The sequence below is a fragment of the Mustela nigripes genome, chromosome 14, assembly GCF_022355385.1.
Source record: "Mustela nigripes isolate SB6536 chromosome 14, MUSNIG.SB6536, whole genome shotgun sequence".
NCBI classification, from domain to species: domain Eukaryota; kingdom Metazoa; phylum Chordata; class Mammalia; order Carnivora; family Mustelidae; genus Mustela; species Mustela nigripes.
Genome location: NC_081570.1, coordinates 50520849 through 50659830, shown reverse-complemented (window position 1 = coordinate 50659830; position 138982 = coordinate 50520849). Strand labels below are relative to the sequence as shown.

Genomic DNA, 138982 nt, shown 5'->3' with positions numbered 1-138982 from the left:
GGCTTAAACCACTGAGCCACCCAGGCGCCCCAAGAGTTTAGAAAACTTTTTAAGAATTTGAGTCTAACAATAAATTAGCTAGAGCTTGTATTTTGTGTCTTTGTGTTTTTAAAAACTTTCCTTTTATTTTACAAAATCATCAGTCTGCAGTGGATTGGAAATTGGAAATTTACAAAGACTAAGCAAACAAAGAAATAAATCTGGTATTTTCTCCACGCATAGTTTGAGAATCACTGTTGCTGGGGGATACAGTGGATAGAGATGGGGAAAGAGATATGGATACAAATGAGCAAATGCTCTGAAAAAAATGATGGACCTAGAAGTACATCGGACAAGCAGAACTGAGGAAGGAAGAGGGATGAGAAAGCACCTAAGCTGTGTTTTCACCAGTGTCTGTAGGTGGAGTTGATACTTTCCTGGATATTCCTGGCAATGGGCTCAGCAGGAGCTAAGGCAGGAGTATTGAACATGAGGTACATCAGGAAAGGCGGTCATCAGGCAAGATGGGACAAGGGCCCGTGTGTGTCTGCGGTGAGTGGGGACAGAATACAGTGAGAAAGCAGCCCGCAAGGGTAGTGGGAGTCAATCATGATGACCTTGGAAATATGGTGGGGATCTAGGGCTTTTCAGTAGGCTGTAAAAAGCCACAGACCTATTTTATGCAGGAAACGAAAGGTTCATATCTGAGTTTTAAATGATAGTATTTGTTGAGTGAAACGAAATTTAAAAAAATTCTCAGGCTCTGGCTCTTTCAGAGAAGAGAATTTGCCTCTTTCCTCAGAATGTACAAAATACACAGAGATCGATTTCCACGCTTGGATGAACACGTGCAAAGATGTGCATGAATGAGGACTGCTCTGGGAAACCAATTTGCCTCTTTTCTCCTGTCCTCTCCTCTCCCCTCCCCTCTCTTATTATTTCCTCTCTTTCCTCTCTTACTCTTTGTGTCTTACACTTTCCAACAGTACTTCCTGTGATGAGGGACAAGGCCTGTATGTATCCTGTATTGCACTTGTTGCTACCAGCCCCATGGGGTCCCTGAGCCCTTGCTATAGGGCTTCTGTGGCTGAGGAACTGAACTGTAAATTTTATTTAATTTAAATTTAAGGGACACCTGGGTGGCTCAGTTGGCTGAGCGACTGCCTTGAGCTCAGGTCATGATCCTGGTGTCTTGGGATCGAGTCCCGCATCGGGCTCCTTGCTCAGCAGGGAGTCTGCTTCTCTCTCTGACCCTCCCCTTCTCATGCTCTCCCTCTCTCTCTCTCTCCCTCATTCTCTCTCTCTCATATAAGTAAATTAAATCTTTTTAAAAATATATTAATTTAAATATAAACAGCTGCACAAAAAATTTTAAACAGCCACATGTACGCATTGGCTGCCATATTGGATGGTGTGGAGACTTATACTACAATGAAAACAGGCAAGGAAAAATAGAGATGCCAGGAAGTCTTCAGATGGCAATAAATCCTGCTTTTAACCCAAATATGTATGTTTGGGCCTATTTGTGACCCATGAGCCTCTTGGAAAGAGACCTGGGAGCCAGGAGCTTAGGGGCCTGATTTTGATATCAGGTCACTGCCCAGTGAAGGGCAAGAACTAATGTCCCCTGAGCATTAACAAAATACCGGGGATGGGGTGTTAAGTGTGTTTACAGATTACACTTGAATGTCACACAAACCCATGAAATAGCATTTGTATTACAACGTGATAGATGAGGAAAAGGAGGAGCACAGAGGTAAGCAATGTGTCCAGGCCACCCAGCTCGAGAGTGTAGAGCAGGTATTAAGATATTTGGAGATAGGGTGCCTGGGAGGCTCAGTGGGTTAAAGCTTCTGCTTTTGGCTCAGGTCATGATGTCAGGGTCCTGGGATCAAGCCCCACATTGGGCTCTCTGCTCAGCCCGGAGCCTGCTTCCTCCTCTCTCTCTGCCTACTTGTGCTCTTTGTCTGTCAAATAAATAAATAAAATCTTAAAAAAAAAAAAAAAAAAGGTATCTGAAGCTAGTTCGAAGGCCAAAACTCCTTCCACTGCACCTCTGGGCTTCCCTAAATTCTTCTGAGCATTTATTTCCTTCCTTTCTGCACTCAGTGAGGCAAGACAGGCAGTCCTCATGCCGTACCCTCCAGAAGGGTGAAGAGGACCTAGTGAAAGTTGGGAAGGCTCTGACAGGTTGACAAGGCGGACGTGCTGAGTGTGCATAAGAGAGGGAGGTGGTATTTTCTGAGAATACAAACAGGGCACAGTGTTCTGAGATGGTTCTGCACTCTCGCTGATATTGAAAATACTTTAAATTTTCCATTTAAGAAAAGCCCGAGGCCAGGCCTGTTTCAATCATGTAAAAACCAATATCAGTTTGGAAAGGTTATCACAGCCTTGCCAATTCCAGTCAACATTAAAAATGCAAATGTTTAGTATTTAAATATAGCCTTTGGCCACCAGCACTCAGGACATCACCTAAACCACAGTGGGCAGCCATCTCCCACTGAAGACTTTGGCCAGCTCACTAGGAAGGAAGCCGAGGATGTGCCTAAAAGTCTGCTTTAGACCAGACTAATGGAAGCACTTCCTGCCCCACGAATGTCTGGGTCCTCAGAGGCTGTGCAGTTGCTGAACCAGAGAGACATCCATTCACTGGGGGCAGAGACCCTGTCGATCTTCTTTGTCCTTGTCTTCCCAATACCTATCCCAGTGCCTGCTTCATAGGAAGAGCTCAAGGGATATTTATCAAATAGATGAATTCATTCATTCATTGTCTTTTATGGGTTCTCCTATCATATACCAGGTATTTAGGGGAAATCTCAAGTAATTTACCATCTAAGAAGGGTGGTAAGATGTGCAGTTAAATAATAACAACAGAAAATAGTATCAAGTCAACCTTACCGCAAGTCTTAATTCTGGAGGTCTCTCAACAGGTGTTTGAAAATATACCAGATGAAGAATACTTGTATGGTTGGACATCGGGATTCTGGGCACTCTGGGACATGGAGTAACTAGGCAGTGAGATCAGCAATGGGAGCTTCGTGGAAGAGGTGCCAAGAACCACAGCTGAGGGGGGCTCATGACCTTGGTCGTCTCCTTCACGCAGAGTGTAGGCTCTCTGAGGGCTGGACTGTGCCTTATTCAGCTCTGCACTCCAGTACCTCACATGGGGTCTGACACATAGCAGGAAGCAACATATGCTGAATGAATGGAGGAATAAATGAATGAATGTTAGGAATCCACAAGGGACTAGAAAAGAAGCAGTATTCAATGAGAGTTTAGTATGCATCAAACATTTAATATATGTAGTTAATTATAAGAACAGGGTGCAGGGTGCCTGGGTGGCTCAGTGGGTTAAGCCTCTGCCTTCGGGGTTCAGGTCATGGTTTCAGGGTCCTGGGATAGAGCCCCGTATCGGGCTCTCTGCTCAGAGAGGAACCTGCTTCCTCCTCTCTCTGCCTGCCTCCCTGCCTACTTGTGATCTCTGTCTGTCAAATAAATAAATAAAATCTGGAAAAAAAAAAAAAAAGAATCAGGGTGCAGTCAAGAGACAGAAACCACATGAGCGGCTTGAACAGAGAGAATTAACAGAAGATTGTTGACTGGGTATAAGGTCGTTAACCGGGTAACTGAAAGGGTAAGATGAGCACTATAAAGCATAGCCAAGCTAGCAACCTCAGAAAGCAGCTATTACCATAGGGATAAGGGACCACAAGGGGAAAAGTTGTCATTATTAAGTTAGAGGCTTGGGAGAGAGACCTCGCGATTGGAACTCAGACACGTGAACAGGGGGCACAGCCAGACTGGAGTTGGTGTCTCTGATTGGATGTGATGAACTTAATGCTTGGAAACTACAAACCGGGGTGGGGGAGCATTGCTGGGATGGTGCTCATAGCCACTCCTCCCTGCTTCAAGACCCAGTTTCGATGTCATCTCCCCTGAGAAGCCTTCTTGATCTCTTCTTTCAGATAGGAAGCCCACAGGAAGCAGACAGGAAGGCAGAAGTCTTATCTTCCCCCTCCAGCACCCCCACTGGCAGAATTTAAGAGGGAGCCAGCTTGCAGCAGAAATGGGATTCGCTGAGACCAGCCCTGTCATCACAAAGCAGAGTACAGAAGGGTTTTGGAGCTGAGACGCCACGGTGTCCTAACTATACAGGAATCTTCCCATCAATGTTGCGATACAGATACTGCTACTATCCCCATCATATAGATGAGGAAACCGAGGGTCTAAGTGAGTCAAGGTGATTTGCCTAATAAGTTGATGTGGCAGCAGCCTGATTTGAAGCCAGGTCCATGAGCTCTTAATGGCAATACCCTACCAAGCTTCCTTCAGGTTTTTATGTTAAGAAGGTGTCAGGGGACAGAACAGATTTGAAGTCCCAGTGCTGTTGGGTTGGCAGCTGGGGATGAGAATGGGATGGGGGGTTCAGGTGTCACCTATAAGAGCAGGGAAAGCAGGCATGGGGAAGTCATGACAAATATCTCCCGTGTGGCACTTTAATCCCTCATTTGTCTGTCCTTTGAGATCTTTATTACTTGATCAAAAATTAGCCACTCAACAAACTCCTCCCCATCCTTCAAGACCCAGCTCAAATGCCATCTCTGCTGAGAAGCCTTTCCAGCCTCTATAGAGCCAGCCATGCACCCACACGGTGTCCCCGTGGGACTTGATGCAGATCCCTGGGTGGGGTTTACTTGACTATAGGCCACGCTAGACTTGAGGACAGGCCTGAGTCTGTCTGGGCTCTGCCTGACATGACACATGGTGGTACCCAATGTCTACTGATAATTATAAAGTCTTGTTTCTTCCAGAAGCATACTTCCATGGGAGCACAAGCTACTTGAGGACCTGATTTTTTTTTTTTTTTTACTTATTCTCTGCTTTCTGGGAGTTCTTGGTCTACTGCTGAAGATATGTTGAAAAAACACTGAAAAACAAACCCGCTGGTTGAGCCCTTCACCTCCTACCTTTTCTAAAACATTCTTCTCACTCAGTCAGATGGAAATGTCACCATCGGAAGCCCCTGCTAAAACCCTCCAAAGGCTTCCTGCTCTTAGGATAAAGACTAACTCCTCAACTTTTTTGCCTAGGACCGCTAGTCCCCTGCCCGTCTTCGGTCTTGCATCCCATCACCCCCCATCCCCCTTCCGCCTCCTTTGACTCCACCAGCCAGCTACAGAACCTCTTCAGTTTCCCCAACTCACCAAGCTCTTTGCATCTTGGTTCTTTGCTGGTGGGGTTCCCTCTACCCAGAACCCTCTCTTCTTGTTCCCTTTGCCTGAATCACTCTGGTGTATCTCGTAGGTCTCAGCTGCTGACTCACTTCCTCTGGGAGGCTATTGGCAGGGTAACCTGATGCTCCTGGAGCACACCGCTCCTGATCACGCCTCTTATCCTCTGAATTGTGAGGGCCTGCATTTGCTCAGAACACTGAGCTTCCTGGTACAAGGCAGATGCTTTGTAGAATAGATCTGAATGAATTAAAAACTGCGAACAACAAAAAATGAAGAGAGGTCTCTCCAAGGGAGTTTGGAAGTCACCGGCTGCCTTGAAGGTGGTGAGAAAATCCCCAGTGTCCAGGCGCCCGGTGAAAAGAGGACCTCTGGGATGCTGGGAAGGGGTCTGGATCTGGAGGCCGAAGAGCAGGGCTGGAGCCTCAGTGATTACAGGGCCACCAGCTGGACGCTATGTTATTTTCTTCTTCTCTATGATAGGCAGTGTTTTCCTCCACCCTACTGGGTACTACAGTTCACCCAGGAAATTAAACTGACAAATGACAGATCAGTGAGAGAAAAAGCATACAGGGTTTATGTGTGCACGCAGCATGCACACACGCGGGAAAAACTTAAGTGATGAGCAGCTCAAAAGGCTGGTTCGAGTTTGGGACATATATGATATAGCATCTTAATGAAGGACAATAAATTTGTCGAGCAGTGATAAGACAAAGAAAGCGAGGTCTAAACCTTCAGGGGGTGTGTATTGTGGATCGGTAAACGAGGAAACGACTAGAAGATAAGGGCTATGTCTGCAGGTGTGTGAAGCAGTTGCCTCTTGGGGCTGTGTGTGAGCTGCTCAGAGTCTAGAGTTATCTCTTACAGTGAAGAGTTTAAGAGTTGTCCTCCTGGGGCCTTCCCCTGCCTGGTGCAGGAGAGGGAGATACTGTTACAAATGGAATTTTATGTTCTGCTTTTAGGAAAACGGGGGTAAAGGCAGAGTGCTTTTTTGGTGTCTGCTGTTTCTCAGTTGTCTTCAGCCCAAGATAATCCTTAAGACAGAATGACATGCTTTGGGGTGGCACATTCTGATCCCTTATAGTCTAAAATTGCTTGTCCTCCCTGCCACGTAGTGTCGGGATGGGATGGCACGTGTGGGAATTCTGTGCAAACTAGAAAGTGCCGTTGGAATGTTAGGCATATCCATTTCCACAATGATCATCTCCAGGAGACCAGGGAGGCTGTGGCCTGGCCAGTTTTTGTCACAGCAGTCCAAATGCAGGCCTCAAGCTCTCTAGCTCCTTCTCCCCCAGGGCCAGGCAGGGACTTGTTGCAAAGAAGACACATCAAAGCTCCAACTGCAGATTTTTATAGTTCAGTGTTAGACAAACTTCCTTCTTGAGAAATAGGGTCTGGAGGAAAGGTGAGGAAGCTAATCTAAACTTCCTGCTCCTCAGCCCCCACCCGCCCAGAGCTGGCTTCTTGAAGACCCAGCCTGTAGGCGGCTCCTGACTTTTGTTCCCCTTGCCTCTCCACGGGACTTCTCTACTGTTCTCTGTGGAAGCCAGAGAGACACATCTAATAAAAAAGACCCAGAGCTGTCCTATCATCCCAGGCCCCCAGAGCAATAAATCAAAGGACAAAGCTCATTAAACATGATTCAGCCACAGGAATGAGACATTTCAAAGAATTAAAGTCCTCCTGAAATCGACTCCTTAACAAAGCAAAAGACATCCACGGAGTAAACATTTTTGCACCTACTATATGTCGGGTAATAAACATGTTTTGCATTACTTAAACCTTATGTCAACCATCCCCCTTTTATGGATGATTAAATAGGGGCTTATGTCAATAACGGTATTATGCCAAGTGAAATAAGACCGTCGGAGAAAGACAATTATCATATGATCTCAATCACAGGTGGAACTTAACAAAACAGAGGATGATTGGGGAAGGGAGGGAAAAATAAAATAAGAAGAAATCAGAGATGGAGACAAACCATAAGAGACTCTCAATCATGAGAAACAAACTCAGGGCTGCTGGAGGAGTGGAAGGGAGGGAGATGGAGTAACCGGATGATGGACATTGAGGAGGGCACGGGGAGTTCGAGAAGACTGATGAATCACTGGCCTCCATCTCTAAAACAAATAAGACGTTGTACGTTAATGAACTGAATTTAAATTAAACAAGTAAAATGGGGAAAGAAGAAAAAGAAAAGTTTAATTTAGATGGATGGGGAGGGGTGGGTGGGTGGAGGAGTACATGGGTATGTAGGTGAATGGACCGGTGGGAGGCAGGTGAGAGCATGGCTGGATAAGTGGATGGGAGAGTGCGAAAAGCTTCTCGTCCAAGTCAAGAGGAAGTGCTTGCTTCTCCCCAAAAAAAGGCAGAGCTAGCTGTCACATGTGGCTTCATCCTGAAGCCCCTCAGAGGAAAGGGCATGTGTATCATTAGGTTGTTGTGAGACAAGGCTGTGCTCTGGGCCTAAGGTGTTCCCTGGGCCTAAGATTCTAGAGAGGCTCTTTCAACTTTTAATTGTGGGTCTGGAGTCAGAAGAATCTTGACTCCACCATGTACTTACTGTGTGACTTTAGACAAGTCACTGAACACCTCTGTGCTCAGTTTCCTTATTTGTAAAATGAAGAACTACCGGACCTCATAGTGCTATGAGGTTTAAATAATGTCACTCAAATATAAACAACTGTTAAATATTTATATTAATATAATTTTTATAAATTTATATATATAGAATTATATATAAATATATAATGATATATATTTATAAATATAAATATTTATAACAAATATGTGTGTTAAATATAAGTTAGTTTTCTTCTCTCTGTCTCGTAGGCAATGTGAAAACCATTGCAGAGATGAGCTAAGACTAGTGAGACTATCTCCTGAAGGGGAAAAAAATCCGGGGGCAGCTGAGTTGCTCTGGAGCAGGCCTTGCTGTACCCCTCTGGGGTTGAGAATAGTTTCAGTCAGGTAGCCAGAGAGAATGAGTTTTCCCTTGTAATGAGGAAATTAAAGGTGACTGTGACTCTCGGTGACCTCTGAACTGCAGCTTCGTTTCAGTGTCCTCTGGAGATTTATAAAGAAGTTTACTTTCCATTCACTCATTCATTTTCCTATCACCAACACTGACCTACAGTGAGAAAAACAAGAGGCTAATATTCCTGAGGATCTTACAATCTTGAGAGAAGATAAGACACGGATGGGTTTCATAACAATAATGAACATGTTTGCTGCATAGCAGATGCTGTTCTGGCATTCTCTGTGTGTATTATCTAATGAACTGCTCAGAACCACCTTACGTAATAGGTACTACTGTTGACTCTCATTTAGCAAATGAGGAAACTGAGGCTTGGAGTAACTGGCCCAAGGTCACATGGCTTGTGGGTGAGGCTCTGATTCCAACGCCTGCAGCTTGGCTCCTGAAAATGTGCTCTTCAATATTAGCTTAAGTCTACACCATGCGCTCCCTGCTGACCTATAAGAGCTAGGCTTCCGTCCCTTATAAAGGACGGGCTGCCAGGGAGCAGCCACCCAGCAACATGCCTGGTGCTCTAGCACCTGTGAATGCCTAACCCACTGCCCTAAATCCATAGCTGGCCCAGTGTCTCCACCCATTCCTCTCCCTACATCTCCTACGTTTTTACTTCTCATGTGACCCCAAGACTAGGCAGACAGCGGGACGGAGAGGAGACCAGGGTAAACTCAAGGGCTCATCTCCTTCCCTGCAGGCCAGTTTCTCCACCAGATGTGAGATGGGGGTAATGGTCCTGTGCTATTCTTTACCCCAAAGGCCTCCCTCCTCTGACCCTGGAAGGCAATGCCCAGGACAGCAGCTGCAATGGGGTCACCGGGCCTTGGACCCTTGGAGGGATCTGACTCTAGTCCTTGGGGTCATAACAACATCTCCACCCACGGAGCTCTTGCCAGTGGGTGAAACAGGCTCTGGGGCTTTAGGTCCATTACCTCCTTTTGTGTAAGTCCCACAACTTACTAGGATTATTAATGCGCCCCCCCCCCCGCAACCGCCCTTTACAGATAAGAAAACTAAGGCTCAGAGAGTCCAAACAGTCAGATCAAGCAGTGGTCCCAGAACAGGCTTGTCTACACCTTAGAGCCCAGGCTCCAGGCCACGCCACCATGCCTCTTGCCAGGTTCTAAGTGGAGCGAAAAGCTGGTCCTGACTCTCCAGTGCCAGACAGGGGAGACGGGCTGGGTGGCACTGGACTGTAAGCTACCTCCACGACGGAGGGACAGACTCTGGGGTAGTAGGTCAAGTCTACCAGACTCAGAGTCCAGGGAATCCCCTCGGCATAACCAAGTGGAGGCAGCACGGAGGAAGACCGGCCATTTTCCCTTAACTCTGCCCCAGCCTATCAGCACCCCCCACCCACGCTCTTGTGGGGGGTCCGACGGAGAGTGACCCATAAGAACAAGTGAAAGAGCAGGTTCATACAAGCCCCCCCAACCCCGCCAGGCCATCAGAGGCTGGAGCAAGGAGACCCCCTTTGATAACACGTAACGAAAGGAGAGAGAAGAACCCTCCTCCTGTGGTTGTTCCTGCAGTCAGGGCTCGGGGGAGCTGACAGCATCTGCAGAGACAACACTGCGGCCGGGGGACACAGTGACGTCTGCCAGAATGCCAGGGCCGGAGGTGGTGGGGCCAGCGGTGTGTGCGGTGGGAACGGGACAGCACAGAGAGGTCGCTGGGCAGACGATGGGTGTCGTTGCTAGCACAGGAGGCAGTACTGGGGAGCTGCCAGAGACAGACATTTTGGTGGGGGGCACAGTTTGAAGGAGAGCGGGATGATGCAACAGGGAGTCCAGTAGTGGAGTGACAGCGGGCTGATTGCCAGTTACCATTTCCAGCGGTTAAAACCCTGATTTCTAAAGGCTCCAGAAGGCTGTGTTCCTGCCCCAGGGCCAGGGGAGGTTTCAGAAGTACATTACAAATGTTGGCTATTGTCCTTCATAAAGGAACAATTCAACGAACAGCCCTGGCTGAAAGGGGGGAGGTACATTCCTCTGCTGGGTTGTGTCCCACCCGGGGCAGTCCAGTACAGCTCGGGAAGTCCTCTGAGTCAACTCAGGCCTGCCCGTGACCTCTGACCTATGGCCCAGCACAAAAAGGGAGCACAAAAAGGGAACTGGGCCAATCAGATTCCCACCTCAGGAATTTGAACCAAGAAATGCTGAGACGCGCAGGCAGTCAGCAGCCAGGCCGGAGGCCACAGGAATGCACTGGAAGGTTCTATCCAGTGGAGTCAGAGCCTTGGAGTCTACTAACCACAGAACTGGTTCTTAGAAGGTGAGCAGAGAGCAGTGAGATTCTGGGAAAGACAGGGGGGAAAGCAGAAGCAGAGAAGGAAGCCATGTGGTCCATGAAGCACAGAAGCACCCAGGCACCTGGACACTCACTCCAGTCCTGACTCCACCTTCCTCCCTTTCTCCTCAGCGATGGGAGTGGCTCTCTGTTCCTGGAAACCAGGGTCTGGCAGAACAGGAGGTGAGCTCCCTGCGGGATGGTGGGAAGACTCTGGGTTAAAGGAGACCGGATCTTTGGTCCACTATGGCTTTGCAGGTTATGACAAAGACCCAGAAGAACGATGTGAGGGAAGTGGAGAGTCCTGGCATGCGGAGAGCTGCCTCCTAACCACATCCGAGGCGATGCAAGACTTTGACTTTGAAGGCCTTCCTACATCTAAATCACGCCTCAGGAAGGAAGGCAGTGCTGTGGAGTGGTTACATAACCTTGGTGGGGAGCTAAGAGCTTCAATTCCCAGCTTCTCCTTCTAACCGTGGGAACTGGGGGCAAAGGTCCTTTTCTAAGTCTCGGTTTCCACATCTCTAAAATGGGGATAGAAAAGAGCCTCCTCCCTCAAGTTGTTGGGGGTGTTACGGGGGTATGCCTTGCCTTGGGTAAGCCCTTCCTTTAGCTGCTGTGTTTAAACTCCTCTCGGAAGGGCAAAAGGTGAAATTAGAGGTTGCGGAATCTCCCTGTGGAATTTTCTACTTGCGATGACCAGTGTGGGGCTGTCCACTGACAGGTGCACACCTCCTCTCTTTATTACTCTCAGGGATTCTGTAGGGAAAGAGGCTTTCAGGGTCACCCTGCCTGCAGACAGGCCGGACTTAACCAGGCTTATTAATAGGAGCGTGTCCATTTCTGTCTTAAAATAGCCACACAAAGTTATTTAAAATGAGCTTCCAGGTGGGTGGTCAGATAGCTTTTTCTCTTTTCCCTTTTTATTGTCTTCCTCTTCGGAGAGTTCAAGAACTCTCATATTTTTCTCTTTCATTTATAGCAAAACAGTCATAACAGGAAGATCCACTGCTCTGTGTAACTTCCTGAGTCGAGGATGTTCAGACTGTCTGAGGGGGTCCCACAGTCAGGCACCACCCCTCACACCCCTCTTTGCGGTGTCCCTGGCAGACAGTCACCTCTCTGCCAGGCACATTGGGCCTCCTGGCTCCAACAGGACGGGCCTCACGGGGGAGGGGCTTCATGGGGGGAGAGGAACACTCCGACTAGGATGGACTCCTTGCCGGAGGAGCACTGCCCTTGAATGGGGGAGGAACTAACGCAGGCTTATGCCTCTATTCTAGTCCTTTAAGGCTTGGAGGGTCCCTGACTGAAGGCAAAAAGCCCTTTCCTAACCTCAAATCCACAGACCCCCTGCCACCACCATTTCTTACCCTCCACGTGTTTCTTACTCACTCTTCTCCCAAACCCTATTTAGCCATTACACTCTCTTGAACCCTCCGTCCATTCTGAAGACTCACATCACTTTTTTGTTAACAGAAGTCATCACTTCCTCGTGGTTTTTCAGGGGAGAGTGGCTTACCCTCTCTGACCCACTTCCCCTTCAGTAAAACAGCAGCTGGCCTATCTTGGATCTTTGTTGTCACTCTGTACCAATCCTCGTCCACACTCCTATCTTTCTTTAAGCCTCATGCCATCCAACCGCTCTCCTCCTAAGCACTGAAAACCATCCCAAGCTCACTCCCTGAATCACTCGTGGTCTGGCTCTCAGTCTTCCTCTCCAGCTCCAGTTCTCCATCACCCTAGGAGATTTCAATGCTCAAACTAGTGACTAGACTGCTACTTCTTAGGTCTTCCTAACTCCAAGGGACTTCACCTTCTCTGGACTTGAGCCACCACTCCCAGACCCAACCCCGGAGCTTGTTATGGTTCCGTTTTCACATCCTTTTAACTATCGCATGATGTCATATCCATGACACTGGCTCTTTGATCTCCAAGAGACCCCAGCTCTTCGGTCCTTCTAGTTCCTTCCTCCTTTCTACTTTTTTCAGCCCGTCTGTCCTCCTGGTGGGAGTCCAGACCCTACAGGGGATCCTGAATTGCATTCACAGCAGTACCATCATTTCCCTTGCGTGGCTATCCTGCTATGCGTTATTTTCTTCTAGTCTCAGTGGGGACCATTCAAGTCCAGCTCTTCAACCTGTGCCCTGCCCACCGCCCCCTGCTGACTCTTCTCTGCTTCAACTCCCCTGACAAGAGCCCACCTAAGACCCTTTCTATCACTCTCCAATTTGACTGCCCCTCACTATAGTCTACTCATGTGTGAACCCCTTCCTCACCTCCTACACATTCCCCACCTAATGCACTCTGGCGTATGTCCTGGCCATTCCATGGAAATCGCTTTCCCTAAAGTAATTATCCTAGGTAATATTAATGTGTAATAAATTACAAATTACCCCCAAACTTAGTGGCATAAAACAACCATTTTATTAGCTCATGCATTCTGAAAGTAAGTCAGATTGGTCACACAATATAGTTTTTCTCTGCACCATGGTGTCTTCTAACCGGAGAACTAAACATGGCCTCCCTGTCTGGGTTCTTCAAAGCATGGCAGATGCATGGTAGTCTGGTTTCTTACATGACATGCTCTCTGGCTTCTCTCCCAGGGTTTCAGTTGCCACCTATGTGCCATCAGCTCCCAGACTGTCCCACCACAGTCCTCTCTCCTAAGCATCAGACTGGAGACCCATCAGCCTGATGGATGTGTCCAAAGACACATCAGTTTCATCACGGACTAAGTTGAGCTCACCAACGACCATTCTTAACTGGCTCTTCTCCTGGCATTCTTTCTCTCTCTTAGGGATACCTACTTGTCCCAACTTTGACTCTTCCTTTTTCCTCACTCTTTACTTTGGATTATTTACCAAGTCATATTCATTCTGTCTCTGAAATGTTTCTACAAATTTGATCACTCTACAAATAAAAAGCTTAAGAATCTTAAGATTCTTAAGAAGCTTAAGAGAGTTGTTACTTCCCAAGAGTAAATAGCTATCATGTATTTATTCTTTCACATGTCAATCAAACACTTACTGAGTACACCTGAGTTGTGGGAACTGGGATGAAAAAGCTTGTAAAACATGGTTCCTAGTTCCTTTCATGGCAGAGATAGGCAAGGAAGCAGTAGATTACCATAAGGTATGATAATGCCGTGATTGTGGGAGGCCCTGGATACAACAGGGGTGGTGAGTCTATCCTGAGGTGGGAGGGGTATAGGTGGGGGCTTTATTATTTGGCTAATGCTGTGTAACAAATACTCCAAACTTTGGCTGCTTAAAACAGCAGATGTATTAGTTCATAGCTTCTGTGGGTCAGAAATCTGGATACAGTTTAGTTGGCTCCTCTGGCTCAAGGCCTCACAAGGCTGCGGCCAAACCATGTGGTACAGCAGTCATCTCAATATTTGCCTTGGGGAGGAGGGTTTCACCCTGAAGCAAACTCACTTGGCTGTTGGCAGGCCTCACATTTTCACTGGATGTTGGCTAGACACATCAGTTTCTTGCCTCTCCATGGGGCTACTCAGGACATCCCTTGCTTCTTTCAGAATAAGGGTTCTGAGAGAAAGAGAGTGAGAATAAGGGAAGAAGAGAGGGAGCCCAAGATGCAACCCAGTGTTTTTGCAACCTAATCTTGTAAGTGATTGCTTATCACTTTTGCCATATTCTATTTTTTAGAAGTGAATCAGTAGGTCCAGCCCATACTCAAGGGGATGGGGTTGCACAAGACATGAATAAAAGGAGGGGATCCTTGGGGGTCATCTCAGAGACACTCTGTCTCATTGGTCAGGTGACATATGAACTAGATTCAGAAAGAGCTAGCTAGATGAATAGCTATGCAAGACTGTCCTTGACAGAGAATGCTCTGTGTAAAACTACCTGGAAGTGACACAGAGAGAGAACTGAGGTTGGAAGAATTGCATGCTTAGGAAGGTTAGAGTATAGGCTGCCATTCACATGGAGTTTAGAATGCAAATGATGTTGCCGAGATCTGTTTGATAACTAATTCTGTCATCCAATGGGTTTTACCTGTGCTTCCCAACTTCATATCAGAGATCTTGCTTAATACGTTATTGTCCACGCTATGATTTAACCCAAGTTTTAAATAGTTAATCAACATCGGCTATCTCACATACACAACAAAGCTTCATTATATAAAAAGATAAAGAAATTGAACTGAGAGTCTCTTTCCTTTTTACAAAACCTCAAAAATGTTCAGAATGCTTTTCCAGGACAGTACATTTATAAATCATTACCAATGTGAAAGGGCAGTATTTCCAGTTATCAGTGGGTGGAGATGACCTGACACTTTGGAATGTATTTATTTAATTTTTATTTAATTTTTAAATAAAGTTTTACATTGAACTATAACACAGAAAAGCACCCAAATAAAGCATAATGCAGTGGATTTTCACAAAGTAACATAGTCTTGTAAATATATCCAGATTTGAAAAACAGAACACTGTCACCTCCCAAATTTCCCTAGTGCCGTCTCCAAAGATATCCACAATCCTGATTTCTATCATCATGGAGTAGTTCTTCTAGTATTTAAACTTTATCAAATGGAGTCATATAGTCCATACTTTTTGTACTTGGTAGTCATCATTCATTTTTGTGAAATTCTTCCGAATTTTTTTTCACAATTTAAAAAAAAGTAGGCTCCATGCCCAGTGTGGGGCTCAAACTCACAACTGTGAGATCAAGAGTTGTATGCTTTACCAACTGAGCTAGCCAGACACACCTTCCATATTGTTTTAAATAGCAGTAGTTCCATTTTCACTGCTGTGTAGTATTCCCTTGAAGGACTTAACCATAGTTTATCCATTCTACACCAGACAGAAACTTAAATATTTTCCAGTTTAGGGAAATTATGAATAGTACTGCTATTATCATTCATGCTTGTGCTTTATGATGTGAAGCATGTATATGCTTTATATATATGATGTATATGCACACATCTTTATTGGGTCTATGTCTATGAGTAGAATTGCTGAATCATGAGTGCACATATAGTCAGCTTTAGTAGCTATTGACAATTTTCCAAGGTGGTTGTACCAATTTACACTCCAGGAACAAGATTTATGAGTTCCATTTGCTCTACATCTCTGCCAACATTTTGTATTATTAACATTTTTACTATAAGCTATTCTAAACAATGTGCAGTGATACCTTATCGAGGTTTAATCTGCATTTCCCTAACTCATGATATTGAGCACTTTTTCATATCATTGCCTTTCAAATACCTTCTTTTGTGAATGTTTGTTTAAACATTTGTTCATTTCCCTATTGGATTTTTTTTTCTTATTCCTTTGCGGATATTCTTTATATATTATATTAGTTTCTTAAGAAAGCCATAATAAAGTACCACAAACTGGGTATCAACAGAGATATATTTTCTCACAGTTCTGGAGGCTAGAAATCTGAGATCAAGTGGTTGTAGAGTTGTTTCTTTCTGAGGGCTATGGGAAACCTGTGTTCCATACTTCTCTCCTAGCTTCTGGGTGGTTTGCTGGTAATCTTTGGTGTTCCTTGGCTTGTAGATCTCTGCCTTTGTCTTCATATGCCACTCTCCCTGTGTATGTATCTCTTGTATCCACATCTGCCCTTTTATAAGGCTACTGGTCACATTGGATTATGGGTCCACCCTACTCCAGTATGACTTCATGTCAACTAATTATATCTGTGATGACTCTATTTCCAAATAAGGTCACATTCTAAGGTACTAGGGGTTAGGACTTCAACATATGAATTTTGAGGAGGGATACAATTCAACCCATGACATATATGTTTTAAGAACATCTTCTTCCAGACTGCGGTTTGCTGTTACATTTTCTTAATTATTTCTTAATTATTTGTGGTAGATTAAAGAAGACCATAAATTCTTTTTCACTCTCTCCATTGAGAGCTGGTGTTTATTATATTATTACTCTCTCCTTCTGAATCTAGGCTTGCCCTGTGACCTCTTAACCAATAAAACATGTTGAAAGTGATGCCGTAACAGTTCTAGGCCTACCCTTTGAGAGACTGGGCAATATCTACTTCTTTTTTATTGGAAGACTTGCTTTTGAGACACCAGCCTATGAGAAACCTGAGCCAAATGGAGAGGCCATGTGTAGGTACTCTTGAGTTAGCGGCACTGGCTGAACTCTCAATCAATAACCAGCATTAACTAGTCAGTCACTCGAAAGAGACATCTTGGATATTCGAGCCCAAATGACTCAACCCCAAACAGCGTAACATGGAGCTGCAGAAAAGCCTAGCTGAGCTCAGTCAACCCACAGAATCAGAAGAGGGAATAAAATGGTTGTTTATGTCAATAAGTTTTTTTGTTTGTTTTTCATGTCAATAAGTTTTAATGAACAGAATAAAATACTTAATGTGTCATTGTGTTTCTTTTTGTTTTTAGGGTTAGTGCTTCTGGTGTCTTGTTTAAGAAATATTTGCTTCCTTTTAGGACATGAGTATTTACCTATGTTATATTCTAGAAGCTTCTGATCTTTTCATTTTAATCTGTATTACCTAAATGATTTTTTATGTATGGCATAAAGTAGTGAGGGCATATTCCTCTTGAATTCAGTAATAATGATAACTTTTGGAATTTAGAATTAAGTGTGCAGTACAGAACACCAACAGAATAGTAATTTAACATCATAAGTAAGGTAACCTCCATAACTAGTTTACTGTTTTACCTATCTGCACTCCTATCACTCCTCAATAGGTCTCAAGACAATGAAGATTTAGTTATTTAATCACTCATAAAACATGTACTGTGACCCAGGATTTCCATTTCTTTGTGCTGGATTCTGAACTAGGTGCTAAAAATCATCCAATGAGATACAGGCCTCTTTTCGTATAATTACATCTTGTGGGGGAAATTGGCAATAACACATCATCTATTTATTTTTATTTTTTAATAGCAAATAATTTAAAGATTTTATTTATTTATTTGACAGAGAGAGAGATCACAAGTTGGCGGAGAGTCAGGCAGAGAGAGAGAGAGAGAAGCAGGCTCCCGCTGAGCAAAGAGCCCGATGTGGGGCTCGATCCCAGGACCTGAGATCATGACCTGAGCCGAAGGCAGCGGCTTAATCCACTGAGCCACCCAGGCGCCCCGATAGCAAATAATTTAAATTGTGCTGAGTGTATGAAAGAAAAGCAGAGATGATATAGGAGTGGAGCCCAGGAACTGCTAAGTTAGTCCTGGGATTGGAGGTGTATCAGAGAGATTCCTTGCGGATGTGATATTTAAGCAGAGATTCGTGGGATGAATATTAATTATCTAAAGAAAGAACTGGAGGAAGGGAAATTCTAGGCAGAAGAGGCCACAGCATGTACAGAGAACTCTAGGCAGGAAAGAACCCACTGTTATAAGAACTAAGAGGAGTTTCATTGCTAGGGAGAGAGGATAAGGGGGACACAAGTTGAGACTGGAGAGGTAGGAAGGGCCTAGACCTATAAACCTTCTTAAAGGAATCCAGACTTAGGGAGATACCACCTCACAGCAGTCAGAATGGCTAAAATTAACCAGTCAGGAAACAGCAGGTGTTGGCGAGGATGCAGAGAAAGGGGAACCTTCCTTCACTGTTGGTTGGGAATGCAAGCTGGTGCAGCCACTCTGGAAGACAGCATGGAGTTTCCTCAAAAAGTTGAAAATAGGGTTATGACCCAGCAATTGCACTACTAGGTATTTACCCTAAGATACAAATGTAGTGACCCAAAGAGGCACGTGCACCACCATGTTTGAAGCAGCAACGTCCACAATAGCCAAACTATGGAAAGAACCTAGATGTCCCATCAACAGATGAATGGATAAAGAGGATGTGGTACAATGGAATACGATGCAGCTATCAAAAAAGTACTCTTGCTATTTGCAACAACGTGGGTGGAACTAGAGGGTATTATGCTAAGTGAAATAAGTCAATCAGAGAAAGACAATTTTCACATGATCTTTCTGATATAAGGAATTTGAGAAACAAGATAGAGGATCATAGGGAAAGGGAGGGAAAAACGAAACAAGATGAAACCAGAGAGGGAGACAAACCATAACAGACTCTTAATCTCAGGAAACAAACTGAGGGTAGCTGGAGGGGAGGGGGATGAGAGTGATGGTGTAGCTGGGTAATGGACATTGGGGAGGGTATGTGCTACAGTGAGTGCTGTGAATTGTTTAAGACTGATAAATCACAGACCTGAACCCCTGAAACAAATAGTACATTCTATGCTAATAAAAATTTTTTAAAAAAAGAGGAATTCAGATTTTATTCTGAGAGCAGTGGATGCCTTTAATGGGTTGTAAGCAGGGGAGAGGCATGGCCAGGTACATGTGTTTTTGAAGATCACTAAGGCTGCCTTATAATATGAGATAGAACATGAACAATGTCTGACAAAGACTTCAAAATGCCATGGTAATTCCAAGCATGGAGAAATCCCATTGTCTGAGTTATCAGGAAGGACTTCATGGCGGAAGGTCTTCATGGAGGAAGGTCTTCATGGAGGTGGTCACAGAAGAATCACTCGACATGGGAAGACAGGGAGTGTGTGTGTGTGTGTGTGTGTGTGTATCTAGGTGTAGGGAGTAGACTGCACTCACTCAGCCACAAAGCTAGATATGTATGGGCCATGTTTGGGGAATGGTGAACTGTCCAGTCAGGCTGGAGGATAATGGGAAATAAAGCTGGAAGGTTAGGTTGTGGACATAAAGGCCCAGAAAGTATACATGAACACATATGCATACAGCCCATTCTCATCATGAGCTGATCTGTGTTGGCAAAGTCTCTAACTTGCTAACATTTTCTTGTGATCCCAAAGTCAATTCCTGTAGCACTTTTGTAGTCTTTGTGGACATGTGCAGAGTGGTGAAAATTTTGAGTCACCGTGTGTGTGTTCGCAGCTGAGGTTGAGCAAGGTCACCCTCTGCCTTCTTGTGTCAGCTCTCATGCTCTAAATAATTTTCCTTTTTGTAGCCTATTAAGCAGTGCTTTTTTTACATTTTTGTGCTTTTTTGCAGGTGATTTCACTATTTAAAATAGCCCCATAGCATGGAAGTGCTACCTACCTAGTGTTCTAAGTGCCAGGAGGCTGTGATGTTCCTTATGTAGAAAATATATGTGTTAAATAACCCTCGTTCAAGGGCACCTGGATGGCTCAGTGGGTTAAGCTGCTGCCTTCGGCTCAGGTCATGATCTCAGGGTCCTGGAATCGAGTCCCACATCGGGCTCTCCGCTCAGCGGGGAGCCTGCTTCCCTCTCTCTCTCTCTGCCTACTTGTGATCTTTCTCTGTCAAATAAATAAAATCTTTAAAAAAAAAACCAAAACTCTCGTTCAGGTGTGAATTATAGTGCTGTTGGCCATCAGTTCAATGTTAACGAATCAACAATGTACACGATGGGGATTCAGGAGTGCACTTGTTGTGATGAGCACTGGGTCATGGGTCACACTATACTGAACACCTGAAACAAATATTACACTGTATGTTAACGAACTGGACTTTAAGTAAGAACTTTAAAAATAAATTTTAAAAAATATAATGTATATATATAGTTTTTAATCAAAAACACGAAACAAAGTTGTATATTGGCCAGTTCGTGAAAATGGGCCCAGTGGCTTATGAGAACCTAACGCTATACTTCCCTCTGGGAGCAATGGTTCTGTATTAGCAATTTCAGCATTTGTGGCTACTTTATAGGACTACTGGGAATAATGAGAATTGACTGTATCCACGTACCTATTCCCCCCACCCCACCCCGAAAGCTGGTTATCAAATAGTATCAATACACCACTGACTGTGGCAGAGCCTGCAGGAGCTCACCACACTGTGGAAGTGTTAGTGAACCACACTCTCACAGCTGGGCAGTGTTTGCTTAAAGCAGGATCGGAACAACACATCTCCATGTTAGCAGTGACCTCTAAACTCTCAGTTACAGGGGGCTCAGTCTTTGGAGCCACTAAGACCCAAGTTCGAACCCCACCTCCCCAATCAACTTGTGTGTGTCCTCCGGCAAGAACCACTGTTATCCTTGATGGGAGAATAATGGCCATTGGACAGTTTTATTGTGAGACCTAATGAGACCGTGAGTGCAAATGGCTTGACTCAGCGCCTGGCACACGCATAGATGGTGAATAATTGTTAATCCAGCAAATGCGGGGGGTTGGGGGAAGGAGGCCTTCCATTCTCTGCCTGCTACTCAGTCCTTTGATTACAGAGGTTCAGGATGCAGCAGTGCTGTGCCCAGTCATTCTCAATCAGCTTTTCACACTCACTCTGTCTGAAAGGCCCAGGCTGGGTCTTGCACTGGAGACGCCCCAACTGTAGATTCTAGAAGATCTGCTGTCCACAAGGGGTCCTCTCTTTCCAGGACCACACAAAGGGTCAATTTTTCAGTCTAACTCTTGTTGCTCCCCTATTATGGAAAAATAGGCAGTTTCCTAGCCAGTATCTATGTGTCTGTGGCTCCTGGTTTTTGGGGTGGGGTGGGGTGGGGGGCTAACTGTTGCATCTATTTGGTTAGGCCACTTTTCATCCTGTTTCTTGATACACTAATCTGGGAATTCAGAAGCCCTGGCTGCCCGAGGTCAGACCTCGCTTCCTCTGACTCAGCTTTACCCTCAAGATACAGCTTCGTTTCTGAGTCATCAGGCTGAGCTTTCGAGGACAGCAGTCTGGCACTCCCGCTTCATCTTCCCAGGAAAGGTGCTATGTCTCCACACCTCAGTGCCAGTCCTATGCCTAACTTGGCTCACAATGCCCAGAAACCAAGAAACAGATTTTTAATGAGTCTGGAGGATGCAGAGGAAAAAGGCTCCAGGACCAGGAGTCAGAAGGCTGGGTTCAGTTCCAACTTTACCAATTAGCTCGTGCAACTTTGAGCTAGTTGTGGAAGCCGCCTGAACTGGAGGGTTCTCTTCCATTAAACATAAGTAGTAATCCATGCTGGGTCCATCCCATAGGGACAACAGGAGGCCTAAATGAAAGTGTGAAGTGCCCCCAAACTCAAAAGGCACATCCCCTGTTCCATGGGCTATATCAGGTTCACAAACTCATTTCATTTGGCTTGAACAACACTGACCTAAACTTCAAGTGTTTAGCATTTTTAAAATGAGTTATCACCAAAATGGGAGACTTCACTTACATATCTGAGGGACAGCTTCTCTTTAAAATGAGATGAACTGACCATATGAACTCCTCACCCTTGTGAAAATAAAGAGAAACCTCACTAAAGTGGATTCAGGATGCTAGAAGGGGAAGGCTGTGGCGGGAGCCTGCTAGGAGGAACGCTACCACTCAGTGTCAATTATAGGAAAACTGTCAATGACTGACCCCTAACAGAAGAATCTCAGCAGGAAAAAAGCATCAGTTACAGTCCCCCAAAGGGAAAGATGTACACTGCATCTCCTACAAGGGACAGACTGCCTCTGCAACTCAGCCACTGAAACCCCATTATCATGCTGAACTCTTCCTTCTCTCTACCAGACCATTCTCACAACAACCCATCCGAACTTCCTTCTTCTCTGTAAAATAATGTTTCTCTCCTTTGTTGGATTTGCCTATGGTTTTGCTCTGGCTTGCTTGCCCTGGGTTGAAATTCTCTGCTACTCCCAAATACACCCACTTTGGCTGATAGGTCATGGGCACTTTTATCTCTAAGGGTAATACCCTGACTGGCAACAACCCACTAGAGCTGAGTAGCAAAAGCCTCTTCACTTGGGAGGAGCCTGGAGCTGCCTTCAAGCTCACCACTACTCCCTGCTACCTGCCAGTATGGAGGCCAAGTCTCTGTTGCCACTTCTTGTTGCTCTAGGGCTATTAATTTGCTCCTAGTGGAGCCCTAGTAGAAGCATATCTTTTTAATAATCATATTTCTATTAAAATGGGGAAATGAAAGTCCCAGAACTGTCCCTTGCCCCAAATTATCTCCCCCTTCAGGGTCTCCATGTCAAAAAACCCAAGCCCTTTGGTTAAGTTTTCCCTTGTGCCAACTGGCCCTTTGAAAGCAGTTCAAAGTGAGTGAGAGCTGGGGCCTGGTGTCCCACAGGCTTTACATTCAACCCTGCCCATACCCGTTTGTTATCATCTGTAAAATGGAATAGGATCAGCTCTTTCCCCCTAGGTTGACCGTGTACGACACCCAGCAGTTCGTGCGCCGGTCATTCACGATTGATGACTGAAATGTAAATGGTTTGAACTGATAAAAAGCACTGTGGGTGATGGGCGTGTGACGTGAAAGACCGTACTCCCGAGTGGGGCTAAAGCAATGGCTGTGGAGGAAGAAAGCAAAGGGAAAAAGTAATGACTTAAGGATGGTATGAGTTCAGTTACATCCATCCCCACTCTCGCTCTCCCACCTCTGCAATGAGAAAATCCCGCTAGAGATGTGCAAGACCTCACTGTACCCAGGATGCTGTTACCAAGACACGGTTCTGATGGTGGCTCGGGCAAACATTACCTTGTGTGAGCTTGTCTCCCCATCTATAAGATGGGGCTAGAAATGGCCCAACAGTTAGTTACTGTGCGTGTGAGGACGAAGTGAGAAATGTACGGGAGAGCACTTTGGAAATCTCTAAGGGTAATACCCTGACTGGCAACAACCCACTAGAGCTGAGTAGCAAAAGCCTCTTCACTTGGGAGGAGCCTGGAGCTGCCTGGAGCCTGGAGCTGCAGAGCGCTATACAGATCCGGCGTTTCCCAGTCTCTTTACAAAAACTTTTTCTCCCCAACTCTGTCCAAGGCCTTTTGAGCTTATCAAGGCTAAGACCCTCCCCCTCGGTTTCGCAATGCTGCCCCTTCCTACACACCAAAGCCCGCGCCGCGTCAGGAGTCTTTTTTTTTTTTTTTTCCCCCTAGCGAAGGCGGGGACTCGGACGGTGTTGGCAGCAAGCGACGCGAGCCGCGCCTGGCCAGTCCCGCATCGGCCGCGGTGGGTGTGCCCCGCAGGGTGTGCGCCCCGGGCCCAGGCCCAGGCCGCCGGCGAGAGGGCGCCCGAGGCTGTGCGCGCCCCGGGCGACCGGAGTGCGCCAGCCCGGGGGTGCGCGCCCCGGACAGGGACCGTGCACCCGGAGGCTGCGTGCGCCCCGAAGCCGGGGTGTGTGCCGGCCCCAGGCACTGCCGGCCGCCTCCCTCCCGACTTCTGCGGCGCGCCAAGGTAAGGCGCTCTGCGACCCCAGTCCTCACGGCGCACGGAGTGGGGCGTGCCAGCACCCTGCCCCAGGCGACCCGAGTCTGGGTCCCGGCGCTCCGCCACTCTTCTCCGCTCCCGCCGCCCGCCTCGCCCCCTCCCCGCGCCGCGTCCCCGTCTCCCCTTAAGACAGAGGCTGCGGCAGCCTGGGCCGACCAGGCGCCCCTGCCTGGGGTCGGCGACAGCGCGAGGAGGGGGTTGCGGGGGTTGCGGGGGCTGCGCGGGCTACCCAGGGGCGGGCGCCGCTCCCCTTCCGCCCCGACCCGCTCCCCGAGCCCGGGTGCTGGGGAGGGAGGAGACTGGTGGGGAGGGGGAGGCCGCGTTGTCCTTGCGGCTCCCGTGGTGCAGCCCCCGCCCAGCGCTTCCCAGCGGGGCGCTGCGGTCCGGGATGCAGATGGCGGGACTGGGCGCCCTGCACCGGCTCCCAGGACCAGCTGGAAGCGAGCTCTTGGTCTCCGATCTTTAGTAAAAGCTGCCCCCCTACCCCGTGTCTACCCTGATATCCCTCGGCTTCTGGCTGAACTTTCCAGAGCTCGCGTTGGGCCACGACCTTGGGTGGAGGCATGGCTGCCCTGGGGAGCCGCGTGCGCTGGCAGCCTAGGGCACTTTTCTTGAGCCTGCGTGCCACTTGGTGAGATTCCCACTTTCTCATCTCTCCCTTAAGGTCAAACCTTTGACCCCAAGTACTTTGTCCCTGCAGAGTGGCCAGTGACATAGCCTGGGAGTTGGAAAGTTGAGTCTCGTGGCCCCTACACGAGGTCTAATAAGCGCTTGTCCTGAGGCTCTGCCAGGGCTGTGAGAACTGGCGGTTTCAGTTCTCTAGAGACCTACAGTGCAGGTGGGAGGGCCAGGAAGAGGCGTTTTCCAGGAGAAAGAGGAGGAGATTGCCCCCTTCCTGAGGATGACCGCCTGAAGCCTGGGCAGTGCTATGGAACAAGTAGCATCAGGGGATGGTCAGAGGCAGCCAGTGACCAGCTTGAGGACTGGGGAGAAAGCATCTTGAATTAAACACAAAACCTGCCTGGGTAAAACCTAATGTGGGTTCTTTAGAAACTTTCAAGACATGACACAGAAGAACACAGAGCTACACTTAGAATGGCAGCAGAGTGCACTCTCATGTCCCTTTTCAAATCCAGTCCTCCTGCCCATGTCTCAAACTCCCAACTCGCTGGACCATAGTGTTCTGGGAAATGTGAAAGGAGATGAGGGATGGCTCAGGGTCCAAGGATGGCTCAGCTCAGGGGTGGCTCAGGGAACAAACACTTGCTCTCTGCAGGCACCAGACAAGATAGCGGGGTAGAAAAATGAAAACACGCACTGTCTGGCCTCATGGAGTGTGCAGTCCAGTGGCCAAGACGCACATGCATCAAATCACTCAAATAGAGAATTACAGGTAGTGCTGACTTCTTTCCAAAGGGAGGGATAAGCTACTATGAAAGTCTGTGTTAGGCATCGTAGTCGCTCTGTTGAAAGGCTGGTAGGAGCTAACCAGTTGAAGAGGGTGGAACGAGCCTTCTGGTCAGAAAGAACAGGACAAGAAAGGACTCTGAGGCAAGCAGCAGAGACCATTAGAAGGACTGAAAGACTGTATCACGTGATGACCAAGGGCCCAAATGGCATCCCATTGCCTGGGCCAATCAGTAGATCTGTAGTTTCCTTTCTCAGCCATGATAACGGGCAGTTGGAGTCTCCCCTCCCTGGGTGGGGTGGCTCATCTTAAGTCTTTAAAGCTAGAATGAACTCCACACCCTATAGTGTAAAAATTCTTTAGGATGGCTTACGTGGCATGTGGTTATCTGGGCCCCACTGACTTTCCAGCCCTGTTTCTGGTTCTCCCACTCCCCCATCTCCCAGCCACCGCAGTCCCCTCTCCATGAGCACCCTCTGTGTTTTACTCAGGGCTGCACTTCAGGCAGTTCCTGGAACACAGGCTGTCTTTGCACACGCTTTCCTTTGTCTAAGATACTCTTCTTCCTTAGGCACCCAGTAAATGTACAACCAGCTTTCAACATCAACATGTCAGTTAAAGTTTCCACCACCATCACCACCACCACCATCAGTGCCATGTTGGAAGGCCTTTCCTGACCAGAGTCCAGTGTTGCCTCTTCTCTGTTTCCAAAGCTCCCTGGACGTGTATCTGTCCAGGGAGCCTCAACTGCACTGAGCATCGCAGAAACATATTTCTTTGTCCTCTTGTCCTATGTGTGTCTCAAGTACCCAGCACAGAGAAGGAGACATTGAAGGTGCTTGATAAATGCTTATTGGATGAAAATGGTCTAGGCGGGTGTTTCTTAACTTTATTTTTAGGGAGGGGGAAGCATTACATCTATCTTGGAGATTGATAAAACTGTGGATACCGGGGCACCTGGGTGGCTCAGTCATCAAGCGTCTGCCTTTAGTTCAGGTCCTGATCCCAGGGTATTCAGATCTAGCCCTGCGTCTGGCTCCCTGCTCAGGGGGAAGGAAGACTGCTTCTCCCTTTCCCACTCCCCCGGTTTGTGTTCCCTCTCTCACTGTGTCTCTCTCTGTCAAATAATAAAATCTTAAAAAAAAAAAAAAAAAAAAAAAGCCCTGTGGATACCATACATTCTTCCAAGTGCATATAATCTAAAATATCTTGTATATAATACCACATGATTTACAGCCCTCCCGTCACCCACTGGCCCCATTTCCAGAACTTTGGACTTTAAGTTTACAGGAAGCAGAGGCCCAGGGAGGTGCGGTAACTGTGTAAGCACCTCCAGCTGGTTAACAGCATGCCGCACCGCCCCCCAAAACTCCCCCCAACACCTCCCAACCCCCAGCTCCTGACTCTGGGGCTCCTTCCAGCTCTCACTGCCTCTCCAAGCCAAGTAGCCTCCTTTCGTCCCCGGCACCTTGTGAAGGCCACTGCTCATGGCTGGAAGATGGATATTTTGGTTTTGCTTCAGTTCAGTAGCAGCCTAAGGTGTGACAGGGAGAAAAATCTTATTATGGGCAAAGTTGACAATTAGGAAGACAAATGGGCCGTCTCCCTGGCCTGTTTGCTGCCCCTCGCTGGCGATGTTATTACATCTGTTTTAGCTGCAGGAGGGTCACGTGCACTTCACAGTTAACTTCTGGGCCCTGCATTGAGTCGTGGGGGCCAGGCTTGGTAACACTTGGATCCGGGGGGCTCTTGGTCTTGTTATAGTCTTCTTCCCTATAGGGCAAGCTCTGGGAATGGATGGAGTGAATGGGCTTCTTGGTTCCCGCCTTTGGAACTCTGGCCTGCGTGCCTCTTGCTTTCTGCACCCAAACACCTACTCCAGGTTTTTGGGGCCAACCAGTAGGTTCTTATCCATGGATCAGGCTCTTCATTCAGTAATTCACTCACTCATTCCACACCACGCAGAGTCTCTGCTCTGTACCAGGCACTGTGCGGATGCCAGCTTGTAAGGACGGATCCCAGCATGGGAGGCAGGGATACAGGATGCTGCTCTGCGGGGGGCAAGGCAGAAGGAACTCATTCTAACTCAACCCAAACAAGCCTTCGGAGCCCGGAGAGGGAGGACAGTTAGGACTGACTTCTTCATGCTGACAATGTGCTCACTTTTTAAAACTCAGATCTTACGGAAGATCTCTGTCATCTCTGAGGAGGAACGAATGTTCTTAACTGTAAAATGGGTTTGATAGCCATCTTGTCCTGCCTATCTGTGGCAGCTGTGCAGATACAGTGATCGCATCTCAGACGGCAGATCTGCTCACTTCCGCGTGGGAAACGGGACCGGTACATTATAATAATAGGGTGCATGGGTGTCGAGCCCCGGCTGAGGTAGTCCTGTCAGTAATCCTCAAGATAGTGGCAGTCATAACCCCACATGTACACATGAGGAAGATGGGACGCAGAGCGGTTAAGTGACTTGCCCAAGGCGTCCATGAGAAACTGAGATCGGCAGAACTGTCTCGGCCAACCAACTATCTTGGCCAACCAACCAACTCACCCGGCCAACCACTTTGTGCTGCTCTTTAGTAGTTGGTGGGAGGAGGCGTGGGCTTGGGGGCTAGGGCACACCCCGCTAGGAGCCTAGATGTGCTGCCCACCTGCTGTGTGATTTACAGCTAGATCCCTAACCTCTCTGTGCCTCAGCACGCTAATCTCCCAGACCCAGAGTTTAGACTAAGACACGCCTTCTGTGAGCAGTTTCCAGTCTACACGGGTAATATTTCAGAGTAGGAGTAAAGGAAAGACGAGGGGCCCTCCTGCTAACAATAGGCCTGTCGCAGTTTCCTGGATAAAATAAATGCAGCCCCAGGATTTCAAGGAGATGGTTAATGTGATATGCAGGCAGTTATAGATTGGTGGTGTCTGAGAAGCTGGCTGAACGTTCCTCCTCCAAGGAAAAGAAGCATATTTTCAAAAGGAATGTCTCCCTGTCTCGTCTGGGCCCTGGGGCCTGGGCCCTGCCCCACACGCAGCTTTCTGGGGACACAGGTACTGTGTCCCATCTCCCCTCCCTCCATTATTTTTCCCCCCAAAGTAAGTAAAACTTATTGGCTGGACTTATTTATACTTTTAAGATGGCTGTGGCTTCCCCCACTCTGTGTGGAAGCATCCTTTGTGGTCTCCTTTGGTATGTAAGAATAGTCTGTGGTTCTGACGTCACGTGATGAGGGGGCACACAAACATGGCAGTGGGGAGAGTTGGCTCCATACGAAGATAAAAGGCAGCCTTTGGTGCCGTTTTCCCTCCATGACGTGGTTTTTGCCCAGAAGCCGGAGATGCCGGCTCTCTGGGAAATCGACTTTGATTTTCCTAGCGGGGTACCAGGCGGCAGCGCTGAGCGTTTCCAGGTGCTGCGCTCCTGGCCGTTCTCACCGTCCCACTCCCTTCTGCCTAGCCTGGCGCGGCCCTCCCGTCTACGGGCTTCAAAGACCAGGGAAATCAACTTGGGTGGTGGCTGAGTACAGCCTAGTGTGGTCGGGGTCTGCATCTATTAGGCACGATACCGAGTGTATGGGGAAGGAGGGACATTTTAACAGGCGTGTTGAAGTTTTGTAAGAGACTGTTTTCAGGTATGATTCGCATGATTTTAAATAAATAAATAATAAAGGCCATCCCCTCTCTGCTCCTCAAGGGAAGGGGGAGGAGGGGAAGACAGGGGCCGTGGCTTCACCATGTGCCAGCCCCGTGAGCCTGAGCAAATGCCCAGGGTTTACAGAACTTCATTCAGCTCTCTCATCTGTGAAATGCTACTGTTAGTGCCGACTTAAGGCTCTTCTGATACAGGAAACAGAGACTCCCTAAAGCTGATTCGAATGAAGACAGGGAGGAGTGGTAAAATGCAGCCATGACAGTTATCAACAGGCCTGAAAGGGTGGAGGCAGGCCTCAAGGCAGGGTGGAGGAGGTTCTGGGTTTGAGACCATCCCACCAGCGCAGCAGGTGCTATGGGCTCAAACTCTGCACCTGCCCGAGCCACCCCACTCAGCCTACTATCCCAGGAACCCCTCATTTGTCACTCAGTACTGGTGCTGGAGAGGATCCTGGTCATGTGAGCTCAGTTCTCTGGATGCAGAAGCTTGCTCTCTAGGCTATGTTGTGGCTGGTCTCTGGCCATCTTGGCCATGGGTTGCTGCCAGGGCAGGCGTCCTCCCCAGACCGGTCAGATGGGAGAGGAGCGCAGAGGAGGGTCAAGTGTACAGAACGAGACCTTTTGTGGCAGGAAGGGCTGTGTGGGTGGAGATACCTCGAGGAGGACATGAGCTGGACCTTCAGGATATGCCCAGTACAACACTGACTGAATTGTAAGGACCTAACAGCGATTCTTAACTTGGGGTTAACGGCCCCAAGCAACTCCCATGTAGAATTCAGTGTGTGAACATGGTTAGGAGAATAAAATAACATCTTTGTTTAGCATTTTCATTGACTATGAATGTAGGCAACAAACCATAGTGTATTTGCAGTATCTGGGAGGTTGTCACCAGTAGAAGTCACGAATCTTTTCATATCACATTTTAGCCACTGCAGATAACTTGAACTATGATTTATTCCCATTGCAGCTTTGAAATTACAGCCGTTATTATACTGGTGCTAACGCTTGTTATTTAATGCATTAATAAAGAAGGTATATTACTATATTACTATTCTTTTTTTTTTTAATTTTTGATAATTATATTTCAATGTAATTGGCTTTCTTTGTAGTCAAGCTACACATTTTATGTATTTGAAAATGTTCCAAGAAAGGATCCATTGGCTTCATTGGTCCACTCACGGGGTCTGTGGCATAAAAAGGGTTAAGACCCTCTGACGGGAAGTCAGGAAGCTATAGTTTCCACTTTCCCACCCTCCCCTCACCCTAATCTTTCATATACTCATCTGTCTCTGTCTAATTAGTGCAAGACATTCTTGAGCAGTAGTAAATTTCATTTAATAGTTTGGCAAATTTGCAAGAGCGCATAATTTGTAGTTTGGGTAGAAGGTTTTGACGTATATCCAGAGATTAATTTACAAATTATAGGCGCACACGGGCAACTGGTTAGGTGATTCCTATCAGCCCACAAACCCACCAGCCCATTGGTCGATTGCTTGGTCCATCCGTGCAGACCAGTCTGCTGAAACAGCACGCAATGGACAATTGTGTTCTTGAGAGGTTCAGGAGCTTGTGTAGTAGCTAAGACTAACTGATGAGCCACTCGAGCAAATGCAAGCTTGAATCCTAGGAAGGAGGAGGAGCACTAGGAGAAGAGGCTTTGAAGTGGGCCCTGAAATGGAGGGAATGCCCAGGAAGCAGACAGGAGGAAGGAGGGAATCAGTGAGGATGTGGGGGGGACTGGCCAGAGGTCGATTTTGAGGAGGAAACCTGGAGAGAGGGGAGCCCGCTGGAGCACGTTAGACTAGTGGTTGGTGATTTGCTATGGTTTACTGAATGTTTAACAGGTGCCAGATCCATGCCAAGCCCTTCAATACAGCACTGACTCAGTCTTTGCCAACTGCCCAATGTGGCGCGACTATTATTATTCCCGTTGTATTGGGTGAGTAAAATTAGGCTCAAAGACGTTAAATACTTGCTGTAGGGCACAGGGGGATTAAATGGTTGAGCCAGGAGCTCAGCCCCGATTTGGCTAATTCCAGAACCCGGTGCTCTTAAAAATCATCACACACGACCACAGAGGAGTCTGTTTGGGAAAAAAACCTTGGCTGCCATTTTGTTTCAGTAAGAAAGTGCTTACTACCCATCTCTGTCTTCCCCATCCTTCTCGCCAGTCCTTTTCCTGTTCTCACACATCCTCCCTTCCCCCTCTCCATCCACCCCTATTCCTCTCCCAGGCACACACGCTGCACTAGTGAGGGGGGGGGGGGATAAAAACAGAGAGTGAAAGCTGTAAGGCAAGTGGAACCGGGTTCTCACACCAGCTCTGCCACCTGGCTAAGACCATGCTGAGTCTGTTTCTATCTGTGAAGTGGAGGTAATGATGCCTCCTTCTTAAATTTGCATGCATTCTTTCTAGTGCTTCAGTGCTGTTTTGGATAGTTCTTTCCAGTTGGGTGTCTCCAGCCTCTGTTTACACTGGGTGATGGCGCCTATGTCCTAGGCTTTTCTAGAAGGCCTTCCCTGAACCCCTCAAACCTGGCCTATGGGCAGCAGGCATCACTCCTTGTAGGGTCACCTCTGGCCTCTGGGGAGAATTCATGAGCATTACTTGTGAGGCTGTCCCCTCTGGCTTTAAGCTCTCTGTCCCAGGGCTCAGTGCAGTATCTGGCCTGGAGTCCGGTTCAGGAGACCCTTGTTCAAAGCAAATGAACGGTGCCCTTTGATTCCCTTTGCAGGACCCTGCTTGGCCCCTGTTCTGGGTCCCATCACCTAGAGCTTATCTCTACGAAACCTCACTGGTTGCCCAGACCACCCCTCTTGTCTTACAGACACGGACCAGTGAGAGCAGGTGTTAAGATCTGGTGGCCCAGGGAGTGAGCTGGGGTGGGAATCTAGGCCTCTTGCACTCGCTTACCTCCCAGCTCTGACACTAACACGGAATGTGTTTCTCTGCCCCACTGTTAAGCAGGCTGATATTTTGGGGTGAGGGGACATGTGTGGAGGCCATCCATGGAGCAGCTGGTATTACATTCTCGTGCAGTTGCTTACTTGCCCCACTCCTGTAGCCTGCCTCAGGGCTGGCCTTCTCTGACTAGTCTTCTCTCACGTTCTACCCCCCCAAGTCCTCGGCTTTATCAGCTGCTGAATGGAGCCCTGTGTCAGCCAGGGCTGTGGGTGGCCGCCTTCGGGGGATGCCTGCTGGTGCCAAAAGACTCCTTTCCTGAGAAACCTGCCCACGGGCAGGACTGAGGCCCGAAATTCCTGGCATTCGAGTCATTCCTTTGGATGACTTTGTCTTCTCTAAAGAGCTGTCGTTAAAACGCTAACACGTTGCCCAAAGGGGAGCCTGGTAGCTTACCACCGTGGCCCAGTGTGGAAGAGGGCAATGCCCAGGGCTTTGGGAAAGTCACACCACCTGCTTGTCCCTCCATTTCTCATCTGTGAAATGGGGATAATGAGAGATTGCATTATAGGATTCCCCCAAGGAGGAAAGGACATAGTACACATACAGCGCTGGGCTCATAATAAATATTCAATGAAATTAGCTTTTTTCTTTCTTTCTAAGGCAGTAGATTATTTAGTCAGTTCTCTTGCTGAAGTCCTGGTTCTTATTAGTTTTTGTGTGTTTCTTTCTTTCTTTTTTTTTTTTTAAGTATTTTGTTTATTTTAGTACTGCGGTCTCCTTTGAAGATTTTTTTTTTCTCCTTTCTAATTATAAAATGGTTTTGAACTTTATTTTCTTGTCTGTAAACTAGGGCAAAAGATCCTGTCTTACTAGTTCATGGAGAACTTACTGAGGTGAAGTACCTGGGGAAGCCGGGCCCGCCAGGGGGTCAGTGAGAGCCTGGAATTCTGAGTTATCCCGGAGGTGGGGACTGCAAGCACCTGGGGGTTGGGACAAGGTTCGGGGTGGGTCACTGGGGAGGAGACAGAAGACAAAGAGGGAGGAGGAGGGGGAAGCAGGGGGAACCTTGCTCCTCCATCCCAGCTCTTTGAACGTGGAGTCTGGGTCAGAGGGGACCTGGGAATATTGTGCCTGCTCTGGAGGAGGATGGATCCTGCCATCTTTCCCCAGATCTCTGGCCTTCCAGGTCTGTTCTCAGAGGTTCTGAATCCCCTGGAGGGATGTCATCCTTGGCTTCCACCCTGGCTTCCCACCCTGGCTTGACTTTGTTGGAGTGGTGGTGAAGAGACCGGTTTTCCCTACCCCACCAATCTCCCAGTGGGTGTCAGTGGATGCTCCTTTGAGAGGGCAGTTGGGTTTTTGAGAACATCAACCCAGGCCAGATTCTCTGCAGTTTCCTCTGAGACAAAGATGGTTCTCTGTAGCCTGGGTCTGGGAGAGGGTCTAGGAGCAGGAGCATCCTGGCCCAGCGTCCTGGTCTGTGAATGAGGAAGGGTCCCGTGGAGGGGCAGTGTCAGAGGAGTTTTCTAGCAATCCCCAACAGAGAGCCTCGCTTCCAGAGTTCTCTGCAAGAGAGTCCTCCCTTCTTCATTGTCTGCCCTGGGCAGTGAGAGCTGGGGTCGGCCTTTCTCCTCACACCAGCCTCCTGTGAGCTTCTCCAGTGTGCCTTCCTGCCGTCCTCTGGGGAAGGCTCATCTTCACCACCATCCACCATAACTGAAGTTATCCTTCCAAAGCGGGGTCTAACTGATGCCGAAAATCACTCTCCTTAGGGCCGGAGACCAGGAGTAAAGAGCAGAGGTGAATACTGGTTCCTGGGACCTTGAAACCAAGCAGCAACCTGCCACTGTGGTGGGGAGGGAAGGGAAAGGGGATACAGCTGGAGCCTTCCTGTGCATCTGCTTTTGGCCTACAAAGGAGCCCGCATCCATTTCAGCCCAGAAGTGGGGCCTGGAGCCATGGAGTCCATCACACCTCACATTTGTTGATGGCCTGTGGGCTGTTACTGTCCCTTCTGCCCTCCTTCCCTCCCCCGCCCCCCCCCCCCCCCCCCCCGTCGTAATTCCTTCCTGCTATCCAGTAGATACCGACTGCCCACTTACCCTGGGCCAGGGGCTCTGCTAGGCAGGGAGCTTACAGCACAAGAGAGGAAACAACGACTCAGAGAGCCCGTTACACAGTCGGATGCGCACACCTGATGGATGGTCTTTCGGGGCGCTCTGGGAGCGCAGAAGTGTGGGGAGAGAGACCAGTCCTGACTGGTGTGTGAGAAGAGACGATGCCTGCGGGTAACACTGTCTTACGGATTGAGTAGAAGTTACCAGAAGGAGGAGAAAGGAGGAGGGTGCTACACAGCAGGAGCAGAGGGAGGTGCAGAAGGTGGTGTCGGAGATGGGCAGAGCGAGTGTATACGGAAAGTTCAGGGTGATCACTCACTCACTGTGTTTTGGTTTTCCCTCCTGTAAAATGAGGATAACAGTACCACAGTCCTAACCCACACACACACTCTCTCTCTCTCTCTCTCTCACACACACACACACACACACACACACACACACACACCCTTCCTTTTTACCAATTTATGACCTCGCAGCCAGACTTAAACATGCGGAAATAGAGGAAATGAGAGGCAGAATGTGAGGAATGCCAGAATCAGTGGGAATGCAATGGAGGCAAAGTAGCGTTTGGAAGAAAGCCTTGAAGGATGAGCAGTATTAGCTGAGATTAGTATTTAGGATTAGGAAGAGTTGGTACAATTTAAGCAGATCCTTGAAGGACAGGACAGACTCTGGCAGAAGAGACAGAAAAGGGCATCTAAAAGGTTGAGCCCAGACACAGAGGTGCTTAGGCACAGGGTGAGGTTGTGAGGGGCAGAGGAGCTGGGGACCAGCCTGGAAGGGTGGGCTGAGGTCACATCAGTGCTTAACTGGTGGGCTGGCGGGCAGCACCGGGTTTGCATGTGGGTTTTATTTATCCACAGTATTTAAAAAAAGAAAGAAGATTTAAGTCAACATTTTTAAAATCATATTTTACATAAATCCACATTCCTGTTTCTTTGGAAAAAGTCCGGTCTGGCAACACCAGCCCCGCCTTGAGTGAGCGGTGACATTGAGGAGATCACGGCTGTGCAGAGCTGCGGGCTGACACCCACTGGCCAACCAGCTTGCCCAGTCTCGCCACCACACAGCTCACTCTCAAACTCATACGGTGTGTTCAGAAAGCTCCTGCTGAAGCACTAATTCATGACAAGGGAAAGGAAAGAAAATTCTACACCATTAACGTTGTAATTCCTTCATCAGATGAGGGAATGAATTTTACTACCCGGAAACATTTTTTTAATTTATGGGGTAGCGGTTAGATGGGGGCAACGAAATGCTTGATGTGTGATGGCTGGGGAGGGAAAACCCTCAGAAATGAAGCATGGGCTGGGGGGGCGCCTGGGTGGCTCAGTGGATAAAGCCTCTGCCTTCGGCTCAGGTCATAATCTCAGAGTCCAGGGATTGAGGTCCCGCATTGGGCTCTCTGCTCAGCAGGGAGCTTGCTTCCTCCTCTCTCTCTGCCTGCCTCTCTGTCTACTTGTGATCTCTGTCTGTCAAATAAATAAACAAAATCTTAAAAAAAAAAATAAGTGAAGCATGGGAGCAGACACCCGAAAAGAGAGAGATGTTGGGGCCCTGCAGTGAGTCATTCTGACCACTTGATTCAACCACGGCATCTGGAGTCTTTGCTGGAAAGACCAATACACCTGTCCTTGGCAAATATATATTTTTTTAAAGATTTTATTTATTTATTTGACAGAGATCACAAGCAGGCAGAGAGGCAGGCAGAGAGAGAGAGGAGGAAGCAGGCCCCCCACTGAGCAGAGAGCCCGATGCGGGGCTCGATCCCAGGACTCTGAGATCATGACCTGAGCCAAAGGCAGCGGCCCAACCCACTGAGCCACCCAGGCGCCCCAAATATTTATTGCACTGTAGATGCTACCACCTTACTTTATTAACCTCTTAAGCTTAAAAAATTGGACTCTTGAAGGACAAGGTGAAAGGTGTGTGTGTTTTTTAATTGATAAAGAAACTCATGGGAAAGAGAACTTTTTCTTTTCTCATTTTTAAAAGAGATTTTATTTATTTATTTGACAGAGATCACAAGTAGGCAGAGAGGCAGAGAGAGAGAGGTGAGGGGTAGAAGTAGGCTCCCCGCTGAGTCCCCCAATGTAGGACTCGATCCCCGGACTCTGGGATCAGGACCTGAGCCGAAGACAGAGGCTTAACCCACTGAGCCAAACAGGTGCCCCACTTTTCCCATTTTTAAAATAATTTTTACTGTGTGTATGTGGGGGGGGGAGTCTTTGCAATTTGAAAGGTTCAATAAACCCTACTGGGAAATTTTTTATTAAAAATTATTTTAAAAATCATGCCAGTGAGTGCAAATGTTTAAAATAATATAGAAATATATGAAAGAGAAAACTGAACTGTTAAGAATTGGTGATTAAGGGGGTGCCTGGCTGGGTCAGTCAGTAGAGTATCTGACTCTTGATCTCAGGGTTGTGAGTTCAAGCCACGCTTTGGGAATGGAGCCCATTTAAAAAAGAAAAAAAAGGATGAGGTGCCTGGGTGGCTCAGTTGGTTAAGCATCTATCTTCGGTTCAAGTTACGACCCAAGGTGCTGGGATCAAGCCCCACATCCAGCTCCCTGCTCAGTGGGGAGCCTGCTTCTCCTTCTCCCTCTGTCTGCTGCTGCTCCCCCTGCTTGTGCTCTCTCTCTCTCTCTCTCTCTCAAGTCAATGAATAAAATCTTAAAAAAGAATAAAAAGAATTGGTGGTTAGGGTATGTGAGATCATTTAGAGAGTATTATTCTAGACGTGGCACTGTGTGTTTATGAGATGTAACCAGATCTAGGTATCTGTCTATCTGTCTATTTGGATAGACATTTTTTTTTCGTAAAAATGAGCGTTTACATTTTGTTCTGTTGTTTTTTTCCTAATGCTCTGTCTTGAGTATTGAAGGTCATTATACCACCTCTATGCCTGTGTAAAGAGAGTCTGTGATGGAAAACACTGCCAAATAGGAAGAGCTTGCTTTGAACCTCCACTGTGCCCCTCTGAGCCTTAGTTTACTCCTCTATAAAATGATTCTATATAAAAGGATTCCTTCAAAGGTTAAGATGAGGGTGAAATACACTACAGACTGTGCTCCCCATAGCTTCTTGGATACCAGCCAAGAGAGACCCCCGGAACCACTGAGAAAAAGCAAACCTGCTTCTATCTTTCATTCTTAGGCTGGAATTGGAGGGGGGGGGGCGTCAATTACAATTTTTCACAGTAGAATTTAAAATTATTTTTTCAGTGCTGAGTAACATTAAAATGCCAAGCAGTCCCTTAACAGATGCATTCAAGTTTTGCGTAGGACATTTTCTCTGGACTCAGTTTTATTTATTCAGCTGCAAGAGAATTCCTGAAGCCAGGTATGTGGATTGGAAGGTATGTCTGATAGGGAATCTGTGACCTGTGCCTGCCCTTTGTGGGGGCACCCTCTTGCCTGGGGGGGATGTCAGCCCTTCTCAGTACGGAAGGGGGTGCGGAGGGTGGCTACCGATCCTGTCTTTGGAGGCATTCCCTTCTGATACCTACTTTAACTTTTTCACTTCCCTCATTGCCCTTCTGGCACTAAACTACAGCCACACTCTGTTCCCCTTCCTCTCTATAGTCTCTCCCCTACCACCTTTTACTCGTGTAAACCCCAACCCTAGATTAAACTTTACGGTCCCACTCCTCTGATACTGCTTTGGGACTGAGGAATTCATTTTTAAACCCATGCCCTTTGACCTCTGCTGCTGCTTGGCCTCCCTCATGTTTCTCTGCCTTGTCTCTCATCCGGTCTCCGTGACTGTTGTAACTTGCTCCGTCTGCTGTCCTCTGGCTCCGGATCCATTCGTCGGTCCTCCCTCTTAGTCCGTGGTCCTGTTTCCTGCCTTACTGGGAAGGTGGAGGTCATGTGGCTTGAACTCTGAACTCTCACCCCCACCTCATCCTTTCTCCCCATCTTGGCTCTCTCTTCCTTGCCAGAGCCCAGCTTGGAAAACCTTCCCCTCTACCTCCAGAAACAGTCTCCTGGCTGTAGGCTCAGCACCACCTAGCGCTAACTTGGGCGGGTTACTTAGCCTCTCTGGGCCTCCCTTCGTTGCAGAACATGACTAATAAAATCGCCTTGCAGCTCTGGTTGTGGGGCAGATGGAACTCAGCTCTGCTGCCTGTGTTAGCTGTACCTGGAGTACATGTCGGTGCTTACGCGCCCTCCCCTTCTTGCATCTCGGTCCATTCCTCCGCCTGGCTGCCTCCCCCCAACACCCCCGGGGCCTGCAGACGTGCTCCCCTTCCTCGGAGCCCCTTGCCCCTTCTTGGAGCTGCTGCCCATTTCTCTCCTGGATTCCACCGAAGCAGCAAAGAGTAGCCCCACCTGCTGCTTCTACCATCTTGTGAACCCCTGGCATCTTCCCTTATCCTCTGAAACTGAGCCCAGGCTCCCTGGTTTCCTCCAGATGTACCCACTTTGGATCTCTGGGCCACAAGCCACCCTGGTTTTTCTTCCCCGTCGGCTCCCCACATGTGACTTTCTTCAGGAGTTTTGCTCACATGCCGCCTCTGCATGCTCTTGCTCCCCACATGTGAGCCTGCCCCTCCAGTCTTCAGGACTCTCTCCCATCTTGCGCCCACCTTTTCCACTGTCTGCTGGGCCGCGCTCTCCGGGTGAACCCCCCCCTCTGTGTATGAGCCCCCAGTTAGGCATGCGGCATGCCCAAGGATGAACACCCATCCCCCTACTACCAAATCTCTTTTCCCTCCTGATCTTCCTGACTCGGGGGTTGAGATGCAGGGGCTGCTGGTACCTCCCTCTCCTCCCTGATCCCATGCCTGGACAGAGTGAGTGTTCGGCAAACAAAGGGTGGAAACCAATGAATCCCACAGGATGCCAACTCCTGCCATTTTCTTTCTTTCTTTCTTTCTTTCTTTCTTTCTTTCTTTCTTTCTTTCTCATTCATCCCTGTTCAATTCCCACAGCAGCCATGGTGACAGACATTTTATATACTTATCCCAATGAATCTGTACCACCCGGTAAGGAGGAAATTGTGTTTTTCCTATTTTACAGATATGTGGCCCCCATGGCTGGGGTGGGGGGCGGTTAGGGAACTTGCTAAACACACAGCTGGTAAGTGGCAGAGCTGGGATTGGAACTTGCATCCACCTTCCTCCAAATCCACATTCTTCTTCTTTATATTTTAAAAGATTGATAGATTGACTGATTGAAGAAAGAGCCCAAGTGGGAGGGGCAGAGGAAAGGGAGAAGCAGGCTTCCCACTGAGCAGGGGAGCTGGATGCGGGAGTCCATCCCAGGACCCTGGGATCATGACCTGAGCTGAAAGCAGACACCTAACCAACTGACCCACCTGGGCGCCCCCCTTCCCAGTCCACATTCTTAATCCTAAACTCTCCTGCCTCTAGCAGTTCCAACAGCGGGCTATGCTTAGTAGGTGCTGCGAGCTGAATACCATCTACAGAGACTCTCTCTTCTGTGGCTGGATTGTTTGTGTGCTACTGTTCTATTTACCCTGCTGTCACCCCAGCTCATCGCTGGCTTATTTTAGGGTCCGTGCCTTAACCCTTAGTGTTAGCACTTGAAAGCTTTGGGGCCTAGAAGCAGGAATGTGACCATCTCTTCAGATAGGGCCTCTGTTTCTTTTCCCTGTACGAGAGAGTTGGACCAGTTAATTACAAGAGCCTGTCTAGCTCTTATGCTCTGTGATTCTGTTTCACGGTTCTACTTTTGAGCACACAGTAGGTACGGTGAGCACACAGTAGGTACGGCTACGCAATACATGGACAGCAGAAGAAGCAGCACCCTGGCTGTCAGGGAGATGACAGAGTTACTCTGGGAGACAGAGCAAACATTCAGGAAACTGCCAACAATGTAAGGCATTATGTAATTATGCCTGTGATCTCAGATTATATACATTTGTGATGGTTCAATAAAGGAGAAGAAAAGCTGCTGCTCTCTTAAAAGAAAAAAAGAAGAAAAAAACACATAAAAGGAGCAGTTAGTGAAAAGCATTCGGTCTGGCCAGACTTCTTGTCAGATCTGCTACGCTCTTCCCTCTCAAAGTCATTCGTTCATTCCGTAAATACTTACTGTCCGCTAACGGACCGGGCTCTGGGGACATTGCCCCAGACACAACACCTCCCCAACCCTCTCACTGCTGCAGGAGTTGTCTCTGACACCCAGCTTTCATCTGGTTCCTGCCCTGCCGAAGAACCTTCTCGGCTTTCCTGCTCTCTGCAGAATCAGTGAGCTGACCTCCAGCCCTGCCTTCCCCTCCTCTTACCCTCCCCCTGCCCTGCAACCTGGACCTGGTCTGCTGGCCGTTCCGCAAGCCCCCCATACATATTTTCATGTCTGAGCTAGAGGGCTGCTTTCTCAGTCAGCCTGGCAGGCTTTTATTCCTCCTTCAAAGCCCAGCTCGAATGCCACGATGGCAGCAGTCTTGCGGTCCCCCGGAATGCCTTTGCCCACCTCTGGGACACCTAATGGCCTTGTTTAGGTCTCTGCCTCCCATTTTGGATTGTGAGTTTCTTTTTTTTTTTTTAAGATTTTATTTATTTATTTGACAGAGAGAGATCACAAGTAGACAGAGAGGCAGGCAGAGAAAGAGAGGGAAGCAGGCTCCCCGCTGAGCAGAGAGCCCGATGCAGGACTCGATCCCAGGACTCTGAGACCATGACCTGAGCCGAAGGCAGTGGCTTAACCCACTGAGCCACCCAGGCGCCCGGATTGTAAGTTTCTTAAGGGATCTTTATGCCCTGTCTTATTCATCCGTGGGTCCCCAGAATCTAACCCTGTGCCTGAACAAGGATTTCTGATGCATGGCCAACCGAACAGCATCTGTAGAGGCCTGAACAGCAGGGCTCCCCTCGAGCTGCTAGACTCCTTCACTGTATGCCTTGCCCCCCACCCCGCCCTCCACAAAGGTGACAGGATGATTGAGGAGGCATCTGTCTCTACTGTCTCTTGTCTCCAGACAGTAGTGGGGAGACTTGGCCAGAAGGGCCTCACTTTGGCCCTGGGGGAGGGGGGTTAGCGGCCGCGGCGGTGGAAACCACGCGTGGCCGCAGGCTGCAGGGAAGGAGGCATGCGTGTTGGGCTTGGCTGGCAGGGGTTTCTGCACTCCAGAGCACAAGTGGGTAAGGGTGTCAGGCGGGCAGGCTCTGTGCTGCACACACCCGCCGCAGGGCTGGGCCCCAAACGCCTTCTGCCCTGGGAAGAAAAGGAGGCATTGTGTGCTCTGGCTGTGCTCCAAGGGAAATATTCCTGTTGTTCTTCTATTTTAAACTGCTCCCTTTTTAAAGAAGGAAAGTCCAGAAGTGAAAAGCTCTCTCCCACCCCAACACATCCTGCCCACCAATTTCAAATCAGCCGCCGCCTTGAAAATCTCCATGAATTTATTAATCCATCGATTCATTCATTCGAGGACTAGAACTTGGAGGAGCACTGCTATGGCTCGCCCCATATGAGGCACCGGGGAGACCGTCCTTGTCCCTGTGAGACCCTGTTCCTGATCGCTCGCTGCATGTCCACATCCTCTCAAGCCAGACGTCCCTCTGTGGGTCAGCACCCCGCTTCGAGGGCTCCGTTCACCCCTGCCTGTTCTCCGCCTCTGCAGCCCAGTCCGGCACTGTACCTCCTTTTGGAGCCCTGAGTTATGGCCCATCACCCTTCCCTTGACTCAACCCTTGCAGACCAGCATGGCCAGAAGCATGCCGCAGCCTGGGCGGTTAAAAACTTAGGCAGTTAGACCTAAGTTCAACCCGAGCTCTGCCATTCGCTTTTTTTGTGACTTGGACCCAGTGATGAAAACTCTTCTGGGCTTTGGCTTCCTGATCTGCAAACCAGAGCAAATAACACCTGATCTTGCACACGGAGTATTTGGGAGAAGGAAGAGATAGTGGTGCACTGCCTTATCCAGTGCCTACCATACCACAGGCCCCTCAATAAATAATATCAATGAGCAATTATTAAGCACTTACTAGTTGCTTCCTTCCCTCAAAAACAAAAGCAACCACAGTTTCTGTTGGAGTGTTTTCTTCATGCTAAGTGCTCTGTTAGGCATGTTGCCACCTGGACAGCCTGAAAGAGTAGAGAGTACTATTTTATACCCTTACAGAGCTGAAGGAAACTGGCTCAAAGAGGTACAGTGACATGGTTAAGGTCACCAAGCTTATAAGCCTGGGAGCTGGGAATCATGCCAAAGTCTGTTGGGCTCCCCCGCCGTCCTTCCCAGCCACACAGACCACGCCCCCCCCCGCCCCCATCACATGCCCAGCTCCTTGTTCCTGGGACCAGCAGCACCAGCGTCTCCCGAGAGGGAGGTGGAAATGCAGGTCCTCAGGCCCCTTCCCACACCTACTGAATCAGCATCTGCATTTAACAAGATCTGGAGAAACACATGTACAATACAGCTTGAGATGCTCTGAATTTCGGTTCACAAAATGTTTTTCAGACTAGGTGAGAGCAGGACTTGTCAACTCTAGTGCACATCAAAATCACCTCGAGGGCTGGTTAAAATGCAGAACCCTGCCCCCCAGAGATTCTGACTTTGTATCTATCGTTTGTTCCCTGCGCATTTATGATTTTCAGTTCAGGGCTTCCTTGGAGTAGGGAGAGCAGATCTGAGTGGGACCCAGATAAACTCCTGGCTCAGGTCTTAGCCCAAGGTGGCTCGTGGTGTGTAGCTGTTGGAGCCATTAGAGGAAATCTGGGCTGGATTGAGTCCTCACAGAGTCCTTGGCAGCAGCCATCTCCCTGCTTTGGGGGGAACTGGCCCATCAACAGGGATGTACATCTCTCAAGTTGTATGAGGCAAGACCCATACATTCCTCCATCAGCCACTGCATGCCCATAATGTGCACCCACTCCCCTTCACCATGCCCAGGTGAACAGCAGAGAAGTTTAATTTGTAATAAAAGACCCTTGTATCTGGGTGCCTGGGTGGGTGGCTCAGTTGTTAAGTGGCTGCCTTCAGCTCAGGTCATGATCCCAGGGTCCTGGATGGAGCCCCGCATTGCATCGGGCTCCCTGCTCAGCAGGAAGCCTGCTTCTCCCTCTCCTACTCCCCCTGCTTGTGCTCCCCCTCTCTGTGTCTCTGTCAAATAAATAAAATCTTAAAAAAAAAAAAAAAAGCAAACCCTTGTATCTAGCCTGAAAATGTCTTTCTAATGTAGATTTTGAGAGTGCTAGATCTGCAAAGAGCATTTTCTCTAAAACTGGTATCTGTGTAACTTGACCACTGCTATCGAGTTAAAAAGCAATTAAACACCTCAAGACTCCTTAGAACTTTCAAAGATTATCTGAAAAGTAATTGTGTCATATTGATTCAATAATTTTAAGTTAATTAGAAAGTCACAGCATTTCTTAGCTTATTCCTTTGAAAATAAATTTATTTTATGTCTAGACCTACTGCGTGACCAAACAATGTGGTTTATATTTTCAACAGTCATCTGATATTTAAGGAGCATGGCTGGTGATGCAGTTTAATATGAAGAGTCTTTCATTTGCTAAATCCTCCTATCTGGTTCCTTCCTTTTCTATTTAAGCTCCATTGGCAACTTGCTTCATAGACAGCTACAGAACTAGAATCTTAAAGGCAGAGAACACTGGGGTCAAGAGCTTGCTCTCTAGAGTTAGACACACCTCGATTTGAATTCCGGTGCTGCCGCTTCCTAGCTTTGTGCCCTAAACCTGTCATCTGTGAAAAGGATATAGGAGCACCTACCTACTGTACTCCATGTGAAATTAAATAAGTTATCATTCACACAATATCAGATAACATCTGGCTAGTAATAATTACTATTTATAATACTAAAATAATTATTCTGATGATGCCTCAGTTTGGTGATCTGTACAATGGGTGTGTCAGGGAATTACAAATGTCAACACCTGACTATTCAAAACTTCTCTGCCTGTGAAAACTTCAAGTCGTTCCCTTCTAAGAAAATGTCTAGCAGAGTTTTTCTTGGCTCTTGCCCTCAGGGAGGCAGATTGGGGTTGCCCAGGGATAGGAAAGCCCTGGACAAATGGAGCCAGTCCTGAGATTCCTGGTGACGGAGGGAGAGAGAGAGACTGGCAGACGGTGGGTGAGCAGATGCCAGGCATGAGGGAGGTGAATGAGTGAAGAGCCAGGTGGAAGGGTTTCCGTGAGAGTTGATGGAGAACAGAGCGCTGTGCTTCCGAAACAGTTGTTTTGCTGGAAATAGATGCCGAGAAGAGCAGAGAGAGAGAAGGACAATTTTCAGACTTTGTCTCATGCTAAGAATGCACTTCCCCTTTGGTGTTTTCTCCAGAGACTGCAGTGAAGGTTTGGGTTGCCTCCAATTCATTTTTTCCTACTTAACTGCCGTTCCTTTGAACACAACCATTGAGCGGAGGCTGGGCCATGAGGTGGCCATCTTTGCCTCATCTACAGGGGAGTCCTGACGGGGCTCTTCCAGGCCTGAGCGGGGAGGAGTAAGGACACGTACAGATAGGTGGTTAACAGGTGTTGGTGATTATTCCTACTCTACGCATCGTACTTTCCCTGTGGCTAGTGGCTGCCAGCAAAGGTGGCTGTCTTCACCGACTTCACCATAATAATGCCATTATCCCACATTTCACCTGGGGACGCCAGCCACAGTGTTTTTTATTTATTTTTTATTTTTTAAAAATATTTTATTTATTTATTTGACAGATGGAAATCACAGGCAGGCAGAGAAGCAGGCAGAGAGGCAGGCAGAGAGAGAGGAGGAAGCAGGCTCCCCGTGGAGCAGAGAGCCCGATGCAGGGCTCGATTCCAGGACCCTGGGATCATGACCTGAGCCGAAGGCAGCGGCTTAACCCACTGAGCCACCCAGGCACCCCGCCACACTGTTTTTTAAAGAACCAGTCAAATCAGTTTGATATCCTCCAGTACCACACGGCAAACCACGGCCATCTGCAGGAGGTTTATAAAGAAAAGCATTCCATCAAAAGTCTAGACAAGAGAATCTGACCTTTGCCCTGCTGTATGGTATGGACAAGTCGCTGAGGCTTAGTTTCCCCATTAGTAAATGAAGATGATGTCCCAGGTCATGTCTGGTTTTTCTGCTCCCAGCAACAGACAACCAGCAGGAGTGATGGAACACTTGCTACCTACAGACTCAGAAGCAGGAAAGAGAGGCCTTGCCTTAAAGAAAAAAAAATAAATCACCCATAGTTAGGCTAGAAGAAAAGATGTGAGCATCTTTATTTTATTTGTTGTTAGAGTTAATAAAAGTCTGCCTGTGCTGTGCTCCAAATGTCCGACCATTTTGTGACATCTTTGAGCTGCTATGGGCAATACAAACGTGGGATGTGAATTTGGGAAGCACCATTTCTTAGTGACTTTCCCCACATTAAAATAATGCAAAACCCAACCAGAACAGGATGTGACCTTTCTACATACTGCCGATGCTGCACAGGACTTTACACAGGGTCCATCTTCAAGGAAACGTTGAAGTGGATAGAAGTTTCTAGAGTCCTTCCTCTCTCACTGCCTCTCTCTGGCTCATCTCTGAGGATGCCCAGCGTTTATCCAGCTGCATGCAGCCAAGGCTGGGTTCCCCTCATCCCTGCCTGGCCCACAACACAGAGGCCTACTGCTCTTCTTTAGACAAAGCCTGCTGGAGGGGCAGGCGGGGACCTTGGGCAAAAATGAAAAGCCTTTCAACTTGCTTGAAAAGTCTGGAAACAGCCCTGGTTCCACCCAGGTGTCTGGAGATTACTTATCAGGCTCAATTTGGTTTAACTGACTTTCCTGAATGTGCAGGCTGTGCCAAGATAAATCTTTCTCCCAACCCAGGAGGCAGATGCCACAGCCCACGCAAGCCCTAAAGTGTCTGCACCTGCAGCCTCAGTTCCCAAGCCCGGCAGCTGTCTGTGAAGGCCTCCCCTAGATTCTGACCAGGGACAGTGATGCTCAGAGCGGAGGCTGCCCCGAGAGGCTGGGTGCACCGTGGAGGGTGTGGCTGCTCCTACCCTCGAGATGCTTTCACTGAGGTGACCCAGGAGGGAGGAGGTGAGGCTGAATTTCTTGGTTTACTCCGAGCTGTGGTTCCCAAGCTCTCTTGACGATGGCCCAGTTTGGCCAAGGGCAAAATCATGTGGCCCACAGAGCCCACGGGCTCCCACTCTGCAGTGGGAAAGAATTCGAAATAACAGAGGATGAAAGGCAAAGCGAAAAAGAAGCAGAGTGGTTGGGCAGCAAAGACTCAGGACAAAACAGAAACTCTGGAAAGTAATCTACAAGCGACATAAATGAACAGAATAAAAGCAATTGAAAACCAAGCCAACACTGGGGCTGCGGAGTTGCAAAGAGCAGAACCACTCCAGCAAGCTTCGGTGGAAGGGGAATTCAGTGAAGGACATCAAGTCCACCCTCTCCACGATTGCCTGCTTGCAGACCTTCCTTCTCCAGGGCACTTTCTTCCAATTTGAGGTCTGGCCTGTGTGCCTCTACCCTGTCGAGCACAGGTCCCATGCCTGAATCCTAAGTCTGAAGGAGCCTGGCACCGCAAATCCTGGTTTCAGCCTTGCGGGGGTGCGACTGCTAAGGAAGGAAATAACCCAGGCATAGGAAGGGTGTTCACAAAGTGTTGGTGAGCCCAGAAAAGCAACAAATGTCTTCTGTATTAATAACAAAGCACCCTCCAGAGAATTGCGGGAATTCCAGTTCTTGGCCGGTGTGCACACACAGGAGTTTTGCAGCGCTATTTGGAGAGGGATGGAGGTCACACTTCTTTGTAGAACAGAGAATTAATGTTCTCAGTAAACTCTTGTAATGAACTAATTTTTGTTTGTGAACGCCAAGGTTTATTAACACTCAATAACTCACTCATGTCTCTAGTTCCCTAGAAAACGGAGATCTCCTATATGGAGTTTCTTTTTGGAGTGATGAAAATGTTCTAAAATGAGGTTGTGGTCTTTTCAATAACTGGTGCTAGGAAAACTGAATATTCATATGCAAAAGAATAAAGCTGGACCTTAACCTTAAACTGCATACACAAATGACCTCGAAGTATATCAAATTCCTCAACCTTAAAGATAAAGCTATAAAACTTCTGGAAGAAAGCACTGAGGAAAATCTTCACGACAGTGAATTTGACAGCGATTTCATAGATCAGAGACCAAAGCACAGGGAACGAAAGAAAATTCAGATAAATCGAACTTCATCAAAATGAGTAACCTTTGTGCATCAGAGGATACCAGCAAGAAAGCAACAAGACATCCTACACAATGGGAGAAAATACTTGCCAGTCATATACTTCATAAGGGGTTAATATCCAGAAAGATCTCTTACAACTCAACTACAACAAAAACAATTTTGCCAATTCAAAAAGGGGCAAAGGACTTGAATAGACATTTCTCCAAAGAAGCTATACGAATGGCCAGTAAGGACATTAAAAAAGATGCTCAACAGTCATTGGCATTAGGTCAGTAAAAATAAAAACCACTAGAAGATGACACTTCACACCTACCACACTTGCTAGGATGATTAAATAACTTTTTTATTTTTTAATGGGAAAAAAAAACCCAGATATTGGTGAAGATATGGGGAAATTGGAACCATTACGCATTGCTGATGGGAACATGAAATGGTGCTGCTGCCTTGGAAAACAGTTTGGTGGTTCTTCAAAAAGCTAAAAATAGAATTACCATATGACCCAGCAATTTTACTCCTAAATGAAAGCAGGGACTTGAATAGATATTTGTATACCATTGTTCACAGGAGCATTATTCACAGTAGCTAAAAGATGGAAGTAACCCAAGTGTTCATTGATGGATGAATGGATGAACAAAGTATGCTACATACATACAATGGAATAATATTCAACCATAAGAAGGAATGAAGTTTTGCTATATGCTAAGCCTTGGATGGATCTTGAAGACTTGCTAAATGAAATAAGCCCGACACGGAAGGACATATTGTATGATTCCATTTATAGGAGGTAGCAAGAAAAGGCAAATTCATAGAGACAGAAAGTGGCATAGATGTTACCAGGGCAAGAGGGAATGGGGAGTAACTGTTTAGTGGGTCACAGAGTTTATGTTGGAGATGAAAACTTTCTGGGTATATACAGGGGTGATGGTGACAAAACATTACAAACGTATTTAACGTCATTGAATTCTGTACTTACAATTGGTGAAAATGATAAATTTTAGCTTACGTATATGTATTTTATTTTATCATTTCTTTTTATTGTTTTAAAAAGATTTTATTTATTTGACAGAGAGAGAGGCAGCAAGAGAGGGAACACAAGCAGGGGGAGTGGGAGAGGGAGAAACAGGCTTCCCACCCACTGAGCAGGGAGCCCCATGCGGGGCTTGATCCTAGGGTCCTGGGATCAGGACCTGAGCTGAAGGCAGACGCTTAACGACGGAGCCACCCAGGCACCCCTATTTTATTTTTTAAAGAGTTTACTTATTTATGTGTCAGAGAGAGAGTGTGTGCACAAATGGGGAGCAGCAGGCAGAGGGAGAGAAGCAGGCTCGCTGAGCAAGGACAGGAGTCCGATGCAATCCCAGGCAGAGGCTTAACCGACCGATCCACCCATGCGCCCCTGTACATGTATTTTAACACAATTTTAAAAATTAGGTGATGGCAATGTTTGCACAAATCTATACTACAACTATTGAATCATCCAATTTAACTGAGTAAATTGTATGGCATGTAGACTACATCCAAATAAAGCTATTTTAAAAAATCCTTTCCAGCTCTGACAGTTTCCCTGATCCATCCATTCATTCATGTATTTATATATTCACTGAGTCAACATATTTTTGTTGAGTCCCTATCATATCAACTGTTCAGAATAGGGTGATAAATAAATCAAACACACTATCTGCTCTTCCCTCACTTAAAACAGTGTGGGTTTACAAAGGAATCATAGCTAACATTTCTTGACGTATTATGTGCAGAGCATTGGCACAAACACTTACACACTTCTCTCACGTGGTCCTCACAACCATGTACTTAGCTGAATAAGAAATTTGTTCAAGATCACAGAGCCAGGATTTGAACCTGGGCTGTCTTACCTCACAGCCTGTGTGCTCTTAACCATTCATCATATGTGGCAGCTGGGTTCCAGCCACCTGAAATTGGGGTTTTCCTGGAGACCTGACCGGAGGCCCACCTGTCAGGCTGCCTGATCTGGTGGCATTGAAGGGAGAGTTCAAGATGAGGTGGGATGCCCTCCAGAAGGGAGTGAGTGTGGATCATAAGGCCTAAGTCAGGGGGTTCTCGCATAGCCCTTTACAGTAATCATTATGAAGCAGGTAGGATTACATTTTTTAAATGGGTAGGTGATGGAATTCTAAATATAAAATCAAATTCACAATTGAATTTATATTATTATATTAATAGCTAATGTATTTATTATTTGTTGAACACAGCCTGTACACCAGCCTGGGTTCTGAGTGGTTTATATATATCATCATATTTCATCCTCCATGACATGTAGGGTGTAGGACTCTTCCTACTTTACAAATGAGGCACAGAGAGGTCAAGCAATTTTTTCAAGGTTGCACAGCGAGTGGCAGAACTGGGATTCCAGCTGTGGCTTCTCAGTGTGGAGTCCAGACTCTTAACCACCACAGAACTTGCTCTTTGATTACGTTAAGATATACAAAGTAGTGGGATATGAGGTTGTGGGATTATGGTGATTTCCCACCTTTTCCATCCACAAATTGTTAATGTTTTTATTTTCCAAGAATATATCACGATAGTGATTTTTTAGAACAAGAAAAGACATCACATGTCTCTATGATGCTTTCATCTTCTTGCTTCACCGTTTTATTTAGTTGTGTTTGATTTGGCAGTTGCCTGCGCGCTCGGGCACAGACAAAGCCCGTGCAGTGAAGACGTGGGCAGTACTGCAGGAGATAGGGTGAGATGTCAGTGCCGCAGCAGCCCCGTTGGCTGCGGCTGCCCGGATTCCAAGGCAATCTTCCGGGGAGGGCGTGGTCCCCTTCTCATTAAAGCCATATCAACACTAAATATCCTTCTTTAAAGACTTTCCCACCATCCACCCCACCCCCATACTTGTAAGTCTGCGTTATACCACAGTTAAGCACGGTGTGCACACTGAATTCAAATCTGAATGCTCATAGTGCCGATACCTGGGCAACTCACTGCACTGAGCCTCAGCTAATGGGAATCATAGGACCGCTTCATAGGGTTACTGTGCGAATTAAACTGGATGGTGTTTAGAATGGACCTAGGATACCTGGCACAGTGTAGTGTCAACAGAGAGTACTGTATTTAGATGTTATCTAGCTGCTTTTTGATTCATTCCGGTGGTTAGAAATCTTTCAAAAATTGACCATCAGTATCTCTTCTCTTGAGTTGCCCGCTGATGCCCCTTCCTCCTGGGTCTCTTGGTGTGTGGATTTGACAGTGCGTTTGGGTCAAGCACTGAGAGCATTCTGGGAGGGTCTTTTTCCCGGGCTCCCCGGTGCCTTCCATTTTCTCTGGGGAACACTTTTCACTGGTTAGTGCAGCCTCCTTTCTCCCGGAAACTGGCCCTATTTCCACCCTGAGAAATTCTCACCCGCTTTAAAGGGTCGGTCTTGAGAACAGCTGATTTCCCCCTGGACTGCTATAGCCAGTCCAATCCCCCTGGGACTACTATACTTCCAGCTTCTCCGTCCGTTTAAACAGTGTTGGGACAGAGTGGCCGTGGCCGAACCAGTCTGCTCCGAGAGCCTCTGTTTCAGGCGTACCTAATAGCCTGCTCTTCCTTGACCCTGGGTCATCACACCCGCTGCCGAAGAGCTGACCTTCCTGAGCAAAGTGCAAAGCCTAAGGGACTGCTTAGATAAAAGGCACATTCTTTAGATAGTTTCATCTCTTCTTCCCCTTGCCTTGGAGAGTCCACTCTTTTCTCATCGTGGGGCAAACGGGATCTGGGCCAGAAGCTGGAAGTTTCTAAACTGCAAAAGGAATCAGTGTCTCCTCAGCCAAGTGCTTCTTGCCAGAGAAGTTCTTGTGGATAAATGCGTGTGGTCCAAGGGAATCTGCACAGCCAGTGGCAGAACTGGGTGGCGTAACCCAGTCTTAGGATAGTAACCTAAGACGGCTACTATCTTAAGACCTCTGTCAGAGTGAGGCCTAGGGGTGGGGGCGTGCCAGGTTCCAACACAGGGTAAGGGGGGGTCCTCCCACAAGAAGCACACCCCCCTTGAGAGTGGTTGGGGATTTCCCTGAAGACCTTCCTTAAATGCGAAGTCACCTTCTGCGGGGACAGCACCAACCCTGAAGCTTGCGTCCGGATTATCTTGTGTGTCTGCTGCACTCACCGGCAGGTTCTCTCCAGCCTGAGTGGCTGCGAGGAAAGGGTACTAAACTTCGAGACCGAAAATCTGAGTTTGGGTTGAGGCTTTGCCTTTTGTTAGCTTTGTGCTGTTGTGGGGAACCAGCTTTGTTTCCTCATCTGGAAAATGGAGAGCAACATTCCTGGTTCTGCTCACCTCCCTGCCTGACTCCGGAGGGAAATGAGCATGGTAGGCAAATTAGAAAGGTATGAAAGACAGAAGACTTTGTCCTCCTCTGAGAGACACAGCAGTCAGCACAGCGTCTGTCCCAACATCTCAGGGGGGACTCCTTCTCCCCAGAAAGAGGTCTGAAAGGAGGGGAGACTAGGAGGTTCAGAGTGTGTGTCTTCTTTTCCTTGTGGGTCTTCTGTCCCGGCATCTGAGCCAACCTGACTGGTGGCACTGCTGGGGGACTAGTATTTCCTTTCCTCATTCTGCTGGTCTTTTTTCTTCTTCTTCTTTTTCTTTTTTAATCTGATGAGAGACTTGGGGCCAACCGGAGAAGCAGATGTGCTCCCTTGGTACTTAAGGAAGTATCTGGAAAGGTCACCTGTGTTTAGAGCCATCAGTGTTGTGGATAAGTTCAGTTTCACACACCTGACATGGCATCTAGCCTGTGATGCGGTCGGGGACAGAGACACAGAGCAGCAATTAGAATTCGAGAGACACCCGCTGTAGTCGAGGGCAGACAGCCGTGGAAACAGGCAGACTAGCCACTGCTCTTGAGCAGATGCTGAGTGGAGCTTGGAGGAGGGGCAGGAATGGGCCAGTGCTCCGGGAAGAATGCTGGGTCTTGCAAGAAAAGCATTAGGTCTGGAAATAAACCTCTCATCTCCATATTGGATGAGAAAGAATTTATTCCTGGGAGAGGAAAACAGAGTGCTTGTCTCCAACACAGAGATGAACCAGAGGGGAAGAGTGGGTGGCTGAAAAGTCATGGGACCCGGTGACATGGAGAGCTTTTCTTCTCCCAGGGTCCTGGGGAAGTAGCACATGCCTCGAGCCATTCGCTGGCCAGTTTGGAGGGGGGATGGTCAATGATCATTTTAATCCATCAGAGGAACAGCTTGCTCTTTGGTATATTTTTCCATATAACCTCAGAGTTCAAGGAATATTTCTGATATATTTTTTAAAATTCTAATGATCTGGTCTGTGAACTCAGTTAACACAGAAAAATACTTTCAGCAGTTGAGAAAAGTGTATTCTGCTGTCCCATAGTCCTGTCCCTCCCATCTACCGGTGCCCTTTGGGAAGTCTCTTGACCTCCCTCTTGAACAAGGTGCCCTAGAATCTTTCCAGGAAAATAAGGAGTGTGATCCAGTGTAGTAGGAAGAACACAGAATTCTAATCCAAGAATATTCATTTTCATCCATATCCCCTCTTGGGTGAGCCAAGAGAAGTCACAGTGTCTGTCTCATTTTCTTCACCTGTACAATGGAGAGGTTTGTCCCCGTCTGGCTGCCTCAGACTGGTTTGAGGATACAGGGGACGCAGGATGTCAAGTGCTTTCCAGGTGTATTGGACTGGAGACAGGCAGCATTTCAGGGTGACACTGAGCTCTGGCATCAACCGCAGTGTGGGGTAAGCAGGAATCTGCCCTGGTCTTTGAAGCACATCTCGACAGGCTGTGCCTGTGAAGGTCAGAGCTGCTTTGACATGTCTCACTGTTGGAGTTTCACCTCCCAGGACAGCCTCATTTGGCGAGGGCTCAGGGAGGGCAAAGGGAATGAGGTCCCTATCCTCTTTTTGCTAAGCCTGCATACAGGAACCCAGAGGCTCTCCCGGCTCCTTTTGACCACACCTACCCCAGGTCCAGCCGTGGTGCTGGATTTGGAGAGCTTGGAGCCTTTGAGCACAAGCCTCCCACCTGCCTCTGCTCCAGAGAGAGCGGTGGCTGCAGTGAGCTGGCCCCGACTCTTCCCAGAGCTTGCCTGAGACACTCTGAGACTGTCCTCCTCCACAGCTGCCTTCTGGCTGGCTCCTGTACCTGCCCTTCTGAACTCACCGGTCTGCGCTGCAGTTAGAGACCTGCCCAGGGCTGGATCCTTATAGTAGGTATCTCCTTGCTTTTCTCTTGCTGCTAAAATAGGGTGCATTTTGGTCCTGGGGCATCAGACTGGTTAGAGTGGCGGGAAGCCGGAGCTGCCAGTCTTGTCTGGATCTCACTGAGCATTGTATCATCTTCCTGCTCTGCCCCAGTAGACTTCCAGTGACTGACCAGGGCGCCAGCCCTGGGACCGCTTGTGGAAGCTTTAGAAGCTTTACGTGGTTGTGGGACCCCAGGAGGTGGGTGGAGGGGGAAGTTTCTAAATAGAGTCTGGAAGAAAGAGATGCACCCCTGCAGGGTTTCAAATCCGAAGGACAATTCCCATGTCTTCATTAGGAACAATTGTATTAATGAGCCGCCTGGGCTGCAGGGAGAGAGAAGGAAAAGCGAAATTAATTATGACCCCTCGGAGAAGCTCCCAGAGTTGGGGCAGTTGCGGGAAGATGGTGTGTGCTGTTTCGGTGTCTTAGCTGTGGCATTAGCTCTGGGAACTAACTTTCCAATGAAGGATTTGAGCTTTCTTCCTCTTCCTGCAAGATCAGGTATCAGTTTATTGAGCACTGAATTCCTGCCTGACCCTACTCCCCTCTTCCCGGGAGTGAAAAGGAAGTCGGTATTTGCTTCTCCAGCAAGGTCACGGATCACCTGACCAAATCCTTTAACAGCTGGGAAGCCAGTGCTGCTGTGCTGAACTCCGGAGCCTGAGCCGAGCAGTCAGCTCTGGTCCAGCAGCCAGCACCTTGCTTTCCGCAGGGAGTCGACTCCTCTCACTCCAGGCTATGGCAGGGGGAGGATGCCAAGGCAAGGTAATGTGGCTACAGTTTTCCTCCCGACAGTTTTCCCTTCTCCACGAAGCTCCAGATTCCACTGCTGCATTGCAGGCGAAAATGACAGACACTTGGCGAAAAAATGTGAGAACGGAGTTAATGAGGTTGTGTTCATGTGTCATTTACTGCGAAGGAGTTATCTCTTTGTTTCCTGGGTCGGTGGAAAGTGAGTCGGCTGGAGAACTCCATAGGCAGAATATTTTTTAGAAGTGCAGCTCCCCTTCCTGGGTGCCTGGGCTCCAGCCCCTCCAGATGCTAAGCGGCATCACAGATGCCTCCTGCTTCTCGGCACAGGGGACATTTACACTGGGAGGCGAGGGGCTCTGGAATGGGGAAACAGGAAGCGCCCATCATTTTGGCAGGATCCGTAAGAGGTACGGGTAATTTTTTTGTGGGGGGAGGTTCTTTTGGAAAGAGTGCTTTGTCTTTGCGAGCGATCGTGCAGGGATTGGCCGGGCTGCTGTTCCGTGCATTACCTTGCTAAATATTTGACTTTGTAAGGTTGAATTCTCCAAGAATTATCGTGGCAATACGGCTGTGCTTGGAGCCAAGCTTTCTTTTCAAGGAAATCCAAGGTGCTATTTATTTTGGCATGTGGCCTGTTCTAGGATGAAATACAGCGTTTTTATTATTGCAGAATAAAGAGAGGTTTGAAGAGACGAAAAGTACAGAACTAGGTTTCAGTTTCAGGACTAAGTAAAGGAAGGCTTCTTTGTATTTGAGGTTAGGAATGAGATTGTAAATGGCATCATAAAAGGAGTAACTGCGGAGAGAGAGAGGGTGTAGGTGTCTACACTGCAGGAGTTGGGCTGACTGGGGGAAATCGAGCTGTTCCTAATATAGCCTGATAGTTATACATGGGCTTTCAGAGTAACTGCCTCTTTGGTGGATTTTTTTTTTTTTGGTAAAGATTTTATTTGTTTATTTGACAGAGAGAGATCACAAGTAGGCAGAGAGGCAGGCAGAGAGAGAGAGAGGAAGAAGCAGGCTCCCTGCTGAACAGAGAGCCTAATGTGGGGTTTGATCCCAGGACCCTGAGATCATGACCTGAGCTGAAGGCAGAGGCTTAACCCACTGAGCCACCCAGGCAACCCTGAACTGGGCATTCTTGATCCTTAGATAGGTTATCGACAAATTAAAAATTACAGAACACCGGGTATTGTAAGGTTCTGAATACCAAATACAACTTAACAGCACTGAGTAATGAATTGCTTTATGTCAAAATTTTTAGTGCTTCAGAAGGTTGCAAATTTCCATTTGAAAGGGGAATTCTGCCCAACCAAGCTCATTTTCATGTTCTGTTGCATTGCAAAGTAGCATGTGTTGATGTGGCGATTTTTCTTCAATTCCATTCACCAAATCACATAAAAAAATACACCCTTAGCTCAATTCTAAGATGTCCACCCCCAGGGCCATAATTGTGGCCAAAGTGCAGGAGGAGGCCGGGGTGGGTGAGGCTGGCAGTGGTGGGATATGGGCATGACAGTTCCCTCCTTCCCTTCCTGTGTCTAGACCTTTCCTTGGAAGCTTGCTATGCTCTCTTCTTCAGAGCGTTGGGTGTCAGCTCCACTTAATTTCTGTAACCTCAGAAATGACTGATTTTAGTAATATTCAAACAAGTCTAAGAGAACTATTAGAAATCCCCATAGAGTTCTTTTTTTTTTTTTTTTTTTAAGATTTTTTTATTTATGGGGCGCCTGGGTGGTTCAGTGGGTTAAAGCCTCTGCCTTCGGCTCATGTCATGATCTCAGGGTCCTGGGATCAAGCCCTGTGTCAGGCTCTCTGCTTAGTGGGGAGCCAGCTTCCTTTCCTCTCTATCCTCTCTCTCTGCCTGCCTCTCTGCCTACTTGTGATCTCTGTCTGTCAAATGAATAAATAAAATCTTTTTTAAAAAAAAAAAAAGATTTTATTTATGTATTTGAGAGTTTGGGGCGACAGCCGAGGGAGAGACTTCAAGCAGACTCCCCACTGAATGCAGAGCCTGATGCAGGATCGAACCCACAACCCTGAGATCATGACCCAAGCTGAAACTAAGAGTCCAACGCTTAACCGACTGAACCATCCAGGTGCCCCTCTGTAGAGTTCTTTTCAGTGAAATTTGACCTAACATGTGTGGCATAATTATCTGACCCTAGGATCCAACATTAAGGATTGAATCCTAACTCAAACCAAAGGCAGTAAGTGTGACTGAACTCTCTGAGGTGATGGTGAGTTTGTGTCAAAGATCCCTCTTGCACCTAGGTGGTCCCCTCTTCCTTAGAAGGAGCCTGTGGCTTAATGTACCATCTTGAAGAAGCAGGTCACACACATCTTTGGCCAAGAGGCCTTACAAGAGAGTAGTTCTCCTTATCTGTCCGAGAAGGCGTTTTACACATACTTGTGGCAGAAGCAGAGAAGCATCAAAGTCAAGAACACTTCCTGCTCCCCCTCCCTCTCCCACCCCGATCAGTCACAGCATCCAGGCTGGGCAAATGTTTACAGATCACTTCCCAGGACATGACTGGAGTAGGCTAGACTTGAGGGCAAATCCTGGTCCGATCACCTGCTTGTGATGTAACTTTGGCAGGCCTGGAAACTCTCTCCGCCTCAGTCTCCCTATCTGAAAACTGGGGACAATCGTAATAATCCCCTTGGGGTTATGGTGAAGATTGCATGGGAGAATTCGAGCATGTCAATTGCTCTGAATGCTGCCTGTTGCTCAGTAATGATACAGGGTAGGAGGAGGAAGGGAGGAGAAGGGAGAGGAGAAACCATGATGATGGAGACAGGCTGAGGGGCCGAGCTTAGGCTTCAGGTCCTCACTCTTCTTCTTCCACCAGCATCTGGGAGGCTCCCCCACCGACTGCAGACTACTGACCTGCGGCATTATCAGGCACGGTGTCCTCTGCCTGGGAACCCTCTCTTGCTTTTCTTTCTTCTTCTTTTTTTTTTTTTTTAAATTATCCTTAATTTTTAATGGAGATACTAGAGACATAATTGACATACAATATTGAATTGGTTTTAGGTGTGCAAAATAATGACTTGGTATTTGTATATATTGTGAAATGTCTTCCACGATAAGTCTGGTTAATATCTGTCCCCATAGTTATGAACTACATGACACCACAGTTACATAGTTACAAACTATACAAACTATCCTTTTTTTTTTTTTTAGTTACAAACTGTTTTTACGATGAGAACTTTTTAAAAATTCCCATCTAATTAACACACAGTATTATATTAGTTTCAGGTGTACGGTATAGTGATTCAACAATTCTAAACATTACCAAGCACTCATCCTGGTAAGTGTGCTCTTACCCCTCTTTATCTATTTTGCCCATCCCCCCACCCATCTCCCCTCTGGCAACCATCTGTTTGTTCTCTATAGTTCAGAGTCTGTTTTTTGTTTGTCTCTCTTTTTTTCCCTTTGTTTGTTTGGTTTCTTAAATTCCACATATGAGGGAAATCATATGGTATTTGTCTTTCTCTGACTGACTTATTTCACTTAACATTATACCTTCTGGATCCATCCATGTTGTAAATGGCAAGATGTCATTCTTTTTGATGGCTGAGTGATATTCTCTCTCTCTCTCTCTCTCTCTCTCTCTCTCTGTGTATATATATATACATATATATATATATATGTATATATATATATATCACGCTTATGATGAAGACTTTTAAGATCTACTCTATTAACAACTTTTAAACATCCAATATGGTATTATTGACTACAGTTGCCCTGCTGTTCATTACATCCCTGTGACTGGAAGTTTGTACCTTTTGGCCGCCATCCTCCGTTTCACCTACCCCACAACACTCTGCCTCTGACAGCCACCAGTCTGTTCTCTGTATCTATGAAATTGGGTGTTTTTAGATTCTACCAACAAGTAAGATCATATGGTATTAGTCTCTCTCTGTCTGACTTATTTCACTTAGCATAGAGCTCTCAGGATCCATGCATGTTGTCACAAACAGCCAAGATTTCCTTCTTTGTCATGGCTGAACAGTTTTGCATTGTATCTATTTACCACACTTTCTTCACCCTTTCATCCACCGCAGGACACTTAGGTGGTTTCAGAACCTTTTCTTTCTAGCAAGGGCGAACCTCCCTCGCCTCAGGTTAGAACCTTCCAGATCTACTTGCTGCCTCTTTAGCAGCCACACTTGCCCCCCCCCCCCCCATCTTTCTACTCCAGCTCTATGCTGTTTCCAAACTCAAGTACTTGTTGCCCCCAAAGTAAGTGAGGTACTTCATGCTGGCATTCCCTCTGCAAGGAGTGTCTCTGCACCTGGAAACCAGGCTGCCCTTCCAGGCTCTGTCACACCTGCAGAGGGAAAGGCCCCTTTGGCAGCTGCACGCAATGTGGTTTGGAGCGCTCACAGAGAGAGGCCACGTGAACTTTTGCCAAGCAAACTTTAGACCTCCCCTCGTTTGGTGGGCCACATACTTCTTAGCCGTCTTTCCCAGTTTACCTATTTGTTTTTTCCATCCCCAGCTGTTGAGGCCACCCCTCATCTATCTCTTACTCTCAGTTTCCCCCAATCCTTCCCTTCTCCCCAGTACACTTCTCTGGTCCGAAATTCATTGTCAAGCACACTGGAATTCCTGAAACAACCCTGCGTCCACTGCTGAGGTGTCAGATAACTCACTGTTATGATGTGTGTGGAGTTACAATCATAAAAAGACAATTTCCTGGGTGATTTATTATAATGGGGGCAGGTGCCAGGTTGTTTACCATTCGAAGAAAGAGTCCTGGGATTAGAACTTTGGGGAGAATTTATGATCAGACCTCAAGGTATCCTAATTCAGTCAGGACAGTCTTCTGCTTGAATAGTTCCTGATATCTTTGGAGCACTGAGCTTGAACTTGCCCTGCCCTACCCAAGGTTAGACATCACCTCTAAGTATCAGTACTTGGAATGATCTCACGCCTGTTTTGCATCTGACTGGGATGTCACAGATCATTTAGAGGTATTCTGATTCCAGTTTCTTCCCCCAAAATGGATTAGAATTCTTTCACCGTGATGGAGGGGAGTAGATTACAGCTTTTGATGTTGTGGAAGGAGTACTCTGCTAGTTGGCAGAGCTCTGGAGCCGGCTCTACCCCCTTCGCTAGAATACTGAGAGGCCCTGCACAGACCAGTTAACCTCTAGCCTCAGTTTCTTCCATCTGCCAGGTGAGGGGACTGGGCCAAATCCTCCCTTTGGTGTTGACCATCGCTAACATCCTTTGAAGACATGCCCAGGATTGGACATACTCTAGGAGGAATGTGGAGCTCCTGGGCAACCCTGAGAGGAAGACAGGGACGGGAGTTCTTTGCGATGATACTGCCTCCCTATTTATGCTAACTGTCCTTCTTTCTTTCAGGGCTCTTCAGTGGGTTGTACAGACTTATCGGATGAAGAGTGCCTGAGAGACTGACAGTCTGCATTCCCTAAGATGGAGAAGACAGATGGTAGGCAGGCTGCTCTGTATAACCTGGTCTAAAGGGAGCCCTTGGGTTGCAAAGGGATTGCTACTACAGATCCTAGAAACAGCCTAAGGGAGGCTCACAAAAGACATTCCCTGTACAGATAGTGCCAGGAGACCCAAACTGCGTATTTCGGGTATGAACAAGAGTAGTAGTATAGGATACGAATGAAGCCTTGTGGTTATGTCAGACTGCTGTAATCACTAGACAGTTTTCTCGTCTCTTCCAAGCATCAAGAAGGGAGCAGGATGCTCTCACTCACTACTCTAATTTTAAGGATGAGGAGCTTGAGGTCTGAGAGAGACACAATATGGTGAAAGAGCCTCCATGTATATCTGGGTGACTCTCCCTGTTATTTACTCCTCTGAGCCTCGGTCTCCCCATGTATCAGTTAGCTTTGCTGTGCAACAGACCACTCAAAAATTGATAGACTTCAAGACATTTACCATTTCTGGAAAGATTCTGTGGGTTGTCTGGGCCATTTTTCTGGTCTGGGCCAGCCTGGCTGATATTTGCTGGGCCTCTTCATGAGTTTGTGGTCTTCTGGGCGACCTGGGTGGATGGTGTAGAACGGCCACACTTACATGTCTGTTGGCCGACTCCATGTCACCCAGGCACAGGTGGTGATTGGCCATGTGTTTCTCATCACCCAGCAGGTTAGCTGGAGTCTATTCCCATGGTAGCAGAGGGTTCAAAGTTGTTGAGTAATAACTATGTAACACAACAACAACTGTTTTCACAAATATTCCCCTCATTCCCTGCCCAGGAAACTTGCTGAAGGTCATAGACTAGACCCTGATCTCCTGATTTCCTCTTCTTCTTCTATTTTAAAGTTTTATTTTTAAGTAATCTCTACACCCAAGATAGGGCTCAAACCCATAACCTTGACATCAAGTGTTGCATGCTTCACTGACTGAGGCAGACAGGGAGCCCCCCACACCCACCCCGCCCCCAATCTTCTGACTTATGTCAGGGAAACAGGAGTGCCTGTAATTCCCCTGAACCACATGGCCCTTCACCAAGCCCAGCACTCAGGGACCAGACAGCAGCCCAGCCCTGCCCCTTCCCTCTTTCCAAATGTAGTTCTGTATATTTTGAGAGTCTGCCTTTCTCCCCAGAGAGCTGCCTTTTCATGGAAGTGTCCCACCGAACACCAGCTAATTCCTTTCATGCCCCAGGGGCCTGTCATTCCTGCCAGCCTCATTTGTCCCTGCTCAGCAACCTCAGCATTGCTGTGCTCCTCCACGTGATTACCCACAACTAGCTCAAGATAGGTACCCCTCCCTTCGGGCAGCACCGCCTCATGAAATAAAGGCAGGAGAGAGAAAAGCTTCCATGACTGCCTTGGCCTCTGAAGAGGCTCATTAAATTCCCCTTCCTTCCGACTGTGTTTGTGGCCACTTTCTCTATAGTTCCTGTTTTTTTCTGTTCCTTCAGAAACCAAATGTAGGCTTTTGGACTTTCTTTCTCACATTAAATACCTCTGATTCATTAGCTCACCTGCTGAATTTCACAGTTTTCCTCAAGGTAATCACCGTGGCATCTCCTTCCTTCCACTGGCCCCTTCTACTTCCCTTTCTTGCATCTGTGTGTGAGTCTTAGGCTCATGACTGCCTTTGCAGGTCATTTCCAAGGGACCTTGCGGACCAAGATGCTGTAGGGAATCCTAGGTAGCTCTGAGCCTGTGTTATCTTACTTTCTTCTTCTCCCCTGACTCATTTTCCCAGTTCCTCCAGAATTATCTTCTCGGATTCCTGAGGCTATCATTTTTTTTTTTAAGATTTTATTTATTTATTTGATGGAGAGAGAGAGACAGCAAGAGGGAACACAAGCACGGGGAGTGGGAGAGGATGAAGCAGGCTTCCAGCAGAGTGGGGATCCAATGCGGGGCTCAATCCCAGGACCCTGGGATCATGACCTGAACCGAAGGCACACGCTTAATGACTAAGCCATCCAGGCGCCCCGAGGCTGTCATTCTAACATGAGAGCTAAATATTCCAGGGAACGAGCTCATCCTCAGCGAGTTCCCCCACCGGCCCCACTTAGAACAAGCCCATCTTACCTTTCTTGAGTGCCTGTGCCATGTCCTCCCTATCACATTCATGCTAACAACCACAGCAATCCTGTCAGTTAGGTATTATCATCAGCATGCTACAGATGGAGAAAGTGAGGCATAGGGAAATTCAATAATTTGCTCAGAATCACAGAAGTAGGAAATGAGAAAGCCAAGATTCAAATCCAGCCAGTGTGGCCATGTGTCTGTTTATCCGATCAGCAGCTCATTTTGAGCAGAAACAGCCCTTTTAATTAATTCTTGCCCTGGCCCAACGCCCGGAATTCTGAGCTCCTTCATACCTGTCACCAGGTAGAATTGAGAGGAGCGGAGCCAAATGGGAGCACAGGTCTGCTGGCATATCAGATCATCTCCCTCGTTCAAGGTCCAACATTCCTTCTAACTGGGAGGAAGAGAAGGAACACAGTGGTGGATAGTAGGTAGAGCAGCTCTGTGTGTGTGTGTGTGTGAGAGAGAGAGAGAGAGAGAGACCCCATAGTACTAGCTTAGGAAAAAGCACCTATGAAAACCATCATCCTGGATAGCGCTCCGTCTCACAGACTCCTTTGGTTTCCTTCAGTCTCCCTTGTGGAAGATTTTGCCTTTGAATCTGTTCTTTCTTATTTGATGCTATTCTTGTATTTGTGCTCTGGACCTGCTCCCAGAGGCCACTGGGTAAATCAGCCTCAACTGATTTGAGGCAATAAGCAGATAAATAATGCAGCTTCTCCTTCAGGAGAGTTCTTTGCCTTCGGGTCATAAATCTGCTCTCTACTTAACTTTAAACAAATATCTGCTCTCTGATTTGGCCTGTTCCTGTAATCCAGGAGGCTGCTGAGTCGACCAGGAGGCCTAAGAGGACAGCTGGGCGTAGCCTGGAAATTTAACAGAGAGCAATAGCTCTCATTTATGGAAATGACCAGTGTGCCTCTTTGGGGGAAAGCAGGTTGGTGGAAAAAAAATTGGTGTGGGTGAATGGGAACTTATTTGGTCTTTTTGGGGGGCTTAAGAAATCGTCACTCATTACTGCCTGAAGTTCAGGTCCCTGGCACAGTACCAGTGGAACCCAGTGAGGACAGTCCCATGGGTTGTCCCCTGCTGTGGTGGTGACATAACTGCCCACAGGCCCCATGGCTTTATTGAGCATCGAGCCCGGTAGGCTTGACTGTGTCAGTGGACACAATGTCAGACTGCAAGAGTCTGGTTGGCTTTGTTTAGTTCTTTGGAGATAACTGTACTTCTCTAAGCACAGAGGGCCACCTGACAGCGCATGGCACTGACTGAAAGGAGGGATCTAACAGGCGAGAGAGAAGAAGGGCTCAGGCCTAGTGCGCCAGCACCTTTAGGGGAAAAGCAGCCCCAAGAAGCTACCGCCCAGGGAGCACCATCATTTGCAGCTTTTCTTTAACTTGTCCCTTTCCCTTCATTGCCTTTAGCTTTTCCTACCTGGAGCATGTCAGCAAGCTCTCAGCTGGTCTCAGGGCCTTGGGTTTGTTCTCCTTCCAGTCCTCTGTGAGGACACTCTTGGTGACACCACCACTGATTACCTGGAAAGTAGAGTCAAGGCTTTGTTGGTGTGCATGCAAGCGGCCCATGACCTGGTTCTTGCTGACCTTTCCAACTACCTCCTCCTGTTTACCCTTCTCTACCACACTCGGAGCCTCATTTGTCCCTGGCCACATCACCCGGACTTACGGAACCCCAGGATACTGTGGGATTTCATACCCCCGTGCCTTTGCACATTCTCTGATGTGTAGCTAGAATCTATCCTGGCTATTTACTGCTGCATTACAAACACCCCAAAACTCAGTGGCTGAAAACAAAAATGTATGACTAACACAGCTTAGCTGCGTGACTCTCGCTTGAGTCCCTCCTGTCACTAAAATCAGATGAGGGCTGAGGCCAGAGCCATCTGAAAGCTCATGCCTGGCAGCTGGGCTAGGATGGCTGGAGCAGCTTGGGCTGGCAAAGCAGCTCTCTACCTCTTTCCATATCACCTCTCTATGGGACTGTTGGGCTTCCTCACAGTGCAGTCTCAGGAAGGTGAGCTTCATACATGGCATCTGACCTTCTACTGAGTGGCTTCTAACTTACTGGCTTAGGATCTAGCCTTGGAATTCTCTCAGCATCATTTCTACCTTATTAGTGGTCAAAGAAGTCACAGGCCAGCTTAGATTCAAAGGGGTGGAGAAATAGACTCCACCTCTCAGTGTGGGATTCCCTTGCCTGTACAGAGAGGGTGGGAAGTGATGGTGGCCATCTTGGGCACAAACAGTACAATGTCATTCGCCCTCTTGTTTGGGCAAATTCTTCTTCATTTATCTTATGCCCAATCTTAAGTCGCTTTGTGAAGTCATCCCTCTCCTCCCAAGGCACAATTAACCTCCTAAAGAAATTGGGAAAGTAAGTCAGGAAGGCTGTCTTTTGGGCATGTATCTGTTAGGATCCTTGGCACACCATGTTGTACCTACTGGTGTTTCTCCTACTTGACTGTACATTTTTTGAGGGCAGGGCTGTACCTGATTTATCTTTGTGTCCTCAGGATCTAGCTTAGCAACCAACACATAGGTGCACAAAAAACAGTGGTTGAAGTAAGCACATTGAATTACTACTATTTTGTAATTTTGCCCCCAGGGCTCATGACCCTTAGAACCAAGCAATCAGTCAAGTCACAGAGAATTTGTGGAGCCCCTACTGTGTGCCTGGGCAAACCAGCTTCCATTGTGGGGCTTCGGTTTTCTGTATTTTGTGTTTCCACAGTGGGGCTTCGGTTCTCTATATTTTGTGTTTCCACAAAGATAATAATTACAATATTGAGTCTACATTGGATTTTCATCATTGTTCAAAGCACTCTCTATGTATAAATTAATCAGCTCTCACAAGGATCTCACCTTGCTGTTAGTATTGCCATTCTATAGATGATGAGACACAGGGAAGCTAAGTAATTTCCCCAACAACCAAATACAGACCAGGCTTTTGAATGTGCATTCTCGATCTCTGTGCTGCCCACGAATGTGCTCTCCTGAGCTAAGCATTTTTGGGGCACAGTTAGCAGAATGTCACACAGAGTCCTCATGTAGGATGACTACATGAGAACAGACTGTTTAACCTGAAGAAGAGGCTACGTGGAGAAAAGTCCTTATGGATTCAGTTGAAGGACTGACTTGTCCTCAGTGTTCTCTACGGCAGTCAAGAGAACCAATGGTGCCTTAGGGGTGATGGGGAACTTTCTCACCGCAATGTCCCCTGACAGTCTGGGCTGCCCTGAGAAGTCATGAGTCCCACCTCTCTTGGAAGATGTAGGCCAGTGTCCCTTTTACATGGCCCATGTCCTTTACCACCTTTTATCTAGTTTTTGAAGAATGTGGTATTTCCTCACTTGACACGAGTTTTTGAAAGTGAAGTTCGTGGTAAGCACTCCGCAGCGTGGAAAAAAGAGCATGGGCTGCACATGTCTCTGATCTTCACGTGCCTGAAAGCTCACCTGGATGAGGACACTTACATAATGCAGAAGGCAGAACTCCTTGTTATGTCTGGCTTCAGCAAGATTTCCTAGTATCCATCTGAATAATGCGAGGTTGGGTCTTAATGTTGAGGCAGTTGTGTACCTTATCCTTCCAAACCCTCAATGTTCATAATTGCCAATTAGTACCCCGATCTGACAGGTGCCTGGCTGCTTCAGTTCAGCAATTACATGACTCAAAACCAGAAAAACAGTACGAGACTATTTTATCTTGCTGGCCTGCCGGCAGATTCCACAGCAATAACTGAGATGAATACTGCAAATTGGAAACTATTTCCTCTACCTATTTCCTTGCAGACATTGGCTAAGTACACATTGATTTAATAACCTGGATTCTCAGCATGGCCGGAACACTGTGAGCATCTCAGCTTAATTTAGATGCTGGGACATAGAAGAAAAGTCTCGCGTGAGAGCGTTAAGTCTACATGACACACATTAGGCCTCACCACCCATAATTCGTATTAACATTGTGCTTCTTTTTTACATGTCTGCCAGCCAAAGACCCGTCCTCTCAGGGGGATGAAGAGAAGGGCCCTCCAAAGAGCCACCCCTACTCTGTGGAGACCCCGTATGGCTTTCATCTGGACTTGGACTTCCTCAAGTACGTGGATGACATTGAGAAGGGAAACACCATCAGAAGGATTCCTATCCACAGAAGGGCCAAGCAGGCCAAGTTCAGCACTTTGCCTCGAAACTTCAGCCTTCCCGACAGCAGGGCTCGCCCCCATGCCGCTCTTCCCCACCAAAACTGGTCCCCGGCAGTGCCAAGGAAGGTGTCGCTGGGGACAGAGGAGCGAGCCCAGTCGCTGCCACTGGGTGAACACCCGCAAGCCTCCGCCAGCGGCAGTGAGGTGAGCTACCACCGGAAGGCCCTGCTGGCGGAGACGGCCAGACATTTGGAGGCTGCCTGTGCCAGGGAGGCGGAGCTGGCCCCCGGGGGCGGACGGCCCCAGCTCCTGAGAGCATCCAGCATGCCAGCCACACTGCTCCAGAACAGGGCATCAGAGGACTCAAGCCTAAACTCAGGGCCCCCCACACCTCCAGCCCTCCCTCCACTTCAGGGTGAAGGCAGTGTCTGTGATGGTGCCTTCGGCCCTGCAGAGGCATTTACAGGTTTTCAGAGCTCTACTCCACGAGCAACAACCCAACCCAGAGTCAGAGAGTTTGGGGACCTGGTGCCGGGGATTCCAGAGCTGGTGCAGGAGGGCACCGAGCCTCCAGAGGACGAAGATGAAGAGGAGGCTCCAAATCACCTCTCTCTCCCGAGCCCTCCCTTCTCATCCCAGGATGCACTTGTCGTTCTAGAGGATGAAGACGACGAACACAAAACCAGAGAAGCGGAGGTGGTGGCCACCCCTGGCTCCCCGACACCCAGTCCCCCACCCCTGCCATCACCCATCCCTGAGAATGAGTTCCCCCTAGAAGAAATCGAGCTCAACATCAGCGAGATCCCACCCCCACCACCTGTGGAGATCGATGTGAGAAGCATTGGCGTCCGGGTCACAGAGGAAAGCCTGGGCCTCCCCGCGTTGGATCCCGGAAGCATCTCCAGCCTGAAGCAGCGGCTCTCTGCCCTCGAGGGTGAGCTGTCTGGAAGAACTGAGGAACTGGTCCAGGTCAGAGCTGCCCTCCAGCAGCAGGAGGAGGAAGTCAAGGCCAGAGGACAGAGGATTCAAGAGCTAGAGCGCACTGTAGCTCGACTGGCAGAAGAGCTTAGCCACGAGAACACCAGAGACTCTCAGGGCCAGACTGACGCCATGGTCAACACTGACCCCCTCCATGGACTCTTGACCAGGGAGTCGTGTGACAAGAGCATCGGGGTCAACCTTCTGGGCAGCACAGGCTCTGAAAGCTGGAGGGCTGGAGGAGAGGAGAATGGCCTCTCAGGGGGGCAGACCAGCCACAAACGGGGGGATCGGAGCCCAGGAGAATTCGTGCCACCACCACAGCTGTCACTGCCGCAAGGACCCAAGGTGGTCCTCACCCCCTCTATACCCAGCTGCCTCTCCATGGAGCTGAGGATTGAAGAAGCAGGCTCTGAGCAGGAGGGAAGCCCACAGGTGGGAGCCGAGGGTCTGGGCAGGGTGTCAGGAGGCTCTTCGTGGAGCAGCGACCGAAAGTCGCCCCCAGCAGGGCGAGAGGAGGCCAGTTCAGAGCTGCCAGGGAAGGAGCGCCCGGGGAGGCCACCAAGCTCGCCCACAGATGCCACTATTGGCCAGTACGTTAAGAAGATCCAGGAACTCCTGCAGGAGCAGTGGAGCTGCCTGGAACACGGGTACCCCGAGCTGGCCAGCGCCATCAAGCAGCCTGCCTCCAAGCTCAGCAGCATCCAGAGCCAGCTGCTGAGCTCCCTGAACCTGCTGCTGTCTGCCTACTCGGCCCACGCTCCGCCCCAGAGGGAGCCCCCCGACCCCCCTACCTCCCCGCCGATGGGTAAATACTGGTGCCCAAGACAGGGAGCCACTTCTCTTTTACCTGATGACTCAAAGGGAAAAAAGATTTGAATTGCATGCGTGTATTTTTCAAAAGGTTCACACACCTCCAGGAACCCAGTGGGAAAAACACAGCAGGGGGCTGTGTCCCTACCCTTGTCCTGGAAGGCTGGGATGGGAGGGCTGCCACAGACAGTGGGCACAGATAGCACAGGGCACAAAGAAACCAGCCAGGAAGGCACACGGGTGCTGAAATTCAGTCCCCACTCACTTACCATGTCTGCAGCCCATGTCCACTTGGGGTGGGGTGGACCCGTCTCTGACTTGCGATGTGCAAAGGCAATGTCTAGGGCAAGAACAGCCCTGGCTGTGTGGGCTCCAGACCTTAGCCTCCCTTCATTCTTTCCTGGGCTCCTTCCCATGGTCCTCTCTGGTTCTTGCACATTAGACGTTTGCTCTAGCCTGGTTTTGGAGGAACATTACTTTGAGCTCAGAAACAATTTACTGAATATTTTCTGCGTGTGTGTGTGTGTGTGTGTGTGTGTGTGTGTAAGAGAGACTGAATGCTACATGTGGAAGTCGACCCTTGGGCTGAGCAGCACTTCTCTTGTAACAGATTGCACACTCTTTTCTGTTGAGTAAAGTGGAACCATATTCTGCTTTGCTCAACAAGCACCGTGCAAGTCTGCTTCCTGCTGCAGATCACGAATGGGCTGGTTTTTTATTTCGGTGCTAGTTCCAGTCTTGCCCGCTGGAAAATGCCTCCCGTACCTTTGAGCACAGCAAAAGAGATGTGCTGTTGCTCACGCGTCTGCCATGCCTACCCCATGTCCCAGGGCACAAGTGGCACATACGCCAGGAAAGTCTGCAGAGCTGCCCTCGGGCAGAGGTGGGCGTGGAAGCAGGAGTCCTGTGAAGTGGGTTCTGTGCCTGTCCTGCCGTTCACTGAGCAAGTCTGAGCCTCAGATCACAGCTCTTCTGGAAGAGTGCTCCTGGAACTCCACTCCGTCATCCACACACAGAGGGGCTTGTGAACGGGGACCGTTGGGCTGGTGTTGACCAGAAGGCCGGGCCTCCTCAAAGACCTTCAGCACCTTTGATTTACGTTATCTAGTCTCCTTCCCTTTCTACGCCCTCCCATGCCTTCAGCCTGTCTCCCCTCAAAGTAAGAGTCTTGGGTTTGCTGCCTTCTGGGGCATCCCTACGGTCATTCTAACCTGTGATGTTGTGTCTACCTAGAGATCTCCCCGTCGACCAGCCTTAAATCCATAATGAAAAAGAAAGACTATGGCTTCCGTGCAGGAGGTAATGGGACCAAAAAGAACCTTCAGTTTGTTGGGGTTAACGGTGGGTAAGCATCGCTCGCGAAGCCCAGACTGCCCCCCTCCACACTACCTATCCCACTCTTGTCCTTAGCGCTCTCTTTTCCTAGGGGGAAGCATCTGGTTTTCATTTTTCTTCAAGGGAATTAACGGCCCTTTAAAACTCCATCTTGGGTTTGCATGTGTTTGGCTCCTTGCCAGCTGTGGTGGTCTGTTGGATCCTGTGCTTTGAATGTCTTGGCTTTGGTGTCCCTGAGGCCAGGGTTCCAGGTGGCTTCTGGGAGTTTGGGGAGCACATGGGCCCTTTATGGAAGACATTTAATCTGAACCACAACGCTGAAAGCAGGACAAACTCTTAATTTGTTGAACTTCAAATTTCATCCATTTAATTTTTTTCCTTCCGTTTACTAACTTACTGCAAACCAAACCAGCATTTTTTAGAATGAAGAAAAACAACCAGTGTCTGTTGACTCAGAACATGAACCAAACCTTATATATTCTAGAGAGTAAACCATTGGATTTAGAATATTTCCTAAATCAGTCATTCAACATCTATTAAATGCCAACAAATATTTTAGGTGTCAGGGATTTAAAAGTCCAATAAATCATCGTCCCTGCCCACTGGGGAGGGTATGTGCTCTGGTGAGTGCTGTGAATTGTGCAAGACTGTCAATTCATAGACCTGTACCCCTGAAACAAATAATACATTATATGTTAATAAAATAAAAAAATTAAAAAAAAACTCATGGTCCCTGCCTTTAGCTCATAGTTTGGACAGGGTAGAGATAAGACAAGAAATAAAGGGAAAAGAGCGATATGCTGAGATGAAGTCTAGTCAAAAAGGGAGTGTGGGCCCAAAGGAGGGGCACCAGGCCCAGCCAGTGGTGGGCCCAAGAGGTTGAAACACCTGCTAGTTTGGGTCCGACCAGAAGGGAGACACCAGTTAAACAAGAGTGATGTCACTCTTGCAGGCTCTGTGAGGAGAACATCAGAAGTAAGGGCATGGGATGTTCTAGGAGAACTGCTGTCCTCATTCCCACTATCGTCAGACTCTGTGAACCCGGCAGAAACACGTCCTCTCTCTCCCCTGCTTACCCGCCCTCAGCAGTGCCTTACTATGCCCAAACCTGGAAGTCCATCTCATAGCTATTGCTGGCCCCACTGTCTACCAACAACTCCCACCTTTCTTCCCTAAAGTGTGCCAAGTGGGGCCCATCGTGGGGCCTTTGCATTCGTTATCTGTCCCTCCATCTGTCTCGCTGCCACCCTGAAAGTCTCCTGTCCCAGATACTCTTCAGGATTTGTCACTTTAGTGCAGTGGTTCTCAACCTTGGCTGCACCTTGGAAACCCTGAGGGAACCTTAAAAATACCAATGCCTGAGTCTCCTCTCTGAAAACTCTGGCTTAATTAGTCTGGGGTGCTGTGTGGATATTGGGAATTTATACACCCTCAAGTGATTACAATGTGCAGCCAAAGTGAAAAACTTCTGCTCTAATTAATGGAGCCCCTCCTCCCATCACTCTATTCCATGGTCCTTTATTATTTGATTCATTGTTCTTATCACTGTCTAATTGTGTACATGTTTGTTTTCTGTTTTTCTCTACAAGAATATTAGCTCAATTAGGACAGGGACTTTAGAACAGTGTGTGGCACACAATAGGTCCTCAATAAATTTCTGTTGACTGGATAGTCTTCCAGGTGAAGTTTTCATGGAAGCAACTGTAAGACAAGAACTGCTTGGTAAATGTAATATGCGCCCCCCCTTCTCTTAGTCACCAAAGCCAAAGGTGGCTCCAAGCACAACAGAGAAGAAACCTCTGTGGTTTAAATAAGACAGAATGTGAGCATGCCAAGGAGCAGGCTGGCTTTGCAAGTCCAGTGAGCATGGGGGCCTTACATTGGGGCCAACATCCAGAGAAGCAGCCTAAAGGGGTTCAGTGGAAGCTGTGACCACTGGTCTCCCCTGGTCTCTGTGGCAGTGTTCAATGGGCCCAGAGTCTGAAATCCTTATCTTAACTGCAGGATCCTCTATCAGGGGTCTCCTACTGACCATCAGCAGAAGGATCAATAAATCTACTCCATGGTCTGTGGTCGGCCACTTCAGTGGAATCACACATAATTGAACCTAAGCATCGCTGCTGGGGAGGGCGGGCCACAAGACAAGGGGGCTGATGCCCTCACTTTTGCCATTGCAAGCAGTAGCCGAAACGGGCCACAGCCAGGAAGCTCAAGATGCTGGGTTCAGGCACCCTACTGTTCATGTTTCCTATGCAACACTGCTGGGAGGAGTCACAGACGGGTCTTCCCATGTCAGGTGTGAGCCTGGCTAGAACAGGGAGGCAAAAGGGAACTTCACAATCACCCAGAGACATGAAGATCTGTACGTCAGCTCCAAGAATTTAGGGTAGGGGTGGGGGATGTTTGCCTACGTCTGGGCCCCTGTCTAGACAACATCTTGGGATTCCAGAAGCAAATGCTCTTGGGGGAATCTTGGATGGCTTGTCTGGGTCATCCAAATGCATCAGCCAATTAGGACATGGGCTATTTGTGTATTTGCCTCAAGGAGCTTAATTATCTTTTCTCCCCAAATGGCCTCCAGTGTCAGAGCCACGGCTCTCCACCGCATCCTTCTCTAATGTAAGGCTCCTGGGAGTCCCCTTGCCCAGGCCTGCAGATACAAAGAATGGAGGATGTGGTTAGCAAGTGGGAATTATTACCTGAACCCCACCTGGTTCTTACCTGTGTTGACCTGCACCGGGCAGGAAACACAGGATTGAGTGACCTTCGTCTCCTTCTCCAGCTACGAGACCACCTCAAGCGAGGAGACCAGCGGCGAGGACAGCTCCCCAGAAGACTTGTCTGACAGTGAGGCCGAGAAGAAATGTGATGGCCCAGAACATAGGCGGGGCCAGCAGGCCCACCCCGCCTGCAAGCCTGGGCAGGGCCTCCCCGAGGGCAGCAGCACCACAGGCCAGGAGAGTGGGCCTGGGGAAGAACCCCCCGATCCCAAGGCTGAGAGGTGAGTCAGAGGGGTATAGATGCGGATACCTGCTCCTCTGGGAAAGAGCAAGGGCACTTCTTCATCCTTTTATTCTGTTTGTTCATTGTTCATTCATCTTTCTATCCATTCACCCGTCTTCCCTGAGTTTCTAATTGATGCCAGGCATAGACCTAAGTCCCGCCTTCGTGGGATATTACGTCACAGACGGGGCTGCACACGTAAAGCTAACATCGTCCCAGCCCTGGAAATGTGAAGGACGTTACATACACTATAATCCTTTTAATGATCCCGCACAGTAGAAATTACTATAATCCCCACTTTACAGATGTGGAAAAGAGGCTTAGAGAAGTTAAGGGACACAGCCAAGTGGGGCTTCTGACCCAGGTCTGGTCTGACTCTGACCTACATGCTTATTCACCTCTCCCATTGGCCATGCTGACATAACCCCATCTTTTAAAGGGATGTGAGGTCATGTCACGTGATGAAAAGCAGCACTGTCTTTGAGGCTGGACACACTTGGGTTCAAATCCCATGTCTGCCACTGTACTTGCCTCAGCTTCCTCTTCTGTAATACGTGGGTAACAGCCACCTGATAGGTTTGATCTGGGGACTGGATGAGAAAAAGTATGTAAAATGCCTAGCACAGTGCCTGCCACAGAGCAGGCTCTCGAGAGAAATAGTAGAGGGGTGCCTGGCTGGCTCAGTCAGTTAAGCATCTGCCTCTTGACCTCAGCTTAGGTCTTGATCTCAGGGTCATGAGTTCAAGCACCACACTGGGTGCCATGCTGGGCATGAAGCCTACTTTAAAAAGAAAGAAAGAAAGAGAAGTGTTAGGAATAAGGATAGTAAGCCCCATTACCAACATCACCCCCCTCAGCGGAGCAGCTAGGGCAGTGACAAGCAGGGGGGCTGACTGGTAAGCAGGTCCACAGGGCTGTTGAACATGGCGGCACTATAGAGACAAGCTGAGGCAGAGCTTCCTGGTGACCAGTGCCATGAAGTCCACCCTGGGATGGTCCGTCTGCCCTTCCACTAACCCAGGAAGAGTGCTCAGCACTGAGAACATCCCAGCTTAACTGAGTTTCATTGTACTGACTCTGTTCACGTTGATGGTATCCTTCATGGAAGAACAACCTGAAAAAAATTGCTGGTAGGGATGGGGTTCTCTGGATTTTTCAAGTCACTTAGGCAGAAAATAGTTTACCCAAAGTCAGGAAGACAGCCCTCCCTTTTCCCAGCATGTCAGGAATTGCCGTTAGTCTCACGGCCCCCAGAATGCTTTGGTGATCTGCTCCTGCCTCCTGAAAACAGCAGGATAAAAAGGGCAATGTGCTTGACTCACTCCTCAGCAGGGTTCAGAGCCAAGCCTCACTGACAGGAGGCTGAATTCAGCGGGATGCACCTTGCCTGGGAGGTGGCCCAGTGAGGGTGTTTCAGCTGCTGAGAAGCAAAGTCAAGCTAGGGGATTACTTTCTTTTATATTAATATGGAGACTGATTATATATACATATATATGTTTTTCCCTTAGATATAAACCTTCAGAAGAATTCCTCAACGCATGCCGGGCATTGAGCCAACATCTGCCAGAAACTGGGGCCACCAACGACCAACTCTTGGTACTGTGATTTTTCATTGTCATGGAAGGAATGTCCCTACCGTTTAAGCTCTTAGTTCCAACTGGGTGACTTTGGTCCCTTGCCTGAGGCAGCTGTGTGCGTGTGCACGGAATCCCTTTCCCCCAGGGTGCTCTCCTTTGCCCAAACTCCGCTGCCGGTGTGAGGATAATGATGCCAGGAGACGGGACCGGATGCTGATGCACCAGGGAGCAGCCCGGTGCTCTGAGGCACCGCGGAACGTTCCCAGGCATCGCCCTTGAACATCCAGCATAAAACTGTGTGTGGCTTCAAAACCAAACCAGCCCTTGTGTGGCTTGGGCTCAAAATTGCCTCATGATTGGGGAGAACTGTGGTCAGAGTGAGGAGCGCGTGGCGCGGGAACCGGGGGTTCTAGTCCCAGGACAGCTGTCGGTGAGATACTGAGCAAGTCATTTCGTGGCTCAGAGCTTGTGTCCTCATTAATAAAATGAAGGTGGGTGGTGGGCAGCATGTCTTCGTTACCCTCAAGCCCTGGTATTTAATTCTGTAGTCTTTACTGATTTATTCATTTATTTGTCAGAGAGAGAGAAACAAAGAGAGAGCACAAGCAGGGGGAGCAACAGGCAGAGGGGGAAGCAGGCTCCCCACTGAGCAAGCAGCCCAGTGCAGGACTCCATCCCAGGACCCTGAGATCGTGACCTGAGCCGAAGGCAGATGCTTAACTGACTGAGCCACCCACGCATCCCTTTATTGTGTTTCTTGACATGAACCTATGGGTCAAGTGACCAAAAGCAAAAAAAGAAAAAAAAATTTGCTTGCTTCTTAACACCTTCATGGCCCACAGGGAATTAAACATGTAGCCATTAGGTTTTACTTTTATTCAAGAAATCCTGGCACAGACACATATTCCCAAGTCAGGAGAGCCAACTGGTAGGCCCTGACATGTAACAGCCTGTGAGCATTTTTAAAGCCCCTTTGTTTTCCTTCACAGAAGAGCCTTAGGGGTAAAAAAATGATTGATTCAGCCCAACCTATTTTCATTATTTTATCTTAGCTGATTTTGCAAACAACAGTTGCCAGATTATTTAAAAAAACAAACAACAACAACAAAAACACAGTATGTGATGCGAATGTTGATTGAAACTCCTGTTACTTAATTTTAAATGAATTACAGAACTAAGCTGTATGTTCCTTAATATTAGGATCTTTCTCCAGAGTCTCCTGACAATTCCACAGGAGAGGGAGATATTCTGGTATATAAAAAATGTTTCAGCCATGAAAGGTTCCACTGTTTCTGCCTAGAAAAGTGATAGGGGAGGGGTGTCTGGCTGGCTCAGTTGGTAGAGCATGCGACTCGATCTCATGGTCATGAGTTCAAGTCCCAAGTTGGGTGTAGAGTTTACTTAACAATAACCTTAGGGGCGCCTGGTTGGCTCAGTGGGTTAAAGCCCAGGGTCCTGGGATCAAGTCCCGCATCGGGCTCTCTGCTCAGCAGGCAGCTGCTTCCTCCTCTTCTTCCTCTTCCTCCTCTCTCTGCCTACTTGTGATCTCTGTCTGTCAAATAAATAAATAAAATCTTTTTTAAAAAATCTTAAAATTAAAAAGAAAAGAAAAGCGATAGAGGATGTGCAAACCTGACACCACACCTGTATTGGGATTAAAGTACCCCCTACCCTCACCCCACCTGAGAGACAAAGCAGGCTGTACAAGGACCTCATTCTGTCGAGCCACGGGAGGTTAGGGACCCAGTCCTATTTCATCCCCATTTTGCAGATGAGACAAGTAAGGTTCATAAAGACTCTGTGAGTTCCAAGGTCACACAGCTTAGTCTGGACCCCAAACCCAGTTCATTTCCAGAATAACTATGAAATCACATCCCCATGGTTTCTCCTCCCCTTCAGATAAGTAACTTAAGCATGTTCTATTTTAAACACATAGGTCATGTAACACACAGAATTGATGTCATTCGCTCTGGAACTCTCCTCCTCCATGGTTCCAAAGGAGCTGTACACTACAGATAGTGAGGTCCTGCCATGGGTTGTTAAACCGTTTTCTCTGAAGGTCCTAGCAAAGCTTAAAAGCCAAAAATAATTCAAACCCAGCTGTTTGGCTTTTAATTCTAGCATAAATTGGGCTTGTTGTTTATCTTAGCTTTCGCATGCATCTTCCCCATTAGTAAAATGTTGTGGCTTGCTAGCTATGCCTATTAAAAACACACAAAAGTCCTGGTAGGATCCAGGCTAAGGTCAGTGTAGGCTGGCTGTGTGTGTGTGAAAGACAGGGGCTTGGTTATCCTGTGCATACATGGGTGTGATCTAAACTCACAGAAGATTCAAACTGTCCCCTGCACTTTGTCACTGGTTACTGTTTGCTCTCCCAGACCTCCTTCTACGTCACATGGGGGCTGACTGCACAGGTTCAAACCACGCCCCATCTGCCCTAGCTCTGATCTTCCAGGAGTAGGTCACACGGAGTTAGAGGGAGCTGAGGGAACAGAGGTGAAGCATCCAAAGCTGCCTTCTCCCATGGAAACTAGCGGCCCAGCTCGAGCACCCCAGGCCAGGCGACCTCCTGGAATTGCCATCTGTTGGTATTTCAGAGGCTGAGCTTGAACACCATCCGTCAAGAGTGGTTCCGCGTCTCCAGCCGGAAGTCGTCCAGCCCTGCCGTGGTGGCTGCCTACCTCCGTGGGGTCCAGCCCCTGTCCCCACACTTCCTGAAGCTGCTGGTGAACTTGGCTGATGGCAACGGGAACACGGCCCTTCACTACAGCGTGTCCCACTCCAACTTTTCTGTCGTGAAGCTGCTACTGGAGACAGGTCAGAAATGGTTGCGTCTGCTAAGCCTGGGTCCCTCCGTGAAGGGCCATTTTGGTACCTACTTCCTTCCTGCACCAAGGTTCTTCACTGTCCTGAGTTCCTCCTGTATTCCAGGAGCTGGACTAAGACCGCCGTGCCTTTAGTAATGTCACCCATTCTTCACAACACTCTTGTGATGGAGGTATTATTATCCTCATGTTGCTGTGTGGGACAACATCACGCAGCCCAGGAGTGATGGTGTGGACAGGTGGCCGATGGGCTGGCTGAAGGCGGGTCCAGGCCCAATGGCATCTATGAGTTTAGGAAGGTTGTATGAGGGAGACCCTAGGAGGGTACTTATAAAACCCAAATGATGTCCTCAGATTAGGCCCTCTGCCACGCACTTGGCATATGAGATCTCATTTAATCCTCATAACTCCTGTTAATAGGGATGATTATCCCTATTCTAAGATGATGAAAGTGACGCTCAGAAAAGTCAACAGAATTTTGCGTGATTCCGAGATCACGGCAATGACTCAGTGTGTTGCTGGGGTTTAAAGTTGATACCACTGGTTTGTTCTTCCTGTTCTCTGCATCCGGGAATTGGAGCACATGCTAGATCTGTAACCTTTATTTAGGAGGCCGGAGGAGGAGTTTACATGGGCATCAGGAAGTCCGCATTCCAGATCCAACAGCTTTCCCCCAACTTGGATCTTACCCACCTTGGCTTAAATGCCTTCCATGCCTTAAATGCCTTCCCACTGCTGGAAGAATGAAAGGCAGCTTCCTCAGCCTGGCCTTCAGGAATCCCGGACGGCCTGCCCCCCACCTGCATTTGCTACCTCGGTCATCACCGTGCATCCTCCTTCCCCCCACTCCAGTCACATGGCCTCTGGCTCACCAAGCTCATTCCCTTCTTTGGGCTGCTGCATTCCCTTTCTATCCCAACCCTTTCAGCTGAAGCCTTTCTCAGGCCGGGTTCCTTCTGATCATTCCATTTTTCCAAATTCCCTTAAGCAGCCTTGAGGGCTTTTTACCTGAATGGAAAGATGAAATACCTAATGACAGCCTAAAATTCTTTCTGCTTTCCACAGTATCAGAGGAAGATAAAGTCACAACTCTGACATTGAGCCAATTGTGCTAGATCTGAGTTCTTCATGGAATCAGGGACATCATAAAAGGGGTAGCTCCATTGAGAAAGGCACATCATTAAATGGAGCATACCTGTGTTCTGTGCATAAAGAATCCAAAGATTGGAAATGCAGAGCCTCACCTTGAAGTAGCTCACACTGAAGCCTGTTAGAAGTTCTCCAGGTGGCCCAGGCCAGGCCAGAGAGCAGACGACCTAACCTTGGGCTGTTACACATTTCTGCTGGTGTCAACGGAGAATCCATTCGGTTCTCCTCAACCCTAAAGTGATCTGGAAGCTTTCTGTTTATCATACTGATAGAGCTGAAATAGCCATAAGCACAGAATATGAAGGGGAGCAAAGAATGGGCGGAACGTTCCATTCTTTTCCCTCACTGTAGGCGGCTTGTTGAGGAGGGCATATCGGTCACCCTCTGAAACCCAGGCTTGCAGCTGTGAGGCATCCAGAAAGCACTTTACACACTGTAAGGGGCTGCACAGAGGTGACTCATCATGACTGAGTACACAGCCCAGCGGGTGCACCTCCACCACCTTAGTCCTTTGTGATCTGTCCTTTATTTTGCCAGAACACCGCTGCAGAGGAGAATGCTTGCAGAGCTGGACGGGCTCAGTCAAGAGTGTATCCCCCACCCCCCAACCAAGGGTTGGCTCCCTCCCTGGTGTGCCCTCAGGAGAATCTGCTTCGGAAGCCCGGGGTCCTCAGCCCCTTTTCTGAGTCCCTGAGGAGAAGTCAGTCCTTACCCTACTGAGTCATAAGTCATGCTTCTGAAGAGAGTAAAGAGAAGTGTAACCTGAGGATTGTTTATGTCTCCTAAAAGCAAATGTAAAATAGTCCTGAAGTAAAAATAAAAAAATCAATAGGAAGGCAATGCAGATATTCCTCTCTTCTTCAGGGCTGAGCTGTGAGGCTGTGCATGGGGCTGTAATCCGCTTTCATAGCCCCACCGGTCACGACAGTGGTCAGAATTAATTTTTTTTTTAATATATCCATTGGCATCCTGGCATCGCAATGGCACATTTCTGGAAAACTGTTTGAGGTGGGGTGGAGGGAATGTCAAACCAATATTGGTTTTTTACCCAAGGACAGAACTTATAAGTAGCCCAGACATTTTTTTCATAAAAGTCCAGGTTTGTTACAATGAGTACCTAAATCTTCATGAGCAAGTAGCAAGGCTATAAAAAAAAAAAAACAACAGAATACTATTCTGGACAATGATAGCGAAACAGTTAATGCTTATTGAGTGTTTCTGAGGTACAGTTCTAAGTGCTTTAGATATTAACTCATTAAGTTTCACAGTAACCCCACAGGTTCTGTTATTATCCCCATTTTACAGAGGAAATGCTAAGAAAGGCTAAATGACTTGATCCACTGAGATAGTTTCTTTTAGTGTGCAAAAGCGATACATCGGTTTTTCAGCAACAGTATGGGAAAGATTTTGTTTACCACATGATAGCGCCGGTAAGAGATGGGATCATTTCTACAACAGATAACAGGCTGATGATCTCCTATGTTGCCTTTGATGGAGAGGGATGTGAATGTACGCACATCCCCAGGGTTACAAAGCAGACATTTCTTCTGACTTCTCAACTAATACTTCATCTTAAAGATACGCTATTTTCTGCTCTACTGTGAAATGTATTATTAATACAAAAATGCATGGAGACATTTTTTCCCCTTCCATTTTTCAAATAAGATGGTTATTCCTGGAAGATGTCCTATATTTATCCTGTGGCATTTTTCAGGCATCCTGGTACACTGCCCAACATACCACTAGGCCTTTGGGAAAGACCTGAAAACTCAGCTGGTAGGTTGAGTTACACACAACATAGAGTAAAACCTAAAACGCACAGTGGGTGGTATGTGGCCGCATGAGTCATGTCCTGGTCTCATTTCACCTTCACTTGGGCCCTTTATGAAGCTTCACTGACCTTCAGCATCCAGAACACTGCGTTAGGAAATAGTCATGATCACTGTACCCCTTGGCCATCTGTGACTCTACCACCATGGACCTTTCTTGCTGGGTAGCCTAGAAAACTTGTAAAGGAAACTAGCCACTTTTAAAGGCTGCTACAGATGTAAACACTGACTCCACCACTGGGAGAGGACTCTTCTGTACCATGGCCTTTTAACCAGCAGGCAGCTAAAGCAGAAACTCAGTTCTGCTCCCCTGGGAGCTAGTCCAATGCTCACGGCTCCTCTTGCAGGTGTCTGCAATGTGGACCATCAGAACAAAGCTGGCTATACTGCCGTGATGATCACTCCCTTGGCTTCTGCAGAGACGGATGAAGACATGGCTGTCGTCTGGAAACTCTTAAGGGAAGGAAATGTGAACATCCAAGCTACTCAGGTAGGAGGTGTGCACATGATCCCCTCTTGAATAAATATGGGTACCTCTCAGTTTTATTCTGCCAGTAGGGGAAGAAATTCCACATAGATCTATGTAGTTTTTAACCCAAGAAGGCTGGACCCTGCAAATGGCATTTGTCCAAAGCCTACACATTTGGTGTCTTCAGAAGCTTCAGAGATCCAGACAGGCCAGGATGGAGGTCAGTGAGCTTGTGGTCTATGTCCTGGTCCATACCTGGGCAAAGTCCATCTAGATCTGACTTCTTAAACAAAGTGATCCCACAGTTAGCACCAGCAGGAGAAGGTATGAAAAGGCTGGAAAACATTTGCTCATTGATGTGTGGGAAGCCCCTGCAGGTGACCGATCTCAATCATGAATTAGAAAACAGTTCAGAAGGTTGAACATCTCTGTTCAACTTCCGGCCCCTCTACTTGACAGCACAGAGTAGGGGTCTGGTCCTTAGCCAGTTAGAGCTTTGCGTTAGACAAGGGTCCACAGGGAACAATGGGAACTCCTCAAAAGACCATGTACCCGTCTTTGAGTAATATGTGAACAATGGAGGGCGTGCAACTCTCCTTCCCACCGCTAGAGTGATCAGAGATGTAAGCCTAACTATCAAGAACTGTGAAGGATCTGAGATTGTACTCTTACCTTAGAGCTAATCGGTTAGCATGCTACAATGTCCTGGATGCTGGTAGAAGACATGAAACTCCTGTGCCAGAGACAAAGGATAGTATATCATTCACAGCAAGAAGAGTAGTCATAGAGTCAGTATTTACACTAGCTCCCTGTGCAGAGTGGGTTATATTACCAGAAGGGAACTGTGAGCATAGGGAACCCGCATCTTTTATATGGGATAGTGAGTATGTCTGCCCTCTGTTTTGGAGAAGATCCTCTCTCTCTCTTCCAAGGCTATTCACTGTACCAGCATCTTTGAAAAGACTATCTCAATTATCACGGTTTCGCTCATACGTGGAACTTAAGAAACAAAACAGAGGAGCATAAAGTAAGGGAGGGAAGCTAAAACAAGATGAAATCAGAGAAGGAGACAAGTCGTAAGAGACTCTTAATCACAGGAAAGTGAGGGTCGTCAGAGGAGAGGGGGAAGGGGGATGGGGTAATGGGCAGTAAGGAGGGCGTGTGCTAGAAGGAGCACCGGGTGCTAGAAAAGACTGATGAATCACTGACTTCTACTTCTGAGACTAATAATACACTGTATATTAATTAATTGAATTTAAATAAATTAAAAAATAAAAATTAAAAAGACCCTAGAATAAGAAGGCAGATAATACCACTCACAAGGAGACCCATAAAAAGTACCTCCCAACAATATATTTAACTCCCCTGTCTACCCCCCACAAAGTGCAGATGGTAGCCTACCCAGACTGGGTCACTTTGCACACTCCATCGAACAGCAGTCCTACTGGTGGCAAGAAACAGACATCTGCAGATCACTTTCTGTTTTTCAAAGTATTTCCACCTAGGGTTCCTACATCCTCAGATTTAATAAAGTTTTTATTTCATTTATTTTTTTTAAGATTTTTTATTTATTTGACAGATAACAAGTAGGCAAAGCCGCAGGGGGGGGGGGGGGGGGGGCAGGCTCTCCCACTGAGCAGAGATCATGACCTGAGCCAAAGGCAGAGGCTTTAACCCACTGAGCCACCCAGGCACCCCAAGTTGTTTTTATTTTAAATGCTTCCCATAAACATTAATTTTTTTCTAAATTGGCCCTCTTTTTAAAAAAATTTTAAGATTTTATTTATTTATTTGACACAGAGAGAGCAAGCACAAGCAGGGGGAGTGGCAGACAAAGGGAGAGGGAGAAGCAGGCTCCCCACGGAGCAGGGAGTCTGGTGAGGGGCTGGATACCAGGACCTTGGGATCATGACCTGAGCTGAAGGCAGACGCATAACTGATGGAGCCGCCCAGGCGCCCCTCTAAACTGATCCTCTTGCAAGAAGGGATGTGCACCAAAATCAAAATCAGTGCCCCGTCGCCACCTTTTTTAGAGAGGGGGGAGTAGGGTACAGCAGAGGGAGAGGGAAGGAATCTCAAGCAGGCTCCACACCCAGTGCAGAACCTGAGGGGGCATGATCTCACAACCCTGAGATCATGACCTGGGCAGAAATCAGTTAGAGGGACGCCTGGGTGGCTCAGTTGGTTAAGCAGCTGCCTTTGGCTCAGGTCATGATCCCAGCGCCCTGGGATGGAGTCCCACATCGGGCTCCTTGCTCAGCAGGGAGCCTGCTTCTCCCTCTGCCTCTGCCTGCCATTCTGTCTGCCTGTGCTCACTCTCTCCCCCCTCTCTCTCTCTGATAAATAAATAAAATCTTAAAAAAAAAAAAAAAAGAAATCAGTTAGATACTTAATAGACTGGAGCACCCAGGTCCCCCCAGTGCCCTTTATTTTATGGGGGAGAAAATGATGCTCTAGAAGGTAAGCTGCTCATCCCTGGTTGCTCAAGGAGGGGCGGGAATTCATAGCTGCCACTGCTCCCTTCCCCTCCCTCCAGGGCTTCTCCAGAGAGGCGAGCCACAGGGATCAGGTAAATAAGAATGAGTTGGGAGGCTGGGAGTCTCCTAGGCTAAGCGGTTGATTTCTTTCTGTATCTCCAGGATCAGCACAGCGTCTGACAATATAGCAGCACTCTGTAAATATCACTGAATTAAACTATATTGAATTGGACCAGGAGGGAGGTGAGGAAGACAGGGGAAGTCAGGCAGAGGGACAAAAAGATAACCTACATATGTCATCTGGCTTTAATACGACTGGGAGAGAAGGGTCTCAGTGGAAATCTCATGGTCTGGTTAGTCCAGTAACGAAGGAACCATTATGGGGCACCTGGGTGGCTCAGTTGGTTAGGCATCTGCTTTCGGCTCAGGTCATGATCCTAGGGTCCTGCGATGGAGTCCCGCATTGGGGCCCCGGCTCAGCAGGGAGTTTGCTTCTCCTTCTCCCTCTGCCCTGCTTATGCTCTCGCTCTCTCAAATGAATAAACAAAATGAAAGAAACAGAGGGAGGGAGGGGGAAAAAAGAGGGAAGGAAGGACGGACGGACGGACCATTACTTCAGGGCTGAGTATAAGCAACCCAAAGGGCAAAAAGGCTTTTCTGGACAGATGTGCCTGTGTTCCAGAGAAATGGAGAACTAGGACCCCGAAGAATACATTCTCACATACTGAGCATTCATACTACGTTACCTCCCATGCTCCTAACAACACTAAGCGCTAACACATGCCGAGCACCTGTGAAGCATTCGGGTCTCACAACAGCCCCTCGAGGCAGATAACTTCGTTAAGCACTCCCACTTTACCAAATCAGGAAAAGTCACTGAGAGGTTAATTTGTCCAGATTCACAAAGATAATAAGCAGCACAGCCAGGATTTTCCTGATTGCAAACCCCCTTTCTTTTCCCTAAGCCCCAGCATTCTGGGCAGGGAAGCATAATCCATCAGTTACCACCCGCTGGCCTGTATCAGTGAACAAACACGCCAGCAAGCATGTCCTCAGCACTTTTTACGTGTAAGACACGGCGCTCAGAGCCACAGGGGAGCTGAAAGGACAGAAAACAGAAAGGTTGCCTCATTCTCACCACCTTAAAAAAGCCTGATGTCGGGTGAGAGAGACAAGCCGGACCTGCCTAGGACCCAGGAGAACCATGAGGGCAAAATACAGCCGAGCTGTGTAAGAGAGCCATGGATATAAAGGAAAATCGATGAGGAATAACGGCCAGTTTGTAATCAGAAAAATCACTACCATACATTGTTACATTTATATCCTTTATTTCAACTTGATTCCCACAAAAGTGAGGTACATGGGACAGGTCATTAGTATATTAATTTTTAATAAAAGAAAAAGAAACAAGATTCAGGGACTGTGAGGAATGGTGCCAGGGTCACGCAGCAGGAAACAGGAGAACCAGGGCTTGGGCTCACCTTCTGACTCTGAGGCACCGCCATGAGCGCTGATTACAGGGGTGCTACAAAGGGTCTGTGGCAGGGCACCTGGCTGGCTCCATCGGAAAAGAACGTGACTCTTGATCTCGGGTTTGTGAGTTCAGACCCCAAGTGGGCTGTTGATATTACTTAACTAAATAAAAAACTTAAAACTGTCCGAGACTATGGATTAGAAATGACCATACAACCATGCAAGCAGAGATCTCGTCAAGACCGAGAGGGTTCTGGGTATCAATGAACTGAAAATACCAGGGGTGTTCTGAGCAGACCGAGGCTTCCTGGAGGAAGTCAGGCTGGGGCAGGCCATAGGAAGCCATGGTGGGGAAGCAGTCAGCCCTTCCTTTATGTCATTCCACATTCATCAGCATATGCTCAGTGCCAGGCACTGGGGGGACAGAGTCCCTGCCATCAGAAACTGATTCACAGTCCATGAGAAAGAGAGAGATTGATGGGCTGCAATACCAAGTGGTAAGTTCAATGTTATGATCCTGTGCCCGAGGGGTTAGTAGAGGGCTTTAAAGAGATGTGGCATCTGCATGGTATTCTGGGGGAAAGCAGAAGTCTGCCGGGTGGAAAAGGATGGGTCCAATCCCAGCAGCAAAAGGAGATTCAGATCAACAGTCATCTTCTGGCAAAGCCTTGCCCGAGCATCCCTGGGCTGGAGAGGGGGTCCTCATCACACTCCTGTGCTCTGCATGGCAGGGAGGCCAGACGGCACTGATGCTGGGAGTCAGCCACGACCGCCAGGACATGGTCCAGGCGCTGCTGAGCTGCCAGGCAGACGTGAACCTGCAGGACCACGAGGGATCCTCGGCCCTCATGCTAGCCTGTCACCACGGCAATGCCGACATGGTGCGCCTGCTCCTGGCACACCCGGCCTGCGACAGCACCCTGACTGACAAGGTGAGGCTTCCGGGACATTAACAAGTAGGTGTTTCCCTTCCCTTCCTGAGAAAACAAAAAACAAAAAACAAAAAAACACCAGGCCAGCCCACAGAATTCCAGGAACCACGTGACCCTGAGATCTTGACCTGAGGCACCCCGGACGCCTGCTTCTTAAATAAGCATCTTTGTCAGTTGATGGTGACCACCGTGATCACCAACACAGAGGGGTTGTGTAACACACCCCCAGTCACACAGCCGGTAGGAGGCCGCTCCATCCAACTTCTCAGAGTCTCCTCAGGAGCCAGACCCTTCCCACGCATTAGCGCACTAATCCTCCTGACCATCTAGTGACTCAGACACTTCATCTGCATTTTTACTGATAAGGAAACACAGGCCTAGACAGTTTCTGTAACTGTCCTAAGGTCACAGCTGCTGGTTCTCGAGCAAGGATGCAAGCCCAGGTCTGACCTCAGGGGCGCTAAAATGGAATGGCTTTAAACACGTCCCTGTACTTACTTAACGGCCACAGTTTGAAGAGGAGAAAGGCCTGGAGAGGGGACGAGTCCCCTCCCCGCCCAAGGACAGACCCTCTCACTGGCTCCATCCGATTGTTCCATCAGTGATTCAAGCTGCTGGGTCCCTCACGCCACAACCGGGCAGCACGCACCCCGGTCCAGTGTCTTGTTTCCACGAACCCCAATTCCATCCAAAGCCCTTTCGGAGAAAGCACAGACCCTCTGTAAATGCATGTGGGAATGGCGGTGGGCTGCTGGAAATAAGGGCCTCCTGTTCCAAACACTATGCAGTCAGACAAAGGACTTGTGTTCATGAGCTCCCCTCCCCTGGGGCAGAAGGAGGCAGCCCCCTCTTTTCTGGAACAGGCCCAGGGTCCTCCTAGGAGTCACTGTTGCCATGGGGAAGCCTGAAAGGGCAGGCCTGTGGGACCGTGGGGCACGAGCTTTACCTGTCCCTGGCTAGCTGGGATACTCAGGCATGAGTGTGCCAGACTCTCCTGGACCTCTCTGTCCAGGTCTGTCACAGGTGAGAGACAGGTCAGTGACTGCTAGTGGAGGAAAGGCACAGTGAGAGGGCTCTCTTGTAAGCCGGACAAATCGAGTGATTGCCGGAAGCATGGGCTTTAGACACTCCGAGCGTGAAACTGGGTTTAGTAACTGTGTGACTTCAGGCAGGTCATCTAACCCCTCTTAACCTCTGTAAACGGGGAGCGTCGTAGACTGTACCTAAATATGGTGATATTTATAAAACATGTATTTGACGTCAGGCAGATGCTCAGCTGACAGTCGCAGTCACTGTCGTGACTAGCTGAGCAGAGACAGCTAATCAGAAGAAACCAGCACAAGAATGAGTAGGGGCATAGCATTTGCAGGCCGTGGCTGGGGGGACTGGGGGGGATGAAGGTCCGAGGTTAGAGGAGCCGGTCAGATGAGAATCGCCACCGAAGGGAGAAATGGCTCTCACTCGGGGGTGATTCTGCCCTCCAGGGGAGCGTCAACAGTGGAGACATTTTTATTTGCCATAAGCGTTTCAACGGGTGGGGGGGCTGCTGCTAAACGTCCTCAAAGAACTATAGATCATCGGGCCTAATACAGCAATAGCTGAGGAACTCTGTCATGGGCGACGGCTGAAGTCCAGGCAGGAGTGGATCAGGAAGAGCCAGTCCGGTTGAGGAACAGGGCAGGGCTGGAATCCTAGGAGGGAGGAAATGGACAGCTACCTGGACAGTGACAGAAGCCCACTGTAGCAGAAGGTGAGAGGGTTAGGGGATGCTCGGTGAGCACAGGGGTGCTCAGGAAATGCTGGCAGCAGGCCCACAGAAGGTTCTAGACCCTACGTATGGCCCATGCACCTGCTGCCTGCTTGGGTCAGGGCTGACTCAGGATTCTCACCCCAGTTTCCCAGTGGTAACTTGCATGAGACATTTCAGAGGGACCAGGGAACTGCGGACTGAGGCTTTCCCAAGCACCAAGCCCTGTTCCTCCAGCTTTGCCCTGAAGGGTGGGGTCCAGCCCTTACTACAGCCACCCTGTCGTCTCAATGTGCACCTTTCCTGAGGAGACTTCGATGCAGGTTTGGATGACTTGATAATTTCCTTGGAAAACTGAGCGAAAATTCATATCCTGAACTGGGTTTCTCTCGTCCTACCAGTATTTAAACGTTGATGTAAACAGGGAACCCCAGAACAGCCAGCAAGGCATTTTCTCTAGGTTTAGAAGGCAATTTGAGAAGTCGGTCACCCAGCCTCTTGGGGGCTGCCTGCCAGACAAAGAAGAGGGGGCGGCGGGGACTGGGCTCTGGGGCTCACACTTTGAAGGGCTTGTTTTGGCAATGCCTCCAAAGTACCCATCACACTGAAAGCTTCCTAAGGCAGAGACGACGCCACACTCCTTTTTGCAGTTCTTGTTATATTGAAAGATAGCCTCTCTCTCTCTCTCTCTCTCTCTCTCACACACACACACACACACACACACACACACACACACACGTGCTGGCTGCCTGAGCCCCTCCCATCTCTTCAGTCTGCAGTGTTCCCCAGCTGGGACTGGCCAGGTGGGGTTCCCACTGGAGCCATGCACCGTCGCCTTGTTCCCAGGACTTCGGCAAGGGCATTTGAGGGATACGCCCTCCTCAGGTGGTCTCTCTGGCCACACTGTGAGATGAGTGGGGTCCCCATTCAGGTGCAGGCCAGCACTGCCAGATGGGCCCTGTTCCAAGGTACACATGTCCCCTGGGACTAGCCTGTGGCTCTTACTCGTACTCATAATCATCACCCCATCTCTGCATTTACCTAGAGCCTTGGGATTGACAAAGTGCAGTGATGGAAACCAGAGTACAGGGGAAAGGCCTGTAAAACCCAGGTCCTTCTCTTCGATCGAAGGAGGCTGCTTTTAGAAGCCTCTTCTGCTTAAGGTCTTTGCTTGATTCCACACTTGCCCAACTTTAACCCACTGAGCCACCCAGGCGCCCCATCCACACTTGCCCAAGTTAATTGCACACTTCTTAGCAGCCCTGTGCGGGTCTTCATTAGCTTGAAATGAATACCTCTTAGTTCTCATCCAGCACTCCCTCTGTCAGCAGTGCTCCCTGGGTGCCGACCAAAGGGCAGGCACCCGACCAGGTGTGGGATGTTCTTGCTGGGCCGGCAGCCACGGGCCAGATCTCACGGAGACCGAGATTGATCAAACGTCTCCACAGAAACCAACTTATTAATGGTGGTGAAAGGAAGGTGCAGACGGTCATGAGGCGTTTGCAGGGAGAGAAGCTCTTCTGTTTGATGAAGCCTGTGCACATCCTTCGGGGTCTTGCCAAAACACCACTTCCTTCCTCTGCTCCCTGCACGCAGCGCGCGCGCGTGCACACACACACACACAGCACCATCCTCTCCCCTGAGCTCACTCTTTCTCTTCTGGCGTGTCTGGCTCTGTGCCACACATTATAGTGATTTACTACTGTGTAGAGTCCCAGGGGCAGCCGGACTCCATCCTCGTGAGACGGAAGAGCTGTAAGCTGAGGGTGAACACCCCCCACCCGCTTTCGTGGATTTTCACATTTTCAGAAGTAATTCCTCTCATATACAGTAGGGCAGAGAACCATCCAAAAGGGTCTTGGGTGCCCCACCCCCCCCGCTAACATAGTAAATCCATGAATATTTATGAAGCAGAATATAAAAACAGTCACATTCACCAAGCTACATAAGGGTCACAGAGAGCCTCATATCAGGGTTTTGCCTCTAAATGAGTGACCAAAGAAGTGGTTTTGGAGCTGCGGGATTTCAGAATTCTAGAACAGGACCGAAGAGACCACAACTGCTATCATAACAGATGGTGACAGCTCACCGTCTGCCGCATCAAGTTGGCCTTCCCCCTCACTCTTTTTTTTTTTTTTTAAAGATTTTATTGTTTATTTATTTGACACAGAGAGAGAGAGGGAAAGGGAGAGCACAAGGAAGGGAGCAGCAGAGGGAGAGGGAGAAGACTCCCCTGCTGTGCAGGGAGCCCGTCGTGGGATTCGATCCCAGGACTCTGGGATCATGACGTGAGACGAAGGCAGACGCTTAACCGACTGAGCCACCCAGGCGCCCCTCCCCCTCACTCTGTAGAGAATGGCCTGTGCTGTTGGCCGAGACCCTTCTGAACACTGCTTCTGTAGACGGTGGGCCTGGCAGCTCCCTGCACGGCAGCAGCAGATAAGTACCATGGCATCCTTTATCGGGTGTAAAACCACACATGCCCTTCTATGCTCTAGAACCACTGCCCAGAGTTGGTCCTTAGGGCGTAACTAGAAATGGGGAAATGCTTTCTGCACTAAGTCTATGACCGTGAAGACCTGGAAACAACCTAAGTCTCCAACAGAAGAGAAGGAGCTAAGAATGTGGTAGAATACTACAAAGCCAGTAAGAAAAATTATATGTGACAATGGCTGTGCGAGGACAGCAGAAATCTCCTAGTGTGCCATGGTACGTTCAAAATAAAGGCAGATTCAAAATCGATATGTACTATCTTTCCTCTTTTTAAAAGCCAACAACAAATTTGCACAAGAGAAAAGACTAGAGGGAAACATACCAAAATGCTAACTTTCATTAAGGTCTGGGTAATGGAAAAATGGAAGAGTTATTTTTTTCCCGTTTTACATTTAAAAAAAAATTTTAAACTGTGTGGGAAAAAGCAACCAACCAACCAACCAACCATGTGACACTTATTTCCATCTGCACGGATTTCCCAGAAGTGATTGCTGTTTCCATGGAAAGTGACCCATTTTTCATGATTCTCATGCCATTCCAATCTCCCCCTCTCCTAGGGTCTCTGGATGCTGAGAACAGACTTGGATGCCCCATGCCTACCCTGTACTTCCAACCCACCCTTCTCTGGGGCAGGAGGCAGACAGGATAAAATTTCTCTTTTCCTCTCTTCCTGTAGGCTGGCCGAACAGCTCTGTCCATCGTTCTGAAATCACCCGCCCATGTGGAAATTGCAGGACTTCTGCAGGCCCACGCAGAGCAGGGCAGGTCCCTGGGGCCATAGGGGCTGAGGAAGAACCGGCAGCTGGGAACAAAAGGCTCCTTCTCTGGACTCCTTAGCCCTTGGAGAGGGCATGGGTCACAGCCAGAGGGCCACCCTTCAAGAGAAGAAACTATGTCAAATATGCACATACATTCCAGTTATACAATTCTGCTCATTAGAACGCTTTGTAGTTTTTGCCTTAGGCCAAGCCCCAAAACTACGCAGGCTGCAGAGCAGGGTATAAGGTGCAGGGTGCATCCGTGTTGTCAAAAAAAGCCCAAACATCTTCAGCCTTGAATTCCTCATGATTCTACCCTTTGTAGCACCGTGTAGCAAGCACACAGGCAGGAGCACATTAGCCAAGCAATACTTTTTACATGGAATCTTAAAGTGCACCACCTTTCTGTTTTGTAATCAGTTACATGAATATGTCCCACTGAACATGCATGTCGGGAGAGGACTGGGTGGGGGGTGGGATGGGGTAAGGGGAGGTGAATTGAAGCAGCCACCCTGGCCATCATTCTCTAGAGGACCCTCAGAGAATCACCACGCAGTCAGCTGAAACTGAACAAACCACATCTGGGGCCTTTGGTTAGCTGAGGTTGACAGAGAAATCTTAAATTCAGGCAAAGCAGGAAGAGCCTACGGGGATCAATGCCAGTTAAACAGTCTTGACCATTTCTGAGTTATTAAGTGGCTCCAAGTTGTGCCAGGGAAATTGGAATTAATTAGGAAATCCAAATCCAGTAAAGCACATCACGTGTATTTAGAGAGAGTCCAGTTACATCCCCTTTTCTGAGTCTGGAAAGATTGCGGGAGCAAGCATCCTCCTGGGGATAGGTTGTTGTCATCCAGAAGCCACCACATTTCCTCCGTAGCCATATCCATGGCTTCATGGGAATCCTGGTTCTTTACCCCTTTGAACCCCCAAGAGGCTCTGAGGTTTCTGGGGCTCCTGGTTGCAGAAGCTGCCAACCTGAACTGCAGCAGGAGTGTGGGATCTGGGCAGGGCAGGGTCCTCCCTGAACTGACTGCTCTCTCTGCTGGACAGTTCTTTAACGTCCATAATCCCAGGGACCCACATGTGCATGGCTTCTATTCAGTAACTCACACAAGGTTATCCATGAATTTATTTGTAAAATATCTTATGCAAAAAAATCCTTCTTATATAGAAAGAAAAGACATCAAAGTTTGGTGAGCCTTTGCTCTGGAAACTCAAAAGCTTGAGTTCTTATTTTGACTTATATGCCAATTTGCTTGGTGCCCTTGGGTGAGTCACGAAATCTCCTTGGGTCCTGGTTTCATCATCTCTAAGAAAGGAAATAATTATACAACCTACCTCCTGGGGGTGTTGTACAAGGAACAGCTGATGGAAGTTTTGGAATCCAATTTGTAATCCAGAAGAACTGTCTACAAAAAACGGCACAGCAAACTGTTGCTGGGATTCATGAAAGTCTCAAAGTCCCAGAGCAGCACACTGACATGTGACAGTGTTGCTCAGCGGTAGAGAGAACGGAGCGAATATGGAGCTAAAAATAATCTTAAGTGGGTTTATTTTGACCTCAAAGCACACTTGAAGAGCAAAAACCACCTTAAAAAAAAATGTTCTAGCCCAGTGCTTCTCAAACTTTGATATGCATACAATCACCTGTAGATTCTGCTAGAATGCAGTAGGTTTGAGGGGAAGGGACCCGAGATTCTACATTTCTAACCAGTTCTCAGGAGATGCTGATGCTCCTGGACCACACCCCACTTGGAGTAGAGGCTCTAGCCTGGCCTGACTGTTTATATATTAAAATGCTGCCTCTCAGTCTTTGTCTCAAAGTCTTATTTGCTTATTTGGGTCTTATTTGCTATCATAGCTCTGCAGGCAGCAGTAAGGGATCTGTTTCTTATGTTGCCAATTTAGAGTCTATTGTCGTATCTCATGTTAGGATGGCCACTTTCATTGGGTCACATTATCTTTTAATGATCTCATTTGAGGCCAGCTATCAAAAACAGCTTATTTACCAGAGAAGACAAACTAGTTTGCCTATGGTTTGAGGCCACTGAGTCACTATCAAAAGGTTTTGTCCATCCTTTCTCAGATTTTTAGTATGCTTTTCATTTTGACATTGGAATGTGAACACAAGCTCTCCCTCTTATAACCATTCCATTCCACTGGAAGGTCGGAGCCCAGAACATGGTGAGACTGAATAAGCATAGCCTACTGTCATGTCATTGTCTCTCAGTATTCATTCAACAAACATCTACCGAAACCAGCCGGGTGCCTGACACTGTTTCTGGTGCTGGCCTTTTTTTTTTTTTTTTTTTTTAATATTTCATTTATTTATTTGACAGACAAAGATCACAAGGGCAGGCTCACTGCTGAGCAGAGAGCCTGATGCCGGGCTCAATCCCAGGACCCTGAGATCATGACCCTAGCAGAAGGCAGAGACTTTAACCACTGAGCCACCCTGTTGCTGGCTTTTGTTTATGTATTAACTTATTTTAGTCATTTCATCTTTACTATTCTTTTAAGATTTTATTTATTTGAGAGGGGTGGATGGGGAGAGGGAGCTGAGGGAGAGGGACAAGCAGACTTCATATTGAGTGTAGACCCCAACATGGGGCTTGATCCCATGATACCAACATCATGACTGAGCTGAAACCAAGAATCAGATACCTAACGGACTGAGCCACCCAGACACCTCTCAACTTTATTATTATTTTGTTACTGAAGTATGACTGAGATACAATGTTATATTAGTTTCAGGTATATAATATATTAATTACGTATTACTTGACATTCACCATAGTAAGTGTAGTCACCATTTGTTACCATATGACATTATTACAGTATTACTGACTATACTCCCTATGTTGTACTTTCCATCTCTGTGACTTATTTATCTCTATAAAGTTATACCTCTTAATCCCCTTCATCTCTCTTGCCCATCCTTCCTTAACATGACTCATTATCAGGGAAATCTAAGTCAAAGCCACAATGAGATATCAACTCACACCAGCCAGCATGGCTAGTACCAAGAAGACAAGTGTTGACAAGGATGTGGAGAAGAGGGAACCCTCAGGCTCTGTTGGTAGGCATGTAAATCAGTGCAGCCACTGTGGAAAACAGTATGGAGATTCTTCAAAAATTAAAAATAGAAATACTATATGATCCAGTAATTCCACTACTGGGTATCTTCCCAAAGAAAGTGAAACATTGCTTTAAAAAGATAGATACACTGGCAGTGGCTTTAGTCACCCTTAGAAACACCATGTCTAAGGTTACCATGATCCCAAACCCGAACTTACCAAAATGTTAAGACGACGCTCCAATGATTAATATATTTGTCAAGTACCTGACAGCACAGCCGCCAAGCAACATAAATCAGGCTTACTAGGGACAGATATTAAGCTCAGGCTTGGAAAGAGGTTCACAGATATCTTAGCTTCCGTCATTGCCTTCATGGGATGTACAAACAGTTTTTGGAAGACAGGGCACTTATACCAAAAGTAAGGGATAAGAACAGACAATATAGTTCATTCCACAAATATTTCTCTTTTTTTCTGTTTTATTTTTCTGGGTGTTTTTTGTTTTGCTTTGTTTTTTTTTGTTTGTTTGTTTTAGTGTGGGAAGGGCAGAGGGACAAAGAGAGAGAGAATCTTAAGCAGGCTCCATGCCCAGCACAGAGCCTGACTCGGGGCTTGATCTCAAAACACTGAGATCACAACCTGAGCCAAAATCAAGAGTCAGACACTTAACCAACTCAGCTACCCAGGCGCTCCTTCCACAAATATTTCTAGAATGCCCAGTGTGTGCAGGCACTGGGCTCACATTAGAGATATCACAGTGGAGGCTTCCACTTGGCCATCTACTTAGGAAAATGGAATGGTGAGAAGGAAGCACAGAATGATACAGGGGTACCAATAAGGGGTACCAGAGCTGGCCTTGAGAATTTAAGGAAGGCTTCCTAAAGGAAAAGGTATCTGAACTGAAAATTTAAAGACTAGTGGATGTTTGCCAAAAAAAGGATGAGAAGGGAGAGGTAAGGAGAGGCAAGAGTGTGCTGGTAGAAAGCAGGATTGCCAAGGCTGAACGTTGGGACAGCAGGCATTTGGGGACCTTCACTCAGTTCAGTAGGACTTCCATGTAGAGTCTGAGTAAGATGCTGCGATCAAAGAGTGGATTCAGAAGAGATAAGACCACAGTACATGAGGACAGATGATGAGGAACCTAAAGAAGCTTTGTTCCAAAGGCAATGGCAAACGACTGAAAAACAGACTGACAACCAAGAAATTGTCAACCCTCATTGAGCACATATTTTTTAGGGACCTACTTTCATCCAAGTACTGTGTTTGGGGCTGGGCAAATACTGCCCATACTTGCCCATACTGATGGGCAAGTTAGACACAGAACTCAGTTTCTCAGGAAAGAGAGACAAACCCATCGTTCTGATGCAAGATGATACGTCTGGCAACTGGGAAAGTACGAGATGCCATAGGGACACGTGGGTGGGACCCTCAGCCTAGTCTGAGGGTGGGAAGGAGGTCTAAGAAGGCCTTTGGAGTAGTGAAGCCATCTGAAGGATGGGGAGGTATAGCCATGCCAAGAAGAGCAGAGGAAGAAGCATGCATAAAGCCTCAAGAGAGAAGACAGATCTGGAGCATTAAAAGAACTTTCAGTGTTCTTGGAGTATAAAAAAAAACAAAGAATTGCAAGATGAGGCCAGAGAAAAAGCCACTGTAACAAGTTTGACCTTGAAGGAAGGAGGAACTAGGAAAGTGGGACATGACGCTCAGATCTCCATTTTAGAAACGGCACTTCGGTTTTGGAGGTCATGGGTGACAACTGTTCAGCAGACATCCATGGCCTACCTATTATAGGTGCTATTGTAGAAAAGACTGACACAGGCTGAAGACTGTGCCACAGGATGAGTAATGGGCGTCTGAATCATGCTATGGAGACCGCCTCTGCCAGCGTGAGTCAGGGAAGCCTCACAGAGGCTTCCTGCTAAGCTGTAAGAGTGTGTAGGAGTGCGCCCGGGCATGCTAGACAGAACAGCGGCTCTAAAGATGTGGTGTAGAAAGAGCATGGCCTGTCTGGACACTGGAGAGAACTCTAGAATCACTTGGTCACATTGTGGAGGTGCCCAAATAGGAGATTTGAGAAGGTCTGTAGACACATCTCATTGTGTCTTTGAGATTAGATATTTTGACTTGAGACTATAGCTTGAGGGGGAATCCCAGACTCCTTTGAGAATCTGAAGCTCTCTTCAGAAAAATGCACATGTGTGAAAAATGCGCATGTCAGTTCAGGGATTCAGAAATCGGCAGTTAAAATCCCTCTGCTACAAGCAGTGGGGAGCCCGGTGATCAGATCTGCACTGGTGAATGATCCTGGGGTGGGGCTGGAGAGACTGGAGGCAAAAAGATCAGTTAGATGGTTCTGGGTAGACACTGGGTCTGAAGCTGTGAAGGCCCAGGCCATGATGGCATCATGGGGAGAAAGAATCAGGCCCTATGGGAAAGGCATCAGGAGTGAGGATATGCCAGGATGTCGTGACCAACTGGATGGTGGACAGGAGTCAAAAATGAGTGACAGGAAAATGGTGCCATTGTCCCCAATATCCACTCTTTCCTTTCTCCTTAGCAATAAATCCTCAACTTGGAGCTGGACAAGTTGTCACCCAGAATACGCTATCTCCCAGCCTCCCTTGCAGCTTGATGTGGTCATGTATCTAAGTTCCGGCTACTGAGAGGTGAGCAAAGTGATGTGCACACACTCTGGCCCCTGCATTTACAGGGAAGGGAAATGCATTTCCCTCTTCCCACTGGCAGGACGGTGGTAGTAATTCATCTGGATCCATAAAGAAGAGGTCAATGCCCTAGGGGTCATAGAATAGAAAGTCATGAAAAGCTCAGTCCCCAACACGGAAAAGCCATCAGATCTGCTCTGGACTATTTTTCCCCCTTTGTTTGTGACCGTGAAATAATCCTTTTACTTGTTTAAGTCATTGTACATTTGGGTCTCTGTTGCAGTAGGGACTGGACAGATGCACTCAGTATCCCATGATAGGCTCAAAGGTCGAATCCACTCAAAGGTAGTGGATTTCAAGGAGGAAGACCTGGGAAGGCTTTTGGAAGGAGCATCCTTTCAATGGCTAGATATAATGTGTATCTCTTCACAGTACAGGTCCCGGTTCCATACCGACAGTGAAATCATCCGGCCCACACAGCCTTGCAGAAGGTGAGGTCTTAGGGGACGGCAGCAGATTCTTGAACACAAACTCTGTATCACAAGGTGGCTAGTCCTTAAGCAAGACGTGCTTATGAAGTGGCCTGGCATGAACTAGTGAATTTTCTAAGAAATCTGAATAAAGAAACATGCAGTTTCAGGCAAGAGCAGTGGGTCATGGTTAGAGAGTGAGAGAGAGAAGCCATGAGGTGGAATGAGGCATAAGGAGAGACCATCTGCATGCACAGAAGTCAAGGCAGGTTCAAAGCATGAGCCACCAAGAGCTATGCGCTGAGGAAAGATGGAGCATGAAGACAAGGGAAGCCGATTGGACACATACCTACAGACTGCCTGCCAGGCCCTCGTTTCCTAAGACCCTCCCCTTCCCCACCCCATCCTGCATCCACAGAACTGTAAGCAGGAGCTACTGAATTCCTACAAGAAAAACTGGCTCCTGGCCACCGAAGGATGGACATGGGATACTACCTGGGCCAATCAGGACTTTAAGGAATTATGGAGCTAGGATTTGGGAGACTCAGTCTTCTGGGTGTCTGGGTTATAACTCATAGATCTCAGAAGCTACTAGTGCCCAGATTCAGCCCAGTGGGTTGAGGACCAGATTCAGCTAGAAAGACTGAAGCAGACTTCCTGCTGGAAGCAGCAACTGCTGCCCCTTCCCGAAGACCCCAGTAGATACCCACACACCCCCACTTCAATGCCATGACGACCCGACTGGTTTTCTTGACCCCATCTCCGCTCCAGCCTCTGTAGCATGGTGTCTGAGCTCTCTTGGGTGTCGAATCCCAGCTGGACCACTTGGCCACTCAGGCTCTTAATCTGTAAACTGGGTAACACTGTTCCTCCTCTGTTCTTGTAAGTGGTTATTAGATAAAGTATCTGCACAGTGCTTGGCCTCTATGGCAGAACTCAGCATAGGGTAGAGTACATCCCCTTCCCCTGGCCACTTGATCCTTTTCTCCTAGACCTGGCCTCATAAAAATGGCAGCTTGCCTTCAGAAATTACTTAGAACTACCCAGGCATCAGTTTGAGGAGTGTTACATGAATCATTTATTCTTCAAAATAATCCTATGTAGGTATTAATATTATTTCTTTTGCTCATATGAAGAAACTAAAGCACAGAGAGGTTAAATCACTCATCCAGGAGTGCCTGCGTGGCTCAGCCATTTGTGTCTGACTCGATTTCAGCTCAGGTCATGATCTCAGGGTCCTGGCATCAAACCCTATGTCGGGCTCCCTGCTTAGTGGAGAGTCTGCTGGAGATTCTCTCTTTTTCCCTCTGCCCCTTCCCCTGCTAACACTTATGCGCTCTCTCTCTCTCTCTCTCAAATAAATAAATAAATAAATAAATAAATAAATAAATCCTTAAAAAGAAATACTCCAGGGACGTCTGGGTGGCTCAGTTGGTTGGACGACTACCTTCGGCTCAGGTCATGATCCTGGACTCTCAGGATCGAGTCCCGCATCGGGCTCTCAGCTCCACGGGGAGTCTGCTTCTCTCTCTGACCTTCTCCTCACTCATGCTCTGTCGCACTTTCTCTCTCTCAAATAAATAAATAAATAAATATTTAAAAAAAAGAAAAAAGAAAAAAGAAATACTCCATGGTGCGCCTGAGTGGCTCAGTGGGTTAAGCGTCTGCTTTCAGCTCAGGTCATGGTCCCAGGGTCCTGGGATCCAGCCCCGCATCGGGCTCTCTGCTCAGCAGGGAGCCTGCTCCCCCCACCTCCACCTGCCTCTCTGCCTACTTGTGATCTCTCTGTCAAATAAATAAATAAAATCTTAAAAACAAACAAACAAACAAACAAAAAAATAACCCACTCCATCCAAGGCTGCACAGCTAGTAAACAGGAGATCTGGGATTTCAAGCCAGGAGTTCTGGCTCTGGAACTCTTTTTGCTTCCTTGCCAGTGACCCAGGCTGGGGAGGGGTGCCAAGCAGCAGGAGGTGGACACTGCAGAGGAAACAAAGCTGCTTCGGAGAGCCAGTGTTTAGTCAGTGGCTGACCTGCAGGTCTTCCTGGGTCGCCCCAGGACAAAGGAGACAAATTGGCAGAGTGCCTGGGACTAGAACAGCTCAGGGGGGCAGGGAGGGGGGAGGGCTGGCGTCCCGTGTACTCAGCATTCCCGTGTACTCAGAAGCACTCAGACCTGCCTTCTGTCCAGGGTGCAGAGGGACTGAACCCCACATTGACTGAACTGTCCTTTAGTAGGTAATTCCTTACAGTTCCAGATCTATTCCTTTACCTGCCCTCATCCTAGAGAGAGATGGGTCTGGACCAGAGGGAGCCTGGCCAGTGTCTGAGGGGGTCCCACCTGCTCTCCTCTCTACCCCAGCTCCACTTCCTATACCCCATCCTGCTTCCATGTTCAGTGAAGTCCTGGTAGCAACTCGGGGCCTTTGCTTTAAAACATACAGAAGCATTCCACTGTTCAGTGGAGGACAGGAGAGACTTCTCCAATCTTTCGTTGCCTTAGAAGTGAGGAAATTTCCATTCTTCTCCAGAAAGGAAAATGACAGGTAGAAACTACATCCTCTCTTCCATTATCCCAGTAGTTAGATCCAGAGCAAGACTGGGACAAAGCTCAGACTCTGTCTCTGTTCTGGCCGCCTATAGAGAGGGCTCACGCTCTTGACTCCCACCCTTTAGTGGCTCAGAGAGGCAAGCCTGGCTCCGGCGGGGACTGAAGTTCGGAACACCAATTCTCATGTGTGTGTATGGGGGGGGTCCCCCACATCCAAGCAATTCTTGGACACCCAGCTGGTGTCCTCCCATTCAGTTCAACTCTGACACCATGTCCCCAAAGAGAGCATGAGATTCCACAGGTAAGGGCTCAGTCCTCCAAGACTGCCCCCTCCCCACTTCACATGCCAGTCACAAACCCAAGTTGTCATCTGTGCTTCCTACGCACTCCCTATAGACTAGAGGTTCCAATGGCCCCCTCTTTGGATGCAGTAAATTTGCTAGGGCAGCTCTCAGAACTCGGAGAAACATCTTACTTATTGTATTGTTGCCAGTGACCAAGGCACAAGCGCCCTTGACCCTGCCCCAAAGGACAGAGTCTGGCCACAATCCAAAGGCAAAGAGACAAGTGGTGGTGCAACAGGAAAGGAGTTTATTTCAGTGAGGCCAACACTGGAAAGAGAGTGGACTAATGTCCCAAGAACTGTCGTCAAGGTGCTGAGAATACATCTAAGTTCATATAGGAAAAACGTGGAACAAAGACTGGTGAGTACATGCACCTAAGCAGCAAAGGTCAGGTTGATCACTGGCAAGAGGTCAATCACAGAGGGTCTTGCTGGCATCAAAGCTGTCATTATTGCCTGGGGAGTAGTTTCAGTGCCCATCACAGGACATTTTGCCTGTTGGGTCCCTTGCTGGAGTGAACAGATAAACTGGAGGGAAAAACAAAGTGATGAAGAAGAACAGGTTGAAGGCAAATGGAGCCAGTCAGGGCAATGACCGGGTGGGTCCTCCTCCAAATCCCCACTGTCAAGTCACTGTCAAGTCACTGTCAAGTCACCATTCCATTTCAAAGGAAGGAGAAGGGAGGCTGGTCATTTCTTCTGCAAACTACTTCCTGCTGCCTGGGGATGACGCAGAAATATTGGAATGACAGACTTTGACAGGTAAGAGAACTTTGTTTCTTGAGATCCTCCTGAGATGGACAGCAAAGAGATACTTAAAATGTCGTATCGGGGGGGGGGGTCACTGAATGACAGGCATTAAGAAGGGCATGTGATATAATGAGCATGGGGTGTTATATACAACTAATGAATCACTGAACTCTACCTCTGAAACTAATAATGTATGTTAACTGAATTTAAGGTTTTTTTTTGTTTTTTTGTTTTTTTAAATTTTATTTATTTCTTTGACAGAGACAGATCACAAGTAGGCAGAGAGAGGAGGAAGCAAGCTCCCTGCTGAGCAGAGAGCCCGATGCGGGACTCGATCCCAGGACCCTGAGATCATGACCTGAGCCGAAGGCAGAGGCTTTAACCCACTGAGCCACCCAGGCGCCCCTAACTGAATTTAAGTTTAAAAAAAAAAAAAAAAAAAAAGACCTCCTATGGGAGTTGTCATCCACTCAAACGGTTTTGAGTCCTGCCAAGAGTCATTGTCTAGAGTTGCCTTCCTAATGCAGATGTGATGAGTCCACAGTTGAACACCTGCACGTTTTAGAAGCGTAGGAGTAGTGAGAAGCATATGGTAAGAACCTGTCCATTTTTCAATTAACTCAACTCCTGGTCCTTGGTTATTCCAAGCCTTTAGGACCCAGTCTTCTGGCTGGAAAGTGTGCAGTGGCTCCTCAGGAAATGGTTTAGTCTTAGAAAAGGCAAACTCATGGACAGATGTCAAAATTTAACTCAGTTGCTAAACATATTATTTAATTCCATTGTCATGTTTTAAGTAGGGGCAAATACCCGCTTCTCAAGTCTGAAATGGTTTCCATATATAATTTCATAAGGGCTTCAATAGAGCCCTTCTTCTAGGGGCCAACCTTCCACAGAGGAGGCCACAGAAGTGCCATTTCCAAAGTCAGGCCAGTCTCTTGGCACGGGTCAGCCAGGGCTTTCTTTAAAGCACGGTTCATCTTTTGTTTAACTGTTGATGGGAGAGGGGGGAGTGGTTCCTAAACACAAATTGTTTAAGAAGCACTGTTGTACCTAATGTCATCGCACACATCACAATGCATTTTATCTTTTTAAATCTCTCTTCCCAATTAAGCTATGGACTAAGGGCAAGCAGGGAGACTTTGTATTTCTTCAGCTTTTAATTCTCCTTGCCTAGCTTCTGACTTGACAATGAGTAGACAACAATAAATTGAATTAATGCGCAGGCCCTGGCTGGGTCACCTAGGACCTGGGACCATGTATGTTGAATGTTAAGACCAAGGACAAATCCCCCTTGTCCAAAGTCAGAATGAGTTCTAGAACGTGGGGAGAGGCTAAGATGAGAGATGAGATTGTTACATGCCGCCTTCCCCCAAAGTACCACCAGAACAACAGGTTGATAAGACATGGCTGAGTTCCTTCTCTCGAGAAGACTCAGTCTTCCTAGCATCGGAAAGAGGGGAGAGCAAAGTAGGGAATCCTAGGAGGTTCTGGAGTTTGGGTGAAGGCAGTTCAGCACTTTTTTAGTCAAGGATTTGATGAGGATTTGGTTAAGGATCATAATATAATAGCTTAAGTTTGGTGCCCACAGCAAGGGGATCAAAAGGTCTTGGGAATTAAATTTGTCACTTGGTGTTTTCTGCTATTTCAAGGTATTTCAACTTTTATCTTCTGGGTCAGTTTTCTGAAATAGTCAATTTCCATTGCTGAAGATGGAACAGGAGAGTCGTGTGAATGCCGAGAGTGGCTGTGTGTGCGGAGATGGTGTCAGCTCTCAGAACTCAGGAGGCCCAACTGAGCGGGGAGAGAGCTGGAGACATTCAGAGCTGATGGGCCCAGACACCTACAAATTTCTCCTCAAGACACTATCAAATAATCCAGCAACAGGAAACTGCCGTCCCTCCTAACACAATAACGCCATCTGCTCAGCAGATACTGATTTCTAGTCAGTGGTCTTATGGGAAGCTATTTGGTCTTTCTTCTCTACTTCCCCTCTTCCTCTGACACTGGTTTACCCTTAACTCAATTACTAGGCTAGAAGAAGTGCTTAAAATCTTTTCATCCAGAGCCTACCATGGTTTGTATGAGCATTTCCAGGGGGCTACTCACATATGACCGCACCCGTGACCTTCTCAACGCCCTCCTGGTCCAGGGGCAGTCCGGAAGTAAGAGGCCTGCCTGCAGCTTCCAAAGTGATTACTCTGCAGCAGACATCAGGCCAAATGAGCCAGCCAGCGGGGGTGAATGCTGATGCACATTAGAAAGGTCAAGAAATGCGGGGAGCATCCAGCTTCTGCTTGGGAGACACGGCCGCATCTGGCCCAGACAAGAAGACCTAATCTAATTTCTAAACAGGAAGAACATAACTCCCTGGGATGGAACAGGCCTGATTTGCCTAGAAACTCAAGGGCAGTAGGAAGTTGGGGGTGGCTAACATTTACTGAGGACCTGTAGAGCATTTTTTTAAACACAGCATTTTATGGAGAAGCTTAGCATATCCAGAATCTTTGAAAACTGGTCATATTTTCACTAACTGAGGTGGAGAAGGACCAAAACAGAGGCAGTCTCTTCTGTTTAAAGGAAATTTGTAGCAAACTTTCTGAAATGAAGGAAGCATTCCCTGTTTTTGTTTTATTTTGATCCAGCTGACCGCTCCTTGACAGTCTATCACCCAAAAGAAGGTAACAGTCAGTATTTTCCACCAGAGGCATGCTACCCAATGAGGTGAGGTGAGATCTGACCTCCTGGTCTCAGCCACATCAACATCCTCTCACCTCATTTGTTAATTGTGAATAAAAGAAAAAGATGTGAAAGAGCAAAGAGCCCATTCTTTCTGGAACCTACATCCCATCAAGTGCTGCTCTGTAACACTCACTCACTCATTCATTTAGAATTGGGAATGAGGGGTTACTTAAAAAAAAAAATTATTTGGGGCACCTGGCTGGCTTAGTGAGTAGAGTATGCAACTCTTGACCTCAGGGTTGAGAGTTCAAATCTCACGTTGGGCAGAGTTTACTTTAAAAAAAAAATGTAGACTTGGGATGCCTGGGTGGCACAGTTGGTTAAGCGTCTGCCTTCAGCTCAGGTCATGATCCAAGAGTCCTGGGATCAAGCCCCTCCCCCCAATCCACATCCAGCTCCCTGCTCAGTGGGAAGTCTGTTTCTCCCTTTCCTGCTCCCCCTGCCTCTCTATCTCTGACAAATATATAAATAAACTCTTTAAAAAATTAAACATATTGGGGCACCTGGGTGGCTCAGTGGGTTAAGCCGCTGCCTTCGGCTCAGGTCATGATCCCAGGGTCCTGGGATCAAGTCCCACATCGGGCTCTCTGCTCGGCAGGGAGCCTGCTTCTTCCTCTCTTTCAGCCTGCCTCTCTGCCTACTTGTGATCTCTGTCTGTCAAATAAATAAATAAAATCTTAAAAAAAAAAATTAAACATATAAAGATTATGTTAAAAAGTCTCTTTTAAAAACAACATAGAGGGGCACCTGGGTGGCTCAGTGGTTAAAGCCTCTGCCTTCAGCTGAGATCATGATCCCAGGGTCCTGGGATCGAGCCCCCCATCAGGCTCTCGCTCAGCAGGAGCAGGGAGCCTGCTTCCTCCTCTCTCTGTCTGCCTCTCTGCCTACTTGTGATCTCTCTGTCAAATAAATAAATAAAATCTTAAAAAAAAAGAGAGAAGAGAAAAAATAAAAACAACATAGACTTGGGAATGAGGGACGTATTCTATTATTCCTCTACACACTACAGATTTGGTTTCTGGCTTCTAGGATTTTTTTTGTTTATTTTTGTTTTTCTTTAAAATGGAAAGTTGAGGGGCACCTGGGTGGCCCAGTCATTAAGCATCTGCCTTCGGCTCAGGTCATAATCCCAGGGTCCTGGGATCGAACTCCACATGGGGCTCTCTGCTCAGCAGGGAGCCTGCTTCCCCCTCTTTCTGCCTGCCTCTCTGCCTGCTTATGATCTCTGTCAAATAAATAAATAAAATCTTTAAAAAAAAAAAATATATATATATATATATATAAATAAATAGAATGGAAAGTTGATTTGCTCAGTACACCAAATAGGAAGTAAGCACTGTCGTGACAAATACACAGAAGTATGCAAACCGACATAAAACAGTAATTTAGTTTAAATGAAAGACAACCTTTTTAAATGTTATGACAACATATTCCCCAGAATCTTTTCTTCAGCTAATTTAACTATACGTTTAATAAAATGAAGGATAAAGGATTAAATGGAAGTTAGCTTGTGTGTTTTAAAAACAAAACTCCAACTCTATCAATCCATGACAGTTAAATACTATAATTTCCCAAATAAAGGCAAAACAAGAGGAAGGAGTTAGTGGCCTTTTCTGCTTAACAGTCCAGAGGAAAGTGGTTACTACTAATATAGCAGGCAAACTGTTAACACTGACCGATCTAGAACATAGTATTGTACTGAATTTCAGTCTCAAATTGTGCTAAATGCTTATTATCATTAGTATGGCTCACTTTGGTCCATGATATGGTTAATTGCCAAGACAGATGCCCATTTGTTACAGAAATACATAGATTAAATTAAATTTGATATTCTTCTGTTAAAAAAAAAAGCTGGGTCTATTTCCACACAGAAAGGCAGCTTTTTCCCAGGAAGAATTTACAGGAAGTAGTTTGCACCAGGTAATATGAGGCTGTCTACCACAACGTGCTGGGTCAAACTGAGGGAAGGAATATTTTAAAGTGTCATCTAATTCCATGATAGCACCCTGGTTCCCACAACAGTAACAGTAAGTAACTGGGTGCACTTTCCAAAATGGTAACCACTGTGCGCCTGGGTGGCTCAGTCATTAAGCATCTGCCTTCAGCTCAGGTCATGATCCCAGGGATCAAGACCCATGTCAGGCTCCCTGCTCAGCGGGAAGCCTGCTTCTCCCACTCCCACTCCCCCTGCTTACGTTCCCTCTCTTGCCGTGTCTCTTCCTGTCAAATAAATAAAATCTTTAAAAAGCAAAAAAAAAAGGCAACCACATTCTGATCATGACACCAGCTGTATTCTTCGATGACAAGTTGGTGAGCTCAAGAAACCAGTGTGAGACCATGGGCATGGTCAAATGTTTCAGAAATGTCTTGTCCAAACATAGAGCCAGTTCTAGGTGGTGAACTATCCTATCTCACCCACCACGATCACCTGATCTGCCCACTACAGATCACACACTGGACCTTTCCTGTGGAACTTCTTGTAAATGATTCGAGGCTCCTCTATGATCCAGTGTATCTAGGAAGGGAGAGAGGCCACCATGAAGGTTGAATATCTGTCCATCTACTAGTGCCGTAAGTGGAGGATAATCAAATAGATCTGTAAAATATTTCCACACTTTGGCATTTCCATGCTTTCACAGACATTCATCATAAAAGCCATATACTTGGGTAACTCATCGACTCTCATGGTTTCCTCCCAATATTGTAATGCATTCTAGGTAACACACCTTTAAGACCACAAGGAGAGTCACAGTCTCCAATTAGGATAGCTTATGTCTACACTGTCTCCCATAGATAGATAGTTTGTACCTGGTGATTTTCTACCAATTTTAAAGAGTTCCATGAGATCATGGAATTGACCATGCACATCTCCACGCAGTGGAACGAGACAATGAACCTCTTGCACTTCTGATTCTTTTGTTAAAATTTCCTTAGCCTTTCTGCACAGCACTGCACATCGTTCTCATTAAGCTATTTATCATCGTTCAGCTGCTCAGCCCCTTGGTGCAGCTCCTTGGGGAACACCTAGTTGTCCATGGCAGCTAGATTCCCTTCCCCAACGCCTCCTTCCTCCTTCAAGCCCTGGGTACCATTCCCTTCTCCAGCTGCTGCCAGCTCCCTGGCAGTGGACCCCTTGTACCACCCAAGGTCAGCCTGGAGGGAGGAGGCTGCGTGATGGGGGAGGGAGTGGGTGAAGAATGCGGCAGGTTAGGTGGCATTCCAGAGTGAAGCAAGGATCTTCAGCAAATCACCGGTAGGGTGCTAACCACCTGCTACCCTCACGGCCTCTCCCTCAGGCTCCCCGTTTTTTGAGCAAATGCCAGGACCAGCATTTCATCCTCTAGCCAACACAAACATGAAAAGATGCTCAGTATCACGTACCATCGGGGAAATGCAAATCTAAACTATAATAAGTTATCATCTCACACCTCTCAGAATGGCTAAAATCAACTTAAGAAATAAGCGTTGGGTAGGATGTGGAGAAAGAGGAACCCTCCCTCACTGTTGGTGGGAGTGCAAACTGGTGTGGCCACCATGGTAAACAGTATGGAGGTTCCTCAAAAGATTAAAAAGAGAACTACCTTAAGATCCAGTAACTGCACTACTGGATATTTACCTAAAAAATACAAAAACATGAATTCAAAGAGACACAAATGCCCTTATGTTTACAGCGGTATTATTTACAATAGCCAAATTATGGAAGCAGCCCAAGTATCCATCAAAAGATGGATAAAGGAGATATGGGATATAGACAATGGAATATTACTCAGTCATAAAAAATAACGAGATCTTGCCATTTGCAACAACATGGATGGCTCTAGAATGTATAATGCTAAGTGAAGTTAAGTCAAAGAAAGACAAATGCCATGATTTCACACATATGTGGAATGTAAGAAACACAACAAATGAGCAAAGGGGGAAAAGAGGGGGAGAGAGAGAGAGAAAGAGATAAACAAGAAATAGACTCTCCACTTTAGAGAACAAACTGATGATTACCAGAGGGGAGGGTGTGGGGATGGGTGAAACACATCATGGGGATTAAGCACTGATGTGATGAGCACCGGGTGTCGAACGGACTGTAGAATCACTATACTGTACACCTGAAACTAACACAGCACCGAATGTTAGCTACACTGGAATTAAGATTTAAAAAGTTGATGAAAACAAAAGATTTCATCCTCAACTCTTCTTCTTTTCCCTTCCCCCTCAGAACCCTCAGGGCTTCCGTGATTACTTTCATACAAGTCACTTCCACTCCTAAAATTCTTTCCCCACCCTCCAGAGTGCTGTTCATCCCACCCGACTTTGAGCACTGACCATGCGGAAGGGTCAGTTGGACATCCTACCCTAGCACCTGGAAAGGGAAATAAAGACACAATAAAGTTAAAATTAGAAATTAATGATGAAGGGGCGCCTGGGAAAGGGTGTTAAGAGTGGAAGTGATCCCGATGAAAGTAACTACAGAAGTCCTGAGGGTTCCTAAGAGAGAAGGGAAAGGAAGAGTTGAGGATGAAACCCTTTTTAAAAAGGTTTTTTAAAAATTTCTCTCTCTCTCAAAATCTTTAAAAACAATAAATTGATGATTAAGAAAATAAAAAAAAGAACTTATAAATCTATAAATCTTGTAAATCAGCTAGATCACTGAACAATATAGGTGTCACTAGCTAGCCTTACAGATGAAACAAGGAAGAGAGCACAAAAACACAAATTTAGGAAAGGGAAACGTGCCCATATACAGAGGAAATAGAGATAAGTATGAGACCATTATATACCACTATAATCTAAAACATTTGAAAATCCTAATAAAAACTGATGATCTTCAATGAAAATACCTTTCCCCAAATTGGGTTGGAAACACATGGAAGTAAACAGATAAATAACATGTAGAAATAAAGACAATTCTCCTCCAATACTCGAGTCCCAGATCACTCCATATGTGACTCTTTAAAAATTGAATAAACAGATTTGTTGACGCTGTTTAAACTACTCAAGAGCACAGAGAAATAAAGGAAATAAATACCTTAATTTACACAACTGGCAAATGACTGATCTGAGAACCTAATAAACACAAAACTGCAGACTGGTTTTACTTGTAAAGAGTTAAAAGAAATTTTAAATAAATAAATATATATACACACACACACACACACACACACACACACACACATACACCAACCACATATAAATTGTATATATCAAATCAAACCAGCAGTACATTAAAAGAATAACACACCAAGACCAAGTAAAGTTCATTTCAGGAATCAAGGAATCCAAGGATGATTCCATATTAGGAAATTTAGTAATATAAGTTAATTTTAAGTAAGTCAAGAAAGAAATTACAATTGCCTTTACTATTAAAAATGCACTTACTGGGGTGCCTGGGTGGCTCAGTGAGTTAAAGCCTCTGCCTTTGGCTATGATCCCAGTGTCATAATCCCAGGGTCCTGGGATCGAGCCCCACATCGGGCTCTCTGCTCCGCGGAGAGCCTGCTTCCTCCTCTCTCTTCCTGCCTGCCTCTCTGCCTACTTGTGATCTGTCTGTCAAATAAATAAATAAAATCTTTTTTTTTTTAAATGCACTTACTAAAATTTGTATACCCACTCCTCCTTATAAACCTCTTAATAAAATGAAAATGGAGGTTGTGGGTTTGAACCCCACACTGGCTGTAGACATTACTTAAAAAGAAAATCCTTAAAAAAATGAAAATAAAAAGTATTCCTTTATTTTAATGAAGATAGTTCTCAGAACCAAAACCCAAACATGTTTCATGTTTTTAGTAAAACATGCTTTTAGTAAAACACTAAAAGCATTTCTGATCAGATCGGGTCCAAGAGAGGACCTAACAGTACCACTGTTACTGACTATTGTTCTAGAAGTTCCTGCCAAGGCAATTAGACAAGGACTGAATTAAAATGTATAATTAATAGAAAGGAGGTTGCAATACTGTCATTATTTACAGAGCATATGATTACACATCTGGGGGAGAAAAAAAACACCCAACTTAAACCTACTAGAAAGATAGGTGAATAAAGAGATTATTTAAAAACTGACATTAGGGGCACCTAGGTGGCTCTGTTGATTAAACATCCAAGTCTTGGTTTTGGCTCAGATCATGATTTCAGGGTTTTAAGATCGAGCACCATTTCTGGCTCTGTGCTAGGTGTGGAGCATGCTTAAGATTCTCTCTCCCTCTGCCCCTCCTTCCACTTTCTCCCACTCTTAAAAAAATTAATATAAAAAGCAGTATTTTATTAAAAATAACTTCTAGTTAAAAATTTAGGCCATAATTATATGATCTCTCTGATATGAGGAATTTGAGAAGCAGGGTGGGTGGTTGTGGGGAGTAGGAGGGGAAAAAAATGAAACAAGATGGGACCAGGGAGGGAGATAAACCAGAAGAGACACTTAATCTCAGGAAACAAACTGGGGGTTGTTGAGGGATAGGGGGTGGGCAGGGAGGGATGGACATTGGGGAGGGTTTGTGCTATGGTGAGTGCTGTGAATTATGTAAGACTGATGAATCAAAGACCTATATATCCCAGGGCAAATAATACATTATATGCTTAAAAAAAAAAAAAAAAACCTATGGAGAAAAATTTAGGTCATGATTGGAGATTGAGCATATTCTAAAATATTTTATATGCTTAATACATAAAAATGTTAGCTAGAATATTTAAACCATTTGAGTATTAAAATACTTTAATACAGGTGTCTAAAAGGGGGTTCAGATATATAGAGTAGTATTTGAGGTTGTATAGCCCATGAACGGACCTGAGAGGAATACAGGCCGTAGGGACTGGAGTTAAACATGTCCACAAGCCTGGCATTTAATGAGAAGCTGCATCTGCTGCTGATCCACAAAGGGATGTCTGAACGTCCTTCCATTAGCCCAAGTTCTTAGCTAGAAGATAGAGTTAGCCTTCCCACATTAGAACCATACAACTGGAATTCTGAGTCCATACTCAGAATGAGTATGCGGGGCCCGCATTCTCAGGGTGGCAAACCCCAAGCCAATCCACTAACACAAAAAATGATCTAGAATCAGGGAACCAAAACAGAACCTGAGCAGAAGCCACCAAATGGAAACCTCCACAAACCAAGTCAGGTAAGGACAACATCTCTTGAGCAAAAATCTTAATGCATGGGAAGCAAGTCCAAGGCCATTGAAGTGGAATCCACATACTTAAGTAGGAGAACTCACTCCTAAAGTAAAGCTCTTAGAACAATCTAAAGGAGGTTAAAACAAATACACATAAACAATGAACTCTGGAACACTAAAAAGAAATTTGGAAAAAAAAAAAAAGGAAAAAAATTAAAAAACAAAACAAATACACTCAGGATATTTGAAGAAAGAGTAGCACCATTAAATGTAAACAGGAAAAAGGTGACTCTCCTATCAGCAGGACTCAAGCCAATAAGGTTTCCAGCCTAGCTTGCTCGGCCAGAGTCTGTTCTCTATAACCATCTCTCTGGAACACAAATGGGACGATGGACTCTGCTGTGACACTTCCCTTGTCTTCACTTCTAGCTCTGGCTCCATGAGATGGAATCAAGGCTGAGCAGGAAGGAGAGAAAAAGACACAGGGAAGCTGTGGAGAGAGAAGTGTATGATCACATGGGGGCAGAGACAAAGTCATTACCCAAGAAAGTTGAGCACTTCCCCCAACACTTCAGACACTCATTTTTTTTGTGCTGGTAGCACAGGTTAAGAGTATGGACATTCTGTTTTCAGGATCTACTTTTTTTTAAATGCTTGTCTAGGAAACTGAGAGCTTATCATTATTAGATCCCACTTGGCTAGGCTTCTGGTGCACCAAAGGGCTATTGTCTTCCATGTCTGCAACTTGCCAGGCTGGAGCCAATCCTGAACTCCGACAGCACTTAAAAAGCTCCAGTCAAGATGGGGTGCCTGGATGGCTCAGCTGGTTAAGTGACTGTCTGCCTTCAGCTCAGGTCATGATCCTGGAGTCCTGGGATCGAGTCCCGCCTCAGGCTCCCAGCTCGGCAGGGTCTGCTTCTCCCTGGCTGGCTCCGTCAGCAGAACATGTGACTCTTGATCTTGGGGGTTGTGAGTTTGAGCCCCATGTTGGGGGTAAGAAGTCACTCTAAAAAAAAAAAAAAGAAGTAGCAGCAGTTCCAGCCAAGTACCCTGCTGTCAATAAGGGACCATCAATTTTCTAGGTCTCGCCAATGTGGCCCTTCAATCAGTGAGTGCCTGCCTCCAGCCTGGGGTTGAGGAGAGTAAAAAGGGCTGCAGTATGTCTTACGCATCAGAGACCAGAGACTGCTTCCTGGAGGAGGCAACATCAACTGCTTAAGTGGAAGGCATTTCTAGGTGATAATGGGGAAAAGAGCTTTAAAGGTTGTGGGAGCAGCCAGTGGGCAGAGCAGAAGGAAAATAATACAGAGAACTGCCAGTCAAGAGAGGCTGGATGGGGAAGTGTAATGCGAGAAGGGAGAAACCAATTACAGTCTCTCAAATATCTCCGTTACCTTAAATTAATTTTTAGACTTGTTCTGGCTGTCTCTTCAGCACATATTATTTTTTTAAATTAAAATTTCCCTAATTAGACGATAAATTCTTGGACGGCAGAGTTGGACATAGTATCTTTCTTCCCAGCAGAGACCCGGCTATGTCTGGAGAGACCAACTGCCAGGCATCCAGGCTCAAAGCTGGCATCACTGAACGCAGGAACAGATGATGATGATTAAGGTCGCTGAAGACTGTAAGCTTCCTGGCCCTGGTGCACCTGGGCTCTGCTTGGAACACAGATGCTTCTGGTCCAAGGGCCCTGACCGAGGCGAGAGGGGCTCTGGGGCTTGAGGGGGTAGGACCACACCCCCGTCGCTCTGCGTGAAACAGCAAGATTCTTGCTTTTGAGCTCACTCCTTGCATCCAGTTGTTGCTCTGTTCATTTCTTGACAGGTTGCTTGCAGAGTTCGTAATTTTTCAAAGAGTGGATCTGGGGAGGATCCCACGTGTTCTTGAGAACAATTTAATTTTGTGTTTCAATTCAGAGAGGATGAGGGGGAATAAAAAGACTCCTACAAGCATCTTCTAGGATCTCTGCCTCAGTGATAGAGATGCTTCTGTCTTGGCACTCTGAGGGAAGGAAGGTTTCCTGGTCGGTTTGAAGACAGAAATGCCCCGTGAGAATTAGGTCTCTCCCAAAGACAGGCAGGAAGTTCTAGAAAGCCTGTTCATAATCATGCTGTGAGCAACTATTAAGTTCCAGAAGAACACCACCACTGTGGCTATGGCTCTATTAAATGTTTTTAATTTCCCTGGTTCCACAGCTTTCTTTGTAATTCAGATGTAAGTCTGTTTCCATTTCCTAGTTGCGGAAGAGCTCTAAGCCCAAGGAGTTTAAATAAGCTCAAAGCTTACATAAGTCACTTTATAACAGAAAATTTTGTAATTTTTTTTTTCTTTCAAAGTCAAGGAAATCTGTGAGGGCTTCAAGGAGAGGATAGTGCTGCTGCTGGGACTTTGCATAACTGGCTGGTTTCTGGGCCTGAGCCGGGGCAGCCACCTGGCCTGGCTGCCCACGCATCATGTCACCTTGACCGTTCCATTCCCCACATCTCTGCATGGACCTCAGCTGCAAACCCCCTAGACTGGGGCATCGGGCCCGCCAACTCTGCATCGCGGAGACCACAGCTTCTTTCTTCTCTGTGGCCTGTCCCTACTCGGCTGCAGTGGCGGAATGCCAAGTGTTCTCTCCATTCCAGGCTATTGTTAATGTTACAGCTCGTTTTGGTTAGCAGCCCCCCCTCTTCTACAAAACAGGAGGACTGGAAAACTTGGCCTCTCCCAATTTGCAAGTCCAAATTTTGTTTGGATAGCCTGTTAGCATGAACAAAAAGATGCTGCTCATCTCGTTATTATTTTTTTTTAAGATTTTATTTATTTATTTGACAGAGATCAAAAGTAGGCAGAGAGGCTGGCAGAGAGAGAGGGGGAAGCAGGCTCACCCCCAAGCAGACAGCCTGATGCGGGGCTCCATCCCATGACCCTGGGATCATGACCTGAGCCGAAGGCAGAGGCTCTAACCCACAGAGCCACCCAGGCGCCCCCCCCATCTCATTATTAACTGCAGATGGGACCAGCCAGCTTTTGCCGAATGAACTGTACTCAGAAGATTCAGAATTTTAAGAAATGATTCACCCATTGAAAAAAGACTGAAAAAACGAAGGCAGCCAAGAAATTTTCAGAGAAGTGATGAGCACTCATCATCTCTATAGTACCCACCTGGATGCTCTAAGTTATTTGAGCATCAGGTTTATTCTAAAAGCTCTGGAGTAGACAGGAATGCTGCTTGTTTAGTAATTTCTACACCCAACGTGGGGCTCAAATTGGTGACCCTGAGATCAAGAGTCACATGCTCTTCTGACTGAGCAAGCCAGGGGCCCCCAGAGTGCTGCTTGCTTAGATCTATTTAAAGGACTGCTAACCAAAATGATCTATTTAAAGGAGTGCTGCTTGCTTAGGTCCATTTAAAGGAGTTCTGATGAATACTGGGGGTCATCTAGACTTGCCTGAAACTTCAACTTTGTGCCTATAAAGATTACAGCACAGTCTTTCATGTTTCAAATATATTATAGAGTACTCTTGCTTATTTGACTCTTTAAACCTTACAATATGTAACCACCAGAAAGGGCTAATGATCTTGGTACCAAATAAGAAAAAAAAAATTCACAAGGGTTTCCACTTCTCAATTGTCATATTATCTCAAAAGTTGAAATAAGATGATCTACCACTACTGTTCTTCTAACTGTCCAGCATATTAGCAATTGCCCCGTGTGGTTAGGAGGCTGAATAATTCTTTAGACTTTCTGCTAGAATTAGGGTGTCATCATGACTGGGTGGCGAACTTAGCACAAGAAGGTAAGTGTCAAGGGACGATGTCATCATTTTTTTGCTAAGTCTTAGTTTTGATGATTAAAAACCAATTCTGCATAAAACCAAAATGAGTGAGAGATAGAAAAGGAAAAGTCATGCACTATCTTAATACTGGGAAACACTAGGGTAGGACATCTATTTACCAGTACAAGGGCCCAAGGTTTTGTACTTCCTTTGAAGAACTTAAGCTAGTAAAATCTGTGGCTTTGACACATGGACCAAATTATTTACCTTGGGGTGGGAGGGGCAGCAAATCTGCATGGCTCCTCAGAAAACTTTCCTCAATCTGGAAACCATCAGCTTAAACTAAGAAGTTTGGCCTTTGGCTTCAAAGTGGAAACCTTAAAAGACAAGACTGTATGAAGAATCCAGCCTGCGGGGTGATAGAACCCCACCAAATGAGAATGCTCCCTAGTACATCACCTTGAGGCATTCTGTTGTTTCTAACTCGGTGTCCTTTTTTTTTTTTTTTTTTAAACCATTTTACATCAAAACAACTTTCTTAATTGAGACATAATTGGCACATAATGTTGTGTATAAGTTTAAGGTGTATATCAGGTGTGTGTTACTTCTAACTAAAGGTAAAAGTGATTTTCCTGTATTTAAATTGTGTCTTTTTTTTTATGGTGTCACCTTCTCCCTGTTAAATTTTAACTAATTCCTCCTTTACCTAATACTTTCTCATTTAATTCCATCTTTTAAAAATTCACCACCGGGGTGCCTGGGTGGCCCAGTCAGTTGAATGTCCAACTCTTGATTTTGGCTTAGTTGTGGTCTTGGGGTCAGGGGTCATGGGGTCAAGCCCCACATTGGGTGGAGTCTATTTGTCCCCATATGCACAAGCACATACTCACTCTTTCACAGAAATAAAATCTTAAAAAAAAAATAAAGTTCACCACCGAAGTCTTTTAGCATAGTTTTGATCATGACATCCCCCTAAATATAACCTTTCAAAACTCCCAGTTTGCAGTAAATCAAAATGGCTCACCTCATCTCTACAGCAAGAGTATAAATGGAGGCCCACACATCCTACCTTAACATTTATTATTTTTTTTAAGATTTTACTTATTTATTTGAGAGAGAGAGCAGGATGGGGAGGCAGGGAGAAGGGCAGAGGGAGAAGAAGCAGCAGGCTCCCCACTGAGCAGAAAGCCCAAGGTGGGGCTTGATCCCAGGACTCTGGGATCATGACCCCAGCCAAAGGCAGATATTTAACCAATTGATTTTTGCTTTCAATTCAGTTCATGATCTCCAGATCCTGGGATCAAGCCCTGGGTCAGGCTCTGTGCTCTGTAGTCTGCTTGTCCCTCTCCCTCTGCTTGCTCTACCCCTTGCTCTCCCTAAAAATAAATAAAAATTAAAAAACCTAGCAAACTACTACAAATATGCCTTCAAGAGGCCATAGAATGCCACATTCCAGTTCAGAATTCTCTGGGAGTTCCATACCAGAATATGGAGACCAGAAAGTCATATATGGCCCACGGTCAAACTCCTCTTCCTACCCCCGCTCATTGTTAAGTTTGGAGGGTTCCCGTAATACGCAAGTGGACACCCAGACTCATCCACACCTCTCCCCAAGAAAAGACACTAAATTAGTCCTTGGCTAGGGCCCAAGGATAAGTATACCAACTGTCTAAGTTAGGTAGGTGACTTCCTCAGCTGTTCAGCCAGAAATTTTGAGAGCTTGGCTAGAAGGCAGAGGGAAGGGCAGGCTCTTCCCTCTTGGACTCCTCGTGTGGACTGGGGTCAGGGGAGGCTCCAAGAGGTGAGGGAGTTTGGAGACCTGCATTGCACAGGGCCAGTGGTGGCCTCAACGTCTGCCTGTAAACACACTGGGGCCTCTCCACACTTCTTCCTAAGAGAACAGTTTTCTCCAGCCCTGCTCTGAACACAAAGGAAAATGAAACATAGAAGGGCAAGGAGACACAAAGACAACCCTAAAGCGAGGTAGGAAATGAAGAGTGAAAGAGTGACTACATTAATAACAAAAGGTACAAAAAAATTTTTTAAAAAATAAGAAAAAGGTAAATCATGGTAAAAGAAATGAAACAAAATTTTAAAATATTAGAAATCCCAAAGGAGGGGCGCCTGGGTGGCTCAGTGGGTTAAGCCGCTGCCTTCGGCTCAGGTCATGATCTCAGGATCCTGGGATCGAGTCCCACATTGGGCTCTCTGCTCACCGGGGAGCCTGCTTCCTCCTCTCTCTCTCTGCCTGCCTCTCTGCCTACTTGTGATCTCTCTCTGTCAAATAAATAAATAAATAATAAAATCTTAAAAAAGAAATCCCAAAGGAGATGTGATGAAGGACATTTATTTATTTATTTATTTAAAGAGTTTGAGAGAATGAGTGAGATCACAGAGGGAGAGGGAGAGAGAGAAGCAACCCCCACCCCAAGCAGAAAGCCCAATCCCAGGACCTAGAGATCACCGCCCAAACCGAGGCCAGACACTCAACCGACTGAGCCACCCACGTGCCCCTCCATGGAGGAGATTTAATGTAAATGAGCCAAAGGTTAAAACTAATGCAGGAAGTGAAAAACATTTGAAGAGATAAAATCGGGGAGAAAGATGCCCAGTTCTATGGCAACATAGGGAGAAGGGAGAGAACGCGCACGGGAAGACAATCTGAAAAGCACACATCTCCCTGTCGATAAACAGGCACAGAGCCTCTGCGTAATCCCCAGGGACAGAACGCAACCCGGGGTCGTCATCTCACTAAGAGTCAGCTCTGAAAGTTACGAGGTACCCCTTTTTGCCTCCTGAAATGTGTTTTCAATTACATCCTTGTCAGCAGCCAGGGGTGAGAAGCTGGCCCTTTCAGCTGAGACAGCTGAAACCCCTAACACCGTTTTTGAAAGAAATATGAGTAATATTTAGCAAAAAAGGCCTAAAACGACCTTGCTCTTTGATCCATTCATTCCAGTCCTGCTAGACTGTCCTCTGACAGGAGTCCTATAGGGCTCAACAAAGGAAACATTCCAATCTTTAAAAATTTCCAATTTTCTGTTTGTGCTGATTCCAAACGTAAAACCACAATGTCCAAAGGCGGGAGGAAGATTAAACAAATTACAGTATATATTTATCTGAGGAATTATGCAGCAATTAAAATGATGGTTACAAAGCCTTTTAATGAAAAGATATCATTTACTGGGGCACCTTGGTGACTCAGTCAGTTAAGTGTCTAACTTTGGTTTGGGTCATGATCCTGGGGTGCTGGGGTGGAGCCCCACATGGGCTCCCTGCTCTGCAGGGAGCCTGCTTCTCCCCCTCCCTGGCCTGTCGCCCCCCTTTTTGTGCTCTGTCAAATAAAATCTTAAAAAATATATACTGTTTATTAAGGGACACAGGCAGAAAATAAAATTCACTGTGCTCCAAAATTGTACAAGGCATACAAATCATTATTTAAAAATCAATGTTCTGGGGCACCTGCGTGTGGCTCTGTTGGTTAAGCAGCTGCCTTCAGCTCAGGTCCTGGGATCGAGCCCCGCATCTGGCTTGCTTCTCCTTCTCCCTCTGACCCTACCCCCTACCACTCGTGCTTTCTCTCAAAAAAAAAAAAAAAAAAAAAAAAGAAAATCTTTAGAAATCGATGTTCTAATAGCTGTGATGTTTCAGTGACAAGTTTTGGGTAATTTCCCCTTTCCTCCCCTCTCACAAGATGCAGGCACACTCAGCTTATCACAGAACCCCAAGGCCTCTAAATAGTCATCCCCCAAGTCTGCTTCCCAGTCACTGTCCTTAGGCTTAGGAACCCATCATCCCCATCTGGCTCGGAGGACGCCTATACTAAGGCAACAAACATCAAAATATTCACTTTTAGAAGCTTGAATTGCTTATTCTTGTCTGGAGTGGGGTATCTGCACTGATCTGACTCTAAAAACTGATCAAAGTAAAACATCATTTTCCTTATTCTTATGCAAATTTAGCAAGATATAAAAACATCTCCTCTATTTGACTCCAAAATTGCGTGTGGCTGTTATATATTGAAATTGTCTTCCACATCTTTTTTAAGTAGGTTCCATGCCTGGCATGGAGCCCTGTGCAGGGCTTGAACTTACAACCCTGAGATTAAGACCTGAGCTGAGATCAAGAGTCAGATGCTTAACAGACTGAGCCACCAGGGGCCCCTTTCACATCTCAAGCATATGTCCTCTGATAAACCTTCCAAGTCTCCTCAATCCCCTTTCTACAGGTTCCCAGAGAACACAGTACTTCCCCTTCTGTATAACTCCCAATTCCTTCTTTAATGCTTGCTTTTCCACTAAGACCATAAACGCTATACAGAGAATGTCTCTCTCAGCATCAAGGTGTTCGGACCCTTGGTAATGAGTTCCCACCTTACCTTGTCGCAGTGAGAACAGGACATCTGTCTCTAACGGCCTGGCATATGCTACCTGCTCCGGGGGAGATTACCACATACTCCCAGAGAAAAACAATGAACCAGAATGTCAAAAACATGGATTTTTAGGGGTGCTTCGGTGGCTCAGTGGGTTAAAGCCTCCGCCTTTGGCTCAGGTCACGATCCCAGGGCCCTGGGATTGAGCACCGCATCAGGCTCTCTGCTAAGCAGGGAGCCTGCTTCCCCATCTCTCTCTGCCTGCTTCTCTGCCTTCTTGGGATCTCTGTCAAATAAATAAATAAAATCTTAAAAAAAAAGCAAAAACAAAAAAAAACATGGATTTTTAGGCTGGAGCTTTAGGAAAGCAATGGAAATTCACAGCAGGAATCAAGCCTTTTCAGCCCTGGGTTTTCCAGGCTGTTCTATCTACCTGGAAGCCCCTATCTTTGCCCATCTAACTTCTAGGACCCTTTAGGGCTTGCTATGGGGATCACCTCCTTTAAGTCTGGTTTGCTTTCCCAGTCTATGCAGATTTGCAGGGAACAATTAGTTTCTGAGAATGGCTAGAAACCATTCAAGGTTTGCTGCAAAGAATTTATTGATCCACTGATACCTTCTAACTTTCTTCATATGTTCTTGTGGAGACAAGGACACCATGCGAGAAGGAATTTAGTCCCCAGAGTGTTCATATTTCTTTAAAAATCTGGAGGCAATTGGGAATGTAAATAGTATAGCCACTATGTAACACAATATCAAACCTCCTGAAAAAATTAAAAATTACCATATGATCCAGCAATTCCCCTTCTGGGTATTTACCAAAGGAATTCAAAGCAGAATCTTAAGAACTATTTACACACACACACACACACACACACACACACACACACACTGCAATTACAGTATTATTCACGATAGCCAAGAGGTACAAACAACCCAAATGTCTCCTGACAGATGGATAAAGAAAATGTGGGATATCCACGGAATGGAATGTCATGCAGCCTTTTAAAAAGGAGATCCTGTCACATGTTACAATGTGGATGAATTTCAAGGGCATCATACTAAGTGAAATAAGCCAGTCCCCAAAGGACAAATACTGATGATGTCACTCCTGAGGGATCTAAAGTAGTCAAAATCCTAAACAGGGAATAGAAAGGTGACGGCTAAGGGGAAAGGGGTGGAGGATTAATGGGCAGTTTTAGTTTTGCAAGATGGAAATTCTAGAGGTGTATCATGACAGCGTAAATATACTTAACACGAACTGTACACTTAAGAATGCCTTAAGATGGTGAAGTTAATGTTACATGATTGTAACCACAAATATAAAATAAACCAGGATGCCTGGGTGGCTCAGTTGGTTAAGCACCTGCCTTTGGCTCAGGTCATGATCCCAGGGTCCTGGGATCGAGTCCCACATAAGTCTCCTTGCTCAGCAGGGAGCCTGCTTTCCGCTCTGCCTGTTCTTCCTGCAGCTCTCTGTGCTCCTGCGGGGACAAATAAATAAATAATCTTTAAAAAATAAAACAAAAAACATAAAATAATTAAGCCGGGGAGGCAATATGCTAAAATACCAGTAACATCAGTTTGATACTGATGGCTGCTTGGAATTTCTCATCATTCTTCTTGCTGTTTCTGGTTGGTTTTTGTATGTATGGTTTGTATGTATGGTTTTTCATTTTCTCATCTACAAAATGGGGGGTAATTGCACAGAGTATTTTAGCCATGAGAGCGGAGAATGTGTGTGCAAGAAAAGCAGCTGGTGTGTAACGTACAGAAGCTTGGCAGTCACTGCTCTCCAGCCTTCCAACGCACTCGGCTGACTCCCACGAAGAAACGCAGGCCCAATTAATGGCGGACTGGCTCCACAAATCACAGGACATACAATGGCATTTAAAGTCATGTCTGTTATTTCCACAAGTCCAATAAACAAAATGGATGAGGAAATGAACATTTTATCAAATCTCCAACATCAGAACTATCCATTGCACGTATGTTTGTGTGTGCCTCTCTGTGTGTGTATGTACGTACATATATATATATGTATTTTATGGGCACTGCTGTAATTACATCAACAGCCTCTAGGTCATCCACGGAACAATCACTGAGTTTCCACATACTTCACCTTCAAACCCAAACTGATTTACCAGAATAGCTCAAGCCTGGGGAGACCGGGTGGAGCTGGGCTGTGGGCAACCTGGACCTGGCAATGGCAAGCTTCTCCCCAAGATGGCACACTAGAGATTATTTCCTAGACACAGTAGAAAATTTTGTTGTTTGGCCTTATGGCAAAAAATTTCAAAAGTGGAGCTCCTGGGGCACCTGCCTTTGGCTCAGGTCATGATCTCAGGGTCCTGGGATGGAGGCCCACATTGGGCTCTCTGCTTGGCACGGAGTCTGCTTCTCCCCTTGTGTGCTCAAGTTCTCAAATAAGTAAAATCTTAAAAAAAACAAAAACAGAAAAACAAAAAACTGGAACTAATGTCTCCTCTGCAGCCCCTATACCATAATTCTAGGATAGACAGTCAATCCCCCTTTTTATAACCTGAAATCCCCTTAACACTCATACTGCTTTGAAATATTTTATTACATTCTTGGAAAAAGTAGAAATTGTAAATTTCAGAAAAAACAGATCGATGAAACAGAGCCGAGTCAGAAAACTGCCCTTCTATTTGGCAATAAATAAAACCGTACTCCTGACTTAAACCAAATATGAAAATAGATTTTGGGTAGACAAGAGAATGAAATATAAAAGATTAAAATGTAAAGCCACACCCAGTGCTGATAAGAGTACGGAGCAACCAGAAACAACATACCTTTCTGGTGGGAATGCAAAATGGTTCAGCTACTTGGGAAAATAGTTTGGTGTATATATGTTTACCATACAATCCAGCAATCCACTATGGGCATATATCCAAGTGAAATGAAAACTTATATTCACACAAAAAGTACATACATACCTAAGTGCTATGGCAGCATTTTTGGAAAGAGTCAAAAACTGTTCAGCTTGGAAATGGATCAGCAGACTATGATACATCCACAGAGAACACTACCCAGTGATAAAATGGAAAAGAACGATTGATAAAAAAGCAGTGTGGAGGGTGCCTGGGTGGCTCAGTGGGTTAAGCCTCTGCCTTCGGCTCAGGTCCTGGGATCGAGTTCCGCACCAGGCTCTCTGTTCGGCAGGGAACCTGCTTCCTCTCCTCTCTGCCTGCCTCTCTGCTTACTTGTGATCTCTGTCAAATAAATAAACAAACTCTTAAAAAAAAAAAAAAGGCAGTGTGGATGAAACTCAAAGACATTACGCCGAGTGAAAGCAGCTGGACTCAATGGGGTTAACTTTAGAGCCTGCCGGAACAACTCTGTTTTGTTTTGTTTTGTTTTTTTAAGATTTTTACTGAAGTAATCTCTATACCCAACATGAGGCTAGAACTCACAACCCCGTATCGAGTCACAAGCTCTTCTGAGCCAGCCAGACACCCACATCTTGCTTGTGATTATTTATCTGTATTCACTTATCAAGACTTGCAACACTATATACAATAAAACAAGTTACTACATGTAAATTATACATTAATCCTTTTAAACGGAAAAACGTAAAGCCAAAAACCATGTAGAATAGTTGAGTATAGGGGGGAAAGGAATTCTTAAGACTTTAAAAGCACCAATTGTAAGGCAAAAACAATTACGGGTTTGATTACATAAATACTTAAGACTTCTGTTGAAAGAGGGTAAGAACAGACAAAATTAACAAATGATTAATGAACTGGGAGAAAATAATTCTACCATCTAAAAACAATATGGGATTACCACTTGGTATATAAAGAACTCTTGTAAAGTGTCAAGAGGCTTTGGGGTGCCTGGCTAGCTCAGTAGAGCATGTGACTCTTGACCTGAGAACTGCTCAGTTCAAGCTGCACACTGGGTGTAGAGATTACTGGGCAAAACATAAAAAAGAAATTTAAAAAAATAAAAAAAAAATTGAGGGGTCATTTATAAAAGAGCAAGCTATGAATCTGCAAATTCAAAGGGTAAACTCGGACTACAAAAATACGGCTTTTCAACTTCACTAATCAGAGAAATACAAATTAAAATGGGATACCACTTTACAGCCATTATGTCAGGAAAAGTTAGAAAGCTGAGTGGGGATGTAAGAAAGTAGGAACTCTAGTGAATTATACAAAGATAGCCAAAGCATATAGGACAACAGAACTCTTAACCAGAAACTTGTGCTGTTAACCTGGGAAGCCAAACCACCTTTGCATAAGTTGGTCTAGAATAGTCAGACCTTGCCAATGATTACCAAATTGTTTTCACTACGATTTCCAACTCAAGACCAACCATAGACAAGGATGTTCCTGAAGGTCATCATGTAAATTGTCCTGCTTCTAGTTAAGTTTCTCATGCCAATTACCTCCAATACTAGCATACCTAGAAACTATCCTTTTGTTCCACAATAAAGCTTTCCTTTAATTGTGGAAATTAAAAAAAAAACTCCTGCCTTTGAGTTTTATACTGGCCATGGTGGCTGGCTCCTTCAACACAAAGGTTTCAGTGAATACTGTGGGCTTGTTCTCATCTGGGTGGTCATTTTTCACAAACTAGAACCACTCTTAAGAACTGGTAATGCGGGCGCCTGGGTGGCTCAGTGGGTTAAGCCGCTGTCTTCGGCTCAGGTCATGATCTCAGGGTCCTGGGATTGAGTCCCACATCGGGCTCTCTGCTCAGCAGGGAGCCTGCTTCCTCCTCTCTCTCTGCCTGCTTGTGATCTCTGTCAAATAAATAAAGATCTTAAAAAAAAAAAAAAAAGAACTGGTAATGCTGGGGCACCTGGGTGGCTCAGTGGGTTAAGCCGCTGCCTTTGGCTCAGATCGTGAACTCAGGGTCCTGGGATCGAGCCCCAAATCAGGCTCTCTGCTCTGCGGGGATCTTGCTTCCCTCTCTTCTCTGCCTGCCTCTCTGCCCACTTGTGATCTGTCAAATAAATAAAATCTTTAAAAAAAAAAAGAACTGGTTAATGCTGAGTGGAATTAAGCATAAGCTTACATAAGGATTGAAGAGGTACTCTTGCTTAGGTCCATAAGGGAGCAGGGATCAAACTGTTTATTAGTGGGGAGGATGTTGGGATGGTAGTGCGGGGGGGGGGGGGGGGGGGGGGGGGGGTGGGGGGGGGGGGGTGGGGGGGGGGGGGCGGCAGGATGTTGGAGCAGTTCAGGTCTTCATCACTAGACAAAATGATAAAATATTGGGGATACATAAAGTTCATTAGAAACAGTGAATTAGATATGCATAATAGATTATCTTTTTTAAAAAGCATTAATAGTAATAGAGGTCAAAAGCGTGATTCCACTCACGTAAGTTAGAAACAATCATTGGGATGCCTCAGTTGGTTAAGCATCGGTCTCGGTCTTCAGCTCAGGACATTATCCCATGGTTCTGGGATTGAGTTCTGCACCAGGTTCTCTGCTCAGTGAGGAGCCTGGTTCTCTCCTCTTCCTGCCTGCTGCTCTGCCTACTTGTGCTCTCTTCTCTATCACGTAAATTAAAATTTAAAAAGAAAAACACAACACACTCACAGAAGGACATTTTAGAAGAAAAATACCCAGGGAACTTAAATGACTCATATTAGTGGGTGAATACTAGAAGACAGAACGCAGAAATAAGTGGAAGAGCAATGGGAAAACGTATTTTGTAGATTTACTAGAATAGCAAGAATTGGAGGATATTGCCATCTACACCTGGCACTAGAAATTCTTTACCTTTTCTCCCCACCCTAGGACAAAGCAGCTTAAACACTAACCCTAAATAAACGCCACAAGGAAAGGGGTTTTGACTGTGTAGGAGTAGGTCCATTTAAGCATCCGTGTTGGAGGGTACTGGAAAACAGGGTGTCTCTCAATCTGGTCACTAGAAGTGTTACCAGCACCAGCAGAACTGTTGCCTGACCTCCTGTAATCATCTACAGAAACAGACTTAGTCTAGAACAAAGCAGTGCATGGGCGTAATGGAGTTCATAAACACTAATATCAAGTTTCCTGGAGTTGCAATAACAAAGTATGACAAATAGGTGGCTTGGAACAAAAACACAATTATGGAGTCTACAAGTTGGAAATCAAGGTAGTGTCACATTAGGCTTCCTCCAAAGGACCTAACGAAGAATCGTCCCTTGTAACAATTCTAGTTACATAAGACATTGTTGGGGGAAGAGTAAAAGGTACATGGGACTGTACTATTTTCTCAATACCTTGTATCATTTCAGAAGTAATTTTACAAAAGAAAAACTGAAAGGGGGGAAGCCTATAAGCCAAACACAACAATGAAATCCAAGAGGGTAGAAATACAAAGATGATCAAGTACCTAAGGTTAGTATTTTCAGTTTCCTAACCCAAACATCCCCAGTGCAACTGAACAGACTCCTGTTGTGCTCATTCTAAAATCAACTGGGGGACACCTAGCTGGCTCAGTTGGTAGACTCTTGATCTCCTGGGGATTGTAAATTCAAGCCCCATGCTGGGTGTAGAGATTAAAAATAAAGTCAACAACTGGGAGAAGGGCAACCAGCTTCATCTTAATCTCCCTGTCAGGAACCAGGATTTCCCATCTACTGAGGATTCTAATAATGCTGGCACAAATCTCAGATTTTTCTAAGAAATCTGTAAGGAAAGAATGAACACAGTTACAGATGAAAGGACTGGAGATTCAAGAGGCGTTAGCGACTTCCCTGGGGTTATACAGAGTTAAAGCTCAATGCTAGGGATACTGAGGCCAAGGGCATTTGAAGTAACTATCAGTTTGCAGTAAGGTCCATGAAAGTCAGAGATGGAAAGACTCAACTGAGAAAAGCTGATTTCAAAATGTTGGGCAGTGGACATTTTTTGTTTTTGTAAATTAAATATGCTAAATAAGCCCTTGGAGCAAAAACCATAATTTCAAATCAAATTCTTTTATTCTAGACTAACAAGTGAGAATACATTAATGTCCAGCATTAGATTTGTTCTCTCCTTGGGTTTATGCAATAAAATGTAAACACAAACTATGTAATGACAAAATGCATTAAGAAAATGTGAGGTAGGGACGCCTGGGTGGCTCAGTTGGTTAAGCAGCTGCCTTCGGCTCGGGTCATGATCCCAGCGTCCTGGGATCGAGTCCCACATCGGGCTCCTTGCTCAGCAGGGAGCCTGCTTCTCCCTCTGCCTCTGTCTGCCATTCTGTCTGCCTGTGCTCGCCCTCTCCCTCTCTCTCTGAAAAAAAAAATCTAAAAAAAAAAAAAAAAAAAAAAGAAAGAAAATGTGAGGTAGAAAAGTAAACAAATGAAGCATATTCAGAGGAAAAATGTTTAATATAAAGATTCAAGATTCACATCATGATAATCTAAAACTGAATACTTATGTTTAAAGTTCAACTTTTGCATTAACTTATCTTGCCATCTTTTTCCGTTTTTCTATTATTTCACCCCACCTCTCTCTATGGTTACAATGACAGATTCCCTCCCTTTCCCCAGTGGTGTATAAAGCCTACTCCTGCAAAAGCTACAGTGATTAACACTAATTTTAAAACATCCTTTAACTTGTACAACATTTTAGTACTATCTGTAACATTCCTTTCACCTACTCCCCAAGTATATTGTTCACAGTCCATCCTCCTGGGTAGGTATGTGACGTAATTGTTTTCCTTTTTGATTCTTGCTGTGGGAAGAAGGTAATATATATATATATATATATATAGTGTGTAAGCACTTATAGACCTCCTAGATTGTTAAAGTATATCATCCAGTAACTCTTTCAAAGAGGGTATGGAAGAAACAAACTTTGTGAATTCTTCGGTATCAAAAAAGGTCTTTGTTTTTCCTTCAAAATCAAATGCAAGTTTGGCTGGGTATAGGATTCTAGGTGTAAAGCCTTTTGCCTGCAGAACTTTTATGACATTGCTCCACTGACTTCTAGCATCTAGAGTATCTAATGATAAATCTGCAGTCAATCTGATTCTTGTTCCTCTATAGGTTATTTCTCTTTTTCTGGAAGCCTTTAGGATCTTTTCTTTATCAGTGGAATTCCCAAATTTCACCAAGATATGTCTAGGAGTGAGTCTCTTCTCATCAATCTTACTAGGTATTCGGTAAGCACTAACAACCTCAAGACTTGAATCCTTTAGCTCTGGAAAGTTTTCTTCTATGATTTCCTTAATTATTTCCTCTGCTCCATTCTCTTTATTACTTTTTTCTGGAATTCCTATCAAACGGATGTTGGAACTTCTGGATCTATCCTCTATGTCTCTTGACCTTTCTTTATTTATTATCTGTTTGGCCATTTGCACTGTATCCTTAGAGAATTCTTCAATACGATCCTCTAGATTATCCATTCTCTCTTCAAGTGTGTCTATTCTGCTATTCAGAACAACTACTGTGTTTTTTATTCCCAAGACCTCTGGAAGGTAATTTTTAATATTTTCAACTTCCTCCTGTAGCTCTCTGAAGCTGTTAATTACATTTCTTCTGAAGTCTTCTTCTGTTTCTTGTATTAAGTCTGTTTCTTTAGATGTTCGCTTATCTGTCAGCAGAGTTTTGTGTCGCTCTTTTTCAGTTTTCCTTAAAAACTTGTTGATTCCTGACGGAGTACTCAAATTTGTACTTACTTGCCTTTTCTGCTTAACAGAACTTATCTCTAGTGATTTTGAGGGAGAGGCCAAAGTCAAGGTGGGACAGACTGTCCCAACTCCTTGGTTTTTCGGTACAGCCATTTCCTCTTTATTCTGGGTTTTTTGTACCATCTGGTGTTTTACCAATTTTTTCTTCTCAAAGTCCTGAGCCAAATAATCATAGGCAATTTCATTAAGTTCATCTAAAGCCCCCTTTTTCTCTATTTGGGAGGCGGTCTTTACACTTTCTACCTCTGAGTCCTCTCCTTCCTCCCACGATAAGACTACTTCCATTTCCCACTCTGAACCTTCTTCTTCCTCCAGCTCAGAATCTTCTACCTCTTTAACTGAAACAACCTCCAAGCCATTACTGCTTTTTTCTTCAGCTTCACACTTTGTATTTACCACAGAATGACACTGAAAGGCTGAATCCTGTTTCTCACATAATACTGAAGCTTTTTCTTCTCCCTCCTCCTCCAGCCCTGAAGTCTCCTCTTCGTCCTCTTCCTCCAGCTCTGAAGTCTCTTCATCCTCCTCTTCCAGGCCTGAAGCCTCTTCTTCCTCATCCAACTCTGAAGCCTCTTCTCCCTCTTCTTCTAGCTCTGAAGCCTCTTCTTCCTGAGTCTCTAAGTTGTTCACCTCCTCTGGCTCTGCAACCTTTACCTCTTTAACAAATAGAAAGCTCAAACCATCACTGGCTTCCCTCTCAGCTCCATGCTTTGAATCTAGTAGTGTTTTCTCCTAAAAGAAAAAAAAAAAATAAAATAACTTTGTATCATGTGTCTTTAAAGGAATTAAACCTTTCACTCTCAGTGTAATCTGACTACATATTTTAACAATTACCAAATATCTAGGAAATTATTTAAGTATTACTTGTTCTTGAATGCCTAGAAGCCCAAACAAGTCAAGTTTCCCCTGTGATTACCCCCATCACACCTGCTATCTATACAGCACCTGCAAACTTCCATGTCCTAATGTTTAGTGTGTTCCTTCTATATTCCGAACACTGACTCTTAAGAACTTGTGTTAGTAAATGTCTGGTTACATGCAGGACCCTGCAGTAGAGAGACTCCTCTAACTTCAGAGACACTACCTGAAAACTCCCGTTTACTCCCCCACCCCAACTCCCATAAGGAAACAAAAAGTAAATCTAATACTTCTTAAAGATTCCACTGGTAGTTCAAGCTACAGCTGTATTACTCAAAAGGAAATCAATGTTTTGGTTAGAAGTACAGGCTCAATTTAAGATTACTTTGTTCAGGGATGCCTGGCTGGCACAGGTGGCCAAGCACATGACTCTCAATCTCAGGGTCTTGAGTTCAAGCCCCACTTTGGGTATGGAGCCTACTTAAAAAAAAAAAAAAAAAAAAAAAAAAGACTGCTTGTTCAAACCCAGCTGTTACATCTGCTACCAGTACATAAACTTGCTCTCTAGAAAAGCAACTACTTCAGATCACTGTGAGGGTTATATTAAGACAACCTAGTTATGGAGCTCAAGACAGTACCTGTAATAGAAAAGCTGGCTCATAATATTCCTTTAAGCCCTATCCTTGCTTCTAGCTTTTCACTTAATGCTCCCTCTATTACAGGATCTTCCCTATTTAGGGATGGCTGGTCACTATTTATCCTTCCACCTCCCCAGACCATCCAGAACAGGCTGGGCTGTGTACATCACCAATGGTGATTCTCAAAGAAATTGTTGATCCAAATATATTTCCTAATTCTATACTGTCATTTTGCAAAGATGCTACACTTCCAAATGCTGGAAGGGCGGGGGTATTCGGTGTTCTTTTGAGAAGCCATCAAAAATACTGGGTTACAATACAGGCCTCTGAGGATACAAATAAATGGGAGATATTCTACACATGAATTGGCAGAAGTAATACTGTTAAAATGTCTATACTACCCAAGGCAACCTGCAGATTCAGCGCAATCTCTACCAAAATTCCAATGGCATTTTACACAGGAAAAGAACAATCCTAAAACTTGTATGGAACCACAAAGTCCCCAAATACCCAATGCTGCCCTGAATCGGAGTAAGGCAGAAGGCATCACAACCTGATTTCACACCGTATTACAAAGCTATAATAATCAAAACAGCATGGTATTATATGAAAGTCACAAAAACAGACACATAAAAAAAACGTAAACAGAATAAAGAGCCCAGGAAAAAACTCAAGCATATGTGGTAAACAATTTATGGAAAAAGGAGCCCAGAATATGGAATAGGCATAGTCTCCTCAATAAATGGTGCTAGGAAAACTGGACAGCCACATGCAAAAGAAACTAGACTACTACCTTACACCACAGACAAGAAAGAAGAAATAGACACATATCCAAGATGAGAGACAGAGAATCTCTACAATATAACACAGGAATCACCTTTTAATATTGGAATCACATAGAGTATTCAGAAATTAACCTGAAGTGTTTTCAATGAAATCAAATACATGGGAACATAATTTAATATGAAGGAAACAAAATTATCATCTAATATGATGTAAAAATAAAAATCCTTACATGAAATGGGTAACAGCTAGATATTAACATTAATGAACACCTGAATAGGCATCAGTAAGACCGATTTATTTGCATTTCTGATTGCTAATGAAGATTTACCAGGACTACTTTACAGATTGAAAGTTCAACATACTTGTTAATTTTTTTAATAATCCTATTGCATGAGGGCTTTGAGTTTACTCACTTGTTTCTATTTTTCCCTTTTAATGATTTAAAAGCTACTATCCAGGCTGCCTGGGTGACTCAATGGGTTAAGCCTCTGCCTTCTGCTCAGGTCATGATCTCTGGGTCCTGGAATCAAGTCCCACATGGGGCTCTCTGCTCAGCAGGGAGCCTGTTTCCCTCTGTGTGCCTCTCTGCTTACTTGTGATCTGTTAAGTAAGTAAAATCTTAAAAAAACAAAAATAAAAAATAAAGAAGCTACTACTCCAGTAATTACCCTTAAATACATAACCTATACATTTTTCTTTCAATGTCTGTAATGAATATGTACAATCCCTTCTCAACTCAAATCTAACCTCTTCCAAGCTGCCAATACCACCCATTAAAAGAAAAAAGCCTTTTAGTTATTACTTTTAATGTCGTGCTTTTAAGTATTTCTTAAAAATTGGTTTAACCTTAGGATTAACTTTACCATTACTTATTCTCTGTACATAAGCTCCATAGATCTGTATACTTACCACTTTCTCTTGAATCCCGTACCTTCTTCCTTTCTTTATTTTTTCCTTTTGTGGGAGTACATCTTTCAGTAATTCCTTCAGAAATGGTTTTTGGCTAGTAAAATTGCTGAGACTTTGCATATCTGCAAAGGTCCTTACTTCACCATCACACTTAAGTATTAATTTAACTTGGCACAGAACTTTAGGTTCAAAATCATTTTCCCTCAGAATGCTGAAGACGTTACTCCACTGCTTACTAATGTCCAGTGTTGCTGATGAAAAGTCTGCTGCCAAAGTAAGTATCGCTCCTTCATCTTCTCTGGAGGTTTTTATTATTTTCTCTGTATTCTTAGAGTTCTGAGGGACTTTTTCTTTGACCAGTTCATCCTCTCCAATCTCTCGTGTCACTTCCATATGGATACTATGTTCTTTGCAATTGTTGTCTAGATTGCTTATGGCTTCTTCCACACTTCCCATGACTTTGTCATTTTGTAATTTATCATGGGGCAATTCCTTACCTTGGTCTGTACTATACTCTTCAACTCTGTCTAACTGGTTACTCGGCTTGCTCACTTCTTTTCTTTTAGAAGTCAACTTTTCAGTAGGTTCAACTATTTCAGAGTTTGCTCCTACTATCTTCTCTAGTAACCCTGTTTTTTGCATGGCTAAACCTTTTATTTGTTGCAACTCCTTTTTAGTATTGCAGTTATTTATATTCTTCACTTCAGGCATTTTACTTTCTACTCCTAACATTTCCTTTAGGTCCTTTTTAAGGGATTCCCTTATCTCATCAACCATTAAGTCCAGATCTTCCATCAAGCCTTTAAACTTCATCAGCATAACTGCTGACAAGTCTTTGCATTTTATGTCTAATACCTGAGCCATCTCCTGGTCAGTTTCTATCAAGTGAATTCTTTCCCTATGCGTGCTATTTTCCTGTTTCTTTGCAAGTCTAGCAATTTCTGACTCTACAATGGACATTGTGGAAACGTTTTATTTTATTATCCTGAAGAGTAATTTTTGTTCTTGGAGGTCTGCTAGACTCCTCCGAAACTCAATAATCTTTAAAATGTATTTATCATCTGAAATAAAAAAAGAAAAATCATTTACTGAAGAATTCTTTTGGGAAGCACAGTGATCAAGAATATCAATGTGGTTATGAAGTAAACTACAGCAGACGTACTCCACAATTTAAAGATAACCAGATGGGTACATGCATACCAAAAAAAAGAAAACAGAATTCAAAATTCATACATTAAAACCCGATTCAAGTAAAGCTTTGAATGCCATAAATCACCCAAACAGGAGATTAAAACCACTGATGGAAATTGGCCAGTAATCCTATACTATTAACTTTGCTTTCTATGTTTTCTGTGAGGATTAAACAGATTACAAGAAAATAGACATTATTTTAAAAAAAAGTTTAAGTGTATCATACTAAATTTTTTAAGTTAAAGGTGATTTGGATGGAATCTTACACAAACTGGAAAGGGAAGTCCCCCAACCAACCCCCCCACCTTTTTAAAAGATTTTATTTATTTATTTGAGAGAGACAAAGTGAGAGAGAGCACGAGCGAGGAGCAAGAAGGTCAGAGGGAGAAGCAGACTCCCCATGGAGCTGGGAGCCCAATGAGTCCCGGGACTCCAGGTTCATGACCTGAGCCGAAGGCAGTCGTGCAACCGAGCCACCCAGGTGTCCCCCACCCTTTTTTTAATTGCAGACTTTAACATTAAGACTTTAATCTCTTAAAACCAGCTCTCGGGGTGCCTGGGTGGCTCAGTTGGTTAAATGTCTGACTTGATTTTGGCTCAGGTCATGATCTGGGGGGTGTGGAGCTCTGCTCTCAGTGGGGTGTCTGCTTAGGACTCTTCCTCTGCTCCTCCTTCCCCCACCTTAACGCAGGCTTAGGCTCTCTCCCTCTTGAATAGTAAGTTTTTCTTTTTGAAGATTTTATTTATTTGACTAAGAGACAGCAAGAGGAAACACAAGCAAGGGGAGTGGAGAGGTGAGAAGCAGGCTCTCTGCTGAGCAGGGAGCCCGATGCGGGGCTCCATCCCAGGACCCCAGGATCACGACCTGAGCCAAAGGCAGATGCCCAAGAACCGAGCCACACAGGTGCCCCTAAATTAAAATAAATCTTAAAAAACAAAAACCTATCCAGCTCTCAAGTCAATTCAGATCAGAATTATTACTTTCCAGAATGAAAATATTAAGACACATGCTGCAGAGAACAGAATGACTAAAACCCATGCTTACTTCCACCTCACAAAAGCCCCTTTATCTTTGCTTGAGGAGACTCACTTAGATTCTTCCTACTTCGGTCGTGACCCTGCATGGTGGAGAGGGAGAGACCACCTCTTTTCCTCTTCCCTTAGTTAACAGGAATGGGAAGTGGGTATGCACAACACACCCACTTTGGACAACAGCTGGGATACTTGTTCCTGAACCTTTTCCTCTGCATCATCCAGCATGTCTTCAAGTTTTAACCAGGTGAGTTTACAGCTAACTAACACTAGGGTAAATAACTGCAGGGCGCCTGGGTGGCTCAGTGGTTAAGCCTCTGCCTTCAGCTCAGGTCATGATCTCAGGGTTCTGGGATCAAGCCCCTCATCGGGCTCTCTGCTCAGCAGGGAGCCTGCCCCAACCCACCCCCCAACGCCTGCCTCCCTGCCTACTTGTGATCTCTGTCAAATAAATAAATAAAATCTTAAAAAACAAACAAACAAACAAACAAACAAACTGCTAGCTAATATTGAAGCCGATGAACAGATGAGAAAGGGGAAATAGGACGCATCAGTACTGACACCAGCTCTGAGTAACAGAACCAGAAAACCTTCCAAGCACCTAATGGAAGGGTACAAAACACCCATCACGGGAACAGAAAATGCCCCGGAATTAAGTCAACTGACTGGAAAAAGAAAAGAAAAGGGAAAAAAAAGTCTGATCTGGTTTAAGGTTAATAAAGATGCATATACATCTATACATAATCCCAGTAAAACTTCTGAACGCAGATATGAGCCAAGTTCCCACATCATCAATCAATCCCACACATTTAGTGAGCACAGACTACATGCTAGTTACTATGCTGGAGAGTAAAGGAAAAAAATGTTGAGTAGAAACTGACACGGATGAGTGACTTAGTTAAGCGTCCAACTCTTAATTTCAGCTTAGGTCATGATCTCAAGGTCCTGAGAGCAGAGATGGAGCCCTACATGAGGCTTGTGTTGGGTGCAGAGCCTGTTTAACATTCCTTCTCCCTTTGTTGCCTACCCTGCAGGGGATCAAAAAACCCTGACACAGACCCTCCCCTCCATGAACATCTAGGGAGAAACAAGTGTATCAAATGGCAACTGTGCCAACTTACAAATTAAGGGTCAAGGATCAGGGGTGTCTATCCCAGGTGTCATCTGATGTATTCAGGGAGGCTCAGGAAGGCCCAGGAAGGCTTCCCAGCAGAAGTAGCTCACACTGAATCTGAGAAATAAGCAGCAGCCACACAGCGAAGAATGGAAGCAGGTGCATTCCACTCAGAGGAGTAACTAACTACCCACAGGGCTGGAGGGAGCACCTGTGGAAAGGTAACCTACAGAGGGAGAGAGCAAAGGGGACAGCTTTGGTGTCTCCAGCTTACCTACTAGACGCATGCCTGCTACGCACCAAAACAGAAAGGGCCAAGAAAGAGCCAAGGTTCTAAAGGAGGAGTACAAATTTACTTGGTTTAACCTATCAAGTTTGAGGTACTCTTGAAATAACTGGAGGACGATATAAGTGGGTCTAGAACCCAACCTAGTTTCTGCTCTGCACATAAATGTTTTGTGATTCCTATGCCCATTGGCAGTTAATTCTGTAACTAACAAACATTCCAGAAAGAAAATCAAATCAGCCTGAGACTCAAGAAGATGAGATGATAAACCGAATACTGGGAGAAAATATTTACCCAGTAAATATTTAGTATTCAATTAGTATTTAACCAGGAACCACCTGATTAAAAAATGGGCAGAAGACCCAGAGACCCCTCACCAAGGAAGAACTGCAAAGAGCAATTCATCATATGAAAAGATGCTCTACACTGGGTCTCCAGGTAAATGCAAATTAAAATACTAAGATACCATGACACGCCTATTGGAATGGCCAAAATCCAAAATATGATGTCGACATCAGATGCTGTTAAGAATGCAGAGCAACAGGAACACTCATTCACTGCTTACGCAAATAAATATTACAGCTACTTTGGAAGACAATTTGCCGATTTCTTGCAAAACTCAACAGACTCCTACCATATGATCCTGCAATTGTGCTCCTTGGCTGTTTATCCAAAGAAGTGGAAAACGTATCTGTACAGGAACCTGCATACCAGAAGGTAGAGAGCAGCTTCATTCAGAACTACCAAAACTTAGAAGCAATGAATATATTTTTCAGTAAGTTGATAAGCTGTGGTACCCCCACAAACAATGCAATGTTCTTCAGTACTAAAAAGAAATGAGTTGCTAAGCCCTAGGAGAAGGAGGAACCCAAAATGCCTATGACTAAGTCAAAGCAGCCAAACTGAAAAAGGCTACATACTGTATGATTCCAAATACAGTACATTCTGGGAAAGTCAGAACTACAGAGACAGAAAAGATCAGTTGTTATCAGGATTAAGGGGAGGAGGATGAACAGGCAGAGGAGAGGATTTTTAGGACAGTGACATTTTGTAGAGTAGTGGCAGATGCAAGGCACACAGCTGTCAAAAGACACAGCCACTCAGAAAATTCGTTCGCCAGGAGTGAACCCTATTGCAAACTACGGACTTAGGGTCATAATGATGTATCAAGGTAAATTCACTAGTGGTCACATACGTAGCACTCGGACATGGGATGCTGATGAGGAACGCATATGGGACTTCTCTGGACTTTGTACTCAATATGCTGTAAACCTAAAACTGCTCCAAAAATTAAGCTGACTACTTTAAAAAAAAAAAAAATCAGCATGAAACATCCCATCTATAATTATAAAGCCTAAAAAATACAACTTTAGGGACCGCTACAAAAAGGCTAAGATTTAAGAATCATAGGAGCAGCTAATAGGTCATTAATGTCAGAACAGAAAGTATATATTCATACAATCACACAGTTCAGAAATTTCTCATTATAGAAAAGCCAAAATAAGAAAAATTACAATAGGGGCTCCTGGGTGGCTCAGTTGTTCAGCATGATCCCAGGGTCCTGGGATGGAGCCAAGGCATTGCAGGGAGCCTACTTCTCCCTCTCGCCGTGCATGTGGCTCCTTCTCTCACTCAGTCTTTCAAACAAATAAAATCTTTAAAAAAAAAAAAAGAAGAAAAAAAGCGCAAAAACATATGATAGCATTAATCTGAAAAATAAAGATTTCTAGGTATGCCATTTAAATGAGTAAGGGATATAGATATTTAAATTTTAAAATAACTTAGTCACGGGGCACCTGGGTGGCTCAGTCCGTTACCATCTGCTTTTGGCTCTGGTCATGATGATCCCAGGGGTCCTGGGATCCAGTCCTGCGTCAGGCGCTTTGCTCAGCAGGGAGTCTGCTTCTCCCTCTCCCCCTTCGTCCTGTGCTCTCTCAAGTACTCAAATAAAAAAAAAAAAAAAAAAAAAAAAAAAACCTTTTTTTAAGAGAATGCCAGAAGTTTAAAATCAAGTAATTTCTACATGTAAAAAAACACATTACTCAAAAAAGAAAACATTAATAGTTGCAAAAAATCGTAACCCTAGCATTCATTCATGATAAAACTCAAATTATGAACAGGAAGTCAAAGGAAAAATGTATATGAAAAATCTTGATTAAGTCAGAGAAAGGGTCAAAAGAGAAAATACCAACTTGACTACTAATACAAAAAGTGATCAACAGTACACACATGTCGTCCTTAATGAAATAAACTAGAAAACCCAACAACCAGGATTTATACCTGAAGCTTCATCAAGGTGACTATGAGAAAACAAGGAGTAGAGAGCCCACTGGGTAAGCCGACTTCAACACTTCAGCGACTTGGGGGATGAGGGAACTAACTATTCCAGTTTAGGAGACGGAGGGAAACGGGAGCCCCTTATCTGGATCCCAGCTAAACACATCATACAAGAGATCAGGAAATTCTGTGTGTGGACAAGTATGAAACGATCCTCAGGAATAGGATTTTTACTAGCTGTGAGAATACTGTGGTTATTTAAGAAATGTTCTTACTTTTTAAGAGACAGATACGGTTCAAAAGGCCCCAAATGACGTCACTTAGGGTTATGAACCCAAGTCAGTAAACCAAGATTGAGACTTAACCTAACTGCAGTTTCAATCTAGGACAATCAGGAATTTTCTCATCAGCACCAATAATCTGTCGTGGGACCTCTCCTTCTCCCAAAAAAGGAGATAATCCAGCTAATAAAACCCTTTTGTTGGGGCACCTGGGTGGCTCAGTGGGTTAAAGCCTCTGCCTTTGGCTCAGGTCATGATCTCAGGGTCCTGGGATTGAGCCCTGCCATCGGGCTCTCTGCTCAGCAGGGAGCTGCTTCCCTTCCTCTCTCTCTGCCTGCAGTCTGCCCACTTGTGATCTCTGTCAAATAAATAAATAAAATCTTAAAAAAAAAAAAAAAAAAAAAACCTTTTGTCCCCAGATGAAGGGAACCTCACCTGAACTAATCCCTTTTCTTTTTTTAAAAAGCATTTTATTTATTTATTTGACAGAGCGAAAGGGAACTTAAGCAGGTGGAAGGAGAAGCAGGCTTTCTGCTGAGCAGGGAGCCCACATGGGGCTTGAGCCACCCAGATGCCCCTAACCCTTCTTCTGTTTAGGACTTCCTTGTCCTGCCCTTCCCCCCTTTAAAAAAAGATTTTATTTATTTTATTTGACAGTTAGAGATCGCAAGGAGGCAGAGAGGCAGGCAGAGAGCCCGATGTGGGGCTCGATCCCAAAACCCTGGATCATTACCTGAGCTGGGAGGCAGAGAGGCTCTAACCCACTGAGCCACCCACGGCCCCCCCGCCCAGTCCTGCCTTTAAAAACCTTTCCCTCTCTGCAGACCTTTGGCGCTCCCCTCTATTTACTAGACAGGATGCAGCCCACTTCATGAACTTATAATGAACTGGTCTGAATTTTGTGTTTTCTTATAATACTTAAGTTTTTAAACTGAAGCACAGTTGACAGTATTATTATAGTTCAGGTGTACAAACAGCAATTCGACTATTAATCTACCTTACAGATATGTTCACCATGAGTTAGTAGTACAGTCACAACAATACTCAAGTATTTAAAGGTAAAATAACACGTCTAGAATTTAGTTTAAAATACTTCATCAGGGATGCCTCGGTGGCTCAGTCAGGCAAGTGTCTGCCTTTCTGCTGGGGTTGTGGTCCCAAGACCCTGGGAAGAGTACCGCCTCCCTGCTCAGCAGGGAGCCTGCTTCTCCCTCTGCCTGCCGCTCCCCCTGCTAGTACTCTGACAAATAATATCTTTAAATAAAATACTTCGGCAAAAAAGGGAAAAGGAGCAGATGAGGCAAACAGGAGTACTTTACCCCAAACAACGTGGCTAAGTCAAAACCAAAAAAAGTTAAGACAAAGGTTGAGATAACAGTAACAATTTAAAGTGTAAAAAATAAAATCAAAAGCTGTGTAAGATTTTTTTCCTTTGAAGAGAAAAAAATTGCTAAGTACAAAATTAAGCATGAGAAATGATCCAGTACAAGGATTTTTAAAAGCTGGTTTACAAACATATGGCATTTAAAAAGCTAAAGGAAATAAATAGTATCCTAGCAAAACTCTTAAATAATTAGGGGCATGTGTCTGGCTCAGTTGGTGGAGCAAATGCCTCTTCATCTCCCAGTTATGAGTTTGAGCCCCATGGTGGGTGCAGGATTACTTAAAAAAAAAAAAAAAAAGGAAAAAGTCTTTCAAATAATCAAATATTGATCCACCAAATAAAAACACAAAACCCTCCTCAAATCAGTATTACGAAGAAAAACCAATACAATATTCAACGGCTCCATATCCAGAGTTTCCCATTGAACTATACAGAAAAATTTTCATTAAATAGTTCTGAATTGCGAGAAAGCTAAAACAGAAGAAAAAGAAGCTAAAGAAAGGCAAGTAATCCTCAGAAGAGGGAATAACAGTCTAAACCACCACAGAAAAATCATTAATACTTCTTAAAGTAGAGACTTATATAGTAAGCTAAAATTTAAGGTGGGGAAAAAAAAAAGAGGGAATGCAAGGTAATGCCAAACATGAAAATTTGCCCAACCCTATATACAGGATTTTTTTTTTTTAAGGATCACTTTGCCAATCTGGAGTGGGAGTGGTTACAACTTTCCAGGAAATTAGAAAACCTATTACAATCAGATATGTTACATAGGAACTCTCCCCTTGAGAATCTAAAGGAAGAATAAAACCACTTGTACTTAAGAATACACAGGCAAAAGGTCCAGCACAGTTTTTTTTGAGGAGAGCCCAGAGCAATGCTGTTTAGTTAAGATTGAACGAAGGAAGGTCTAAACCACTCTGTGCAACTCTAAGCAGCCATTAGAGTGTAGAGCCACAACACAAGGCTTTGGAGTGTCCTTGATCCATTAACGAGAAAAAACAAGCTGCGGAAAACACAGAGTAGTATAATCTCATTTTTGCAAATGTGCACAAAACCAACATAAAGAATGAACACTAAACATGAAAGTAGACTCAATTTTAAAAATCAGGAAAATGCATATCAGAACAGATTCTAGTGGGTTTTACTTTTTTTTTTAAAAGATTTTATTTATTTATTTGACAGAGAGAGATCACAGGAGACAGAGAGGCAGGCAGAGAGAGAGAGAGGGAAGCAGGCAGGCTCCCCGCTGAGCAGAGTGCCCGATGCGGGACTCGATCCCAGGACCCTGAGATCATGACCTGAGCCGAAGGCAGCGGCTTAACCCACTGAGCCACCCAGGCGCCCCGGGTTTTATTTTTTTTAACTGATTTCTGATTTTATTGTTTTGCTTCTAGTGTTTTATAAAGCAGATTATAGCCACTGCTGGAGCAAATTATCTGCCCTCTCCACCCTGTAGAAGGCACTGGGAATTATCAGAACCTCTTGAGTAAACAAACTGGGAAAAGTATAATGCCATTTAGAAAAAGTTCTAAAATTTGTTTTTAAATTTGTTCTCTGCACCCAGAAAAAAACTGACACCATACGTGGTCAAGAAAGGTCAAACCAAACTTTGGGTGGCCACAGAGAAAGGCGTGGGGAATATTAACTCTTCTTTTTCTAGCTAAGAGGAACTCCACAATACCGCCAGCAAATTCAAGGGCGGGGGTGGGGGGGGGTGGCCGGACCCAACCCCCCACACACAAAGAACTGGCTGCCCATTTTGAAAATTCAACCACAAAGGAAATGCAAGTAGGTAATAAACATATGAAAAAGCAGTGACTGCCAAGGAAATGCAAACCAAAACAAGCTGGTCCATCAGGGAGCTTTAGGGAAAATTTATTCTCCCTCCCCCTACCCTTGGCCTAGGGTGTGTGAATTGCTGAAGATTTCTTGCCCCTGCCTAACAGGTTCCAGCTCCCCAAGTGTGCCCTCCTGTGGTATATTAGTTCAAGTTCATTAAAAGATAAAGCCAAACTCATGGCTCACTGATTTAAAAAGTCTCCCAGATTTTTCCAATGCTCAACTCCTTTTGATGGCCGTCCAAATCGGCCCCTGCCTCAGTCCTGGCAAATCCCCTTTTCCTCCCTGATTAAGGATTCTGAAGCGAAAGTGGATAGAACTTCAGGATGTCTGGGATATTGGGTGGGAAAGAGACCACAGTTTTATTCTCATTCATCTCCAACAGGAGTTCAGCATTTGACAGTGATCAAAATAATACATTTGAGATACACACTATGTAA

At 46.2% G+C, this 138982-nt stretch overlaps 2 protein-coding genes and 1 pseudogene across 6 annotated transcripts; 1 reads left to right on the top strand and 2 right to left on the bottom strand.

The window, feature by feature from the left end:
- Positions 1-23377: 23377 nt before the first annotated feature.
- On the top strand, positions 23378-91283 carry KANK4 (KN motif and ankyrin repeat domains 4). Of its 4 annotated transcripts, none has more exons than XM_059374945.1 (11): positions 23378-23665; positions 57161-57218; positions 59288-59375; positions 65462-67399; positions 68638-68749; positions 71522-71740; positions 73251-73338; positions 75917-76136; positions 79470-79612; positions 84273-84473; positions 89390-91283. In XM_059374945.1, exons 3-11 carry the CDS (start codon positions 59360-59362, stop codon positions 89492-89494), a joined length of 3042 nt encoding a protein of 1013 aa, XP_059230928.1. In that variant the 5' UTR covers positions 23378-23665; positions 57161-57218; positions 59288-59359; the 3' UTR covers positions 89495-91283. The 4 variants fall into 4 exon arrangements, with proteins under 4 accessions (XP_059230928.1, XP_059230927.1, XP_059230930.1 ...); XM_059374946.1 differs by lacking the exon at positions 23378-23665 and adding an exon at positions 53826-53916; XM_059374944.1 differs by lacking the exon at positions 57161-57218.
- A 9735-nt stretch (positions 91284-101018) lies between these two features.
- Positions 101019-105106, bottom strand: LOC132002061 (serine/threonine-protein phosphatase 2A catalytic subunit beta isoform-like; annotated as a pseudogene).
- A 19930-nt stretch (positions 105107-125036) lies between these two features.
- Positions 125037-130193, bottom strand: L1TD1 (LINE1 type transposase domain containing 1). 2 transcript variants are annotated; one of them, XM_059376738.1, is made up of 2 exons: positions 129139-130193; positions 125037-126679 (listed from the first exon to the last, which is right to left on the bottom strand). In XM_059376738.1, the coding sequence occupies exons 1-2, from the start codon at positions 130096-130098 to the stop codon at positions 125060-125062; spliced, it is 2580 nt and encodes an 859-aa protein (XP_059232721.1). In that variant the 5' UTR covers positions 130099-130193; the 3' UTR covers positions 125037-125059. The 2 variants fall into 2 exon arrangements, with proteins under 2 accessions (XP_059232721.1, XP_059232722.1); XM_059376739.1 differs by lacking the exon at positions 125037-126679 and having other exon boundaries at positions 129012-130193.
- Between the last annotated feature and the right edge of the window lie 8789 nt (positions 130194-138982).

Coding starts and splice junctions, on each gene's coding strand:
- KANK4 (XM_059374944.1), top strand. Junction 73,339..75,916: donor CCACCAACGACCAACTCTTG/GTACTGTGATTT, acceptor TTGGTATTTCAG/AGGCTGAGCTTGAACACCAT. Junction 79,613..84,272: donor TGAACATCCAAGCTACTCAG/GTAGGAGGTGTG, acceptor TCTGCATGGCAG/GGAGGCCAGACGGCACTGAT.
- L1TD1 (XM_059376738.1), bottom strand. CDS start 130,098: ATGTCCATTGTAGAGTCAGAAATTGCTAGACTTGCAAAGAAACAGGAA. Junction 126,680..129,138: donor ACGGGATTCAAGAGAAAGTG/GTAAGTATACAG, acceptor TTTTTCTTTTAG/GAGAAAACACTACTAGATTC.